Source organism: Phocoena sinus, chromosome 8 (genome assembly GCF_008692025.1).
Source record: "Phocoena sinus isolate mPhoSin1 chromosome 8, mPhoSin1.pri, whole genome shotgun sequence".
Lineage (NCBI taxonomy): Eukaryota > Metazoa > Chordata > Mammalia > Artiodactyla > Phocoenidae > Phocoena > Phocoena sinus.
This window is the reverse complement of record NC_045770.1, coordinates 30573724-30717902: the sequence shown is the minus strand read 5'-3', so window position 1 is coordinate 30717902 and position 144179 is coordinate 30573724. Positions and strand designations below refer to the sequence as shown.

Here is a 144179-nt window from a genome sequence, read left to right as displayed (position 1 = left end):
ACCAATCCCGGAGAGCAAGAGGCAGCATCAGTCCCCAGAAGAAGAAAACCTGGCCCCTTCGGAGAGGTGCTTAAAAAAAAAAAACAAAAAACTTTAGCTTGAAAATTTCTAGCACTTATTTTAAAATAAAAGGAAAAGAAGGAAGAAAGGGAAGGAGGAAGCAAAGAACAAACTGTTCTCCTTTCTCCACTTCCAGACCACAATCCGATTCACAAAAAGAACACTAAGTACCCCGTAATTCAATAGAACGATCCTCTTTTGTCTGTCTAGGAAAATGCATGTTCCAGGAAAGTTGGTAGACTAAACTATCCCTGAAGAACTTTTTTCAGATCCAAATACTATTACAGCCCTAAAAAGAGTAAAATCAAGTAGAAAACGGTGGTGTCCAGTTCTGGCACTGCTTTGGATATTCAGGGAGTGAATTTTGCTGTCAATGTCAGTTACCACTGTGCTCTTTTTCCTGATGAAGATCATTGATACTTATCAATGATTAGGGAATTATTCCTCCCTTTACATAGCACAACCATTTCTAAAGAAATATTATTGGAATTTGCTGAAGGCAGAGAGTACATCTCTTTTTATATCAGAGCTGCCCTTGGCACTCTCTTACATTGTGGGTATGAAATCAGTCTTTGTTGAGTTAACCTGAAGAGTCAATCACACATAAATCTACCCCTGTTATAAATTCTTAAAAAAATATAACAATGATATCTAAAGGAGGACAATAACGACATGCTTTATAAAATCAACGATGTTCTTATAATCTGTAAGGGAGACTGCATGCATGGCCTCTAGCTAGGAGTGCTTTATGGAAGCATTGCATTTAAAAGAATCGTGAAGTACCAGCAGAGTTTGAACCAGGGGAGATGAGAAGAAACTTTGGGTCTGGGAGCCAGAGGGATAGTCAAGGAATGGCAGATAGTTTGCTTTGGGAAAGGGAGCAAACAGGGAGAGAGCGAGGAGACACGGGGCTACATCATAGAGAAGGTTGGGTACTTTGATAAAGAATTTCTGAGCTAAGTGAAGAGATGTGGGAAAATTAAAATGTTAACAGTGAACCAAGACAACTACTAGATAACTTAGGACAGGAAAGGAAGGAGTTTCTTCAGCCCTTTCTAACAATAGCTTATATTTATTAAATGTCTCCTAATGTTCCTATTGTTAAATCTAACCAGGAATGGTGGAAGAATAATATTTACTGAGCACTTTCTAAATGAGCCACTTTATATACATCAACTCGTTTAATCATCGGTACCCTTCGTGGTTGATACTATCACCCTTCCCATTTTACATGTAGGAAAACTGAAATTTAATAAGATGAATCACTCAAAGTCACAAAGCTAAGACACAATCCAAAGTGTGCCTTACTCTAAACCACTGTACTGCTTCCCTTGAGCATGGGCTGCATTTGCTAAGCTCTTTGCTTGTATTGGGAGGAACACTGGGCTTGGAGTCAGAAGACTTGTACTTAAGCTTTGGATCTGGTCCTGTCTAAGCCTTGTACCCTGGAGAGTCACATCTTCGCTTTACTTGAATGTATCTTCTCACTTGTAAATTACAGGATCATCTAATAACATTATTAAGTACCATCTGTTAATAAAGATGTTCTGAAGGTCAGATGCGAGTATAATTGAGGGAAATTATATTTATTAAATATAAGAAGGGTTTTGAACAATATTACAACTACCTAACAATTTAATTAATACCCTTATGGTGAGCTGGGCTACATTTGAAGAAATCAGAGAACAAATGAACATCTGTCAAATCTTATTGAAAGAATTCGTTCTCTCCTCATGAATCTTACAGTTTAGTGGGGAAAACATAGCTTTAAGAGTAATTAATGACTGATTAATATTATGAGCACATTCCACATGGCAGGCACTTGCTATATACTTTACAGAATTATTTTATTTAATTATCAGGATTTAGCTCAAAAGAATTTGAAATCTCTAACAGGTGGTTTTGCAAGCCACACTAGATTTTTCTTTTCTTTTTTAAGATGTTCTCTTTCTTTATTTTTTATTTATTTTTTTTGGCTGCATTGGGCCTTCGTTGCACGCATGCTTTCTCTAGTTGCGACAAGGAGGGGCTACTCTTCCTTGCAGTGGGCAGGATTTTCACTGAGGCAAGCCACACTAGATTTTTCTGTTGCTACTATTTCTCTTTTACAGCTGAAGAAACTAAGCTTTAATGAAGTTGATTAACACCCACCTTCCCCCAAAAAAACCTGACACATGTTTGCTTTGATAAGCATTAGATCACACTATACTTCCTTCTTCAAGTATTGAGGAAAGATTGTAGGTGACTCTTCATATAAAGACTTGTAGAAGAAGAATGCCAAACCCAGTAAGATACGTTATTTTTCTTGATTGAAACCTTTATCATACTATACTGTAACTGTGTTTACTTCTCCATCTTCCTGGATATTGTGAATTTTTTTTGAGGTCAAGGACTTTACTTGATACATATTTATACCCATAATTCCTGGCACAAGATAGGTAGGAATGGCTATTTGTTTCAATTAACGAACAGGTGAATGATTGAACAGAAGAACAACTTTAATGTTCGAAAGGAAAACTATTTGATTGATAATTCACTATGTATTATGTCACCTAATGACAAATGAAAAATCTGACATCCCTACACCTTGCCTGGGTTGCTATTTGAGATTTCAAAAGCATTGATTTCATACAATGCTCTCCCCAACCCTGCACCATTTGCTTCCATCACACATTCATTATGATTCATAAACTCCCAAGGAAAAATGAATACAACATCTGTTTAATAATGCTTTATTTTTGAAAGTGTCCAAAATTGCAAATGTACTCGTCTATGTGGACATCTTATTTCCACTTTCATATGCATAACTTCTTATATGGGCGTATTATTTCCACTTTCATATGCATAATTTTTTCTCTCTTTAAAATCCTGCTTAAAAATACCTATGTTGTGAAGTCTTCTTGATATTCATAGACATTTGGTACTAATATACTGATCTCTACTTTTCCTTAATTTTGTGTCAGCCTTTTGTTACACATGTTACTGTCTTATTCCCTTTCAGATTTTAAGCTTCTTGGTGCCAGGAACCATATCACGTTCCTGTCTATTTTCCAGAGTTATCACAATGCCTTGCATATAGAAACCTCCTTTTGAATGAATGGATGACATTATGCTAAGTAAAGACGCGATTATGAGGTATAAGAGATCATTACTGTTACTGAAGAACCTTACTCAAAGGGGGAAGACAGGACCTAAACGGAAAGATAAATAACAATACCAGAAAGCAGAGATTATGAGCCAAAAACAACAACAATAGCTTGTGTTCAGGAAAGCATTTTGGGCTCCTTGTTTGTACCTAATGACTCCTATTAACCTCATTAGCTTTTGTTTGAAGAACACCTTGAAATATTTCATACGCCCATCCATACACAAAAAATGTGTGACTTTACTTTGTAGGTAGGTAGATAAGGTAAAATGTGACCTGATCATCCTCTTCCTCTCCCAGTGCAGGAAATAATAGATTCAGAATAGAAATATTAATGAAAGGAAACATAATACACTTGTATCTGCTACTAGTTATCAGCTCTTACAGAATCTCTAGACTGAAAGCTCCAAAGAGGAGGGGCTGTGCCTGACAGAGCACTTGGCACATAATACTTATACGACAAATACCTTTAAATGATTGAACAGTACAGCAACTATTAGATGATGAATAGTTATTACCTGGTTACAAAACTCTTTTAAACAATAGAACAGTATAGTAGAAAATAAAACTATTTAACTTTAATTCAGTAAAGAGAGAAAGCATTTTTGTCCTTTACTAATATATACTCATTTAAATATTTTATTCAGTCTGAAAGGCATTTCTTAAAATTATCAACATGGGCCAAGTACTGGGCTGGGTCACAGAAACACCAAATAATAAGATCTTTTTGGCTTAAGCTGTGATTTCTGACTCTCTGAACTGTAAGGTTTGGTAAAAGCAGATGCTCAATAAATAGTAGCTATTATGATTCCCTACCTATGACTGGCTAGAATTGAGTATATATAAATCAGTACAAAATAGTTGTGCTGGCTAACCAGCCTTGGAGAGAATGTGTATAATCCAACCTTGTTAGGCTGAAATGATTTAATACAGTCTTGACCAAGAAATCTTGGAATCTTGCTGTCAACTCAAGTGGGAGGAAGCTTGAGAGCTCAAACAGAACAATGTTGTCAGATTAATTTTCCAAGGTCTCTACTCTGTTTTTGATTTCCCAACTCAGAAACCTGAAGTGGAATCCAGTGCACTATATAGTGATTCTAAATTCCTTAACAAAGCGCTGCAGGCTATCTAGATTTTGGATTCTTTTTGGCAACATCCTCCATTAACCTCCCTGTCGTGTACTCTAATGTAATTTCCTTAGTCTTGCTAACCTTCAGTTTGCTCATCTATAAAATAGTAATAATACAAGTTCCTGTTGCACGCGGTGGTTAAAAAAGGTTAGCAGACAAGCCTGGCACTTAGATCACTGTAAGTGAATAAGAGATGCTGTCGTTACATATTTCAAAAAAATCATGTAAAATCGTTATCTTATTTGATCAGATTATTTTAAGTAAACAACATATATGTACTTAGAAATCTCCTGTGTTTGAAACGAATACACTATTATTACGCTAACGTACACTTAAGCAAAAACTATTCTTATGAGAACAGTAAAGAAATATATTCCAAAGAGTAAAATGAGATACTCTATGCATAATAATAATATTTCTTTCATAAATTGAAAGTGATTAGATCAGTCAATATTTCAATAAGTACAGGATAAATCTGTCTTTGTACAGACATGAACTAAATCAAAGAATATTACACTCATCTCTGGAGTATGTTTGAAAGAAAACAATTAAAATTATTTTAGCTCCTTTATCCCCAGGCTCTAATATATATTTACTTTTTAAAAATACTTTAATGTTCTAAAAAGAAAAATACTTTAAACCTCCATGACAAAGGAAACCATAAACAAAACAAAAAGGCAACACACAGAATGGGAGAAAATATTTGCAAATGAAGTGACCGACAAGGGTTTATTCTCCAAAATATACAAACAGCTCATGCAGCTCAATATCAGAAAAACAAACAACCTAATTAAAAATGGGCAGAAGATCTAAATAGACATTTCGCCAAAGAAGACATACAGATGGCCAAGGGGCATATGAAAAGATGCTCTAACATCTTTACTAACTATTAGAGAAACACTAACTAGAGAAATACAAATCAAAACTACAATGAGGTATCACCTCACACTGGTCAGAATGGCCACCATCAAAAAATCTACAAACGATAAGTGCTGGAGAGGGTGTGGAGAAAAGGGAACCCTCCTACACTTTTGGTGGGAATGTAAATTGGTACAGACACTATGGAGAACAGTATGGAGGTTCCTTTAAAACCTAAAAATAGAACTACCATATGATCCAGCTATCCCACTCCTGGGCATGTATCCAGAGAAAACCATAATTTGAAAAGAAACATGTACCCCAATGGTCATTGCAACACTATTTACAATAGCCGGGACATGGAAGCAATCTAGATGTCCAACAGAGGAATGGATAAAGAAGATGTGGTACATACATACAGTGGGATATTACTTAGCCACAAAAAAGAACAAAATAATGCCATTTGCAGCAACATGGATGGACCTAGAGATTATCATACTGAGTGAAGTATGTTAGACAGACAAAGACAAATATCATATGATATCGCTTATATGTGGAATCTATAAAAATGGTACAAATGAACTTATTTACAAAACAGAAATAGTCACAGATGTTGAAAACAAACTTATGGCTACCAAGGGGGGAAGGGGGGATAAATTGGGAGATTGGGATTGACATATACACACTGCTATATATAAAATAGATAATTAATAAGAATCTACTGTATTTCACAGTGGACTCTACTCAATTCTCTGTAATGACCTATATGGGAAAAGAATCTAAAAAAGAGTGGATATATGTGTATGTATAACTTATTCACCTTGCTGTAGAGCAAAAACTAACACAACATTGTAAATCAACTATACTCCAATAAAAAAAACCTTTAATAAACATTCTTGAACAAAAAAACAAAAACAGAAACAGAACTCCATGACTTCTACTTAATCTGTAAACACAGAACCCTTGCACTCTAAATTACACATTAAATAATGTAGCTTGGAAAGACAAGAACTCTCTTCTCCAAGTGATTTTGTATCTTTTTAAAATTTTCAATCTTTTAAACTTGGAGGGTGGTTACATGAACATATACATTTGTAAAACTCTTTTCACTATTCACTGAAAATCTGTGCATTTTATTGTATATAAATTATAAATCAAAAAAATTGATTTAAATAAAAACATAGGTGTATAGGTAAATGAAAATATTTCTTAATGATTCCTCTAAATTCCACTCTTTTCAACTAATTAATTCTCATTCTCTTAAACTAGGAGAATCTTTGCAGACAAGTTTCTTTGCTTTGAAGTTTTGAGAAACAGAATATTTAGCTTTTCAATCAAATGATAGAATGGGATTGTAAAAGGACATGTTTTAAGAAAAAATGTAGAGGGTTTCGGTTAAATTTTATTACTAAAATCAAGCATGTTTATCTTTTTAAGAAATGTATATAGAAGTATAGGAAATAAGAAGTTCAAAGTAATCTTTTAAACCCTTCTTTCCTTTGCTACACCATATCACCCTCCAGAGCTAAGTATTGTAAACATTTTAGTATTAATCCTTCCAGACATTTTTCGATGCATATACACAATACCTTTAAAAATACAAAATGACATCACGTTATGCATTTATTTGTTTTTTTATTTTAAGAAAACTTTCAATTGATGTGTACATACTTACAGAAAAGTACACAAATCATAATCGTACAGCTTCATGAATTTTTAGGAGGGACAAACAATGATAATTCAGCATCAGGATCAAGAAACAGAACTTTACCAGGAACTCCAGATGCCCTCCTCAATCCCCTTTACATCACTACTCCTCACATTGAATAATATCCACTATTCTATCCTGAATTCTAACACCAACGTTTAGTTTTGCAGTTTCTATAAATAGAATTATATAGTATATTTACTTTCATGTTCGGCATCTTTCACTCAGAATTACATTTGTGAGATACTTTCAGTGGTGTACTAGTAAATCAGATCTGGCAAGGGAGAGGAAACCCCTGACTTGAGGCATCTCTTAATTTCCATGATGCAAATACTCCCACAGCGGTAGAGTTAAAGCTAACACGTGATGTATGTGAGTTGGAAGGAGATGCCCATAATTGCCTTGTTTGGGGTTGCATTGGGTCTTTGTTGCTGCGCATGGACTGTTCTCTAGTTGCAGCGAGCGGGGGTTACTCTTTGTTGCGCTGCGTCGGCTTCTCATTGCAATAGCTTCTCTTGTTGCAGAGCACAGGCTCTAGGCACATGGGTTTCAGTATTTTCAGGGCACGGTCTCAGTAGTTGTGGCTCGTAGGCCCTAGAGCACGCAGGCTTCTGTGGTTGTGGTGCACTGGCTTAGTTGCTCTGCGGCATGTGGGATCTTCCTGGACCAAGGATCGAACCCGTGTCCCCGGCATTGGCAGGTGGACTCTTCACTGCTGCGCCACCAGAGAAGACCCCCATAATTGCCTCTTGTAAGCTAGTAGGAGCAGGCTCCAGCATACTACTGGACCATATTTTTTCCATGTACCAATCATTCACTCATTCTCTGGGCTATGAACTAACCAACTGTACAAATATGCCACCATCTATTTATCCATTTTCCTCTTGATAGACATCTAGATCATCTCCAGTTCTTAGCTGTTAGAAACTGCTTCTACAAACATTTGGCGATTATATGTATTTACTTCTGTGGGTATATATCGAGAAGTCACTCTTACCAACAGTGTATGTGAAATTCTAATTCCTCCATATGCTTGCCAAATAAATTGTATTTCCCTGACAGCTAATAAAATAGAACAGCTTCTCCTAAGTTTGTTGCCCCACTTGTATTCTTTGAAGTGACTGTTCAAGTATTTTGTCCAATTTTCTGTTGGGTACTCTGACTTTTTCTTTTGGTGTTTTTGGAGGAATTTTTTTGTACTTATGCCTATAATTTTATAATACATTTATTTTACTCACTAATGCAGACTTCCATGTTAGTACATAAATTTTTTCTTTTATTGTTTTGAGTAGCCTTATAATATTTTAAAGAATAAATGTGAAAAATAGATTTTTTCATTCTTAAGCATACCAAAAATTTCTATGTGTATCTGATTCATACGTGAGTTTAATATGTTGGATCAAAGCTGAAATCTGTACTGGAAAGTAGCACCAGGAATTTTGTTATGAATTAACATTTAAAAGGAAGAGTGGCCCTTAAAGAACTTGAAAGATAAAAAGGTATTCTCCAGTCTGATGAAATAGAAAGGGCCATTTTATTCCACACACAGCAGAATAATCACAGAATGCTGGTGATTCTAGTTTGGTAAGAAGCAAGGTGAGTGTGATTAGGATAGGATAAAGTAAAAATTGTTGAGATTTGTTTGCAATATAAAAGTAAGAGCTCAGCCGGAAGCTCATTAGGAATAACTATTGGCAAAAGTCACAGTTTTGAAGGTCTGTAGTGGGAATTCTGAGGAAAAATACATTATTAAGACCTAGACTAAAGAGAATTAAATTAGCAAGTGTCTCAAGAAATATCTTCCTCAGAGTTCTTGAGAACATATGGAGAATGGTAAACTAAAGATTCAATTAAATGAAATTTTATTGGGAGATGGGAGGAGTGTTGACTGGTGGGATGTTTCATTGTTTAAGCTAGAAACTAAAAACTCTGTTTTTTGGGATTTTGGTTTTGTTTGTTTTCTAAATGATTGGAAGTCTTTTACACTATTGTTGGGAGCACAAAATGGTGCAGCCACAATGGAAAACAGCACGAAGGATCCTCAAAAATTTAGAAAGAACTACCTTGTGATCCAGCCGTCCCACTTCTGGATATTTATCCAGAAGGATTGAAAGCAGGACTCGAAGAGATATTAGTACTTCCATATTAATTGCAGCCATATTCACATAAGATAAGATGTAGAAGCAACCTAAATGTCCATCAACCAATGAAAGGAGTTTTTTTAAATAAAGTAGGTATACATAACATATAATACTATTCAGCCTTAAAAAAAAGGGAATCCTGCAACATGTGACAACATTGATGAAACTTGAGGACATTATGCTAAGTGAAATAGGCAGTCACAGCAGGGAAATACTGCATGCTTCAACCTATATGAAGTACCTAAAGTAGTCAAACTTGTAGAAGCATAGAATAGCATGGTGGTTGCTAGGGAGTTGCTAATGAAGGGCTGTAAAATTCTCATTCTGCAAGAGGAATAAGTTCTAGACATATGCTGCATCACATTGTGTCTACAGATAATACTGTGCAGAATAGAGAGCAGTGTTGTTTGGAACACTTAAAGATCTGTTAAAAGGTCAGATACATTAAATATTCTTTCCACCATTAAAACAAAGAACAAAAAAACTAGATGACAATTCTAAAACTAAAGGATGCTAAAAGGCCCCAAGTATAACCAAAACAATACATTAACAAAAATTTAGTTTTTAACATGTGGTATCTTAGATTCATTGAGAGTATTCACTTTGAAAATATTCACAAAAAATATTATTGAAAAGACACATTCACACATACAAATATGCCAAAGTACATATTTTCAAAGTCATGGGTTTGAAATCAGACATATTTGATTTTAAATCTACCTCAGGTGCTCACATACACAATTAAAGGTAAATTGTTCAGTTTTACCCCTTTTATAGTCTCTACCAACTCCACAGAAAAGGCTCTTCTCAAAGTTAGCAAGACAGTGGTCAATTCTCTTTGCTCCTCATTTTCTCTCTCTATTTCTCTCTCTCTCCCTGTCTCTCTCTGTCTGTCTGTCTGTCTCTGTCTCCCTCTCTCCCTCTCTCTCTTTTATTAGTGAGATGGACTCCACCTTGGCACTGTATAGCCATGAGTTATCTACACCCATACGGAAATCTGTTTCTACCAAATGGGAAAAACCTGACCAAAGTGTAGGTTTCCATTAAGATCAGAGTTCTTTAGACCTATGTAGGAAGAATTTTAAATAACATAAGAACCAAAAGAAAATTAAATCCAGTGATGTAACCACCTGAGTGAGGTTGCAGAGTCTTGTGATAAGAAAAATTAAGTCAAATCTAAACCCAAGCATGTAATCTCTATTGGTTATTAGACCTACAAGACTATTAAGTGAATTGATATAGTGACTACAAATAGGGCATCACAGGCATAGTATCTCTGGTCAGTATCTCAGGTAAATATGCCAAACATGTAAGAGAGTATCCTTGAAGACTCTTTGCGATGGCACAAATACTTCCTTTGTGAGAAAGCATATTTTTACTTCTAGAATATTTAAATTTAAACATAGAAATGTTTAGGTAATCAAATTAATTATTTATTATTCCATTAATTATTATTTCAAAACTGTGCTGTGTGATATTTAAGAGAATTTGGCCTATTCGATTAGACTTGATTCTAATATAAGCTATATAATGGAGTAATTCAGTTAATCTTTTGGGTTTTAAATTGAAATTACTTACTATATTTATATGCAGTTTTACTGAAATATGTAAAAGAAGTTAATATTCCCCATAATTATAAATTAAATTTTTTAGACTTATAAGAATTAATTTTAAGTACTTGATAAGGTTTGTCAGGTGATTGAATTGCTTAAAAATTAACAGAATACATTAAATGTATAAATGCTGTTTAAAATGTTTGATAGTGGGCTTCCCTGGTGGCGCAGTGGTTGAGAGGCCACCTGCTGATGCAGGGGACACGGGTTCGTGCCCCGATCCTGGAGGATCTCACATGCCGCAGAGCGGCTGCGCCCGTGAGCTATGGCCGCTGAGCCTGCGCGTCTGGAGCCTGTGCTCCGCAACGGGAGAGGCCACAACAGTGAGAGGCCCGCTTTCCGCAAAAAAAAAAAAAAAAAAAAAAAAAAAGTTTGATAGTATTTAATTAACTGTGTAAAATAAGACTAAAATTATGAAAGGTCCCAGGGTTATTGTTAAAATTTACTTGATTTATTAATTGAATAAGATATATATACTGAAACTAAAGTTAAGAAAGAACAAGTTCTTTTTTAAATTTCAAACTTCAATCAATCAAATATAGATTTTAAAAATTAAAGTAAAATTCTAAATAGGTTTTTTTTCTGTAAAAAACCTGCCCTTAAGGATATTTGAAACAATTTTTTAAATGTTACAATACAGATCCTCAAATAGTTTAGTAAAGTGAAATGCTAGTTCCCCAATTAACACTTTCTCTTCCAGACCAGATGACATCACTTCTCTCAAACTGGCATTCCTTCTCAGTCTCCTTTGCCAGCTTCTCCTTTACCAGCCCTTTAAATGTTGGACTGTCTCAAGGCTCTGCCTTTGGCCCTGTGCTCTCTTCTTTCTATAGCATCTCTTGAGGTGATTTCAAACTCTAAGTATGATCCATGCTCTGGTAGAAACTGCTCACCAAACACATTTCCTGTTTCCTAGGCATACAGCTAGGCCAGAAGTTCTCAGTCTCCCTTGAAGTTAGGTAGGTCCACATTACTGTGTAAGAGTTAATAAAATATAGGAGGAAGTGATATATACCACCGCCAAGCCTAGCCTTTAAATACTTCCTACATAATCCTCTCTCTTCACTTCAATCATTTGGCTGAATACACAAGACCTAGGAGAGAGATCAGAGGCTCTAGGGGGCGGTATTGCCTCAAGATGGAAAGAGCATCCATTTCTGCATCATTACTTGGAGGAGTAACCAGCAATCAAGAGTGCTCACTGGATTTTATAGATGTGAAAAATAGACTTCTATTTTGTTTAATGCTATAGATTTGTCACAGAAGTCAGTGTCACTAATATCACGGATCTTGATAGAATCCTCCATTTTGTCATGTTTTTTGTCAGCCTAGACTTCACTCCTGGGATCCAGAATTAAACATCCAATTGCTTAATTGAAATCTCCACCTGAGAGTCTATCAGGCCCACCAGTATTAGTCAGGGTTCTACAGAGAAACAGAACTGATAGGCTGTATAGAGATATACAAAAGAGAAGATTTATTATAGGAACTGACTCACATGGTTATGGAGACCAAGAAGTCCCACAGTCTGCTGCCTGGAAGCTGGAGAGCTAGGAGAGCTGATGGTATAATTCAGTCCTCAACCAAAGGCCCGAGAAGGGGCGTGGTAGGGGTGTGTCTCTCGTGTAAGCCTTCAAGTCTGAAGGCACAAGAACCACTTCCTCTGATGTCTGAGTTCAGGAAAAGATGAACGACCCAGCTGAAGAAGAGAGAGAGGAATCTCATCTTTCCTTCACCTGTTTGTCCTGTTAGGACCCCAATCACGTTGGTAAGGGTGAATCTTCTTTATTTAGTTTACTGAATCAGATGTTAATCTCTTCCAGAGACACCCTCACAGATACACCCAGAAATAATGTTCTACCAGCTCTCTGGGCATCCGTTAACCCAGTCAAGTTGATACATAAAAGTCACTTCACTACCACCCCCAACACATTTACTGTCCACTCTCCAGCCTCACCCCCACCTCCACCCAGCTTCCCTAACTGCCCTATCTGAATAAATGACACCATTCTCCATTGTTGTTCAGGATAAAAGCCTAAGGCATTCTTTATCCATTTACCAAGGAAATATTTATTGAGTCTCCTATGCATCAGGAACTATGCCAGGTGCAGCAGATACAATAGTAAACAAAGTAAACCTGGTTGCTGTTCTCTCTTTTAGTCATATCCAACCACCACTAGGGTCCTGCTAAAAAATAAATGTGATCATATCTGACTCTTGCTTGAAAATCTTTGCCTTTACTCTATTTACCTTTCAAAATAAAGTTGAATTGTTTTCATTAGGATATGCACATTTTCCCAGGACCTTATACTCATCTATTCTTGTAGTGGACATCTACCTTGAAAACCTCATGCCTCTGGGTACAGTTAGTTGAATGAAGAAAAGATACCGGATTCCATTTAGCAGACGGTATACTTTGCTGAGGTATTGAATTGTAGTTTGAAGTGGCTGGAAGTGTTACATATGCGACCAGTCAGCTTCTGCCTACCACATGGATACATTCACAGAGAACTGGGATTAACTAGAAAGTATAATAAAGCACGTGTCCAGAGAGGAGCAGAGATAGTATTAGAAATGGAGTACTCCCTTAATTCCTGACCTTGATCTTGATTCCAGGGTTTCTTGACACCCAGTGTCATTCCTACCCTTGGGTTCTATGAGATATTCTTGTGTCCTTGTAATAAACCCCTACCCCTTTGTCCATTCTCCCTTTTGCTTAAACTAATTTTAGTTTATTTTACTTGAAACACTGAATCCTGAATATTTAAGCTCTTCAACCTATCTCTCCTTCACCTCTACTCTCCCATTCTCTAATCCCATCATCTATCATAAAAACTTGTTACATAAAATTTCAAATGGTTTCTGAAACATTCTTGGCTGTTTTGTGGCATTAGGCTTTTATAAAATCTGTCTTGTGCCTCAAATGTCCATTACCACTTAACTTTCTGGAAATGTTCTAGTTGTATATTAAGGTTTTTCTCAAATATCACCTCTGCAGTTCACTTTCTCTGGATTTTGCCAAGAAGATGTTTTCAACTTCTGTGTTGCCATAGTACTCCATCTACATATCTGTTACAGCATAAAGGACATGAAATTACTATTGAGAGATTTTCTTCCACATTAGACTAACTCAAGTGTAGGAATCATCTTTAATTCTGAAAAGCATTTGGGTTAGTTTCTATATTTCTGAGAGTATACGTGATGTATAGAAATGTTTTGTCTTTAAGCCAACTAAATAGAATACTTTAAAATTTAACTTTGTCAATACCATTGGAAGTAGAAAACTACCACACACTGATACATACATAGACATACATAAACATACAGAGAGGCAAAAACAGAGAACTTATGGTTCTAAAATTTTACCAAGAAGCAGATAGGGTAGGGGTCCCTGGAGAAAGAGAACCAGACATGGGTTTCTTGACATAAGAAAAGCTATTTTTTTGGCCTAAGCTATGTTGTGATCTTAGCCTGGCCACAATGCTTGTTCTTGAAGAGGTCTCGGTAATTAATGATCTTAAAAGAACAAAATAATTCAGGAACAGATGACTGTTATCAGGCAAGAGAAGTAACAATAACAAAGTTAATAAATCAGTTGTAAAGACTCCCAGTTCCACAATGGTAAAGATTAACCTGAAGAACATTTTCGAGCTGTTTCACAGAATTCGGACGCCCTTGAGCACTCAACCACCAGATCAGGCAGAACCTAAGGAATGATGATTGTTGACCCTTTGTGAATTCAATCAACTAGAGCTTGGACTCTGTCGAACTTTGCCCTAATTCTATACTGAATTCTCCTCTGCTCAAACCCCCTCATGAGAATGTATGTACACTTAGCTTAAAACTTCCCCCATGATGCTGTGCAGGGAGACACTGCTGTGGGAAAGATCCCAGGTCCACTCCTTACTTGCTGCAAGTAATACATCCTTGCTTCTCCTGATCTTTGACTTGGTTGTGCAATTTGGCTGACTCCCACCAGGGGGCGAAGCCAGCTTTTTGTAATAGTATAATAATACAAAACCCATAAGTTTAGAAAAGAGTGGTTGGATCCAAATTGTGTTTCTGGCAGATGCATAAGTTAAGTTTACCAGCTCAGACGGCACAAACTTTTTATTAATATTTGTGGAGAGTGTTAAGATTTTCCATTTCTTCATTTGCTTAGTTTCCAAATAGGCTTTCCTCCTTTTTTTTTTCTTTTCTTTTTTCTTTTTCCTCTGATAAGAATTACCTCTCTGAAGTTTCTGTATCAAAGAGATGGCCCTCAGTTCCTACAGAAGAACAGGTAGAACATTTATGTCTCGAAGATACAGGGAATGAATGCAAGTTTCTTCAAGAAGGACTTTTGATCCTAAATCCAGAATTTTACAATACTTACAAGTCTTTTGAGATGAATAGGGGATGTTTGGCGATTGGTAAAAAGATAGGTGAGCTTTTAATTGTTTCTAGAGCTGCATTTCTGTTCTTGTAAAGACTTGATCTGTAAGAAAAATACAGTTGTTTTCAATTCCTCAAAGAATGGGTTGCAACCTAAACGACAATGAAGCTGACCTATCCATTCAACTACGTTACCTTCAATTTTCTTTAGGAAAATTAATAAACAGAAACCTCATTTAGAATGGAGTTGGGAGGCCAGAAGGGGGAGCTCTCATGCCCTACCACTTAATGTCAGTTGCAGACCCAACAGGAAGAAACTTACCTTTACGTCTCCAACAGGAAGAAGGTTACTACTTTACTGCCCAGCAGGAAGAAGAAAGAATTTTTCCTTGCTTGGACACAGACCAGCCAATGAGAAACTGTCACAGCTTAGCCAATGAAAACTTCCAGTTCCTATAATAGGACTCTCTGTTTATAACAACTCCTTCACTTCTCCCTTTCCTAGCAAAGAACTTTCCTCTCCTTTGTCCTCCAGACTTGCCTGTGGTTCACCACCATAAATTGTATGTCCCAAATTGCATTTTTTTTTCTGTTCTCAAATAAACTCATTCTGCTGGTAAAATAACTGGCTGTTTTATTGTGTAGGTCAACATTACTTGGTGTCAGAGAGTAGGATCCAGAGAAGACCCCCCAATAACTCTGAGGCTGGTTATTGGGGGTATTCTTTGGTGCTGGTACCCACAGACCCCACTGAGCTCACTGGTTTCTTGCAGACCCTGGAGCTGTGCTCCTTTTGCATCTTAAAACTTTCCAGGCTTTATTCACGGGACCTGATTTTTTTTTTTTTGAAGGTTTTATCCTTTCTGTTAAAGGCTTTATCTTTTTTCTGAATACTCATTTGGCACTTTGACCTGACTCTTTTGAAATTGGGCTGTTTCTATTGGAAATGTGCTGCTAAGCCTTTGGTCAGATTCCTTTGGAACCAGCCTGTACCTATTGAAATTGTGCAGTTTAGGATTTTTCTTTGCTTTTCTCTAGAGTAAAACCTCTAAGAAATGGCATCCAAGTTATCTAAAAGTTTTGAGCATGCCCTCTCTTTTCAGAAACTCCAGCTGGTTTTATAAATGAAAACCACAGTCCCTCCTCATGCACATTTCTATCTAAATGGACCTACTTAACCAAAAGTAATTTAGAACACTGATGCCCATTACGGGGAACTTTTTGAACTCCCCAAACTTACTTTTCTTAAAATTGTGTTGGACAGCCATGGCTTTAAAATTGTCAAAACTGAATGGGATACTTATTTCAATTGGTATTTTGAGGCTTTCAAGTGTTATCAGAAGTCTAAAATTTCTTCTCTGAAAAATACAATTTTTAAATAACTGAGGCAAACAAACAATTAACGAAAGACAAAATGGCTTCTGAGGCTGCTCTTTTTCTCCCCCAACATCCTAAGTCTTTTTATCCAGATGCATGGGAGCCATCCTTGTGCTCAGGCCCCACCTCCAGCGCCATCTTTCTCCTTCTGCTCTGCACTGCCTCTACCTCCCCTATAACCTCTGCTTCTCCATTCCAATTCTCTCACCAAACTTCCCTTTTTTCCTAAAACTTTCCACACTCTCTCCTCCTCTGAACCTATCAGAACCTGCCCCTTTAATGTTAAGTCTTCTGGTGATACAAACAAACCTCAAGTTTTTTATGTTCCCTGGACTAAGGCCAAATTGTGAGCCACAGTTAAAGAGTTTCCTAAAGTAACTAAGGATGACCCCCACCCCAGAGGTTTGCTGAAGAATTCAACATAGTTATCAGACTTCCCAGCCTGGTTTTTCAGATCTATATCAGTTAGTTTACATGCTTGTTGGTGAGAGTCAGGCCAAACATTGGATGAAACTTGCCCAATGGGAACTCCCTGAAAGGGATTTAAAAAAACAGACTCCTAACTTTTGGCAAGAGGCTAGAACACTCGCTGTAGAACTCTGCCCAGCACTTACAGCAGCTTTTCTTAAGCCTATTGATTGGAACGAAATTCAGGCTAGCACACAAAAATCTGATGAACCTTTTCATGGCTATCATAATCAACTTCAGATTTTTTTCAAAGAAAATTCTCATCTTCCTTCAGATGTTGAATCTATTTGGGTAGCCTTTAACTCTATGCTTGTCAACATTTTGAACTGGTGTCTTTCTTTTTCAGTTAAAAGGACCAGGGTGGAATGAGAAACTATGTCCACTCCAGATTTAGTTAATTTGGCAAATCAGCTCACTTGCACTCTAGATGAGTCATCTAAAAGAAAGACTGCTAGAATTCTTAATTTTCAACTCCAGCTAATGAAGGTTCCCAAGCAAAATCAAAGCCCTCCTAATTTCTGCTATTATTGCAAAGAGCCAGGACATTGGAAGAAAGATTGTCACCAACTTAAGTGCTTCAGGTGTCTTTAGCCCTCTAATCACCTTTTTCAATGTCCTCTTCATTCCCAATGGTCTAAAGGGATGCAAAAGATACTATCCTCTCAATATCCAGAGCCACTTGTGCAGATCGGCAAAGGAAAAAATGGATTAGACAATTATCCTGAGAGCTGGCAATAGTGGTAGGACCCTAACTGCAAATATGGTACAATGCACGTTTCTGTTCAGCCATATCTAGCCTCTAATAGGATGTAATCCACATTTATCTCTAGTCATATATTAGGGGTCCACAACCTGACAATTGTCAAGCCAAGTTCTCAGGACACAAAACAAAACAGACAAGAAGGTAATAGCTATTCCTTGGAGAGAAAGCGCAGACAACCAATGAGTACCTGAAAGCAAATTCATGAGTCACAAGTGAAAGATCTAATTCTTCCTTTTTTTTTTGGCCTGGGAATCTGAATTTGGAAAGGAAGGAACAGCATGAAATTTACCTTCCTCTCTCTACCAAGCACCACAGATAGAGATCTGAGAGAACTGACTTTGGTAGGAATTCTCAGCCTTTGCTGGCTTCTGCCATTTTGCCCAGGATCCCATTTGCAGGCTCTGGAACGAGTGGGGTGTCCCAGCAGGTCCCATCTTGGTCACCAGGAACTGTAGCAGAGGAAAAATAATTTTCCCTATACCCTTTATGGTGAGTGCTTGGCTGAGACCTTATTTTCTCTAGGTTACCTCATATATAGATAAGTTTATCGAAGTTAAAATTTCTCCACTGTGGTCACTGAATTCAAAATATTTGTTGGTAAGGTTAACTTGCTTGTTCAGCCTTAGGACAAAATTTTATTTACCCGAGGCTTAAGTCAGGCCCAGTCCAAGCCCAGACCCAGTCCAGTAAGTCAAACCCAGTCTGACTCTGGCCAGTTTCCCGACCCAGTCTGGAAAAAGAAATGCACGAATAAATTCTGGAAGCTAATAATGTAAATGCTGCAGAGCTAGGATCCAAGAGGGATGTAGCCACCATCTCCAGAGGCATCGAGAAAGCAGGGAATTCAAGGGCTCAGCAGGTACATCTGCTTGGTTGCTTCTTGCTCCTGGGTGTTTAGGTGGAGGCTGGAGGGAGTCTCCTTTGGTTCCGCAGTCTGAAACCAGAACCATTAAAAGATAAACTCAGGTATATTAAATTTTTTAAAAGTTTATAAGAGCAAAAATGGAATGGAATTTGGCAACATCAAACCAGAAGTTGTTAGGAATGCTCCACTGACAGGAGCACAGGGAGGGGCTTTTCTAGAGAAAAATCAGGAGAAAAGTAAGAAAATTATTGATTGGGTATAGTTTAAAGCTTTGTTTTCTGTTTGTGATTGGCTGTGTTGAGCATTTTGATTACATAACATTAAGGCATTTATAGGGTTAGATTTGGGTTTGGTTACATGGGCTACCATGGCATTAGGGCCACACTATCTAATGGTTTCCTGCTTTAATTAATTTAACACTTCTCATTTATAGGTTCAGGGTTTTGGATTTTATCGCAAGTCCAGTGGGTATCAGGCAAGGATCTCTTGCCAACGATATCTCTAATGCAAGTTATTTAGGTTTATGAGGACTTTGTTGTTGTTGGAGCAGTAGCTTGTTAAGCAACCATTTGAGGGCTTAGACGAGGTTGTTTGTGAGCTATTTCACACTCTTCTGGTTTATATTAGGGTACTCAATGCCCTCTTGCACTAGAATACTTTGTAATTTTCTTCAGAAATGTCTATACTATGACTGTGTCCATTTCCAATATGTACTATGTCTTGGTTAAGAAACTCTTTCTTCTGCCAAGAACTGAACTAAGCAAGATGTATTTTAAGCCACTGGCCAACAGTATGCAAAAAAGTTCTTTTTTTTGATATAAGTTTGCTAGCTAGAATGGCTTTGGAGGAGAAAGACCTTTTTACCCTTCAGAAGTGGCAGGAAAATCCAGCTGTTCCTCAGAATTGGCTCATCCACCTGTGACTCTGACATGATTATGTGAAGTGATATTAATGCAGGTTTTGTAATTCAGTTCACTGTTTCTTGTCCACTCCGATGAGGAACTTGATCTGTTCTTCTGTTCCAGCTCTTCTCCTTCACAGCAAGTAAATCAAAGGAGAGGAGGGAGTTGTGGGCGGGGGTGGGGGTGGGGGGAGTGGGGGGTGATGAAGACCTGAGAGTGAGGGTTTCAAGGTGACATTCTCCAGAAAGAATCAAGAATTATGCCAACCAGTCGAAACACATTGTGGAGTTTGAATTTGTATTAGAATTTTTTTCTTTATGTCTTTTTGCTCCAGCTTTTTAAAAAAATTCTCCTTTAGAAATGTGTTATAGTACAAATTAGATTTTAAAACTCCACCTTTGTCCTAGCTGAATTGATAGGTTAAGGAACGCTTCCAGATCTCAGACATAAATGAGTAGGGGAATGGCTTATTCCTAAATGGCAAGCCAGTAAGGAGGGCCCTCTTTGGAAAGCCCAGTCACAAGAAAGTTGATATGAAGTGGAAACCAGGAGTTTTTCTATAAAAATAATCCTTGGGCTTCCCTGGTGTCGCAGTGGTTGAGAGTCCGCCTGCTGATGCAGGGGACATGGGTTCGTGCCCCGGTGCGGGAAGATCCCACATGCCGCAGAGCGGCTGGGCCCGTGAGCCATGGCCGCTGAGCCTGCGCGTCCGGAGCCTGTGCTCCGCAACAGGAGAGGCCACAACAGTGAGAGGCCCGCGTACCGCAAAAAAAGAAAAAAATCCTTTACCCTTCTGCCCATAAAAAATATATATATTATTTAGTTTTTACAGTGTTGTAGGGATTTTCCAGCTACTGCTAATAGTGAGGGAGCAGATTTAGTCTCTAGACAAGGACAGAGTGAGAATTGCAGCATAGTTTCAGATTCCAGAAGAACCAGGGTTCCCCCCATCGATTGCCAAAATATCCATCTACAGCTGAGCTTCCGTTTAGATGATCATCCCTGTGTCTCTTAGATACTCTTCTTCCTGATCTTGGGAAAGCTGCCCAATTCCATCTGGGTTTCTATCTGGATACTAAGCACATTATTTTCTTGTTATCATATACTACTCATATAATTCAACTGGATTTTGCTGTTTAATACAAAGAGCACTAGACCAGGAATCAAGAGCTGTGGTTTAAAAGAAATGATAATAGAACAATGTAAAGTCCTCTTACTTTGTAACTATTTAGCTTTTAAAATTATTGAAACTGCTACAAAATTATTCATAGTACTTTCATTCTTAATTACTTTTCTTAACAAGCTGCAACAGCTGCTGTAAAAATTCTGGAATCATCTTTGAGTAAATAAAACAACACATAGTAAGGATAACAATATTTTTAAATAAAAGAAATAATGTAATAATAACTAACAGTTATTGCTTATTTGCTATGTGCCTGGGATTGTGATAAATGGTTTACATGGGCAGTTGAAACTAAATGAAATGTGAAGTAAGCAACACACTAGATATATATGATAATATTCAGTTTGGTTACAGAATAAAATATAAAATAAAATCATCTACGGCAATCATTAGTGTGTTTTGTATTTAGGCATAAGTGGGAAGTATTTCAGACAATTTTTACAGCTAAGCCGAGTAACTCAGTAGGAGAAGTCTGCCTTTATTATTACTATTTTTTGTCAAGCCTAAGCATCTGAATGTCTTACTTTCACTAGAAAGCTGCCTGGGCATTGCAAGACCAGTGTATTTACTATCATAGATACATAACACAGCTGAGTCATGCCCTTCATTCAGAAGCCCCAGGGGAACATGGTGCTATATAATGGGGTGAAATGAGAAGCAGGGAGGAGAGGAAGCATAACTTCTTTAGAGGTATGAAGCCAAGATTCTTAAGAGGCCAGAGTAGTTTTCTCATTTTTTAAGTTTCTTTCTGTACCTCCTTTCAATTGAAAAGAATTGAGGTCATAAACACTTTTTTCCCTTTCCATTTTCGTTATTGACTTTACATAAACATGAGGTAAGTTATACTGACAAAAACACTCTGGACTTTGTCATCCCAGATCAACTCTATCGTTCAATTAAAACTCTGCACACAGAAAAGTAATTTGGATTAATAAGCAAGTGGGACAGATGTTTGTGCTAGCTCATATTTCAGCAGATAGGACACCTCCAAAATCATCATCATCATCACTATTATAGCTTCGGGTTTGTACATTCTGGGTTCTAAAATTTTGACAGCAAGAGTAAGGTAACATTGTCCCAGCCCAAAATATGGAGGAGTTCTATAACTGAGAACTTTGAAATACAATTAAAGAATTCTTCTCTTTTGCATGGCCTGAATTCTGCAAATGCTCTTCTATACGTCTTCATATTCTGTTCTTCTGCATTCAGATGATTCTTTGTACTGAAAAGAAATTAACCATATATATGTACATCCTTAGTGTTCAGAATTCACTGTACATATCCAGGTGTATATGTGCAGTGTCCCTCTATTTCCCACCTCTGTCTCTGTTTCTCCCTGTGTGGGTTGACCACTGCCTGCACCATTTAAAATGCACTTCTCCTCCCAAAAAGAGTGTATTGTTCATGGAGATCTCAAATGAAAATGTTCCTTCAATTGGACAGAAATGTGCACAGAATATCTTCCTTTGGCTGAAATAGTTTAGAATTGTTATTGTTTAACCATTTTATGGCCCATAACATGTTAGGGAAGTATGCTTATTTAGTACATCTTCCCTATATTCTTGTTTATTTTTCATTCTGTAGTACTTTGTGAATCTGTTATAAGCCACCTCAAATCTTTCTTGGTGGGACTAAGTCTAGAAATGTGTCACTTCTATGCTCCAGCCCAATTTATATGTGCCTGTTTTAGGTTGAATATGTTTCCCCAAATTTTATACATTGAAGTTTTAACCCCCAGTACCTCAGATGTGACCTTCTTTGGAGAGGGGGTCTTTACAGAGGAAATCATGAGGCCATTAGAGTGGGCCATAATCCAATATGACTAGAGTCCCTATGAAAAGGGGAAATTGGTCATAGACGTTCACAGAGGGAAAATGTCTTATGAAGAAGAAGGCCAAGGTTAGGGTGATGCTTCCACATGCCAAGGATGCCAATCCTTATCACCAACAGAAGCTGCAGGAGGGACACGGAACAGTTTTCTCTCACAGCCCTCAGAAGGAACCGACCCTGCCAGCATTTTGATTTTGGGCTTCTAGCCTGCAGAACTGTACCAATGAATTGCTGGTGTTTAAGCCACCAGCTGTGGAACGTTGTTACATCATCCCTAGGAAACTGACACAGTGTCTCTAGTGAAACAACTGTCTTGTTAACCGCAGATTGTTTTCTTTGGCATTTCTGTTCTATACTGGAGTAGGCATTCATCAGGAGAAGTGAATTTGCTTGTCACATACTTTACTCTGTGGTAGTTTTGTAAGGGATACAAAACATAACATGATTCCTGCCTTAAGATATGAAATTTATTAATCAAATATCTATTGAGTGCCAGGTGTAATTATGTAACAGGCACTCAGTCAGGATATGGATCTCACAGTGCTGAGCACAAGAGCTGGTGACCCCTACTCTTATGGAGGAAGTAGTCTGGAAGATGGCAGTGGGGTGAAGCATTAAGAACATACACAAGATAAAATAATTGCACGTTATTATAAATAGTTTGAAGGCAAAGAAGGAAAAATCACATTTTTATAATAGTAATTTCAATGCATACAAATATGTGATCATTGCCAAGTAGGAAAGAAACAACTGTGCAGAGAGGAGGGAACAGTGATCATCCTTGGCTGTGAGATGGTCTGGGAAGCCCTGCAAGGGAGGGCATTTGAGCTCAGCTTACACAGAGCAGTTGACTTTGATAGAAGGTAGGGACAGACCCCATTTACAGTTGATGTACACTTGATTACATATGATTCCCAAGATGGGAATAAGCATGAACCTCTGGGTCACTAGTAGTCCACTTGTCTGGAACATAAAGAAATAGAATAAACAGAATGATATGGTAATCATAGCTATTATTATTTTTTAATGCTTATTAAGTGCCAGGAACTGAAACAAAGGTTTACGTTATCTTATTTACATTCACATTTTTTATGAGGTGGCCTGTAGTTGTCCCAGTTTACAGATGAGGATGTTGACGTTTGCTCAGCCATGGCTTTGAATTCATGTTATTATACCACACAACACACCACCAAGACTGATTCACAGGAAGAGCTGTGATTTGGAATGAGGTCTCTAACTCCAACAAACTGTTTATTCCATGAAAGGGGACTGTGTCCCCACCTACAGTCAGAGGATGGGTTGCAGGCAGATTCTAGAATACTTTGTATTCCTAGCTAAAGATTGCAAAGTTTATTTTAGAATAAACAAGGGGAGAGATAGAACTTTGGCAAAGTAGTTACATGAAATGAAATGTGTTTTAGTATATACATGCTAAAACGTTGAAGCAGGAAGAAATTGGGGAATATAGAATCCCTTAGCCCTTAATAAAGGGAAGATCCAGATAAGAAATACAGATGTTTTATTAGGATGGCTTAATGTGCACAGGAAGCATCTGTGGTGCCTCTTAATAATCCCTCTTTCCAGGCACTACCCCAGGGGAGTGTTGATGTGAGGAAGCTTGAGACAATATTCTGTTCTCACTCAGCCAAAAGGTTAGGGAAGCAACGTGAGCCAAACTTCCTCCTTCACAGCAAGCCTTTGGCCTGCAGGGACCAGAATTCATTCACCTTTTCATTCCTTTTCCCACTAGGACCTGAGATCTTGCTCATAATAAGCATGTGGATGAATTGAATTGAACTGTTGGAGCGAAAGACTCTTCTCAAAGGAGAATCCTTATGATTGTTTGAATTGAAAAAGAACAAATTCAAGAAAACACGATTTGTAAGTCTATAGGAGAGAACATGTGGGCGTACAGGGATGTTTATATGTGACCAACAAAACAAAATTAAATGAAATCTCTAGCCTATTATATCTGAGTGATCTGCTGCTTAGGGTGCATGATTAAGTTCCTAGCAGGTTTTATGTCTGTTGGGTACTTTTCCTCTACAGACTCTGAAAGCACTTTGAAGAGGCTGCGTCCCCATTAGGAGGCAATATAAAGCACCATTTGATTAGAGCCTCCTGCTCTGGAAACACGCAGGCAGCGTTCTTTCTGCTGAGTGCCAGAGAGGAAGCAGAGAACAGTTTTTGTCCATTGAAGTAGCAGGAAGATATGTAGGGAGGCACAATATTGTTTTCCGAGTTGGAAATTGGCTAGAACATAGACATGTGAGTGCCCATCTCCTCTAAAACATGCTGGATTCCAATACATATGAATGGGGTGAAACATTAAAATAAATGGCAGGCTCAAACGATTCTAAAGCCCTTATTTATGAAGTCCTCATTTATTGACCTGAAGGTAGTTGGCATTCCAATAAATATCTGTTGAGATAAAAATATCAATAACAAATTTAGGGCATACGTGCCCTCAAGGGGCAGCTGGCTTGTTTCTCATACCTCTTCTGTTGCTGGACCTAGATGTAGAAATGTTGTCTGTCCTTCTTTCTCCTAGTTGTCACTTCCAGATCATTTTCCTTCTGTCTTCCTTAAAACTCCCCCAGCATAATGCTCATATCATTAGATTATATTACTTATTACTCTTATTTATTGCTTTAAGATTGTATCATATATGTCTTTACAGCACTCCTGTGTGTCGTATAAGTTTTTCTAACACTCCTGTCATAACTCATGATAAATGTCCATGGATTAAATTTACAAAACCCTGACCTCTCTTTCAGAGAACTTCCATTCTACTTCAGCTATGCAGGTCCTTGGTTGTACCCGAGAATAATCCGTAGTGAGCTCCTCTGTCCTGCTGCCACCACATCAACTAACCTGTTCTATCTGCACATGAGTATGCTCTCTTCTTTCATGCTACTAGGAATGAACTAACCATGATCCTCTATGCTAATACTTGTACACTGGGTCTCAGTCCCTTTCACTTCAGCAGTTAGACTCTGTCTCTCTTCTGTATGCAATATTTCTCTGTCTCAACCAGCCCATTACCAAAATCATGCAAACATACTGTAATATCTTTTTTCAATCCTTCTTTAAATAATCTCCAACTATTACCTGATTTCTCTGCTTCCCTATGTATCAGAATTCCTTGAAAGAAGTCTCTTTTACTCATTCTGTCCCCTCTCTCTCTTCCAGTTCTGTCTTGAATCTACTCCAAAAGGTCTCCACAATAAACAAAAAGTAGTCCTTCTCAAGATTATGAATGATTTCCATTGTGCTAAAATCATTGGTAAACTCTCAGTCTTTCTCTTAGTTAATTTCTTCATAGCTTTGAAAAAAATTTTTTTCATTGAAGTATAGTTGATTTACAGTGTTGGGTTACTTTCTGGTACACAGCAAAGTGATTCAGTTATACATATACATATTCTTTTCCATATAGGTTTTTACAAGATATTGAATATAGTTCCCTGTGCTAAACAATAGGTCCTTGTTAGTTAGTTATTTTATATACAACAGTATATATGTTAATCCCATCCTCGTAATTTATCCCTACCCCGCTTTCCCCTTTGGTAACCATAGTTTGTTTTCTATATCTGTGAGTCTGGTTCTGTTTTGTAAATAAGTTCATTTGTATCATATTTTAGATTCCACATATAAGTAATATCATATGATATTTGTCTTTGTCTGACTTACTTCATTTAGTATGATAATCTCTACGTCCATCCATCTTCCTGCAAATGGCACTATTTTATTCTTTTTCATAGCCATGTAGTATTCACATATATATGTATACTACATCTTCTTCATCCATTCATCTATCGGTGGACATTTATGTTGCTTCCCTGTCTTGGCTATTGTAAATAGTGCTACTATGAACATTGGGGTGCATGTATCTCTTTGAATTACAGTTTTCTCCAAATATATGCTCAGGAGTGGGATTGTTGGATCATATAGTAGTTCTATTTTTAGTTTTTGAAAGAACCTCTGTACTGTTCTCAATAGTGGCTGCACCATTTTACATTCCTACCAACAGTGTAGGAGGGTTCCCTTTTCTCCACACACTCTCCAGCTTTTACTGTCTGTAGACTTTTTAATGATGGCCATTCTGATTAGTGTGAGGTGATACCTCATTGCAGTCTTTATTTGCATTTCTCTGATTATTAGCGATGTTGAGCATCTTTTCAAGTGCCTATTGGCCATCTGTATGTCTTCTTTGGAGAAATGCCTATTTAGGTCATCTGTCCATTTTTTGATTGGGTTGTGGATGACTCTTTCCTTGAAATACTTTCTTCACTTGGCTTCTGGAAGCTTCCCTCTCAGTTCTCCTATTCCCCTTGGTTGTTTCTTCTAGCTCCCATTGTTGACTCTTCTCATCTCTCCACTGGGGTTCACCGGGGTTTGGTTCTTAGATCCCTTCTCTTCTGTAACAACACTCATTCCCAAGGTGATATCACCCACTCTTATGGCTTTAAATATTATCTGTATGTTGATGATGTTCAAATGTTCTTTCCCCTGAACTTAAGATTCTATTCAACTGCTCTTGGACATCCTCACTTGCAAAGTTAATAGACATCTCAAATTTAATACATCCTGAGTTGGACTCTTGATACCAGCTCCTCCAAACCTGAACTTTCTGTACATTTCCCGATCTCATTTAACGTCAACTTCTTCTTCCAGTTGCTTAAGCAACTTGGAGTCACTGCCCCTTCCCAAGTGACTTTTCTCTTTTTCTCATACATATTCGATCCATCAATCAATACTGTTAATTATACCTTCAAAATGTATAAATAATCTAATTATTCCTCTCCCAAGGCCAACTCCTCCAGGTGGCCTTGATCTGTTTCCTGGGTAAATACAATACTCTACTTTTGGTGTCTCTGATTCAGCACTTGCCTCCCTCCTATGGTCTGTTCTGAACATAGCAGCTAGGTCAGATTGGATAATGTCACCCTTGAACCCTAAACTCTACAGTGGTTTCACACCATCCTCCTTACAGTGGCCAACAGACCTGCGTGATCTGGCCACCATTTTTTTCTTCAGACCTAACTTATCCTTCTCTTTTCAGGCCTCATTCATTAATCACACTGTCCTCCTTGGTGTTCTTCACACTCAACGCGTGCTTCCAACACAGAGTTTTATTGTGCCTTTCCTTGGAGCACTTTCCCCCAAATACCTACATGTCTCCCTCCATTCCCTCTCTCAGGTCTTTGCTAAAATGTCAGTTTCTCAGGGAGGCATTCCATGACCACCATATTTAAAATTATACTCCTCCCAGCACTATCTATCCTCCATCCGTCATCAATTGAGGAAACAACTCTAGGGAGCTTTAGAGATTTATACAAGCTCACATGGTGTTAGTGGAAGAATGCTAAGTCTTCTTGTTTATATGTCTTTTCAGATAAATCATATTATACTTGAAAGTAGAGTCATTTTAAAATTCGGTTTAGTTCAGAAAGTTTGCATGAAGTATGTAGTTGCTTGTTATAATATTTATATTGTTACAATTTATTTTATCTATAATAATTCATCAAATCATTATAAGCTTACTTTACAAAGTAATTCCACATTAATTATTTTGTTGTGTCTTATTCATACTCATTTGAAGAACACAGGTAGATATAACTCTATTATTAATCTCATGTCCCAGATGATCACATTGAAGTTCAAGGATGTGTGGCCTCGCTCAATGTCACATAGCTAGTAAAAGTAGGTGCCAATATATAAATACAGGTCTTCTGATTCCAAGCTTACTCCAATCCACCAAAAGTATTATTTAAATCAAAGTATTAATTGTATACAGAAAGTAAACTTGAAGAAATAGGTTAGTCAGTTTTAAGCTATTTCTTTGCTTGGAAGAAGAGGTGATAATTTTCATTCTCTTTAAAGCACTCGTTGATGGTGAAACTGGACACTTCCTGTGTCTCCTGAATTGAAATTTCATTATTTAATTTGAAGTATTGTTAATCCTCAAGACATTAGACACAGTCACATTTACGCATAATTTTGTAAGCTTAGTTCAGAGTTAGATGTAACATAATTGTTTTTAGGTTCTCTGTGCTAATGCTTCTATCCATCAGAGCAGATAACTGAGGAATCCTCTATATGTATCATATGCATGGACTTCCTCAAATTATCAACATGGCACTTAGGTTTCTTACCTTGGAAATCTCTTAGCTCTTTTACAATATTGCAACAGTACAACTTCCAGAGGAAAATGTCATTTTGATCATTTTGTGTTTTTATGAAGAAATAATGATTATTATTAAATGTTGGTTCTATTTATGTTGAGTTACTGTTAAAATGTCATATAGTGACTATTTAATTATATGCTACTTCCTCTTAAAAACACTTGAAAATAGGATCACATATGCTATAGATTAATAATATATAAGTATATATATATTACTTATATATTACTTATATATTTCTTCAACCACGGTTGAAGAAAAATCAACTGTGGTTGAACAATGATACACGATGCTTGAAAAAGAGAAGAAAGAAGGAAAATTTCCCCAATTCAGCATTTTTAATTTTTCTACAATCATATTCTTTTCTAGATCAAGAAGCTTCTTGGAATTTGTATTATTGAATACTTTTTTTTTAAGCTGAGGAAACTACAGATCTAAGTGTTGTGCCAAAAATCACACAGTCAATTGGTAGCAGCACAAAAACCAGAACATAGTTAGTTTTCAACTATGTGCCAGAATCCCCCCAGCACCTGACTTCCTTAATAACGTATTACTTAATAATTTAATTTCACTTGAACTTCTCCTTTGTAATGCCCAGAGTAGATTATAATACAAAAAAGAGAAAGTTCTGAAAGAACACATTTATGATCAAATTTTAATTTTCCTTTTTTATATAGCATATAGCAGTGTGCTCATCCAATGTGCACTGCAAATAACTATCATAAATATTGTAAACACCTGATTAAACTTTCTCTTTTATCAGTCCATACAAAGACATAAGTAGGGGACCCATGCGAGCGTCTCCTCACACCACGGTTAGATTATTGGTTAGTACAACTCTGAGCGCTTCTCCCCACTCCCAATCATTCCCAGCCACCATATCCTATGCTTTTCCAATCCAGCTGACAAGACCATCTTCCTAAAGTCTTTTAAGTTCTCAGAACAAAATCCTCAGTGATTCATTTCAAGAAACATTAAATCTAAATTTCTCTAACAAGGTTCTACAAATCTAACCCTATTCACTAGTATTGTGATGGAGAGGGAAGGTATGCATGAGGCAATTTTTTTTCATTTCTTATTTTTAAAATAATTTTTATTGGAGTATAGTTGCTTTACACTGTATTAGTTTCTACTTTACAGCAAAGTGAATCTGCTGTAGGTATACATATATCGCCTCTTTTTTGGATTTCCTTCCCATTTAGGTCACCAGAGAACACTGAGTAGAGTTCCCTGAGCTATACAGTAGGTTCTCATTAGTTATCTATTTTACACATAGTATCAATAGTGTATATATGTGAATCCAAATCTCACTTCTTTTTAAAAGTTTTATTGAAATACATATAGTTGATTCACAATGTTGTGTTAGTTTCAGGTGTACAGCAAAGTGGTTCAGTTGTATAGATAGATATAAAAATATATATATTCTTTATTTACATTCTCTTCCATTATAGGTTATTACAAAGTATTGCGTATAGTTCCCTATGCTATACAGTAGATCCTTGTTGTTTATCTATTTTACATATAGTAATGTGTATATTTTAATCCAAAACTCCCAATTTTTCCCTTCGTCCCCTCCCCTTTGGTAACCGCAAGTTTTTTCTATGTCTGAGTCTATTTCTGTTTTGAAACTAAGTTCATTTGTATCATTTTTAATATTCCACATATAAGTGATATCATATGATATTTGTCTTTCTCTATGTGACTTACCTCACTTAATATGATAATCTCTAGGTCCATCCATGTTGCTGCAAATGGCATTATTTCATTCTTTTTTATGGCTGAGTAATATTCCACTGTATATATGTAACACATCTTCTTTATCTATTCCTCTGTCAATGGACAGAGGTTGCTTCCACGTGTGTGAGGCAATTTTTAAAATTTTAGGCTGTGGAGGAGTAAGAATTCCTTGTGTGTAGGGAGGGTTGATCTTAATATTGAAGTCAGAGGCATAATCCATGAGGACAGAGGGCAATCAGAAGCAACAGAGGCAAGAGGCAGTCTTTCCCGCAGAGAAGAAGCTTGAGCTGTCAGAACACTCCTCTTGGAGGAAAAAAGCACAGGTGGAGGCTCCCAAGAGCTCTTTTCCCTATAGTGATGAGGCCACCTGGCAGTTCCTGAGGACTGGGACCCTGACACCTCAGTCACATGCAGTTGTCCCATGTAAAATGCACACTTTACATTCCTTCTTAATCTCCAGAACTTTCCTGAACAAGTTTCACTGAATTCTTGATCGGTAACAGTTTTAGGCTGTTTGAAAATTTCCTCTTGATCTGCATACTTCTTAATGCAACATTAAGTAGAAGCCACCCCAGTTCAATCTTTTACCGTGAGACCAAACATACCTTTTTTAGGTACTTGTTGGGATGGTTCTTTGCACAAGTCAAAAAAGAAGGATGCTCTCTGAGGTTACGAAGACAGTGCAAGTGTGGCAGGGACAGACTTGTCGGAATGAACACACTGTGGCATTCTGAACTAAACTCAAGGTGATCTCTATTCAAAGGCACTTTAAGAATTATGCATGATAATCAATTGTAACGTAAAAGGAATCTCTTAACACTTTTGTTAATAATTATTTTATCTAAAGTTAAAATAAAACATGATTTAGGCTTATTTATATTAACACAAATGTATATGTTAATATCACATGTGTATAATATGTATTTCTAATGTATGAACACATATGGATGAATGTATATATTTGGTGAATATACATATTGTTCATATATTGGAAATACACTCACCAAAATTTCCACTGATGGGTTGAAGCATTGAGGAAGTTTGAAAACTGCTTCTCTAGCCCTTCTCCTCGTCTGCTTATGAAACCTGAGGAGCTATTCACCTCAGTATTTTGCAGTGAGACAAGTAGGTTAGAGATGAATTTGTTTATCCCCCCAGAATAGCTATAAATGTGGTCGTAGAGACAATGTGGGTTTTTTGTAATCAGTGAAACTGAAGGAGCAAAGAGAGGATGCTAAAATGTCTTGCTTTTGTCCTAGAATGTTGTCCATAGACAACAACAATTTTTTAAAAAGGGAAAACTGAGGCCCAGAGAGGTTTATTAAATTGCTTAAGATAACAGATCTTATTACAAGCAAAGTAAGCATTTGAATTCAGGACTATTTGCCTTTAAATCTTGCCTCTTGCTATGAGAACTTGCTGCATTTGTTCTTTTCTTTATATTATTCTCAGAACATCATGGCCTTTTTCTCCAGCCTTTCCTTTATCCAAATTCTCTTTATCCCTCAGGACTCAGCCCCCATCTCTATGAAGCTTTACTGATGATTCCAGTGCTTATTAATCAAGCTCTTTTCCAAACTCCCGGTGTGAGCCTCGTTTGCTGAGGGTTTACTCTGTGTCAGATATACAGACATTTAAAAGTATCTCCTCACACATCATTATGAGTCATTGTGATAGGCAGAATAATGGCTCCCAAAGACGTCCCCACCCTAATCCCTGGAACCTATGAATATGTTACATGGCAAAAGGAATTTTGCAAATTAAGGTGATGGACCTTAAAAAAGAGGGGTTATCCTGGATTATTTGGCTGGGCCCAGTCTAATAACATGAGCCCTTAAAAGTGGAAAAAGAAGACACTAAAGGCAATCAGAGATGTGACAGAAGAAGATGCAGGAGAGATCCACAGCATGAAAGGGACTTGACCCACTGTTAGTATCTTTGAAGATAGAGTAAGCGGGGCCACATGCCAAGGAATATATCTGGTGTCTAGAACCTGGGAGCAGCCCTCAAATGACAGCAAAGGAAAGAAGACCCTAGTCCTACAACTGTAAGAATCTGAATTCTGCCCATATCCTGAATGAGCAGGAATGCATTCTCCCTTAGAGCTTTTAGAAAGGAATGCAGGCTTGTGGACAGTTTGATTTCCACCTGGTGGGATCCGGAGCCCAGAATCCAGCCAAGCCCACCTGGGCTTTTGACCTAGATAACTGTGAGATAATAAATGTGTGTTGTCTTACGTTGCTAAATTTGTATAATTTGTTACAGCAGCAGAAAACTAATACAGTTGTTACCTACAATTTCCAAGTAAAAATTTGAGCCATAGAAGAGTTATGCTCACACAACTCCCAAGTGTCTGAACTGACTCAAATATGCCCTACTTCCTCTTGAATGGGCATGTTACATAGTCTCTTCTACTCTCTACGCAAGGGAGAGACCCATATCTTAAATATTTTATGCATCTATCTTCTCTATATTACCTGCTATAGTCTTGGACACACAGACATCCTAGAGGGTGGACATTTGATGAGCTTTCCAGATGCCCCATCAGTGAAGGACTCAGTACCCTGACAGCTGAGAGGGTTGTCAGTCGTGACCGTGAATCACAAGCCCCTTCAGAGATCATCCCAGCTATGGCGCCACCTTGCCCAAACACACACTCTTTGAGGGGTGGCCCACATGAAATGTCTAGTACATATCAGGGCATAAAGATCTGGCTGTGTTGACCCCCCAAGTTGGGACAATGCTGAAGGATCCTTATAACTACAGAACTCCCCATGGGGTCAGCTGAGACTGTTGTTAAGCTTACCTTGTACATCCGTTACTCCCCACCCCATCCTGTTTCCATCTCCTTCCTTCCACAGGCCCATAGGTGTGGATCCCAAGGGTACTTTCTACTAAACATTTTGCAAGTTAATCTGCTTCCCAGGGAAACTAACCTGTGACATCTAACTTTTGGGTGGTTAGCGTATCTAAATGCTAGATCAAGTTTATTTTACCTGTTAATTTAGGTAAAATATTAGCTCCTTGCCACAAATTTCCAAAGTGTGCAGAAGACCTATTGGAATTGTTCTTGTAACTTCTATCCCTCATTTGATGAATCTGAGGGCTGCAGATGGCAAATTTTATAAATGGCCTCACTTTGGTCAGTGTTTTAATATGTACGTGTAATATAATAAACTAGGGTGCAATATAAGAAACGAGGCAGTATTTTTTTTTAATTTTTATTATTATTATTATTTTTTGTGGTACGCGGGCCCCTTACTCTTGTGGCCTCTCCCGTTGCGGAGCACAGGCTCCGGACACGCAAGCTCAGCGGCCATGGCTCACGGGCCCAGCTGCTCCGCGGCATGTGGGATCCTCCCGGACCGGGGCACGAACCCGTGTCCCCTGCATCGGCAGGCGGACCCCCAACAACTGTGCCTCCAGGGAAGCCCCACGAGGCAGTATTCTTACACGAGGCATGCATCAGGCACTAGAGGGATAGAGGTACATTAGCATGCTTAAACAAAAGCCACAAATTTCATGATGAGCTGGGAGAATTATATACAAAGTTCATGAATACCTACCCTAATTTCCTCCCTGCCTCTGCAGCCTCGCTGCCATGTTCCTGGCCTGTGAGTTAATTTACTTGGGAGTGTTAAAACCAAAAGGTTCTTCAGCTGTGACTTTTTTCTTTCTTTTAGAAATCACCAGAGCCGGGCTTCCCTGGTGACGCAGTGGTTGAGAGTCCGCCTGCCGATGCAGGGAACACGGGTTCATGTCCCAGTCCGGGAAGATCCCACATGCTGCAGAGCGGCTAGGCCCGTGAGCCATGGCCACTGAGCCTGCGCGTCCGGAGCCTGTGCTCCGCAACGGGAGAGGCCACAACAGTGAGAGGCCACAACAGTGAGAGGCCCGCGTACAGCAAAAAAAAAAAATAAAAAGATTATTCACTGGAACTCACACACTGCTGGCTGGAGTGTACATTAGGACAACCCCTCTTGAAGATAATTTTTTGGTATATATTATATATTAAAGCTGAATATATACATAGATTATGAACCAACCATTCTACTCAAAGTTATATAGTCTTTTGTTAGTTTAAAAGATCACTGTCTTGGGAAATATGTTCCAAGTTCTAAACAGCCAACTAACAAAGTTTTGAAATACAACCTAAGTATAACTTGAGGACTATTTTATATTTTATTAATAATGCTGTGGTTTGGTACTCTTTGGTACTTAAATTCCTGAGCCTTACTGGCTTGAAGTTTTTGGCATTCTGTGGTTAGGTTAGTCACATGGTCATGTTTTGGAATTTGGGGCTCTGTTATTAGAAGAATAGTTACATCTTGGGTTGACTTGAAATTGACTTGGAATTGGCTGACTTCCTCAAATAGACAAGAGTAAGTCCCATGATGCTAGGCCACTAGCAGAGTTTCTCGGTGTGACAAATGTCACATTGAAATGCTTGACAATTTTCACCATTGAGGACATTATTACTTGTGTAAAAACTAAACTCTCATCAAACTCTTACTTGGTGAGATTATACTCAATGTTCTCTTATTCTCTCCTCAGTAGAATTTTCACACTTGGTTGTAATGTTTTATGAATAAAGCCTTGTTGAAATACATTTTGGTGTAAGTATGAAATTGTTGGCTCATTCTACTTCTCTTCCTACCACTTTCCCTCTTCCTTTGTATCTCCTCTGTAATGTTTTTCGATATCTCATAAATATAAACATATATTATGACATACTTTGCAGATGACTTTTAGTTTGAAAACTTGTTGAATGACATTGTTGATATGATAAAAAGTTTGAATTTAAGGCACATCATTTTGAATGGCTCCATTCTATGGACCAGGGCTACCCAAAATGTGCTCCACAGGGCAATGCCGGTCTGGGATCTGCTTGCTACCAGTCTGATGACATGCATACAGAACTTGAGGGTAAGCATTTATAAGCTTATATAAGCAATTTCTCAGAGTAATTTTACATCTGTTGAGTATGTCTGTAATAATATCTTCCAAAGAGAAGCAAGTGGTTTGTCTCATGCTGTTGCTTCTCTTCCTCTTTTTCTTCCTCCCCACCTTCCTTCTCCTCCTCCTCTTTCTCATCATCCTCTTTCTCCTCCTCCTTCTCTTCCCCCTCCTCCTTCTTTCTTTTCTTCTTCTTGTCCTCCTTGTCCTTCTCCTCCTCTAGATATAAAAGTCCATGATATTTACGTAAGGTACATAAACAATTGTTCCTCTCAGTCAATGCAATGGTAACTTAGTTTAAACCATTGTTGGAGGAGGTCATGAGAGGACATGACTGCTGGTTGACCCGTGAACTGGACCTGGGCAATCAGAGGATCCTCACTCCTCCCCTGTCCCTGGAATGTATGTTCTGCCCACTGCTCCCAATGCTGGAGCCATTTTCAAGGATGCAGCCTTGAGAGAGCCTGTGCTGTTGAGATCACGTGGACTGGATATGTGAGTTTGACTGAACCCAGTTAAGACCTCTGTATAAACAAGGTTCTGGGGGCAGGTGCAGAGATCTACTCACCTTGCGGTCGCCCAAGACAAGCCTCGTATGTAAGTTCCCTTGCTTATCAAATCTGCCACCTACCAGTCTGGAGTGATCTTCCTTTCTTCAGTCTCTCTTTGCTTTCCGTGTGTGGGAGCCAGTTTCAATTTTCACCCAGGGAACTCCTGAGGTTGTGAACCTGTAACAGGGAAGAACCAAATCTGACTACATGTTGGATCTGTTTCTTTTACTTTAACCTTTGCTTTCCACTGCTTTTGTTCACTAAAAGGATACTGTCTATACATAATGGCCTGCCTCAGGGGAACACTTCCCCTTTGCCTGAATGTTAAACCAACGTGCCTTTGCTCAGGGAAGCATCCTGACCCTGTCCACCTGTGGATGGCTGCAAGAAAGAAGAAATTAACACATCCCCTTCCCGAGGCTGGCCATTCTAGGGGACAGTTGCAAATCTTATGCCTTTTTTACTTTCCTTCTTCATCTGCCCGTCTCTGTTCTATAAAAGGAATTGACATCAAATCCCGACAAGATGGTTTTTTGGAGATACTAGTCTGCCATTTTCTTGGTCTGCGGGCTTTCCAAATAAAGCTGTATTCCTTGCCTCAACACCTCATCTCCCGCTTTACTGGCCTGTCGTGCAGCAAGCAGAACGAGCTTGGACTCAGTAACAAACCAACAACCATTATTTAAAATACCCCGTTTCCTCTGTTGCTCCATTAAAAAAAATTCCGTTTTGCAACCTGCATTCTTCATTGAATAAAGTCCAGTTCTTCAGCTTGATCTCCTGGATCTTTCATAACATAGCCTAATATAAGTCTGAACTCATAATTCTCATAAAAAGTTATATAATTTCTCCTTATTGTCTTTTTAAACCATTTCCGTTCCCAGAATGTGTTCTCTGCTTATGTATTTATTAATTTATTCACTCATCTAATGAATATTTATTTAGCATCTACTAGACGCTAGGCAATGCGTTCCTGCCACTCAGTAGTTTAATAACTAGTACTTCAAATACGTACCTGTTTTTAGGGGACTAGCTCAAGTCTTGCCTTCTCCATGAGGTGCAATTAGAAAAAGTACTGCCTATCATCAGAAAAGTTGAGAGTCAGAAGACTTGGCTGTAAATCCCAGCTGGTCAAGTTACTTTACTCCTTGAGTCTCATTTGCATATTCACCTGTGAAATGGGGATGATAGTGATTTTTCTTCATGTAGATTTATCTTAAAAAAAAGATTATGTGGACTAATGATGTAAAAATGTCTGGCATAACACGAAGTCACTCAATGCTATTTTCCTCTATTCTCCTATGAAAAATTTTGCTTTTTATTAACTCTGCCACCAAAGGCTTTTTTTTTTTCTGCCCTCTACACCATACACATTCTAAATTAGTTCCTTTAACTGGTACTATCTTCCTATTCCAACTTCCCCTTTTGCTGGAATCCTCCCCCACCCTCCCTTCCTTTCTCATCTGCCCCAATTCTATATATTTTTTCAGGATGGGATTCAAAACCTCGCTCCTCTGTAACTACTCACAGGTCCCTTGACTTTCTGGCATTTTCTTATAGAACTCCTTCAGCTCTTAGTCATGTTATCTTGGGTGTTGTTGGCCATCTTATTAACTCCATCTTGTCTGTCTAATGAAAATAAATATTCTTTGATGGCAAAGAGAATGTCTTATATGTTTATATTCTTCTACTCCCTGGAGTATAGAGCATATGATAGGTAGTTTAAAAATCCAGCAGAACCTTGACACTGGTGAAGGACATTGATTGGTAAGCCACGCTATAATGCAGATGCCCAGTGGCTACCAGGATCTAGTGCTCAAGTGCTCCTCTCATGCACACCATCCTCACAATGCCACTGCACCCAGTTTTTCCCTTAGCAAAATAATGAAGCCATGACCTTGGACAGTCTGTGCTTGCAAGAAGCTGAAATTTCAAGAGTAAAAGCTTCAGATTCCAAGGGTATCTTATGCATGGAAAAATTCTTATTTGGCCAATTATACTGGCATTGTACTGCTTCAGCAAGAGACATATCTCCAAATACCTGTCAAGTGTGGGTTGAAAGCCTGGTTGCTGGGTAAATATAGACAAGGGAATAATTGCTAGTTCCTGCCTGGAGGCTCTGGACCTGCCTGCATTTTCCCAGCTCTGAAGGAGCAGATGCCAAGCACTCCTTTAGGTGCTCAGTGAACTTCCAGAGGCCACATCAGCTGTCTTCAAAAGTCCCGCTCCAGGAAGTGTCCTTTCTCAAATATTCCATCTTTCAGTAGCTCTACCCAGTAACCAACTTTCTGAAGAATAGTGTCTGGCAAGATGGAAGGATAAAGCAGTGTTTTGACCTAGAAAGCTGTCTTGTATTTAATTTGAACTTTATTTATGTTGATTTTATTTGTAAAAATTACTTCAAAAGGAAAAAAAATAAATTCAAATTTCCACCATAATATTAGGAACTAATATTAGAAATAACATTCAAATTATGGCTAACCCTAATGGAATGCTTATAATGTACCTGTATAGATTTTCTTAGCCCAGATAGATATATGAAAGCACACTGCAGGCTCAAAATCCAGCTGAAAAAAGAATTAATTACAGATAGCCTCATCCACCAGAGGGCAGACAGCAGAAGCAAGAAGAACTACAATCCAGCAGCCTGTGAAACAAAAACAACATTCACAGAAAGATAGACAAGATGAAAAGGCAGAAGGCTATGTACCAGATGAAGGAACAAGATAAAACCCAAGAAAAACAACTAAATGAAGTGGAGATAGGCAAACTTCCAGAAAAAGAATTCAGAATAATGATAGTGAAGATGATCCAGGACCTTGGAAAAAGAATGGAGACAAAGATCTAGAAGATGCAAGAAATGTTTAACAAAGACCTACAAGAATTACAGAACAAACACAAACAAACAGAAATGAACAATACAATAACTAAAATGAAAAATACACTAGAAGGAATCAATACCAGAATAACTGAGGCAGAAGAATGGATAAGTGACCTGGAAGACAGAATGGTGGAATGCACTGCCATGGAAAAGAATAAAGAAAAAAGAATAAAAAGAAATGAGGACACCCTAAGACACCTCTGGGACAACATTAAATGCAACAATATTTGCATTATAGGGGTCTCAGAAGGAGAAGAGAGAGAGAAAGGACTCGAGAAAATATTTGAAGAGATTATAGTTGAAAAATTCCCTAACATGGGAAAGGAAATAACCACCCAAGTCCAGGAAGTGCAGAGAGTCCCAGGCAGGATAAAGCCAAGCAGAAACACACTGAGACATATAGTAATCAAACTGACAAAAATTAAAGACAAAGAAAAATTATTGAAAGCAACAAGGGAAAAATGACAAATAACATACCAGGGAACTCCCATAAGGTTAACAGCTGATTTCTCAGCAGAAACTCTACAAGCCAGAAGGGAGTGGCATGATATATTTAAAGTGATGAAAGGGAAGAACCTAAAACCAAGATGACTCTACCCGGAAAGGATCTCATTCAGATTTGATAGAGAAAACAAAACCTTTATAGACAAGCAAAAGCTGAGAGAGTTCAGCACCACCAAACCAGCTTTACAACAAATGCTAAAGGATATTCTCTAGGCAAGAAACACAAGAGAAGGAAAAGACCTACAATAACGAACCCAAAACAATTAAGAAAATGGGAATAGGAACATACATATCGATAATTACCTTAAATGTAAATGGACTAAATGCTCCCACCCAAAGACACAGATTGGCTGAATGGATACTAAAACAAGACCCATATATATGCTGTCTACAAGAGACCCGCTTCAGACATAGAGACACATACAGACTGAAAGTAAGGGGATGGAAAAAGATATTCCATGCAAATGGAAACCAAAAGAAAGCTGGAGTAGCAATTCTCATATCAGACAAAATAGACTTTAAAATAAAGACTATTAGAAGAGACAAAGAAGGACACTACATAATGATCAAGGGATTGATCCAAGAAGAAGATATAACAATCGTTAATATTTATGCACCCAACATAGGAGCACTTCAATACATAAGGCAAATACTAACAGCCATAAAAGGGGAAATCGACAGTAACACATTCATATTAGGGGACTTTAATACCCCACTTTCACCAATGGACAGATCATCCAAAATGAAAATAAATAAGGAAACACAAGCTTTAAATGGTACATTAAACAAGATGGACTTAATTGATATTTATAGGACAGTCCATCAAAAAACAACAGAATATACATTTTTCTCAAGTGCTCATGGAACATTCTCCAGGATCGATCATACCCTGGGTCACAAATCAAGCCTTGGTAAATTTAAGAAAATTTAAATTGTTTCAAGTATCTTTTCTGACCAGAATGCTATGAGACTAGATATCAATTACAGGAAAAGATCTGTAAAAAATACAAACATATGGAGGCTAAACAATACACTACTTAATAACGAAGTGATTACTGAAGAAATCAAAAAGGAAATAAAAAAATACCTAGAAACAAATGACAATGAAAACACGATGACCCAAAACCTATGGGATGCAGCAAAAGCAGTTCTAAGAGGGAAGTTTATAGCAATACAATCCTACCTTAAGAAACAGAAAACATCTCGAATAAACAACCTAACCTTGCACCTAAAGCAATTAGAGAAAGAAGAACAAAAAACCCCCAAAGTTAGCAGAAGGAAAGAAATCATGAAAATCAGATCAGAAATAAATGATAAAGAAATGAAGGAAACAATAGCAAAGATCAATAAAACTAAAAGCTGGTTCTTTGAGAAGATTAACAAAATTGATAAACCATTAGCCAGACTCATCAAGAAAAAAAGGGAGAAGACTCAAATCAACAGAATTAGAAATGAAAAAAGAGAAGTAACAACTGACAGTGCAGAAATACAAAAGATCATGAGAGATTACTACAAGCAACTCTATGCGAATAAAATGGACAACCTGGAAGAAATGGACAAATTCTTAAAAATGCACAACCTGCCAAAACTGAATCAGGAAGAAATAGAAAATATGAACAGACCAATCACAAGCACTGAAATTGAAACTGTGATTAAAAATCTTCCAACAAACGAAAGCCCAGGACCAGATGGCTCCACAGGCGAATTCTATCAAACATTTGGAGAAGAGCTAACACCTATCCTTCTCAAACTCTTCCAAAATATATCAGAGGGAGGAACACTCCCAAACTCATTCTATGAGGCCACAATCACCTTGATAGCAAAACCAGACAAGGATGTCACAAAGAAAGACAACTACTGGCCAATATCACTGATGAACATAGATGAAAAAATCCTCAACAAAATACTAGCAAACAGAATCCAACAGCACATTAAAAGGACCATACATCATGATCAAGTGGGGTTTATTCCAGGAATGCAAGAATTCTTCAATATATGCAAATCAATCAAAGTGATACACCATATTAAAAAATTGATGGAATAAAACCATATGATGATTTCAATAGATGCAGAGAAAGCTTTTGACAAAATTCAACACCCATTTATGATAAAAACCCTGCAGAAAGTAGGCATAGAGGGAACTTTTCCTCAACATAATAAAGGCCATATATGACAAACCCACAGCCAACACCATCCTGAATGGTGAAAAACTGAAAGCATTTCCACTAAGATCAGGAACAAGACAAGGTTGCCCACTCTCACTATTCTTATTCAACATTGTTTTGGAAGTTTTAGCCACAGCAATCAGAGAAGAAAAGGAAATAAAAGGAATCCAAATCAGAAAAGAAGAAGTAAAGCTGTCACTGTTTGCAGATGATATGATAGTATACATAGAGAATCCTAAAGATGCTACCAGAAAACTACTAGAGCTAAACAATGAATTTGGTAAAGTAGCAGGATACAAAACGAATGCACAGAAATCTCTGTCATTCCTATACACTAATGATGAAAAATCTGAAAGTGAAATCAGGAAAACACTCCCATTTACCACAAAAAGAATAAAATATCTAGGAATAAACCTAAGGAGACAAAAGACCTGTAAGCAGAAAATCATAAGGCACTGATGAAAGAAATTAAAGATGATACAAATAGATGGAGATATATACCATATTCTTGGATTGGAAGAATCAACATTGTGAAAATGACTATATTACCCAAAGCAATCTACAGATCCAATGCAATCCCTATCAAATTGCCACTGGCATTTTTCACAAAACTAGAACAAAATATTTCACAATTTTTATGGAAACACAAAGGACCCTGAATAGCCAAAGCATTCTTGAGAATGAAAAACGGAGCGGGAGGAATCAGGCTTCCTGACTTCCGACTATACTACAAAGCTACAGTAATCAAGACAGTATGGTACTGGCACAAAAACAGAAAGATCAATGGAACAGGATAGAAAGCCCAGAGATAAACCCACACACATATGGTCACCTTATCTTTGATAAAGGAGGCAGGAATGTGCAGTGGAGAAAGGACAGCCTCTTCAATAAATGGTGCTGGGAAAACTGGACAGGTACATATAAAAGTATGAGATTAAATCACTCCCTAACACCATACACAAAAATAAGCTGAAAATGGATTAAAGACCTAAATGTAAGGCCAGAAACTATCAAACTCTTAGAGGAAAACATAGGCAGAACACTCTATGACATAAATCACAGCAAGATCCTTTTTCACCCACCTCATAGAGAAATGGAAATAAAAACAAAAATAAACAAATGGGACCTAATGAAGCTTCAAAGCTTTTACGCAGCAAAGGAAACCACAAACAAGACCAAAAGACTACCCTCAGAATGGGAGAAAATGTTTGCAAATGAAGCAACTGACAAAGGATTAATCTCCAAAATTTATAAGCAGCTCATGCAGCTCAATAACAAAAAAACAAAGAACCCAATCCAAAAATGGGCAGAAAACTAAATAGACATTTCTCCAAAGTAGATATACAGACTGCCAACCAACACATTAAAGAAAGCTCAACATCATTCATCATTAGAGAAATGCAAATCAAAACTACAATGAGATATCATCTCACACCAGTCAGAATGGCCATCATCAAAAAATCTAGAAACAATAAATGCTGGAGAGGATGTGGAGAAAAGGGGACAATCTTGCACTGCTGGTGGGAATGTGAAATGGTACAGCCACTATGGAGAACAGTATGGAGGTTCCTTAAAAAACTACAAATAGAACTACCATATGACCCAGCAATCCCACTACTGGGCATATACCCTGAGAAAACCATAATTCAAAAAGAGTCATGTACGAAAATATTCATTGCAGCTCTATTTACAATAGCCCAGAGATGGAAAGAACTTAAGTGTCCATCATTGGATGAGTGGATAAAGAAGATGTGGCACATATATACAATGGAATATTACTCAGCCATAAAAGGAAACAAAATTGAGCTCTTTGTAATGAGGTGGATGGACCTAGAGTCTGTCATACAGAGTGAAGTAAGTCAGAAAGAGAAAGACAAATACCGTATGCTAAAACATATATATGGAATTTAAGAAAAAAATGCCATGAATAACTTAGGGGCAAGACAGGAATAAAGATGCAGATCTACTAGAGAATGGACTTGAGGATATGGGGAGGGGGAAGGGTAAGCTGTGACAAAGTGAGAGAGTGGCATGTATATAGGCATGTATATATATACACTCCCAAATGTAAAATAGATAGCTAGTGGGAAGCAGCCGCATAGCACAGGGAGATCAAGTCAGTGCTTTGTGACCACCTAGAGGGGTGGGATAGGGAGGGTGGGAGGGAGGGAGATGCAAGAGGGAAGAAATATGGGAACATATGTATATGTATAGCTTATTCACTTTGTTATAAAGCAGAAACTAACACACCAGTGTAAAGCAATTATACTCCAATAGAGATGTAAAAAAGTCACCTTAGGGAAAAAAAAAAAAAAAGACAAGGAAGGACACTACATAATGCTAAGGGAACATTCCTAGAAGAAGATATAACAATTATAAACATTTATCCACCCAACATAGGAGCACCTCAGTACATAAGGCAACTGCTAAAGCTATAAAAGAGGAAATCGACAGTAACACAATAATAGTGGGGGATTTTAACACCTCACTTACACGAATGGACAGATCATCCAAACAGAAAATTATTAAGGAAACACAAGCTTTAAATGACACAATCGACCAGATAGATTTAATTGATATTTATAGGATGTTACATCCAAAAACAGCAGATTACACTTTCTTCTCAAGGGCACATGTAACATTCTCCAGGATAGATCACATACTGGGTCATAAAGCAGGCCTCAGTAAATAGAAGAAAATTGAAATCATATCAAGCATCTTTCCTGACCACATTGCTATGAAACTAGAAATCAATTACAGGGGAAAGAAACGTAAAACACACAAGCGCATGGAGGCTAAACAATATGTTACTAAATAACCAAGAGATCACTGAAGAAATCAAAGAGGAAATCAGAAAATGTCTAGAGACAAATTAAAACGAAAACAAAATGATCCAAAACCTATGGGATGCAGCAAAAACAATTCTAAGAGGGAAGATTATAGCAATACAAGCCTACCTCAAGAAACAAGAAAAATCTCAAATAAACAATCTAACCTTACACATAAAGGAACTAGAGAAAGAAGAACAAACAAAACCCAGTTAGTAGAAGGAAAGAAATCATAAAGATAAGAGCAGAAATAAGTGAAATAGAAATAAAGAAAACAATAGCAAAATCAGTAAAACTAAAAGCGGGTTCTTTGAGAAGATGATAAATAAAATTGATAAATCATTAACCAGACTCATCAAGAAAAAGAGGGAGAGGACTCAAGTCAATAAAATTAGACATGGGGCTTCCCTGGTGGCACAGTGGTTGAGAGTCCGCCTGCCAATACAGGGGACACGGGTTCGTGCCCTGGTCCGGGAAGATCCCACATGCCATGGAGTGGCTGGGCCCGTGAGCCATGGCTGCTGAGCCTGCGTGTCTGGAGCCTGTGCTCTGCAATGGTAGAGGCCACAACAGTGAGAGGCCTGTGTATCGCAAAACAAAAAAATAAAGTAAAAATAAAAATAATAAAATAAATACAATTAAATAAAAATAAAATTAAACATGTAAAAGGAGAAGTTACAACAGACACCACAGAAATACAAAGCATCCTAAGAGACTACTACAAGCAACTCTATGCCAATAGAATGGACAACCTGGAAGAAATGGACTAATTCTTAGAAAGGTATATCCTTCCAAGACTAAACCAGGAAGAAATAGAATATAAGAACAGACCAATCACAAGTAGTGAAATTGAAACTGTGATTAAAAATCTTCCAACAAACAAAAGTCCAGGACCAGATAGCTTCACAGATGAATTCTATCAAATATTTAGAGAAGAGCTAACACCCATCCTTCTCAAAGTCTTCCAAAAAATTGCAGAGGAAGGCATATTCCCAAATTCATTCCATGAGGTCACCATCACCCTGATACCAAAACCAAAGATACTAAAAAAAATTACAGACCAATATCACTGATGAATATAGATGTGAAAATCCTCAACAAAATACTAGCAATCAGAATCCAACAACACATTAAAAGGATCATACACCATGATCAAGTGGGATTTATCCCAGGGGTGCAAGGATTCTTCAATACATGCATGTCAATCAATGTGATACACCATATTAAGAAATTAAAAATAAAAACCATATGATCATCTTAATTGATGCAGAAAAAGGTTTGACAAAGTTCAACACCCATTTATGATAAAAACTCTCCAGAAAGTGGGCATTGAGGGAACCTACCTCAACATAATAAAGGCCATATACGACCAATCCACAGCAAATACCACTCTCAATGGTGGAAAACTGAAACCATTTCCTTTAAGATTAGGAACAAGGCAAGGATGTCCAGTTTAGCCACTGTTATTCAACACAGTTTTGGAAGTCCTAGCCACAGCAATCAGAGAAGAAAAAAAATAAAGGGAATTCAAATTGGAAAAGAAGAAGTAAAACTGTCAATGTTTGTAGATGACATGATACTATACATAAAAAATCCTAAAGATGCCACCAGGAATCTGGTGCCACCAGGAATTCATAGAGCTAATCAATGAATTTGGTAAAGTTGCAGGATACAAAATTAATGCACAGAAACCTCTTGCATTCCTATATTTTAAGGATGAAAAGAAATTAAGGAAACACTCCCATTTACCATTGCTACACAAAGGATAAAATACGTAGGAAGAAAGTTACCTAGGGAGACAAAAAACCTTTATGCAGAAAACTATAAGACACTGATGAAAAAAATTAAAGATGATACCCATGGATTGAGAGATATACCATGTTCTTGGATTGGAAGAATCAATATTGTGAAAATGACTATCCTACCCAAAGCAATCTACAGATTCAATGCAATCCCTATCAAATTACCAATGGTATTTTTTACAGAACTAGAACAAAAATTTTCACTGTTTGTATGGAAACACAAAAGACCCCAATGGCCAAAGTAATCTTGAGAAAGAAAAACTGAGCTGGAGGAATCAGGTTCCCAGACTTCAGACTATACTACAAAGCTACAGTAATCAGGACTGTATGGTACTGACACAAAAACAGAAATATAGATTAGTGGAACAGGGTAGATAACCCAGAGATAAACCCAAGCACATATGTTCACCTTATCCTTGATAAAAGAGGCAAGAATATACAATGGAGAAAAGACAGTCTCTTCAATAAGTGATGCTGCGAAAACTGGACAGCTACATGTAAAAGAATGAAATTAGAACACTCCCTAACAGCATACACAAAAATAAACTCAAAAAGGATTAAAGATCTAAATGCAAGTACAGACACTATAAAACTCTTAGAGGAAAACATAGGCAGGACACTGTGACATAAATCACAGCAAGATTCTTTTGATCCACCTCCTAGAGAAATGGAAATAAAACCAAAAATATACAAATGGGACCTAATGAAGCTTAAAAGCTTTTGCACAGCAAAGGAAACTATAAACAAGATGAAAGACAACCCTCAGAATGGGAGAAAATATTTGCAAATGAATCAATGGACAAAGGATTAATCTCCAAAATATTTAAACAGGTCATGCAGCTCAATATCAAAAAAACAAACAACCCAATCCAAAAACGGGCAGAAGACCTAAATAGACATTTCTCCAAAGAAGACTTAGAGGTGGCCAAGAAGCACATGAAAAGCTGCTCAACATCACTAATTATTAGGGAAATACAAATCAAAACTACAGTGAGGTATGACCTCACACCAGTTAGAATGGGCATCATCAGAAATCTACAAACAACAAATGCTGGTGAGGGTGTGGAGAAAAGCGAACCCTCTTGCACTGTTGGTGGGAATGTAAATTGATACAGCCACTATGGAGAACAGTATGGAGGTTCTTTAAAAAACTTAAAAGAGAATTACCATATGACCCAGCAATCCCATTATTAGGCATATACCTAGAGAAAACCATAATTCAAAAAGACACATGCACCCCAATGTTCATTGCAGCACTATTTACAATAGCCAGGTCATGGAAGCAACCTAAATGTCCAATGACAGAAGAATGAATAAAGAAGGTGTGGTACATATATACAGTGGAATATTACTCAACCATAAAAAGGAATGAAATTGGGTCATTTGTAGAGACGTGGATGGATCTAGAGATTGTCATACAGAGTGAAATAAGTCAGAAAGAGAAAAACAAGTATCATATATTAACGCATATATGTGGATCCTAGAAAAATGGTACAGATGAACCAGTTTGCTGTTCAGAAATAGAGACACAGATGTAGAGAACAAACTTATGGACACCAAGGGGGGAAAGTGGCAGGGGGTAGGGGGTTGTGGTGTGAAAAAAAAGAGAATTAATTATATAGGCCTTAATAAATTGATATTGGAAACTTTTTTTCATTACTTATTTTAAATTTCAAGAACAATTATGAGACTTGAAAATCGAGAAAAAAGAAAGCACTAAGTATTCTTTCAGTGGACTGGTCCTTAGTGTTCTCTAGCTGATCCTCCATGGATTATTTGGTTGTATTTGATTATTTCACTGTCTGGTTGACTAATCTATTTCATAGCTGTTTAGGGATAGAAACTAAGTTGTAGAATACCGATAACAATCTATGTTTTTCCAGTCCAGAGTAATGCAAACAGTCTTGTCCATAGAAATGCAAAGACTCTAAAAAACAAAACTAATGAAGAGGGGCTTCCCTGGTGGCGCAGTGATTGAGAGTCCGCCTGCCGATGCAGGGGACACGGGTTCGTGCCCCTGTCCGGGAAGATTCCACATGCCATGGAGCAGCTAGGCCCATGAGCCATGGTCCCTGAGCCTGCGCGTCCGGAGCCTGTGCTCTGCAACAGGAGAGGCCACAACAGTGAGAGGCCCGCGTACTGCAAAAAAAAAAAAAAAGAAATGATGAAAGAGTCTCATAGAAACAGTGAATAAACTGGTGGTTGCCAGAGAGGAGGGGGAGGGGCTTTGGACCAAATAGGTGCAGGGGATTAAGAGGTACAAAACTTCCAGATAGAAAATAAATGTCAAGGGGATACAATGTACAGCATATGAATTATAGCCAATAATATTTTAATAACTTTGTATGGTGAGAGATGGTTACTAGACTTATCATGGTGATCAATTCATAGTGTATATAAATGTCAAATCATTATGTTATACACCTGAAACTAATATAATATTATATGTCAACCATACTTCAATTAAAAAAATTAAAAAAAAGGAATGCAATGGCATATTGTCTCATAGAGATAAAACTTTTAAATGTAAAATTTATATTTAATTGACCTATAAAATTTTAACCAGTTTTGCGTTTATTAACAAAATCACTTCAATATTCCTATTTGCCCATATATATTCTCCAAAATCTCTTACTAGTACACTCATTAATTAATTGAATAAACAAATTCTTTGACGTATGTTTATTTTATGTTTGTTTGAGAGTCATAATTTTACCTTTTAGAAAATTATAGTTTGGCAGTTTGGGAGGTTACACTGAGAAGCCCAAGTGGGCTGTCTTGGCAAAGTATCAAGTAATCCGCATTTCTGGAGAAGTTCACTAATGTTTATATAACCTGGACACATCCTTTCTTGGCCTCCAGAGTGAATTCCAAGTAATGATAGAATTTTAGCTTTGCTTACTCTGTTTCTCTAGTTTTTCTTCTCTGTCTACTGATTTTTTTTCTGACTTTCCCATAGTCAACAATATATTCCTAAGTGGTTGCATCAGTGACTGGAAATTTGGTTTTATAGCATAACCATTTGATGATGTTTCTAGATGATGCAGATGAATTCTCTGTTGTGTGAGAAACAACAGAGAAACTGATTGGTTAGTCTTTTTTGTTTGTTTTTCTGTTCATCTATATTTTCGTGAGCTCACATCAATTCAGAATTTTGTGCCCCCTGGGAAAGAGGATAACTCTTTAAGATCGAGACCAGTTTGTCTTTGTATTTCTGTGTTTATCCTCGACTGGGTTGAGGTGTGAGACTGAAGCCATAAGTTCACACTCTTCCCATCCTTATTTCTTCTTTCCTTCATGATGTGCAGCAGCAGGTAAGAGATCTCTTGAAGGTTACTCCAAAGCCCATGGAAGGGAATGTTGTGGTAAACCTCGGGCTCTGCTGATGGGGGCCGGGCCATCTAGGAGCAATGTTGGCACCAGGCTTGGTCACCTCTCTACCACTTGTGGCGGCTAAGTACAGACAGAACACAGGTAGCTTCCCAGGAGGAAGCTCAGCACCACAACAAACCCCAACAAGAAGACAATCCTTGGGAAGTTCAGGAACAGGTGCTGAATAAGAAAGACAGTGTCAACAACCTGCAAGTGTCCAAGGTCATCAACTTAAGTCACCAGGTACAAGTCAGACACCACCAACTGGACCAGAAACAGTGCTCTCCACAGCCGTGGTGGCAGCTTAGGCTGTCACCATCAAGAGAAAGAAGAGGAAGTACCTGGTGTTCCAGGCCCCAATGCAGTTGTTCACCCACACACAGTGATGGTCAAACTGATGTACACACCAGTTATACATGCTGCTGTGCTTGGATCATGCTGGTTTCCTTAAATCACATGTGGAGCGCTTCACGTTCTTTGGGAACATCACTTCATCGAATTCATAAACTTGAAGAAATAGTAATTCGTTTGCTTTTGTTATGGTACCAGGGTTGGTTACACAACTTAGGGCAAAAACAAACAAACAAAACAGGTTTACAACCAGCAGCAGATAAGGCAGAAAAAGGTAATACAAGGAGAACTCCAGCTCTTGACAAAGGCAAAATATTTCCCAGGTGTATTTGGCATAAACTATCCCTTGCAAGATGAGATGCAGGATAACGAAGGTGTGGTTCCATGTATGAAAGTGGTAATGAAGCAATCTCACTATGGCTGTCCAAAGGCATTCTGGAATCATACAGGAAAAAGAATCTGTGCTCCTCCTCTGACCAGGCCTTTCAAGCAATGGGTTTTTGAGCAGATGCAGATTGTAACAACACCAATCAGCACCAAAGCCAGGTAGAAGAAGAAGAGAACCAGAAAGTCCATCCTGGGGGAGGTGATTCAGGGTCCCCAGCCTACATATATCTTTTGTTTGGATAGTTTTCAGCTGGTAGCTCTGGCATTCCTCCTCCAAACATTCACAGAGAATTCAAATGGTGTCTCCTCTTGTGCAGTGGCATCCGCCTGGCACAACAGGTGGCACCCAAAGCTGCAGGACATGGTTCCTTTAAGACAGCGGTCCCTAACGTTTTGGCACCAGGGGCCAGTTTCGTGGAAGACAATTTTTCCACCGACAGTGGGAGAGTGGTTCAGGAGGTAATGCGAGTGATGGTTCAGGTGGTGATGTGAGGGTTGGGGACCTCTGCTCTCGGATGCTGGATCTGGCACTGGGATCCTTACATAATCTTAATATGTCCCAAATTCACAGAAAATGAGAAAAGTAGTTTTAATATAGTAAATGTATTATTTTTTTAAATTCTTTTTTACAGATACTATTAACTCAGAAACATCTTAAGAATTTAAGTTCACATAATAACGGTAAGTCTCTGGCAAATCAGAATGGTTTAATAATCTTGGTTTTATGAAAAAACCTAAGTCTTCTCTGAGTTATTAGTGTTAAGTATAATACAAGTATACACTTTATTTTATTTTAAAATAAGAAGTGAGTTTGTTTTCTCATGAACATACTAGTTAATTTGTACTTTCTCAGTGAGTCCTTCCCTGACTTAGAACACTTCAAGTTAAGAACTACACCTTAACCCCTGATTCCCAATTGCCTGACACTGCCTTACAAGTATTTTTCCTATAGAACTTATCATCTTCTAACATACTATATAATTTAATCACTTATTATGTCTACTGTTTATTGCCTGTCTTTCTCAGGCACATGGGAAGCTCCATGAGGGCAAGGGCTTTTGTTTCATTTGCTGACATAATCCAAGAGTCAAGTAGATGCTCAATAAATATTTTTGAATAAATTAATATGGAATTGAGGCTGAATGCCAGCAAAGATGGGAAGTCAGTAACAGGATATATAGTCAGCCTGACCAGTTCCTGAAAAATAACTTCTCTCACTCCTCCCCAGACTAGACACTAGAAAATTATAGAAATAGCATCAGCCCTCAGAAATTCTCAGAACCTGATGTTGAATTTCTGAGGTGTCCCTGAGGGGAGGATCCACTGATCAGGTTGAGATATGAGAGTGGCTGAGTCCAGACTTCCAACACCAAGCTTCCTGTCCTGAGGTGCTTCAATTTCTTCCTGGCCCCTAAACTAGGCAAGAAGGCACAAACTAAGATGAAGGCCCTCATCCCTCCCCCAGCTAGGGACACTGATAATCCATGAAAATATGAACTCACAGAGCAAATAAGTGAGGCATCTGAGGAGAGAAAAGATGTCCAAAAGAAAGTTCACATGCTGAAAACCTATGTCTGTGAGATAGGCTTGGACCTGGGAACTGGGACCTTTACTGGAGTGCTTGCACCTGGGAAAACGTCTCCTCCAGTAACAGAATACAAAGAAACCTATAAGGGACTAAAAATAATTGCTTGCATGTGCAGTTGGGGCAAATTATGAACAATAAGATACAAAAAGGCCAAAACCCAACTGCCACTTCTGAGGTGTCGGGAGCAAAAGCAGGGTACTGTGCATGATCCCTGCACACAGCATCACCAAGACCACATAGAGAAATATTGAAAGACCCCAGAATCAGATTGCTAGAGTTTTTCATGTGATATACTTTCCAGAACAGCCTTTACTTTCTGTAGTAGTTTGAAGCCTGCTTCAAATACAGTGAAATTTCCGTTCATATGCATGCAACCTATTTAGGTTTCAGGCTTTCAAACTAAATTTGATCTGGCTGAAACTTATTCACATATTTTTGTGACTAGCCTGTAATTAGCAAAGAGCGAGAGTAGGGGGAGAGAGGGAAGGAGAGAGAGATACAGAGAAGGAGATTGATTATGTAGTTGTGTTTATGGGACATGAAAGTCCTGGCAGTTAAACCTAACCACTTTAGAGTATTAATATTATGAAAATAACAGAATTGAACTTCAGGTTCACTTGTAGGAAGGAAAATCTGAGACTCCTTTCCTCCTTTTTTTTTTTTCGGTACGCGGGTCTCTCACCACTGTGGCCCCTCCCGTTGCGGAGCACAGGCTCCGGACGCGCAGGCTCAGCGGTCGTGGCCCACGGGCCCAGCCGCTCCGCAGCACGTGGGATCCTCCCAGACTGGGGCACGAACCCCGTGTCCCCTGCATCGGCAGGCGGACTCTCAACCACTGCGCCACCTGGGAAGCCCCTCCTCTTTCCTTGTTTCTTGCCACCTTTTCCTTATTTGGGTTTCTGTAGCATGTGTGGTTCGTGCTACTTGCTTGGCAATTAGTTAGCATTGATCTTACTCTCTGTACACATTCATGTACATTTCTAGTCTTACCCTTGTGACCGTGGAAGTAATAATACCTCTCAGGGTTACTGTAAGTCTCAAAGCAGATTAGATATGTAATGATGCTTGAAAAACTATGGTACTAAATATAATTCTAGGACACCAGCCAAGGGATCTGGGGGTTCAGCCAAAGTAGGGTTATGAATCTGTGTACTGGGAACAAACACTGAGACAAGGGCCTGTTTGCACACACTGGGTTAGGCAGAAGAAGGTGTACATCTCTGGGATTCATCCTAACCCTTGGTATACTGGCCCACTGGAGAGCAAGACTGGCCCTTCTGATATGAGCGCCACTGACGGCTGGACTGAGGTTCCAGGCATAATGGTTGTTTTGAAGATTGACTTGGGTACTGGGGAAGGCCTTGTCTGAGGTAAAGACAAAGTGACTCTGGCTTTCAGGCAAAGACAGAAGAATGTTGTAGAGAACTTGCTAGTCACTTTCTCTGTAAGGCTTGGTAAGATTAAAAATAGAAGTGTTTTCACTATAAGAACAAAATGGAGTTTTTAAAAAAAATCTTGAAACTTCTTTTTTAACCTTTTAAAGAAAGTCCTAGGCTACCAACAACTTTCTTACAGAAGAGCAATCCTTAAGATTTTGTATTTTCTTTTGTGATTTATTGTTTGATTTTTGTACCAAGAAATGTAAATATCAAGGGAGAAAACCCCTCAAAACCTAGAAAATTCTTGTTGAAAATTAAACCACGTTCTTGAAGAGGAGAAGAAGAATGGATTAGTAGACTGAGCACTGGATGGTGATTAAAAAACTTGAGATCTTTTTATCAGCTTCCATATTCTTTTATAATCCTTTTCCCCCGAGTTTCCTGGTGGAAGGGGGCTCAAAACATTGTAGATAACAATATAAGGGCTATCTATGACTCCCAAATTTCTAGCTCCAAATTCTTCCTTGAACTCCAGCTTTTATATCTACTACCTAATTGGACATCTTCTCTTGGATGTGTAATAGACAACTCAAACCCAGCAAAGTCAAACTTTCCCTCTTGATTTCCAGCCCTCATAAACCCATTCTTCCTCTAATCTTCCTCATTTCACCACCTTTCTCCCACTTGCTTAGGCCGAAAACTTTGGAGTTATTCTTGACTCCCCCCACCATCTTTTTTCCCTAAAATCCCACAGGCACTTCAGGAACAAATCCTGTTGGCTTTACCTGGAAGAATTTCCTCGATCTGACCATTCTTAGCATCTTCATTGCTCCTTCCTTGGTCAGCACTGTCATCATCTCTCCCTTGGCAAATGCCACAGTCTGGTGTCCTTGCACCTGCTCATAAGCTTTTACAATCTCTTTGCCACCCGGCAGCCAGACTGACCCTTTGAAACCTAGCTGAGATCATATTATGTACCTGCTCAAACCCTTCTCATGTCATCAGCATGAGGTCGATCTCCACAGGTGGCCTGCAGGCTCTGGGTAGTTTGGCTGGCTTTCTCTCAGACCTCACCTCCTTCTACTCTTCTTCTCCCTCGCTGCCTCCAGCCATACTGGCCTTTCTGCTGTGCCTCAAATGTGCCCGACCCCTTCCTAGCTCAAGGCCTTGCACTTACTGCTTCCTCTACCTGAAACCCAGAGACACTATGTCTCCTTCCTTCCCTCACTCACATCTTTGCATAAATTTCCCTGACTCAGCATAACCTTTCCCTACACATGCTTTTATAAAATGGCACTCCAACACCCTTTATCCCCTTCCCTGCTTTATTTATTTTTCACATCATTTTTAATGTCTTTCATTGCATCTAGATTTATTCATTCATTTAAATATTGAATGTCTCTCCCATTAGAATGTAAGCTCCTTGAGGGCAGTTTACACTTGAAAGCAGCTGAGCCTAGACTGGTGTCCACATAAAGTAGACACTTAATAAATATTTTTTCATGCATTAAGAATGAGTACTGAGGGTGATGGTGGGATAGCTAGGGCCTTCAAAAAAGGCTGAATTATTTGTGGAGATAAAACTGTTTTAGGGAAGGGGTGAAGTCTTTCAAAATAAATGGTCAAAAATTTATTAACTTCCAGAAATTGTCAGTTCTTACATGCAAATATGCCTAAAGTTTAGTAAAGTGACACACTACAATTGTTGGGTAGCCTGCGATTCATGTGGAATGTGCTCGAATAGGACTTTTGACATCCCATCCTCTACCGAGGCAGCTGTGAACAACCAACCTCCAAAGCTCATATTATTTACATTGCATTACAGGCCTGGGCTTTTCCAAGAATAAACAAGTTGCTAACTATTTACACAGACTTGCTTTTTTTCCCCCACTGCAGATGAGCTAAAATGGATTTGAATGTTACATTTCTCAACTGGTCTTTTGCAACAGTTTTTTTTCATCCTTCTATCCTTATCTTTTCTGATCTCTCCCTCTACTCTTGTAGGAACAACATGCTGCATTGTGCAACAAAGGTTTAATATTATCCCCAACCATTTAAAATGATATATTGAATGAAAGGAAAGTGTGTTGGATTAAGATTAATGAAGAAGAGAGTAACATGAGGATATGTGCATTAGAAGCATCCTCTTTTGGACTCCAAAGTCACTCACTAATTTCCTACTCTAACTTATTTACCAGCAGGCTTCCCAATTCTGCTCTATTTCAATTCCAAGAGTCTAAGTGGTGAAACCAAGGCAGAGATTATGGCATTTTGAGTATAATAGGATGCCTTTTAGTCTTGCCATGTTGACAAGCCACTTGGGGATGGGAATGAGACCAAAGACAGGGTCAGCAGATGGAAGATAATCAGAAGATGCTGTTTAGGCCTACTCAGGACTGTAGGAGACAGACACAGTGAATCTTTTGACCTAGACTTTTCTATGATCCATTATGGGAGTCTAAAACTCAACCTGTTGACAAACATTATGCATTTCCTCTCAAATGGTACTTTGCTGGGTAATTTGGCTATAAATATTCACAAAAAACCTTCAATATCATTGTAAATATAAATGAAAGCACTTGAAGACCCTGTGATATGTTTTAAACATATCACACAGAATTCCAAATAAAAAATGGTAGTTCATTTGTGATCTACCATGTGAAATGGAAGTCCAAGGTGTTTCCAAAGAAACATTTGAAAAAGAACAGAGGACCTAGAAAGGTGGGTCTGCCATTTCACACCAGGCTAACTGGAAGAGAGCTTGGTCCAGCCACAGAAAATTTAAGGCTGAGCTGTTAGGGAAGCTCCTCACCTAGGTGAATCCATTTGTCCTTCAGTAGCCTTTCTGGTACTTTCCAAATAGTTATCACTGAGGTTAATAGAACAATACACAGAAGTCATCAGAAAGCAAACTCTGTTCTGCTTCCTCTTGATCTCAAAAGAATCAGTCAAACCACACTTTGTTCAAAACTGTTATTTAACTGGATATTTTTGCACTGTTATTCTGAAAACAAGTGAGGAGCATATGTTATAAATTACAAAATATGTTATAAATGCACAAAATTCCTCTTTCAGATGAGCATATAAATGCTCTGACTGAGTTCTGACACAAACAAAATCACTATTTCTTGTGCTTTAGAGAGACTATATCTTTCCAAAATACATACAACTATATCTGGAAGCCAGTTCTCTTACTCAACAAAGGAATAAGGATTTGTAAGAATTACTTTCGGGGAATGGAAGTTAACCACAGTCAGTATATTGTTTGATTGTTGATATAATTTGGAATTTGGAAAAGAAAAATTTCAGGTCACTGGTTATCAATCCTTGTGGTACTATAGCTCAGCTATCTCAAGGGATATACACAAATTCTCCAAATCATCTCAAAACAAAATTAATTCTAATTGCTTCAAAAACAACAATTATAGAACCCTTATAAGGTACCAGGGACTATCTAGAGTTCTACATATTTTGACTCATTATATTTAAGCCTCTAAATATCCCTAGGAGGTAAGAACTATTCTTACTGTAATTTTACAAAGGAGGAAACTAAGACAGAAATTAGGGAACTTGACCAACCTCACAAGGCTAAAAATAGCAGATCTGGGGTTTGAATTCAGTCAGGCCTCAGAGCACATGCTTTTTGCATCCAGTAACATTCATTTATTTAGTGAAGTGTTTACAGTGGACATGCCCCTTGGCTAGCCCTGGACATAAGGAGGACATCTGGCTGGTTGTGCTCGGCACCAGATACCTTCAGGCTGATGTTTCATTGCTATGGGGTCCCTGTCACAGCTGACCAGATTGCACGGCCTGCACAGATAATTGCACCACCTTGATCTCCTTGCTTATTATTTAAAACAAATAATAGGTTTATTGAAATATAATTCACATACCATACAATTCCTCTATTTAAGGTGTACAATTTAATGGCTTTCAGTTATTCACAGATCACCTTTAGCATGTCATCCATCACCTTTAGCCATCATCACCTTTAGCGTGTCATGCCCATTAGTAGTCACAGCTACCCCCTCCCTCCAGCTGCTGATAAGCAGTAATCAGCTTTCTGCGTCTATGGCTTTTCCTATTCTGAACATCCCATATAAATACAATCATACAATATGTGGCCTTTTGTGTTTGACTTCTTTCACTTAGTGTAATGTTTTCACATTTCATTCATGTTGTAGCATGTATTAGTCCTTTTCTAAATTGCCAAATAATGCTCCAATATGTGAATTTACCAGGTTTAAAAAAATCCATTCCTCGTTTAATGGCCATGTTTCTACTTGTTGGCTATTATGAATAATGCTGCTGTGAACCTTTGTGTGCACTTTTTTGTGTGGACATATGTTTTGATTTATCACAGGTATATACCTAGGAGTGCAATTGCTGGGTTATGTGGTAACTCTATGTTTAGTGTTTTGAGGAGATGCCAGACTGTTTTCCCTCGTTGCTTATTGATACTAAGAAGTTTTCCTCAGCTGACTGTTTTTGCAAAAGTGACTTTTCTTACTCTGTAGAATCAGTTGACATTGGAAAGCAGGGATGCCAGATTTTGTCTTCAACAGTCAAAATTCAACATCTGGTTGGCTGTAAATAGCCACTTTCAGTAACAGAAACCAAATGGAAAGTTTAGAGTAACCTTGAGTAACTGCTCCATCCTTTTTTTTTCCCAACATTTTATTTTTTAAAAAATAATTTTCTACTTCTTATACTTTATTTATTTATTTTATTATTATTATTATTTTTGGCTGCGTTGGGTCTTCATTGCAGCGCGTGGGTTTTCTCTAGTTGCTGTGAGCTGGGGCTGCTCTTTGTTGTGGTGTGTGGCTTCTCATGGTGGTGGCTTCTCTTGTTGTGGAGCACAGGCTCTAGGCACGTGGGCTTCAGTAGTTGTGGCACGTGAGCTCAGTAGTTGTGGCTTGCTGGCTCTGGAGCGCAGGCTCAGTAGCTGTGGGGCACGGGCTTAGTTGCTCTGCGGCATGTGGGATCTTCCCGGACCAGGGCTCGAACCCGTGTCCCCTGTATTGGCAGGCGGACTCTTAACCACTGCGCCACTGGGTAAGTCCCCAGTCCCTTCCTAATATTGTCTTTTTAGTGAGTGTATGAAATAAATTTAATAAATGATGGTAATAATTATAGCTAATATCTGTTGAACACTGTAGATGGTCCAGTCTATGAAATATGTTAAATGTATTTTATCATCTAATTGTAGAAGTACTGAAAATTTATTTTAATTGAAATATAGTTGATTCCCAATGTTGTGTTAGTTTCTGGTGAACAACAGCAAAGCGGTTCAGTTATATGTATACATATATATATGTTCTTTTTCATATTCTTTTCTGTCATGGTTTATTACAAGATATTGAATTTAGTTCCCTGTGCTATACAGTAGGTTCTTGTTGTTTTCTATTTTATATATGCTAATCCCAAACTCCTAACTTATCCCTCCCTTCCCTTTCCCCTTTGGTAACTATAAGTTTGTTTTCTATGTCTGTGAGTCCGTTCCTGTTTTGTAAATAAATTCATTAGTATCATTATTTTAGATTCCACATGTGACATCATATGGTATTTGTCTTTCTCTTTCTGACTTGCTTCACTTGGTATGATAATCTCTAGGTCATTCCATATTGCTGCAAATGATATGATTTCATTCTTTTTTATGGTTGAGTAGTATTCCATTGTATATATATACCACATCTTCTTTATTCATTTTTATGTTGATGGACATTTACGTTGCTTCCATGTCTTGGCTATTGCGAATAGTGCTGCTATGAACATTGGGGTGCATGTATCTTTTCAAATTAGAGTTTTCTCCGGATATATACCCAGGAGTGGGATTGCTGGATCATATGGCAACTCTATTTAGTTTTTTGAGGAACCTCCATACTGTTTTCCATAGTGGATGCACCAATTTACATTCCCACCAACAATGTAGGAGGGCTCCCTTTTCTCCACACCCGCTCCAGCATTTATTATTTGTAGACATTTTAATGATGGCCATTCTGACTGGTGTGAGTGATACCTCATTGTGATTTTGATTTGCATTTCTCTAATAATTAATGAAGTTGAGCATTTTTCATGTTCCTTTTGGCCATCTGTATGTCTTCTTTGGAGAAATGTCTATTTATGTCTTCTGCCCATTTTTTGATTGGGTTGTTTGTTTTTTGTTATTGAGATGTATGAGCTGTTTGTATATTTTGGAAATTAAGCCCTTGTCAGTCTCATTGTTTGCAAATATTTTCTCCCAGTCTGTATGTTGTCTTTTTGTTTTGTTTATGGTTTCCTTTGGTGTGTAAAAGGTTATAAGTTTGATTAAATCCAATTTGTTTATTTTTGCTTTTACTTCTATTGCTTTGGGAGACTGACTTAAGAAAATGTTGCTATGATTTATGTCAGAGAATATTTTGCCTATGTTCTCTTCCACGAGTTTTATGGTGTCATGTCTTATATTTAAATCTTGAAGCCATTTTGAATTTATTTTTGTGTAGGGTGTGAGGGAGTGTTCTAACTTCATTGATTTACATGTGGCTGTCCAGCTTTCCCAACACCACTTGCTGAAGAGACTGTCTTTTCTCCATTGTATATTTTTGCCTCCTTTGTCAAAGATTAATTGACTGTAGGCATGTGGGTTTATTTCTGGGCTCTCTTTTCTGTTCCATTGAACCATACATCTATTTTATGCCAATACCATGATTCCTGTAGCTTTGTAGTATTTTCTGAAGTTTGGGAGGGTTATGTCTCCAGCTTTGTTCTTTTTCCTCAGGATTGCTTTGGCAATTCTGTGTCGTATGGTTTCATATAAATTTTAGGATTATTTGTTCTAGTTCTGTGAAAAATGTCATGGGCAATTTGATAGGGATAGTGTTATATCTGTAGATTGCTTTGGGTAGTATGGCCATTTTAACAATATTAATTTTCCAATCTAAGAACATGAGATATCTTTCTATTTCTTTGAATCATCTTCAATTTCCTTTATCAATGTTTTATAGTAGAACTACTAAAATCTAAGAATAAAAAAAATAAGAATGACAGACAGCTGTATTTTATCTGTACTAATGAGTAGGTAGGAAAAAAATGGTTTAGCTTGAAGTGAGAAAAACTAAAACAAAAGATAAACTTCCCTAAATGGAAAGCTGTTCAGAAGAGACTCACTTAGATGGGTTAAAGATAGTTTCATTGAGGGCATTTTATTTTCGGGAAGAAGGAAAAAGAGTGAATTATGAGTATTTTTTCTGGGTCTGCATACTCATGATACTATACCAAGGTTTGAGTTTTCTATAGGTACGCAGAATTTGTTGCCAAAGTGTGATAGAAGCTAGTAAACATTAACGAAAGAGAAATGAGGAACTATTCTTATACAACATTTTTATTGGCTTTTGTTAAAAGCCTTTCTGTTGTAAAGCACCCACCTCTTACCTAGTATGAAAATCCATTTGAGTAGGTTTGCCCACTGTAACCTACTTCAAAGACCAGTGAGCACACATAGAGTCAAACAAACAAACAAACACAAAAACAATGAGAAACAAAACTTATACAGTATGTTGTCTGTGATATGTTTAAAGTAAAGGCAGATACATTTATATTCATCATAACAAATGTTAAGGCCAAAAAAGCCACTGCTTGTAAAGAATTATTATAATTTGTATAGTAATGCTATTTCCTATTAAAAGAATTATAATACATGTCAGGGAGTCCACAAGTAGGCTTCTTCCTGGAAATGAAAACCAAACTTATCAATTTGCCTCAGTGTATTAGGTAAGAAAAAAATGACCGGTGTCTAACTGAAGCGTGCATTGTATTGATTCTGATTTTGTGTAAAACTGACCATATAGGAATTTTCCATTTGGATTAAAATTCTGAATCCAAAACTAAGAAACAGTTTAGAAGCATAATTATTTTCAACAAATTCAACAAATATTTCCCTTAGAATTGAAGGCCATGGGAAGAATATGTAACCTGAGTTCTGATTTAGTCCTTAAGATCCGGTTACCAGCTGCTCTCGGTCATCTTCATTCTTTAGGAAAGACTAGACTTTTCTATTTAGCAACCAATCCAGGAACTAGATTTCAGCACACTAACCACATCTTCCTTCTCTGTATCATACTTGTATGCTTTGGGTCCTGAAAAGAAGTAAATGTAGCCTAAAAGAGACAAAGTTGAAATTATGATTACTGAAAATGACTTGCAAATTTATAAATGGGATTGTCTTGTAGTTGTAACTTTCTTGAGGTAGCACCAAAGGGGGACTGAGAACGTGTCAGGTGGCAGTTAGCTAATCCTCTTCACAGCTCTCTCTGAGCCCTAGAACTTGACACCCCTAACATGTTGATCATCTCTCATCTCTCTTCTCATGCCAGAGGTGGTTTTTGCTTCTACTCAGGCTGTTCCCCTCCAGGAAATCCAGCCCCCGCTGCTTTCTTTCCCTAATCAAACCTCTAGCCATTCTTTAAAACCCAGCTGAAGTCCCACCATGAAATCTACAGCACCTGATGCCCGTTTTGATCTTTTCTTCCTCAGATCACCTCTTGCAATTATTGTGAAGGCTACCACACAATTCAATACTAAATTATAGATTGTCTTGTTTTCTAGTAATTTCATCTGTGTTGGATAGAGGGTCATTTCCCAAAGAGAATAACCATTCCACAAGCGCAGAGACCATATCAAACTGTATTTGCATTTCTGAACAGTGTCCAGCTCTGTGCTATGTACTCAAGAAGAATGTTTTGACCGATTCAAAAGATCCAATTAAACTTATTCAACCCAGTTCAATTCAATTCAACTTTCCCAGCTATGTGTTAAATTTCAGGAGTTGGGTGATGGTGTGGGGAAAGCCCCTGGGAAGGTTGAGAGTATGTGCATTTTAAAGATGAAAAAGGTAATTTTGACTGGATGGCCTTTATGATGTAGCTGACTAATGCACTGAAGCTATACTTTTAAAACTTTCCATTTGTAAAGAGAGAACCATAATGACAGACTTTTTATACTCTTTCTGGTGGTTAATCCTTTTTAGCTAAATTTATAAGGGATTCAGGGACAAAAAAATAAGAACCAAGGACTCCCATTTGGAAATCCATCTTCTTCTATGTTACAGCAGAGACCAGATTTCTTGTTACAATTTCTACAAAGAAACTTTACAGTGGAAACACTCACCATTTAACTCCATAGCAGCATCTATTTGGCCATTAACTCCTGAAAATTCTTCTTCAGTATTCTTTGGATAGTTTTTTTCCATTTTCCTTTTTCGTTCATCATAGCTGGAAGAAATATTATTTCATAAATAATATAAACAAGAAGTATTTATCGATTGTAGAAGACACTGCGCTAGTCAGGCATATTTAGCCAGGGCTGATTTATGGTTTACTTTAGATCTCTCTCTGTCTCTCTGTCCCTCTGTCTTTCACACACACACACACACACACAACACACACACACACCACACATTCTGCCATTTCTCTCCAGTTTCCAGAGATTCTGGGAACACTAGTTTGGGAGTCATTTGCTGTAAACATTCTGTTGTTAAAAAATTTGCCAGATACATTGTTTAGAAATAGTTATATTGTTTAGAATTATAGGATCATATTTCTATAATTAAAAAAATACTACCTTTCAATGGGAACTCTGCATATATTTTTAGTGCTTTATTTACTGTTGCAATTTCTGTCTCTCTTTTGTTCTCTATGTGTGAATTTCTTGGCTTACCAAACAGTTAAAAGCCCTTCACAGAGGCTTTCATTAATGAGCTTCTTACTGTGTACCCATAGAGGAGGGATTGAACAAATAATGCACAGTGAATGAATAAATACATGTGTGAATGCTCAATAGGTAAAGACAAGAAATGAGAAAATCTGGAATAATGGAGACTTTGCCTTTCAAATTGTTTTAATTGAATTAAAATTTTTGTTTCCTAGAAAGATTATACAACTGACCAAAGAGTAGATTAAGTTTTTTTTCTGAATCCACAACTACCGTGCAATGATAACTCTGAAGATTAGTTAATACCTCTCTTTGTGATCTAAATTACCCCTTGTAGAAAAGACTGTGACTTGTATGAATCAGTATGACTTGTATGAGTTCAGCATGTAGGCAGGGCAGACTCTTTTCCCTGCAAGAAGTTTTCATTTAAAGTGTGAGAAAGTCCCTTCTTCATTAGCATAGAGCTCCCAACACGGACATTCCCAAGGTGGACACGCCACTGCTTTCCCACCCAAAGGTCAATTTCTCCTGTGCCTGGGCCACTGAGAGTTTCCTGCAGCAGCAGATCACATCCACCTTCTCCTGAAATGTGCCTTTCTTGTAACTATGACTGCACAGGCCAGGGGACAGATCTCTCACGATACTGAGCAGATCAAATGTTGGGAAAGAAGTATTCAGGCTGAAACTGACTAGTGGACTGAGGTGCTTTATGGGGTGTTGTGGATAGGAGTGGAAGCTAAATCCTAGAAGTATCAATAGGAGTCCAAACTCCCTTTCCAGGAGAGCTATTAGAATCTCCCAAGTAGGCCAAGGGGAAAACCAAGCTATATGAGTTACTGTAAGCACAAATAAACATGGAAGCCATTTACCATATTTTGTTGTCATCAGAAGTGCCAATAAAGAGTGGGGACAGGACACCTGTATGGTATTAGAAGCAGTGGTTGCAAGGTATCAGGACTGTAATGAGGGAAAGACTGGAGAGAAAGAACAGCCAGGCATATTGCCTCTCCCATGGCTTAGACTTCTTTTGTTCTGAAATCTAGAGTCAGACACTGAAAGTACAGGTTTGTTTACATATTAATATTTGTTCACTAGGTTTTCTTCTCTCAATTCCCTGAGGCAGTTGTACTGGGAAAATGGATGCTTTGAGTGAAGGGAGTGAGGAAGATAATTCCAAAGCTTAAAATATTTGGGGAGAGGGATGCAAAAGGAAGAACAAAGAAGTGACCAAGAGACATTTGGTGTCTGTAGATATAGAAGGAAATGTGGTGGGGGATGCCAGAAAACATGACATTTTGATTCTTTGCTTAATGTTGACCCCTAAGCTCAGGGAAAACAGTGAAAAGCCTTTCATGTCTTTAGCCTCTTTGTCTGCTCTGAATAGAGGATTAGAAGCTGAGCTATTATAATTAGAGCTATGCCTTACCTTTGTGTTCATTAAACATTTATGAGTGATTTTGAGAACTTAATCACCATTTATATTGTTTTATGGCAAAAGGTGTTCTCCAAACAAGTGACTGACTAAAGAATATCTATAGGGAAACCTATTACAAGTTGGGATCTGCTTGTATGTATATATTTAAATTGGATTGAGAAATCTAGAAAGTATGAAAGGAGAGAGTAAAGATCTTTTCTGAGACTATAAATACTGTTTAAATACTGTTTAAATAATATAGGAATAAGTTTTAAAGAGAAATGATGACTATTATCCAATAGAAAAATCTGAAAAAGGAAATCTTTCTCTTTTTATCTGTCTGTTTAGTTTGCTAAGGTGGGTGATGGTGACATCTAAAATCTTACATTTTATATATATATATTCAGAGGATAATGGATGGTAATAATATTATATGTAAATAAAATTTCAGAAGAAATTTTAGAGATGCAATGTCTGGCTGAGAATTTTAATTTTCAATTGCATTTATAAAAATGTAGGCAAAAATTTTGGCAAAACTATGAAATCATTTTTTTTCCTCCATCCCTTCTACCACTTATGTATTTAATAGTCCCTCTCCCTTTCTGCCAACCCCCTCTCTGCCCTCTTGCCTCTTATCCTATAACTGCTTTCCAAAGAGTATTACTCTCAATAAAATCTATCTCAAAGTATCAGTCTGACACATAAGTCACCATTTTCAGATTAGCTGATAACATGTATATTTCATTTGGACCTTTTACATAGTCACTGTGTAGATGGGCCTACATAATTAACATAGGGTTACCTACTTTTCATTTTACCAAGTAAGAACATTACCATCAACCCTCAAAATAAAAATTACCACCTATTTTCATTATCATTTCACAAAGAAAAGAAACTTTAATACTAAAAAACTGACCCCGACCACACCCCCCTTTATTTTTATATGTTTATTATAGTGTGTTATATAGTATATATTATATATAGTATAATATATATATTGTATATATAGTGTATATATGTGTATATATAGTATATATATGTGTATATATAGCATATATATAATAGTATAGTGTATATATGTGTATATATATGTGTATATATGTGTATATATGGTATATATATAATAGTATAGTATATAGTATATATTATATATAGTATAATAAACTATGTTTATTATAGTGTGCTATTTTTATTTTTCTGTGGACTGCTGAAAACTTTGTGATGATCTAGCCCTTGGATTTTGGACAGATATTTGAGGATTTCTGTTATAGAGCAAAGAGTGTATAGTCAGATGGTTCTGGGTTTGAGTTCTGACTCTGTTACCTGCTGGCTCTGTGATCAGGGGAAAGTGTTCTGAGCTCTGAGCCCTGGTTTCCTTATCTGCAATACAGTAGTCATGAGGATGAGAGAAAACACACACACACACACACACACACACACACACACACACACACACACACGTGCCTGGTACATGTCAACATCAAGGTCTGACCCAAGCTATAAGACTTTGTAGTTTATTTTGGCCCCAAGAACCAATAACTGACTGGCTAGTATGACATTTAGTGAATGTTGCGATTTGGTCTGGGATCCTAAGTCACCAAAGAGTTTAGTCTTTACCTAATTTTTTAAACACACTTCATTAGGATAACATGCAATAGTAGGCAAGGTTGAGAAGAGGAGAAAGGAGGGCTAGAGAATGTTGGAGGTAGTCCAGAGACCTCAGCAGAAAGGGGTTAGGAGGTCTACTAGTATGTTGAGGATTTGGCTGAGGGTAAAAGAAAATTAAATTATATGACAAGATGAGAATTATGGGCATGGGTATTTTAATTGACAGTAAATAAATAAATCAATGGTGAAGAGAATAAAAGGTGACTACGTATGGTAGATGGATGGATCTCTGTATTTGGATTCAGAGGGCATAAAATATATCCTCAGATGGACAATTTTAGCTGTGTGACCTTGATCTAATCACTTAATCTCTTAGATGCAATATTTTCAACTATGAAATCGAGATAGCAATATCTACTTCTCAAGATTGTTGAGAAGGCAGATGGGAAAATGAGAGAATATGAGAAAATACTCAGTGTGATTCCTAACACATAATAAACCATCAATATTTGAATACTAAGAAAATATTTATTGTAAATATACTGGAAACCTGCTAAATCGTTGCATACGTTTTCTCATACTGAGGTCTTTTATGTGAAATCTATATATCAACTAAAAATGATTGACCAGTAACTATGTTTATGTCCTTTAAGGGTATTTGTTTAATCATTTAATATTGATCAATGGGTATAGATATTAACTAACTCATTACTGACAGTGACATTTTACTAGTGATATTGCCATAGATATCTGATGTGGTTTTTCATATATAGTATCTTACTCTCTACCTTTGTAATCTAAGAATATGGGGACTATATTGGTAAAGTACTTGCATATTGTTTAACTGTATGCTCACACCTTAGATTTGTTAAGAATTTCTGGTGTTTTCATTGTGATGATTTCTAACTTATGTCAGTGGCAAAACTTAACTCAATTCTGCCTTCTTTGAAGTACTGAATAGGGAGTTCAGTCTGCGAAAAGATGCTTAAAGAAAATGTGAGAAAGGATGGCAAAAAGAGGAATTTATTGATAAGTATTTATGGTATATGTTTCAGGAAGTTTCTTCAAGGAGACCTTTCTAGTGAAATCTAGTGGAATTTCTAGTGGAATCTCCTTTGAAGTTAATAATCCACTCCTAGCCAGGAATCACATGGCTTTCACGGAGGAAGGGACCTTTGTGATCTCACTAGAGAGGGCAGCCGGGAGAGTGGTCAGGAATGATGAGAAGGGAGAAGAGTAAGAAGCTGCCATGTACCATCCTAGATAAGGGTCAGGAACCAGGTCCCCATGAGGAAAGTGACTGTGAGAAAATTCTGAAACAAAGAATTAATAACAATGTTGAAATGTATTGATGGTCTCAATTACTATCTTACTATATGATGAAATGCAAATTTATATCTCCAGCCTGAATTCTCTGAATTCAAGACCTGTATTTCCAACTGCCTTCCAGACATATCCATTCATCGGTCTCACTAGCATTTCAAACTACATGTGTACAAACTGGAATTCCTGTTTACTCCTTTAATTTTGCTTTACTTCTGAATTTTATTCTTTCCCTATTGAATGGCCTTAGCTTCCTTGTAAAAAATCAACCGAGCATAGATATATGGGTTTATTTCTGGACTGTCAATTTTATTCCATTTACCTATATGTCTATTCTCATGTTAGTATCACATTGTCATGATTACTTTTGCTTTCTAGTAAATTTTGAGATCTGAGCTCTCCAACTTTGTTCTTCTTTTTCAAAATATTTTGGCTATTCTGGGTCTTATGAGTTTCCATATAGATTTTAAGATCAGCTTGTCAGTTTCCCTGAAGAAACCAGTGATATTCTGATACGGATTGTGTTGAGTCTGCAGATCAATTTTGGGAGAAACTCCCATCTTAAAAACATGAAGCCTGACCAATGAACATATCTTTCCACTTAGATCTCGTTTAATTTCTCCCAACAATGTTTTGTAGTTTTCATATTACAAGTTTTCTACTTGTTCTCTTAAAATTTATTTCTTAGTATGTTTTTCTTCTTGATGTTATTGTAAGTGGAATTGTTTTCTTAATTTTATTTTTGCATTGTTCATTGAAGTGTACAGAAATACAATAGATTTTTTTCACTTTGAACACGTACTCTGCAAACTTGATGAACTCATTTATTAGTTATAACAGTTTTTTTTCTTTTGAGGATTCTTTAGGCTTTTCTATGTAAAAGATTATACGACAAACAGATAAAGATAATTTTACTTTCTTTCCAATCTTTTCTATCATTAATTTTTTATATCATTCATTCTTGCTTAATTGCCCCACTAGAACCTCCAGTAAATGTTGAATAGAAGTGGTGAGAATGGAAATTTTTTTCTTGTTCCTGATATTAGGGGGAAAGCATCCAATCATTCACCACTGAGTATGATATCAGCTGTGGGTTTTCATAGATGCCTTGTATTAGACTGAAAAATTTCCTTCTATTCCTAGTTTGTTGAATGTTTTTATCATGCAGTGGTGTTTGATTTTGTCAAATGCTTTTTCTACATCATCTATTGAGATGATCATATGGTTTTAAATTTTTTTATTCTATTGGTATGGTGTATTATATTAATTGATTTTCAGATGTTAAACCAAACCTTGCATTCCTGGGAAAAATAATTTCCCCTTGGTAATTCTTTTTTATATGTTTCTGGATTTGGTTTGCTAGTACTTTTGGAGGGTTTTTGGATCCACATTCACAATATATTGGTCTGAAGTTTTATTTTCTTGTGGTGCCTTTGTTTGGTTTCCATAGAAGGGCAATGCTGGCCTCATACAATAAGTTGGGAAGTATTCCTTCGTCTTCTATTTTTGAGGAGTTTGTGAAAAATTGGCAATAATTCTTTAAATGTTTTGGTAGAATTCACCAGTGAAACATGTAGGCGTAGGTTTTTCTTTGTGGATAATTTTTTAATTATGAATTAAATCTCTTCACTGGTTATACATGTATTCAAGCTGTCTATTTCTTCTTGACTCAGTTTCATCACTTTGTATATTTTTAGGGAATTTGTCTGTTTCATCCAAATTTTCTAATTGATTGGCACATAATTGTTCATTCCTTTATAACCCATTTTATTTCTGTAAGGTTTGTAGTAATGTTCCCTCTTTCATTTCTGATTTTAGTAATTTTGGTGTTTTTTTTTACTAGGTCAATTTAGTGGGCAGTTTGTCAATTTTCTTGACCTTTTCAAAGAACCAAATTTAGTTTTGCTGATTTTCTCAAATTGTTTATATATTCTCTACTTCATTCATTTTCACTGTAATCTTTATTATTTCCTTTTTTCCTGCTTATTTTAGGATTAATTTGCTCTTTTTTCCAGTGTCTTAAGTGGAAGTTAGGTCATTGATTTGAGTTTTTTCTTCTTTTAAACATGGGTATTTACAGCTAGAAATTTCCCTTTGAGCACGGCTTTAACTTCTTCAATAAGTTCTCATATGTTGTATTTTAATTTTCATTCACTTTTACGTATTTTCTAATTTCTCTTGTGATTTCTTCTTGTCCCATTTTTTGTTGAAGAGCATGAAGTATAATTTCCACTTATTTGTAAATTTTTCAGTTTTCCTTCCGGTATTGATTTCTAGTTTTATTCCAATGTGATCAGAGAAGGTATTTTGTATGATTTTAATGGTTTTAAATTTACTGAGGCTTGTGTTTTGGTCTAACATATCATCTGTACAGGACAATGTTCTACATGCACCTGAGAAGTATGTGTAGTCTTCTTTTGTTGAGTGAAGTGTTCCATAGATATCTGTTAGGTCTAGTTGGCTTATAATGCTGTTCATGTCTTCCTTTCCTAATTGCTCTTGTTGTCCAGTCGTTCTGTCCATTACTGAAAGTGAAGTATTGAAGTCTCCAACTATGATTATTTCAGTTGTGGTTTTCTCCCTGCATTTTTGTCAGTGTTTTTGCTTCATCCATTTTGGGGCCCTGCTGTTAGGTTGTCTTATATTCCTGGTAGAGTAACCCTTCTATCACTATAAATTATCTCTCTCTATTCCTAGTAATACTTTTTATTTTAAAAGTATTATTTTAATGTGTTTTGTTGCCTGGTATTAGCATAGCCACCCTGGCTATCTTATGGTCATTGTTTGCATGATGTATATTTTTTCCATCTTTTTACTTTCAGTCTATTTGTATCTTTGAGTACACAGTGACATCTTGTTTTTTTTTTTTTTTTTTTTTTTTTTTTTTTTTTTTTTTATGCGTTACGCGGGCCTCTCACTGTTGTGGCCTCTCCAGTTGCGGAGGACAGGCTCCGGACGCGCAGGCTCAGCGGCCATGGCTCACGGGCCCAGCCGCTCCGCGGCATGTGGGATCCTCCCAGGACCGGGGCACGAACCCGCGTCCCCTGCATCGGCAGGCGGACTCTCAAACCACTGCGCCACCAGGGAAGCCCGACATCTTGTTTTTTATCTTTGCAATTTGATTAGATTGTTTAATCTATTCACATTTAATATTATTGATATAATTAGATTTATATCTGCCATTTTGCTTTTATTTTCTACAGGTCTCATATCTTTTTTAGTTCCTTTTTCCCTCCTTAATGCTTTCTTTTGCTTTAGTGAAGAATTTCCAGTGTACATTTTAAATTTCTTTTATGAGGTTTTACTTCATTTAATAAAGTTATTTCCTTAGTGGTTGCTATAGAGCATACAATATATATTTTTTAACTTAACATAATCTGCTTCAAAGTTTATATATAAATGTATATTATATTTCTATATGTTATAAGCCCAGCCATACAATTATATATATACATATATATATATATACACACACAGCTTTATACAGTTAATTTTAATTAATTTAAAAATCAGTTAAGAGAACAAATACACATTTATACTATCTTTTATAATTACATAATTACATTTACTGGTACTCTCTTTTTATGTGGATTCAAAATTTCAAATAACTGTCTGGGGTTACTTGCTGAAGCCTGAAGAATTTTCTTTAGTACTTCTTGTAAGGAAGATGCTAACAACAAATTCTCTGTTTTTGTTTATCTGGGAATGTCTTTATTTTGCCTTCATTTTTGAAAGATAGCTTTGTGCAATATAGGATTCTTGGTTGAGAGTTTTTTCTTTAAGCACTCTGAAGATGTTCCCACTACTTTCTGGCCTAACTGGTTTGGCTGACTTCCAGTCTTGTCCCCCTCTAATCCAGTCACACTGCTGCCAGAGTGATATTTTAATAACACAAATCTTAATGGGTTACTTCCTTGTTTAAGACATTTAGAGATATCCCTCTTTTCTATAAATTAACACTGATCTCCCTAGAAAGGCATAGGCCCTCCATGATCTCCATCCTTGGACCAAATCTCTCATTCTAGCCCACGTTCTAATCATACTGAACTGCTTGAGGTTTTCCTCCTATACACAGGCTTTTTTATGCATCAGTGTTTTTGCTTCAACTGCTCTCTCTGCCTGGAAGCGCCCTTCCCCTCCTGTTTGGGAAACTCCTACTCAACTCTCAAGATGAAGCTCAGTCACTGCTTCCTCTAAGAACTCTTTCTTGACAATTTTGCTAGAATTGGCCAATTCCTCTTTGTTTTGCCCCATTGATCCCTGTGCAGTCTTTTACGAGGCCACCTGGATTGCTCTTAATTACTTATCTATACATTTAGCCTCAACTGTAAGACTTGTTGAGGGCATTAATAACACCCAATATGAACTGAGTACTTACTATAGGACAGGCATTTCACATTTTTCTCATTCATTTCCACAACTCAATGAAGTAGTTACTATTTCTGCCTCCATTCTGAAAATGATTAAACTAAAACAGAAAGGTGATCCAGGTTGCCAGATGACTGCTGTTAGAGTTGACATTAACACTCTCTTACTCTTGTCTACACTCTTATAAACAGCAAACTTTGTGCCTTCTCATGTGTCAAGGTCCTAGTACAGATCCTGACATGTAATCATGCCCAATATATGTATGTTGAATGTGGTAGTTTGGCAATACATTAAAAAAAAAAAAGATTAAAAAACCAAGATTTTGAACTCCACCCATCTTTTAAATTTTTATTACTTATTATTTATTTCTCTATGGTGACTAACTATAAAATCCTTAAATAAACAGATCCAGTTCCAGTATTCTTGGGGTATCTAGGAAGGAAAGAATTTAGAAGACTGTATCCTATTTTGCATCAATCATGCCTCCATATATATAGAAAGAGTGATTTAGGAGTGGAAAAGTGCTGGAACCTGTAGATTTGTAAGTCACTTTACACAAAATTTAGAAAACACTGACCATGTCAAAGAATGATGGAGTTGATAGCGCCTCCCTGTCCCCCCACCCCCACCCCCACCCCCACCCCACCCAGTTCTCAGGAACTACTTGGTGTAATCACTGCTCTGGTATTAGTAGGCAAGGGAGAACATCTATTGGGAGAAATTAACCATAGGTAGTGGAAGTAATGTAAAGAAAAAAACTGGCTGGATCATTTAGGCCTTCTAGGAAAAGAAAAGGAAGGAATGAAAGCAAACAAATGTATGGGGAAGTAGCCCTTGTTAGTAAAGTTTAACCAGTATGTCACTTGGTAATGTAGCATATGATGGCATCAGCATGGCAGAACCCCCTTTTGGATTTCACTTTGTAGTTCTGTGAGCTGCTCCTCTGTAAGTTACTATCAATATTACACTGACATGTGGGTTCTTACTCTTACAACCTGAATCAACCTAGTCCCAAGCCAACACTCAAACCTCAGTGGAGGAATTCTTCAGTAGTTTTCTCATGCCATTTCATTCACTAAAACGGGTCCCCAGCCCTAGGGGTTCATGGAGAATTTCCCTGACAACCTGCACATCCAGAGACTTTTCTTCCCTTGGCACATTATTTGTGTCACAGACTGAACTAGCATGAGGACCAAAGAAGAACCTGAGGAATGACTAAGGAAAATAAATCCTAACACAATGTCAATGGGTGTCAATAGTAAAATTATTCGTCTGTAACCTGAGGCTTCTGTATTTTTTGAGTGTGTCCATGTGCTTTACCTATAGAACTTCATTGCTTCCTTTGCTTTTTCCTTCCAGCCCTCTTTCTTCCTATTTAGAACAGGATGTAATGGCTGAGGCGCCATTGACCACCTTGAATCCTGTGGCAACTATGAGAGTGGAAGCTACCTGTTAATACTAGAGCAAAATGTCAGAAGGAACTTGGGTCCCTAATGGCCATGGACCCACCTTACCAGCTCTAAATCTGATAAACTTCAGACATTTTACATATATGAGAAAGAAAGACCCTTATGTGTTTAAGTCACAGTTATTACTAGGTCTCTCTTACTAGCAGCTGAACATAATTTCTAACCAATATAGGCTTTACAAGACAATAAGATGTCATACTCATGTGTGAAATGTGTGGAATTCAGGGGGATTTATTAATAAAGATGATATGTTAGCTTTTCCTGAATTTTTTTTTTTTTTTTTTGCGGTATGCGGGCCTCTCACTGTTGTGGCCTCTCCCGTTGTGGAGCACAGGCTCCGGACGCACAGGCTCAGCGGCCATGGCTCACAGGCCCAGCCGCTCCGCAGCATGTGGGATCTTCCTGGACCGGGGCACGAACTTGTGTCCCCTGCATCGGCAGGCGGACTGTCAACCACTGCGCCACCAGGGAAGCCCTTTCCTGAACTTTTGAGGTTATTTGAAAATAACCTTTTCAAGGTTATTTGTCTTATTCCTTAGTATGTAAACTAGTGTCTGTGTTGGAGAGTATGAAGTAGAAGACTCTGATTGCTGAAATGACTGTCTCTGCCTTGCCAAAAGCAGAGATTTCAGTGCAATTTCAGGGCCCTTCAGTATTGAAAAAGGAAATCCCCTTTGACCAGCTCTTTGACTGGATTGCTATTTATAAGAATACTGAAGTTTAAGCAATCATTTGTTAATTATCACAACTTTTAAAGCAATTATTTGCTAATTACCATATAAGTTCCTACTGTTACTGAACAGTCACTCTTTTTGAGCACCTATTATATGCCAGGCACTGTGCTAGGTATGTACATGTATTATATCACTTAATACTCTCAATAACCTGGGGAGGTTAATATCAAAAGTGCCTACTGCAGTTTCTTTTCCTTTCCAGCAAAAGGAGCTCTTTAATATTTGTATTAGTGTCCTAGGCCAACTTTTTAATGAATTTGTTTTATCTAGATTACTAAAGACTTTTCCTTAATAGACACTCACAGAGGTTCAGTTGGAAAGGTTCAAAATTATTTCCTCAGGGGGATAAGGCATCATTAAAATCAGGGACCCTCCCCTCCCCATCCCTAAATTTATGGAGTATTATAAACCTCTCACCAGGCCCCTTGTGTTAGCCGTTAAGCCTCAGTCCTGCCTGGTTGGAGGTCCATGCTTTACTGCGGGTGCTGGTGGGTGGTAGATTAGTCCAAAGACCAGGCGATGAATGGAGAATAGAAATAATAAGAGAGTGGATAATCCCCCCAAGGAGAATCGGGCTATGAACAGGCTTTGACAAATAACCAAATAATCATAACTCATACTCTCACACACCTGCTCATACACGCATCTCTGGATGCCATTCTCTGAAAACCTAAAATGGGAGTTGGATTTCTCAATATCTATCTTCCTGTATGTCAACATGGTGATTACAGCCACCTTACCTTAAAGAAAGACTTTGGAGAATATGCCCAGCAGATATTAGGGACTTAATAAAGAAATAAGTATTGCTATTTCATAAAGGAAGTTCTGAAAGAAAATTTGCTGGCTTAGTGGTTTAAACATTGGACTGGAAGTGACAACTCATGACAGCAAGTAATACTTTGAGCAATGCTACCAGGGCTCTCAGTGGCCCAGAAAAGTCAGCAGGGTCCACATTTTGACATTCATTTTTATGAAATAAATTTTTCTTTTCATGAAGTATATCTGTGCTTCAGTTATATTACTTTCTCAGCTCTAAATTGAAGAAGATGACAGATATTTATTTATAAATTTATTTTATGCCACAGAAATGGTTATTAAAATAGAAAATAGAATGAAAACCTTTGGACCAAAGCTGGGTCCTCTGCCAACCAGACCCTAATAGGGACCTAAAGTGTTTAGCACAGTCACCTGTTTAGAGTCTGTTTTGGTTTCTTTCCTATAGTTCAGAAAAACAAGCAATGCCAAAGTGAGAACTGTGAATAAAGAAGGAGCAGAGGCAGCGCTTGACAAAGAGCTGCACTCAGTTCTCTAACATGAGTCAATTAAAGTGGTAAGATGAGGCAGGAGAGATGAGGTGTGACCCTGTGTGCAGTGATTGGATCTGCTTACAATAACCTCCTACAAGACGGGCATGGAAATGATATGTAATCCTCCTTGGATAAGAAGAATCTTCATGTTCTGGGTTAAAGGACTTAGCAATAAGGCCTTTGCCTTTCAGTAAAAATTTCCTTCAAGGAGCCCCATAGTCATGACCACATTCATTTTGCACAAAATCACAGACTATGCTGGAATGCATAGATACTCAAGAGGAAATCAGTTCTTCTTTCAGGCATTCCCATTGGGTAATTATATACTGGGAGTGCTACATCCACTCTTTTAGGCCACTGGGGGTCCAGTTAATGAGTGATTTGAAAGCTTTGGATGATTCATGTGCTAAAGACCAAGCAATGGGATTATTGAATGAATGTTTCACTTATTTGGACGGTTCAGTACCTTGAAGACAGTATCAACCATCAGTAAATGACACCCCAGTGGCTGAGAAGAGTCAATGGGCCTATAGCAAACTTGCCTTGCATTCTTTTCTGCAAAAGGATTTTTCCTTCTCACTGAATACATCTGGACAATCAAAAGGAGAAAAGCCATACCTGTAGTATTCATCTCCCACAAAGAAAAGGGTCTTCTGTGCATCCTTGAGATAGACGGCAGCATCTATTCGCTGCACGTATCTTGGGAACCCAAAGTCATAAATAGTCCGAGGAGTACCTTGCATTTGGAATCCTCTTGTTATCCAGTAGTGGGGTCCTGGAAACAGAAATTAAAATTTACAAAAACTCTGTACCATTTAGTGATGCTCTTTACTCATGAGGATTTCTATGCAGGATCACAAATAGGGCTAGTTTATCGGATATTTACCATGGCTAAAACCTAGTAGGAGATAAAAGCCTCTATTCAATTCAGTAAAAGACTTAAAACTTGCTCTGGAGGCAAAATCCCTAGTGATGCCTTAAGAAAGCAAGAATATTGATACAATTATGTTTTAAATTTAACACATTCAATTTTTCCAAGATAACTTTCATCTGTATAATCTCATTTCAGTCTCATATATGTATGAGAGACAAGGGGCAAGCAACTCACAAAAGCTGATTCTTGCTTAAATTGGCACTAACCTTCTACCCTTAGCCCTCAGCATCAAGAAAATACAAGCTAAAACTGATAGTTATCACTTATTGGACAACTTCCATTGGCTAGCCATTGTCATATCTTCAAGGTTGTTATTATTATAATTATTTTGCACAGAAAGAAATGAAGACTGAGAGCAGTTAGATAACTTCCCGAGTCACTCAAATAGGAAAGGTCTGGAGCCAGAGACATATTGTGTGCGTCCACCTCCTGAAGTTGCAGGTGTCTCTCCTCTCCCAGCTGCTTGTATTGTTCTCCTGAGGGTTCCATGCTGATTTTTGTGAATTAGAGGCTCTCAGAAGAGTATACCATGTCACTCAGAGCAGAGGTCCAGGGGACAGGGACTAGGTTTCTACCTCCCTGGACACTGTCACTTATCACAGTGCCTCACTAGATGACATCTTTGGCTCTGAGAAGAGTTTGATAGTCATTGTCACTCCTGTCATGGTCACAGGACAGAAGAGGGGTTTTTCATCCCCAATCTGAGGAGGAGTGACTGGAACATGCTCTGTGATAGTTAACAAATGCTGACAGTACTAGGTGTTCCAAACACACCAGGCACTGTACCCTGCCACTTCTTTCTTTGAGGGTTCTTTAGGGTACCTTTAAAGAAGTAAGCTGTGCCCCTCTCAGCCACTTCATAAGCTGCATCCACATTGGACATAAGCTGGGGAAAGGAGCTGGTGATGGTGTTGGGCTGGATCCCTGACATCAAGTGAACCTGCCGACGCCAGAAAATCCTATTGGGCAATGGAAAAGAAATCAAGATCAAGGGTTGACTTAGATCTTCAATTGAACCTGGGCTGAAATATACTGCAAACCACACTTCAGAGCCATTTCTAAATGCCTCTTGCTCTTGCCTTGTTTTTAAGGAGAACATAATTTTTTTTAACATATCTGGGACAGTCATAGTCTAACCAAGTTTGTTTTATTTATTTATTTTTGATTTTTTTAAACATCTTTATTGGAGTATAATTGCTTTACAATGGTGTGTTAGTTTCTGCTTTATAACAAAGTGAATCAGTTATACATATACATATGTTCCCATATCTCTTCCCTCTTGCGTCTCCCTCCCTCCCACCCTCCCTATCCTACCCCTCTAGGTGGTCTCAGAGCACCGAGCTGATCTCCCTGCACTATGTGGCTGCTTCCCACTAGCTATCTATTTTACGTTTGGTAGTGTATATATGTCCATGCCACTCTCTCACTTTGTCACAGCTTACCCTTCCCCCTCCCCATATCCTTTCTTGACTTTAGTAAACAATTTCTTCTCCCTTTTCATTCTTTTAGTATCTCTGTAATCCTCTCTCCTTCATTTATTTAAGGATGTTCAAAACATGAAAGGATAGCAAGTGTTGACATCAATAATTTATACACTTAAGCTGTGCACCTTCCTATTCCAAGTATCATTTGCTACAAATTTCACTTTCCACTTCTGATCTTTTAAAAATTAAAATCTCATAAAGATAAATACCATCCAGGTGCACTTTATGGATATTATATAAATGAGCCAAACTTTTGTGGTTGGAAGAGGCTAATTATTTCCTGTAAAAACAGCAAAACCATTAACAATTATAAATGATGTTGCCTATGTATTTACCTACTGAAAATGTTTATATCTTTGGACCTAATGGCTACTTCAGAGAAACTCTGGTACACACACATTAAGATTTATCAGCTCAACCACCTGTCTATCCAGTATTATTTACATAAAATTGTGGGAGTATACAAGAGGGTACTGGGCTGAAACCTTCAATGCAAATGAAGTCCACTTTGAATTTTGGAGAAGAAAATCATTCTTATAAAATACAAATAGTTTACTTGACTCCACAGAAGCTAGAATCAACTCATAAAATTATTTGCAGACAGGGAAATTGTAATAAAGTTCTGACATTTAATTTTCCATATAGTAAGTTTAGGCACTCCTCAAATCTTATGTTGAGTTTTAGTTAATTTAACAAATATTTATGGAGCACCTATCAGCAGGCACTGAGGTAGACGTCAAGGATGAAACACTGAACAAGACTCAGGCTCTGCCCTCAAGAAGCTATAATCTAGAGCATTCATGGAAGATGGCGGAAGAGTAAGACACGGAGATCGCCTTCCTCCCCACGGATACACCAGAAAAACATCCACACGTGGAACAACTCCTACAGAACTCCTACTGAAGGCTGGCAGAAGACCTCAGACCTCCCAAAAGGCAAGAAACTCCCTACGTACCTGGGTAGGGCAAAAGAAAAAACAGAGACAAAAGAATAAGGACGGCACCTGCACCAGTGGGAGGGAGCTGTGAAGGAGGAAAAGTTTCCACACACTAGGAAGCCCCTCCGCGGGCGGAGACTGCGGGAGGCAGAGGGGGGAGTTTCGGGACCGCGGAGTAGTGCACAGCGACGGGTGCGGAGGGCAAAGCGGGGAGATTGCTGCACAGACAATCGGTGCCGACCAGCACTCACCAACCCGAGAGGCTTGTCTGCTCACCCGCCGGGGCGGGCGGGGCTGCGAGCTGAGGCTCGGGTTTCGGTTTCGGACGGAGCGCAGGGAGAGGACTGGGGTTGGCGGCTTGAACATAGCCTGAAGGGGTTAGTGCACCACGACTAGCCGGGAGGGAGTTCGGGGAAAAGCCTGCACCTGCCGAAGAGGCAAGAGACTTTTTCTTCCCTCTTTGTTTCCTGGTGCGCGAGGAGAGGGGTTTAAGAGCGCTGCTTAAAGGATCTCCAGAGACGGGCGCGAGCCGGGTTAAAAGCGCGAACCCCAGAAACGGGCGCGAGCCGCGGCTAAAAGCGTGAACCCCAGAGACGGGCGCGAGTCGCGGCTAAAAGCGCGAACCCCAGAGACGGGCGCGAGCCGCGGCTGAAAGTGCGAACCCCAGAGACGGGCGCGAGCCGCGGCTGAAAGTGCAAACCCCAGAGACGGGCGCGAGCCACGGCTAAAACCGCGGACCCCAGAGACGGGCGGGAGACGCTAAGGCTGCTGCTGCCGCCACCAAGTGGCCTGTGTGCGAGCACAGGTCACTCTCCACACCCCTCTTCCGCGGAGCCTGTGCAGCCCGCCACTGCCAGGTTCCCGGGATCCAGGGACAACTTCCCCGGGACAACGCACGGCGGGCCTCAGGCTGGTGCAGCGTCACGCTGGCCTCTGCCGCAACGTCACGCTGCCTCTGCCGCCGCAGGCCCGCCCCGCACGCAGTGCCCCTCCTTCCCCCATCCCCCAACCCCCGGCCTGAGTGAGCCGGAGGCCCCGAATCAGCGGCTCCTTTAACCCCGTCCTGTCTGAGCGAAAAAACAGATGCCCTCCAGCGACCTACACGCAGAGGCAGGGCCAAATCCAAAGCTGAGCTCCTGTGAGCTGTGAGAACAAAGAAGAGAAAGGGAAATCTCTCCCAGCAGCCACAGAAGCAGCGGATTAAAGCTCCACAATCAACTTGATATACCCTGCATCTGTGGAATACCTGAATAGACAAGGAATGATCCCAAATTGAAGAGGTGGACTTTAGGAGTGAGATCTATGATTTTTTTCCCTTTTCCTCTTTTTGTGAATGTGTACGTGTATGCTTCTGTGTGAGATCTTGTCTGTATACTCTTGCTTCCACCATTTGTCCTAGGGCTCTATCCGTCCATGATTATTTTTAAAAAATTCTTTTTCTTAATAATTAAGTTTAATTGTAATAACTTTATTATACTTTACCTTCGTTCTTTCTTTCTTTCCTTCCTGCCTTCCCTCCTTTAGACAACGAATCACCCCAAATTGAGGAGGTGGTCTCTGAGAGCAAGATTTATGATTTTTCCCCCTTTACCTCTTTTTGTGAAGGTGTATGTGTATGCTTCTGTGTAAGATTTTCTCTGTATAGCTTTGCTTCCAACATTTGTCCTAAGGTTCTATCCGTCCCTTTTTTTTTTCTAAATATTTTTTAATTCAATAACTATATTATACTTTATTTTATTTTTACTGTATCATCTTTCTTTCTGTCTTTTATCCTTCTTACCCTCCTTCCTTCCTTCCTCCCTCCCTCCCTCCCTCCCTCCTTTCTTTCCTTCTTTGCTTCTTTCTTCCTTCCTTCCTTTCCTCCTTTCCTTCTTTCTTTACTCATACTTCTACTAATTCTCCCTACTTTTTCTCCCTTTTATTCTGAGCTGTGTGGATGAAAGGCTCTTGGTGCTCCAGCCAGGAGTCAGGGCTCTGCCTCTGAGGTAGGAGAGCCAACTTCAGGACACTGGTCAACAAGAGACCTCCCAGCTCCACATAATATTAAACGGTGGAAATCTCCCAGAGACCTCCATCTTAACACCAGCACCCAGCTTCACTCAACGACCAGCAAGCCACAGTGCTGGACAACCTATGCCAAACAACTAGCAAAACAGGAACACAACCCCACCCATTAGCAGAGAGGCTGCCTAAAATCATAATAAGGCCACAGACACCCCAAAACACACCACCAGACGTAAACCTGCCCACTAGAGAGACAAGATCCAGCCTCATCCAGCACAACACAGGCACTAGTCCCCTCCACCAGGAAGCCTACACAACCCACTGAAACAACCTTAGCCACTGGAGACAGACATCAAAAACAACGGGAACTACGAAAGTGAAGCCTGCAAAAAGGAGACCCCAAACACAGTAAGATAAGCAAAATGAGAAGACAGAAAAACACACAGCAGATGAAGGAGCAAGATAAAAACCCACCAGACCTAACAAATGAAGAGGAAATAGGCAATCTACCTGAAAAAGAATTCAGAATAATGATAGTAAGGATGATCCGAAATCTTGGAAGTAGAATGGACAAAATGCAAGAAACAGTTAACAAGGACCTACAAGAACTAAAGATGAAACAAGCAACGATGAACAGCGCAATAAATGAAATTAAAACCACTCTAGATAGGATCAATAGCAGAATAACTGAGGCAGAAGAACGGATAAGTGACCTGGAAGATAAAGTAGTGGAAATAACTACTGCAGAGCAGAATAAAGAAAAAAGAATGAAAAGAACTGAGGACAGTCTCAGAGACCTCTGGGACAATATGAAACGCACCAACATTCGAATTATAGGGATTCCAGAAGAAGAAGAAAGAAAGAAAGGGACTGAGAAAATATTTGAAGAGATTATAGTTGAAAACTTCCCTAATATGGGAAAGGAAATAGTTAATCAAGTCCAGGAAGCACAGAGAGTCCCATACAGGATAAATACAAGGAGAAACACGCCAAGACACATATTAATCAAACTGTCAAAAATTAAATACAAAGAAAGCATATTAAAAGCAGCAAGGGAAAAACAACAAATAACACACAAGGGAATCCCCATAAGGTTAACAGCTGATCTCTCAGCAGAAACCCTACAAGCCAGAAGGGAGTGGCAGGACATACTGAAAGTGATGAAGGAGAAAAGCCTGCAACCAAGACTACTCTACCCAGCAAGGATCTCATTCACATTTGATGGAGAAATTAAAACCTTTACAGACAAGCAAAAGCTGAGAGAGTTCAGCACCACCAAACCAGCTTTACAACAAATGCTAAAGGAACTTCTCTAGACACGAAACACAAGAGAAGGAAACGACCTATAGTAGCGAACCCAAAACAATATATAAAATGGGAATAGGAACATACATATCGATAATTACCTTAAATGTAAATGGACTAAATGCTCCCACCAAAAGACACAGATTGGCTGAATGGATACAAAAACAAGACCCTTATATATGCTGTCTACAAGAGACCCACTTCAGACCTAGAGACACATACAGACTGAAAGTAAGGGGATGGAAAAAGATATTCCATGCAAATGGAAACCAAAAGAAAGCTGGAGTAGCAATTCTCATATCAGACAAAATAGACTTTAAAATAAGGACTATTAAAAGGGACAAAGAAGGACACTACATAATGATCAAGGGATCGATCCAAGAAGAAGATATAACAATTGTAAATATTTATGCACCCAACATAGGAGCACCTCAATACATAAGGCAAATACTAACAACCATAAAAGGGGAGATCAACAGTAACACATTCATAGTAGGGGACTTTAACACCCCACTTTCACCCATGGACAGATCATCCAAAATGAAAATAAATAAGGAAACACAAGCTTTAAATGATACATTAGACAAGATGGACTTAATTGATATTTATAGGACACTCCATCCAAAAACAACAGAATATACATTTTTCTCAAGTGCTCATGGAACATTCTCCAGGATAGATCATATCTTGGGTCACAAATCAAGCCTTGGTAAATTTAAAAAACTGAAATTGTATCAAGTATCTTTTCTGACCACAACTCCATGAGACTAGATATCAATTACAGGAAAAGATCTGTAAAAAATACAAACACATGGAGGCTAAACAATACACTACTTAATAATGAAGTGATCACTGAAGAAATCAAAAAGGAAATAAAAAAATACCTAGAAACAAATGACAATGGAGACACAACGACCCAAAACCTGTGGGATGCAGCAAAAGCAGTTCTAAGGGGGAAGTTTATAGCAATACAAGCCCACCTTAAGAAGCAGGAAACATCTCGAATAAACAACCTAACCTTGCACCTCAAGCAATTAGAGAAAGAAGAACAAAAAAACCCCAAAGCTAGCAGAAGGAAAGAAATCATAAAAATCAGATCAGAAATAAATGAAAAAGAAATGAAGGAGACGATAGCAAAGATCAATAAAACTAAAAGCTGGTTCTTTGAGAAGATAAACAAAATAGATAAACCGCTAGCCAGACTCATCAAGAAAAAAAGGGAGAAGACTCAAATCAATAGAATTAGAAATGAAAAAGGAGAAGTAACAACTGACACTGCAGAAATAAAAAAAATCATGAGAGATTACTACAAGCAACTCTATGCCAATAAAATGGACAATCTGGAAGAAATGGACAAATTCTTAGAAATGCACAACCTGCCAAGACTGAATCAGGAAGAAATAGAAAATATGAACAGGCCAATCACAAGCACTGAAATTGAAACTGTGATTAAAAACCTTCCAACAAACAAAAGCCCAGGACCAGATGGCTTCACAGGTGAATTCTATCAAACGTTTGAGAAGAGCTAACACCTATCCTTCTCGAACTCTTCCAAAATATAGCAGAGGGAGGAACACTCCCAAATTCCTTCTATGAGGCCACCATCACCTTGATACCAAAACCAGACAAGGATGTCACAAAGAAAGAAAACTACAGGCCAATATCACTGATGAACATAGATGCAAAAATCCTCAACAAAATACTAGCAAACAGAATCCAACAGCACATTAAAAGGATCATACACCATGATCAAGTGGGGTTTATTCCAGGAATGCAAGGATTCTTCAATATACGCAAATCTATCAATGTGATAAACCATATTAACAAATTGAAGGAGAAAAACCATATGATCATCTCAATAGATGCAGAGAAAGCTTTCGACAAAATTCAACACCCATTTATGATAAAAACCCTCCAGAAAGTAGGCATAGAGGGAACTTTCCTCAACATAATAAAGGCCATATATGACAAGCCCACAGCAAACATCATCCTCAATGGTGAAAAACTGAAAGCATTTCCACTAAGATCAGGAACAAGACAAGGTTGCCCACTCTCACCACTCTTATTCAACATAGTTTTGGAAGTTTTAGCCACAGCAATCAGAGAAGAAAAGGAAATAAAAGGAATCCACATTGGAAAAGAAGAAGTAAAGCTGTCACTGTTTGCAGATGACATGATACTATACATAGAGAATCCTAAAGATGCCACCAGAAAACTACTAGAGCCAATCAATGAATTTGGTAAAGTAGCAGGATACAAAATTAATGCACAGAAATCTCTGGCATTCCTATATACTAATGATGAAAAATCTGAAAGTGAAATCAAGAAAACACTCCCATTTACCACTGCAACAAAAAGAATAAAATATCTAGGAATAAACCTACCTAAGGAGACGAAAGACCTGTATGCAGAAAATTATAAGACACTGATGAAAGAAATTAAAGATGATACAAGTAGATGGAGAGATATACCATGTTCTTGGATGGGAAGAATCAACATTGTGAAAATGACTCTACTACCCAAAGCAATCTACAGATTCAATGCAATCCCTATCAAACTACCACTGGCATTTTTCACAGAACTAGAACAAAAAATTTCGCAATTTGTATGGAAACACAAAAGACCCCGAATAGCCAAAGCAATCTTGAGAATGAAAAAAGGAGCTGGAGGAATCAGGCTCCCTGACTTCAGACTATATTACAAAGCAACAGTAATCAAGACAGTATGGTACTGGCACAAAAACAGAAAGATAGATCAGTGGAACAGGATAGAAAGCCCAGAGATAAACCCACGCACATATGGACACCTTATTTTGATAAAGGAGGCAGGAATGTACAGTGGAGAAAGGAGAGCCTCTTCAATAAATGGTGCTGGGAAAACTGGACAGGTACATGTAAAAGTATGAGATTAGATCACTCCCTAACACCATACACAAAAATAAGCTCAAAATGGATTAAAGACCTAAATGTAAGGCCAGAAACTATCAAACTCTTAGAAGAAAACATAGGAAGAACACTCTATGACATAAATCACAGCAAGATCCTTTCTGACCCACCTCCCAGAGTAATGGAAATAAAAACAAAAATAAACAAATGGGACCTAATGAAACTTCAGAGCTTTTGCACAGCAAAGGAAACCATAACCAAGACCAAAAGACAACCCTCAGAATGGGAGAAAACATTTGCAAATGAAGCAACTGACAAAGGATTAATCTCCAAAATTTACAAGCAGCTCATGCAGCTCAATAACAAAAAAACAAACAACCCCACCCAAAAATGGGCAGAAGACCTAAATAGACATTTCTCCAAAGAAGATATACAGAATGCCAACAAACACATGAAAGAATGCTCAACATCATTAATCATTAGAGAAATGCAAATCAAAACTACAATGAGATATCATCTCACACCAGTCAGAATGGCCATCATCAAAAAATCTAGGGCTTCCCTGGTGGCGCAGTGGTTGAGAGTCCGCCTGCCGATGCAGGGGACACGGGTTCGTGCCCCGGTACGGGAAGATCCCACGTGCCGTGGAGTGGCTGGGCCCGTGAGCCATGGCCGCTGAGCCTGCGTGTCCGGAGCCTGTGCTCCGCAACGGGCGAGGCCACAGCGGTGAGAGGCCTGTGTACCGCAAAAAAAAAAAAAAAAAAAAAAAAAAAATCTAGAAACAATAAATGCTGGAGAGGGTGTGGAGAAAAGGGGACAATCTTGCACTGCTGGTGGGAATGTGAAATGGTTCAGCCACTATGGAGAACAGTATGGAGGTTCCTTAAAAAACTACAAATAGAATTACCATATGACCCAGCAATCCCACTACTGGGCATATACCCTGAGAAAACCAAAATTCAAAAAGAGTCATGTACCAAAATGTTCATTGCAGCTCTATTTACGATAGCCTGGAGATGGAAACAACCTAAGCGCCCATCATCGGATGAATGGATAAAGAAGATGTGGCACATATACACAATGGAATATTACTCAGCCTTAAAAAGAAATGAAATTGAGCTATTTGTAATGAGATGGATAGACCTAGAGTCTGTCATACAGAGTGAAGTAAGTCAGAAAGAAAAAGACAAATACCGTATGCTAACACATATATATGGAATTTAAGGGAAAAAAATGTCATGAAGAACCTAGTGGTAAGACAGGAATAAAGACGCAGACCTACTGGAGAACGGACTTGAGGATATGGGGAGGGGGAAGGGTGAGTTTTGACAGGGCGAGAGAGAGTCATGGACATATACACACTAACAAACGTAGTAAGGTAGATAGCTGGGGGGAAGCAGCCGCAAGGCACAGGGATATTAGCTCGGTGCTTTGTGACAGCCTGGAGGGGTGGGATGGGGAGAGTGGGAGGGAGGGAGACGCAAGAGGGAAGACATATGGGAACATATGTATATGTATAGCTGATTCACTTTGTTATAAAGCAGAAACTAACACACCATTGTAAAGCAATTATACCCCAATAAAGATGTTAAAAAAAAAAAAAAGAAGCTATAATCTAGTAGTAGAGGCAGATAAGTGATTAGACAATTATAATTCAGAGCAATTTGTGCAATGAAGAGTCAAGTTCATGATGCTCTGAGAACATAGAGTGTATTCCACAGGAGGGATGTGTCATTCCATCTAGGGGGCTGGCGAAGCCATCCAGGTGAGGCACTTTAAGCTGATGACAAAATCTAAAGGAGAGCTGTACTGAGAGAGAGAAATACTTCATGTTCCTAAGCAACATCAAGAGGCAAAAGGAAAAGCACATCATGTTTTAGAAGGCTGTAAGCTGGAGCTGCAATTCCAATGCTGACCAGTATCTCCAAGTCTGTTTCATAATCTCTCTCTTTTTTTTTTAGGTTCACTAAATTTATTTTAAAAATCATAAAACGTTTCTTACAAAAGAGTATTACATTCTGCACACTGCTCTGAATAGATGCCAGGGACATATGGACTATTGTTACTTTTCCTCCCTGTCCCCCCCACCCCCCAAATGTTACAGTGACCACAAAGCAAAGTGTTCACAATAATTACATGGGGGGATTTTTTTTTATTTTTTCAGTACACGGGCCTCTCACTGTTGTGGCCTCTCCCTTTGCGGAGCACAGGCTCCGGACGCGCAGGCTCAGCGGCCATGGGTCACGTGCCCAGCTGCTCCGCAGCATGTGGGATCTTCCCGGGCCGGGGCACGAACCCGTGTCCCCTGCATCGGCAGGCGGACTCTCAACCACTGCGCCACCAGGGAAGCCCAATGGGGGGATTTTTTTTAAACCACCAACAATGAACAAAAATTAAAGTTCACTCACTCTGCTGCTGTTTCAAAATTTCAGTGTTAGTTTCTGCACACCCTCCCCCACCCCCACCCCTGTTTGTAAGGAACTAAAACATTACATCTGGTGAACAGAAAAGATTTCACTGCATCTCAAATGCAGAACACCTATGAAGCAGAGGAATGTTGGCTTTTTAAACAGAAGCAGATAAAAAAAAATGATGCAGGACTCCTTCAGTTCTTCACTAGTCTTAGATAAACTTTCCAGAATACTGCTTCACACTATAAAAAAGAAAAAAATATCTTGCATTAGGATGCTTCAGCATCTGCATACTGCTTCACACTGTCCTGCAGCAAATATTGTGCATTCTGTATCTGGTCCTGTGTTCCTATAATGGTAATGATCTGATCTTTGGACCCTTCTAAAGGCTCATCAATTTTGATCGAAGCTCCTGACTCATGACAGATTTGTTTAATCCGCTTACCAATTTTGCCAATAATAGATCCAGCCATAGATCCAACTATATCTTTGGGAATAATTACTTGTATAGTAATAATAGGTCCACCAAGAGCACCATATGAGTCACGACCCCCTGCATAGGAATAATCACATCCAGAGCCACCCTGTGGTTCATAAGCCATCTGCCACTCTGATGGGCTCCATGTATCTATTGCAGAGCCCCAGGTTTCATCAGCACTGAAACAAACCATGCCATCATAACAGTCTCCAGGTCTTCCTCTTCTGTCATAGGCCATTAGATCTCTTCCTCTAGGTGGCGGTGGAGGAAGAGGAAGATTCTGAGCTCTGCCACCACCCCGGCCCCCTCATCCAGGAGGAGGTCCTCGACGAGGGCTCCTATCATCATAATCTCTTCTGGATGGAGGCATGTGACGCCCACCCTGACCAGGAGGCATTCTGTCAAAACCACCTCTTCCCCACATGGGAAATCCCATGGGACATCCGGCGGTCATTGAACATCATTGTAAAACCATCATAATCATAGGTTTCATCGTAAAAATTGGGATCATAAGGCTGAGCATGTCCTTTGATGGGAGACTCTGATATAAGATCAAGGATGATTTTTATGCACTCTACAACCCTATCAGGTTTTCCTCCAAGAAGAACAACTCTGTCAGTGGATTGAGGACAACATTCCTGGAAAAGCTTGATTGTTGTCTGAGTGTTCTCTCGAAGTTCTTTGATTTTAGCACCTTTGACCCCAATAATTTCTCCAGCCAGACTCTGATGAATCAACAGTCTCAACTCACAGTCAAAGTCGCTTCCTTTATAGTGTTGGTAATTTAAGCATTCCACAGCATCAGATTCGAGCAGGAACTGGCTGGTTGCAGTGGGTGATGGCAACTGCAGGCCCTCTTCCAAGGTGCGGATGATTTTCTTCAGAATTTCTCCAATTGTTTCAATATCAGCACTGATACTCAATATTTACTCGGGGCCACTGCTGTCTGGGACTCAAACACTGGCATTGTAGTCTGTACAGAGAACCTTAATATTCTTGCCTCCTTTTCCAATCACTGCCCCAGCATTCTTGCTCTGAAGCAGAATGTGTATTTCAACCATCTCATCAGTGCTTCTAGATCTTTTAAAAGCTTGTTCCTCTTCCATATCTTCAGGAGGGCATTTACCAAATTTGCCATTGGTTTCAGTGTTGGGAAAGGTTTCCTCTGGCTGTTCAGTTTCCATTTTCTTGTATTAAATAGACATACCAATCTATTATTAAATATATCCTTGCAGGGCAGAACTGAAGTGTTCTGCTGCAGTTGCCAGGCAAGGCTACCATCCCTATGCCACCGTGCTGCCTCAGCCCTGTTTCATAATCTCGTAAATGCAAATAATAATAACTGGCCTATCTCCTGAGATCCTTATGAGGATCAATTGAGATAAAGCATATGAAAGTGCATTATAAACTGTAAAGTGCCACTTGGCTGGATATTGTCCATTTTTAAAATTATTATTTGGGCATCTACCATAGACAATACTCAGTGTGGCAGGAGGCCATTGAGGGTACACTTCCTCTCCCCAAGCTTTACACATCACAGCCTTATCTAGACCATATGTATTAACAGATGGAAAACTGAGACCCAAAAAAGCTGATGGGCCCAAATGTCAGCAGTGGTTAGGGGCAAACAGAGCCGATTAGACTCCAGCTATGTTGATTTTCATCACATGCTCTAACTAATTTACTTGCTCCTTCCCAGACTGTGACCTCCAGTTTTTCTCTGTTTATAAGTTGACCCCTTACCCAATGAGACCTAGCCTTTGCTGAAGGCCAGAGGGACTGCTTTCCCCCTCTCCCTTCTCTTCACCATCACAGAAAGAGCACAGGTTTGGGTATCCAGAAGAATCAGGTAATGAAAATAGAAAAAGAGATCATGTCAACAGTCCATAATCTCATCTTTGATAAGGAGGACAAAACAATGGATTAACTGGGAACCTGATGAAGCATCCAAAAAGCAAGTGTTTTACAATTAATTCAATTTAATACATACTTCTGAAATGCTGACTCTGCTCAAGTCACTGTGCTAGATTCTCATTAAGGCACAAAGCGTGGCTTTCAGGCAATTATAATAGTGGGGATGAAGAAATGAGAAAAGTGGGCAGGGGGAGCAATGCTACTGGAGTCTAGTGAAGACAAGGGGTGACATTTTAGTTTACATCCTACAATGCACAGGACAGCCCAACATGACAAAGACCAGTCTGGCTCAAAATATCAGTAAGTGCCAAAGTTAAGAAACCTTAGTTAAAACACTTAGACATATTATAATGTATACACTGTATGTATAAGGTAGTAATAAACTCTACCTATATGTGATATATGTGTGTAAAGTATCACAAATTCCAAAAGAATCTGTACTCATGAAAAATTTCAGTACATTAATGAAGAAAAATTATGTCTGCTGGGTAATAAAGCAATAGAACACATATTCAGAGGATTTACAAACTTAGAGCTATAGATTACAATAATTAATAAATTAAAATTGACAAAAAATGTATAGCAAGTAACCTCCTAATACAGCTGTAAATGGATTTAAAATATAAGCAAAATGAAAATCTATAAAACTGTTGTAAAGGAACAGCTGAAGGGGGATGTAAAAAGGTATTCTATGCAAATGGAAATCAAAAGAAAGCTAGAGTAGCAATACTCATAAGAGAAAAAATAGACTTTAAAATAAAGACTGTTACAAGAGACAAAGAAGACACTATGTAATGATCAAGGGATCAACCCAAGAAGAAGATATAACAATTGTAAATATATATGAACCCAACATGGGAGCACCTCGATGTATAAGGCAAATGTTAACAGACATAAAAGGAGAAATTGACAATAACACAATAATAGTGGGGGACTTAATTGCCCCATTTATGTCAATGGACAGATCAACCAGACAGAAACCCATAATGAAACACAGGCCTTAAATGACACATTAATGACAGATTAACTTAATTGATATTTATAGAGCATTCTATCCAAAAGCATCAGAATACACATTCTTTTCCAGTGCACATGGAACATTCTCCAGAACATCACATGCTGGGCCACAAAGCAAGCCTCAGTAAATTTAAGAAAATTGAAATCATATCAAGCATCTTTTCCTACCACAATGCTATGAGATTAGAAATCAACTAGAAAAACACAAACACGTGGTGGTTAAACAATATGCTACTAAACAACAATGGATCACTGAAGAAATCAAAGAGGAAACCAAAAAATACCTAGAGACAAATGAAAATGAAAACATGATGATCCAAACCCTGTGAGACTCAGCAAAAGCAATTCTAAGAGGGAGGTTTATAGTGATACAAGCTTACCTCAGGAAATGAGAAAAATCTCAAATAAACAACCTAACCTTACACCTAAAGCAACTATAGAAAGAACAAACAAAGCCCAAAGTTAGTAGAAGGAAAGAAATTATTAAGATCAGAGCAGAAATAAATGAAATAGAAAGGAAGAAAACAATAGCAAAGATCAATGAAACTAAAAGCTTCTTTGAAAAGATAAACAAAATTGATAACCCTTTAGCCAGACTCATCAAGACAAAAAAGGGAGAGGGCCCGAATCAATAAAATTAGAAATGAAAAAGGAGACGTTACAACTGACACCACAGAAATACAAAGGATCATGAGAGACAAGCAACTATATGCTGATAAAATGGACAACCTAGGGGCTTCCCTGGTGGCGCAGTGGTTGATAGTCTGCCTGCCAATGCAGGGGATGCGGGTTTGTGCCCCGGTCCGGGAGGATCCCACATGCCGCGGAGCGGCTGGGCCCGTGAGCCATGGCAGCTGAGCCTGCGCGTCCGGAGCCTGTGCTCCGCAACGGGAGAGGCCACAGCAGTGAGAGGCCCGAGTACCGAAAAAAAAAAAGGACAACCTAGAAGAAATGGACAAATTCTTAGAAAGGTACAATTTCCCAAGGCTGAACCAGGAAGAAATAGAGAATATGAACAGATCAATCACAAGTACTGAAATTGAATCTGTGATTTAAAAACTCTCAACAAATAGAAGTCCAGGATCACAGGTGAATGACGTCACAGGTGAATTCTACCAAACATTTAAAGAAGAGTTAACACCTATCCTCAAACTACTCCAAATAATTGCAGAGGAAGGAACACTTCTTTTTAAAATTTTTCTATAAATATATAACTATATTTATTTTGAACATTAAATAGTTTTTAAATTACAAGAAGTTTATTGAATCACACTATGCATCAATATACAGTAAAAATCTTACAATTTAAAAATGTACACGATTTAAACTGAAAGTTCATTAACTATTATATTGCCGTGAACCTCTTACAAATGTGTTAAAGCACAACAGGGAAACCTCGGAGGTGGGATGGCCCCACGTGTCCTCATTTGTGGCTGGAATGAAGCAGTGGGTACTCACAGCAGGCCGCTGTTACCGTCTATCTACACCCGTGCCAACTTGAACTTAACCATGTTCCAGCCCTTCAAATAACAGGTTGTTGGCGATTCAATACTGTCCACACATCTTTTAAGAATTAATTTACATACTAAAGAGTGTCTTACTTTTTGATAGCCTAAGCTTGGGCCAACCCCGTTACTAAGGAACGTTGTTTTTGAGACTTACACCTGAAGTAACTGTGTACATCCATTCTTATTTTAAGGCTACTTCTCCTAAGGCTAATATTTTGAAGACCCTCGTAACTGAAGCCCGGCATCTCCAGCCTCACACTTGGTTCGCTTCTGGAATTTTCAGATGATGGGCTGAGTAGAGTAAAACCAGGACCTGCCTCCCTTGCACCTGGGCCCTCAGGACAAACGTACAGAAAGTCATTAACCCCACGAACACCCTGTGGAAAGTGTTAATAAAAGAAGGAGGCTTTGAAAGGGGATTCAGGGCAGCAAGACATACCAAGACCTTTCTTAGATAAACCCATTTTCATAGAAACAATCGCCTGTACACTCAAAAATAGAACAGATACTCTCTTCTCCATTCAGCTGAACTCATTCTATGAGGCCACAATCACCCTGATACCAAAATGAGTAAAAGATACCACACAGAAAAGAAAATTATAGACCAATATCATTGATTAACATAGATGCAAAAATCCTCAACAAAATACTAGCAAACCGAATCCAACAATACATTCAAAGGATCATACACCATGATAAAGTGGGATTTATCCCAGGGGTGCAAGGAATTTTTGATATCTGCAAATCAGTGTGATACACCACATTAACAAATTGAAGAAAAAAAATCATACGATCAACAGACGCAGAAAAAGCTTTCGATAAAATTCCACATCCATTTATGATAAAAATGCTCCAGAAAGTGGGCATAGAGCGAACCTCAACATAATAAAGGCCTTATATGACAAACCCACAGCTAGTAACATCATACTCAACAGTGAAAAGCTGAAAGCATTTCCTCTAAGATCAGGAACAACACAAGGATGCCCACTCTTGCCACTTTTATTTAACATAGTTTTAGAAGTCCTAGCCATGGCAATCAGAGAAGAAAAAGAAATAAAAGGAATCCAAATTGGAAAGGAAGTAAAACAGTCACTGTTTGCAGATGACATGATACTATACATAGAAAATCCTAAAGACACTACCAGAAAACTATTAGAGCTCATCAATGAATTTGGTAAAGTTGCAGGATACAAAATTAATACACAGAAATCTCTTGCATTCCTATACACTAACAACAAAACCTCAGGAACAGCAATTAAGGAAACACTCCCATTTACCATCACATCAAAAAGAATAAAATACCTAGGAATAAACCTACCTAAGGAGGCAAAGACTTGTACTCCAAAAACTGTAAGACACTGATGAAAAAAATCAAAGATGATACAAACAGATAGAAAGATATACCATGTTCTTGGATTGGAAGAATCAATATTGTCAAAATGACTATAATACCCAAGGCAATCTACAGATTCAATGAAATCCCTATCAAATTACAATGGCATTTTTTGTAGAACTAGAACAAAATAATATTTTTTAAATAAATTTATCTATTTATTTTTGGCTGTGTTGTGTCTTTTTTGCGGTGTGCAGGCTTCTCACTGCGGTGGCCTCTCCTGCCGCACAGCATGGGCCCTAGGCGTGCGAACCTCAGCAGTTGTGGCGCACAGGCTTAGCTGCTCCATGGCATGTGGGATCCCCCTGGACCAGGGCTCGAACCCACATCCCCTGCACTGGCAGGCGGACCCTCAACCACTGCGCCACCAGGGAAGCCCAGAACAAAAGGATTTAAAAATTTGTATGGAAACACAAAAGACCCAAATAGATAAAGCAATCTTGAGAAAGAAAAACAGAACTGGAGGAATCAGACTCCCTGACTTCAGACTACTACAAAGCTACAGTAATGGTACTGTTACCAAAACAGAAATATAGATCAATGGAACAGGATAGAAAGCCCAGAAACAAACCCATGCACCTATGGTCACCTTATCTTTGATAAAGGGGGCAAGAATATACAATGGAGAAAAGACAGCCTCTTCAATAAGTGATGCTGGGAAAACTGGACAGCTACATGTAAAAGAATGAAATTAGAACATTCTCTAACATCACACACAAAGATAAAGTCAAAATGGATTAAAGACCTAAATGTAAGACTATAAAACTATAAAACTCTTAGAGAAAAACATAGGCATAAATTACAGCAATATCTTTTTGGATACATCTCCTAGAGTAACAGAAATAAAGACAAAAATAAACATATGGGACCTAATTAAACTTAAAAGCTTTTGCACAGAAAAGAAAACCATAAACAAAATGAAAAGATAACCTACAGAATGGGAGAAAATATTTGCAATTGATGTGACCAACAAGAGATTAACCTCCAAAATATACAAGTATTTCAATATTAAAAAAACAACCCAATCAAAAAATAGGCAGAAGATCTAAATAGACATTTCTCCAAAGAAGACATATAGATGGCCAAAAGACACATGAAAAGATGCTCAACTTTGCTAATAATTAGAGAAATGTAAATCAAAACTACAATGTGGTATCACCTCACACTGGTCAGAATGGCCATCATCAACAAGTCTACAAATAATAAATGCTGGAGAAGGTTTTGAGAAAAGGAGCCCTCCTACTCTGCTGGTAGGAATATAAACTGGTACAGCCACTATGGAGAATAGTATGGAGGTTCCTTAAAATACTAAAAATAGAGCTATGTGTAATCCTGCAATCCCAATCCTGGGTATATATCTGGAGAAATCCATGATTTGAAATGATACAAGCACCCAGCGTTCATTGCAGCACTATTTTCAATAGGCAAGACACTGAAGCAGTGTAAATGTCCATGGACAGACGAAAGGATAAAGAAGATGTTGTATATATATACAATGGAATATTACCCAGCCATAAAAAAGAATGAAATAATGCCTTTTGCAGCTACATGGATGAACCCAGAAATTATCACACTAAGTGAAGTAAGCCAGATGGATAAAGACAAATATCATATGATATCATTTATATGTGGGATCTAAAAGATGATACAAATGAACTTATGTACAAAATAGAAATAGACCCACAGACACAGAAAACAAACTTATGGTTATCAAAGGGGAAAGTGAGAAGGGATAAATTAAGAGTTTTAGATTAACATATACACACTACTATATATAAAACAGATAACCAACATGGACCTACTGTATAGCACAGGGAGCTATAGTCAAATTTTTGTAATAACCTATAAAAGAAAAGAATCTGAAAAAGAATAGATATACATGTGTGTATAACTGGATCACTTTGCTGTACACCTGAAACTAACACACATTGTAAATCAACTATACATCAATTAAAAAAAAACAGCTGCAGGATGTATTGGAACTGGTAATGAAAATAAACAGATCATATCAACAGTCTGTAACCTGCTCTTTGATAAGGAGGGCAAAACAATGGAGTTTATTGATATTATAGACCTGCTGATAAATATTTAACTGCACTGTTTATCTTTGTGTAGCCAGGAGCCACTGCTGTGCCTGGCAGATAGTCAGGGCTCAATAAATATCTGTTGGCTAGATAAATGGGTGTCAGAGGGCTGTGTAGAACTCATCTAATGATCAGTTTTCGTATTCTCTGAAATTTTCATTCTCTTTTACTAAAGAACAGCAATTAAATCATCAAGTTTGAGATGAAGTCACTGGTAACATTCCTGAACCTCTTTGCCAGTCCTGTGAGCTCCTTGGAGCAAGGTCATGTATGATTCATCTATGTATTCTCAGGCTTAGCAAGTGCCTGGCACATCTGGGACTTGATTCATATTTGTTGAACTTTTCTTTTTTTGTTTTTACCCCACTGTTTTCACTCCCCATCTGCCTAAACCGATCCCCTCAGTCTTTCATTTTCAGGAGAGACATTCACCTCTTCTTTGCTGACTGTCAAGGTAATCCAGCAGGAGCTGATGGGTGCTTTCATTTTCTACTGTCTTCACCCTTTACTCTCCTTGACTCTCTTCTTCTCTGTCACCTTCTTCTCTGTCACCCTGTTCCCTAGTTTCAGGGGAATAGGTGTCTTTCTTCTTTTTATCATTTTGATGCTCTCAGTTGAACTGATGCTTCTCTCCCCTGAGACTGGACACTGTAGTGCAGTGAAAGAAGAAAGGGGTGCTGGAGACCTTGTTTTATTATTGGATGTGATACCTTGTATGGGTTACTTAATTTTTCTGGGAGTCAGTTTCTTTCTGTCAAATAAGAATGATAATAATAATAAACCTGAGCTAATATTTCAAAGGATCAATTGAGACAATGCATATTAAAGCATTTTATAAACTCTGGACTACTTTTACAATTATTTGTAAATACTTTAAAGAGACATGTTTTTACTCTACAAAATTTTTAATTATGTAAAACTTAGAGTTTATCAGTAGAGATAAGTTTCCTTCTAAATTTGTCTCGCTGATATAAAATTTTGTCACTGGAAAATTTGAAGTACAGACAGTCACATCATTGGCCAAGAAGCCATTCATTTGAGGGGAGCTCACTAACCAGGGCTGTTTATTTATATGAGGATGTTTCAGAGGCCAAAAATCAGACATGACTCATCCATCTCACTGAACCCAAGAGAAACAGAGCTTATAAAATTAAAAACCCACATGTAGACAGTGGTTAAAATAGCCAAAACTGTGCACAGTGTCCTTAAATTAAGTGTTTATACCCATCTGAGGAGCCTACAGAGATCCATATTTATAAGCCGTAACCTGTGAAGATGTAAAGAACCTCATGCTTAGTCAGAAGGAGGGTGTTCAGAAGAAATGGCAGTGAATCAGCAATCTTAGTACACCTTCTGCCTCTTTGTCTGAATTTGTAGTACATAACAGAGAATCAGTCTAAGTAAATACAATGTCTGTGTTGACTTTCAGTGATGCAACCTTATAGCCAGAAAAGAAAGATCCCCAGGGAGACTGAAGGAGGAAGACTTCCTCTTTAGCTGTGCAAGCTTTCCTCGAGCCCACGGAACCCTGGGAAATGCTAGGTTCCAATGGTGCCATCTAATAGCAGAGGTTACTGATTTTATTGTCCCTCCTTCCCAAAGTGCTTTGCATTCCTTTTTCTTCATTGGCTCATTTTCATGTCTTCAAATGCGCCCAGGTATTTCTCATCTTGAAAAAAATCCTCATTTAACCCTGCTGCCTCTTCCAGCTATTATCTTAACTCTTTGTTATTAACAAGATTCTCAAATGAATGACCTACATCTACCATTACCCTTTGCTCCACACCATTTGCCTTTTCACTCCTTGGGATCTGGGTTCATTCCTTACTACACCACTAAAACTACATCCCTTCATCATCCTGGCCAGTCAGTCCCCTTCTTCAGTCCTCAATCTGGTGACCTCAGCAGCATTGTCCACTATTGATCACTTACAGAAAAGATAATTCTCTTTTCCCTGGTTTATCTGGGGCTCCATTATAGGGATTCTGCCTCTGAAGTCAAGTAGACCTAGGTTAAAAATTCTAGCTGGGAAAAAGAACAGTGTGGATTAAATGAGCAGATGTCTATAAAATGCTTAGCAGAACACACAGCATATTGTAAATGATCATAAAATGTCAGCTATTGTTATTATAATTATTAGAGTTTATTTTCAAATCTTTCAGTGCCTCCTCCATGTGGGAGATTCTAAACCTATGAAGCCTCCGACTGTGATCTCTCCCCTGAGCACTGGCTTATTTCTATAAAACCGCACTACAATTGTCATCACCTTAAATTTGACACATCTAAAATTGAGTTTTTCTTAATTTGTCCCATAAGTCTTTTGGATTTTCCTATCTATGTGGGCCATGCTGCTTCCTTTTCCATTGTTCTCACCAAATCAGTGTCCAAGTCCTGCTGGTGACTCCTTCAGGATGCCTCTTACATTCGCCCTTCTCTTCAATCCCTACTTGCATGTCTCTTAACCATATGTTTCTTTCCATTCGAATCTAGTATACATAACGTCTTTCAAATGTGACAATTAGTGATTGACAGTTGTTTTTAAATAAAGAATCCTATTTTGAGAATAAAACAGAATGTGGAGAAGCCTAGCAAACATTTTTGGGAAACCTGGATAGTCTAGAACCTCCTCCTTCTTTACCCTGAAGGTTGGGTAAAGATTGTGGCTCTTTACCCAACCCACAGGCCAAGGGCCCAGGAGCACAGGAGCCGCCCCAAAGTGCTTTTCCTACTCACTCCAAACGCATTCCAGTCAAAGAGCATTCATTCATTCCAGTCAAAATTCAGTGTTCTCTTCGAAGTTCCATTGCACAGTCAGAGGTTATCTATGTGAGTGATAAGATAGACTCAGGATCATGAGTCAGCAGACTCGGGTTGCAGTGGAGGGTCTGCTGGGCCGAGAGACCTGGGCCTAGCTTTCCTATCTCCAAAAGGAAGGATTAGGACATGATCAACCTTTATGCTTATTCCATATGTAAAATGCTATTATTCTTCTAAGGTCTATAGCTGATTGTGATATTCTTGATTTTATCGTTAAATTATATCATGTAAAACCCAGAATAATCAGAGAGATGCAAATATCATTTGGGTATGACTGGAGTTCCAGTCACCTCGAGGAAATCTGGGATAACTTTAATATTTTGTCACCTATTATAAAGAGAAATCTATATGAATTAAACATATACATATATTTATATATATATGAAAGTCATATATACTTATGACTTTCAACTTATTATAGCTGAAGTTTATTTCTCTTCAAACAGAACATTTGAATGTACCAATGTACATTTATACACTGCAACAATCTCACGGTGACTTTAAAAGACACTGCATTCCATCTTGCTTTGGAAACAAACTGTATGGTTATTACATCCACAGCCTGAAATGTCTCATCAACAGGTTATTGTTGGTGATGGGGAATTCCAGGCTGGCAGGTGGGAGAGAACAGACTGGGAACTCTTTCATCATGGCCCCCAGGTTGCCATGATGGCTGTGGCTTGAAAGAATTCTTTGTTCTTTGTCCAGGCTTAGCAAGCACTTGGGGACTTTTGGTGACAGCTGGTAGGAGATCAGAGCCATGGGATTCTAGCTCTGGACAGCACCTTAGGAGGAGGTTAGGCAGGGAGGTTAGGAACATGGGCTCTAGCAGAGGACAGTGTGGGTGTGGGTGTGAGATTGAACCAGTTATCTTTTCTATGTATAATAAAAAAGGAATAATAATCCATACCTTACATGGGTGTTGTAAGGAGTTGACAACAAAGTGCTTAGCATAGTAAGTACTGGACACACTGAAGTCGCTATGAATATCAGACAACACCTCATTTTAAAGAGGAGAAATAGAGGTTCAAAGTCCCAAGTTGGGTCAGTGGCAATTCCAGTGTTGAAAGGGTACCACTGCTGGCTCCTTCTAGCTCCTCCTAGACCTTTGGTATTACCTGCCCTACCACAATAGCTCATCAGATCAGAAATGGGAGAAGATGACAAGGTGATGGCTGAGCAGATACAAGTTCGCTTTCTTTAATCCCTCCCCTAATCACTCCTTTCTAAATGTCTCTTCTTATATCTATGTTTCCCTTTCTATTCTGTTACCACCCTCAGTATTTACAGTCAAGATTTTGTCAAAGGATGTGTTATCTTCACTTAGTCATGGCAATTTTTGAATGCTCACAGTTTGATAAACAGGTTAAAAAATTTTTCTTTTGCTTTTTTAAGAAAACAATTATAATTGCATGAAAGGGCATAATACCTTTGACTGCACTGTCTCCTTGCCTCTATCACAAACATTGATATTACCAAAAGAGTAAGCTGTGTGCTGCACTGGGGCACAAGTGCTACATGAATTGTATGGGCAGCAGAGTCTGACAAGGTTATCCCTCAGATGAAGCTGATGTCATCTTGCACGGTGTCCAGGCTTCCTGCTCTGCGCCTTGCCTATCACTCCTGGGTCAACATTTACCGATTCCCCTTTGGTTTACTTTTTGGTTATAAACAATAAAAGTAAAGTAAATAATCAATAAGGCTTAATATAAAAGATAATAATTAAAAATACCTCAGGTTGTTTCTAATCCCTAATCTGTTGTACATGTTTTTTGATTTCCACTCTTAAATATAGTAACTGCCTTTTATTGAGTGCTTACTGTGTGTCTGGCACATTAGTTGCCCAGTGTCACCTGATCAGTAAGAAGCATGGCCAGATTTAAACCAACTTAGCCTAAGTCTAAAGCCTGAGTTCCTGGGCTTTCCTTTCATTTGCCTTTAAAATCAGATGCCCATTCATTATTGAAGCTGTTCCTAATTTTTAAAAATCAGAAACAATCCAGATGTTCATTAATTTGGGATTGGTTAAATAAGTTAGGACAGATCTATATATTAGGATAATATATACATACATAAAATAAAGATGAAAATTAAAATTCATTGACATGGTAACATGAGAGATTATTGAGTGAAAAAATGTACAAATCAGCACATCCAGCACATTACAAGATCCCACTTTTGTGGACATCACTGTCTCCCTCCCATATTTACAATAAATCTCTACCCAGAGAAAAAGTCTGGATGGACATCCAACAACATGTTTAACAATGTGATTACTCTGTGTTATGAGCTGAATGTTTGTGTCTCCCCGTAATTCATCCCAAACCCCAACGTGATGGTGTGATGGTATTTGGATGGGACCAGTGAGAGGTAATTAGGGTTTGATGAGGTCATGAGGGTGGGGCTGATGGGATTAGTGCTCTCATAAAAAGAGACACCAGGGCGTTTTCTCTCCGTCTAAATGCGCACATGAGCACACAGCGAGATGGCAGCGCTGTTTGAATGTCCCTCTCCCTCATCTAACCCTGAAGTATACAAAAGCAAGGGGACTATTGATCCGTCTTTATAGCTCCAGTCACTACAACAGTTTTTAACACTCTGTATGAGCTCAATGACCACTTTTCCAATGAAGAAAAAAGAATTAAAAATAATGTCACACATGCATATGCCTGAGCCACCTCTGCCTATTCTGATGTGGTTGAATTTAGTCCCCAGTAAGGGGAGGAGTGGAGGTGAGAGTTGGGATGTTTCTCTTGCTGTCCAAGGAGAGAAGTAATTATGCTCCCTGAGAAGCCACAGAACGAGGAAACAAGGAACAATTTAATTTAAACTCATGAGATTTCCAATACATCTTCATGCTTAACCTTGGTCATTATCTGCTTCTACTAAGGGGGCTTCCAGCGTGGCCTCGCCCACGACTTCCCTCAGCCGCAGGAAGCCCAGCAACAGCCTCAGCATCATTCAAACACAAGAGTTGAAACCGGTGTCTTTTTACTACTTTGTTTTACCATGGATAGAAAATAATAAAACTATTCAAAACACTGGCACTCTGTCTAGGTGCTATCGCCACACTAATTAGTCACAGCAAAATGACATCAAGCAGACTGTTGTCTTCTCTACTTCAAGCCAGTTAGGCCTAAGAGTTACCATTGGTATTACCCAACCACACTTAGCATCCTTCACATCTGCACACGTGTATTTTTAATTTCCATGTTATTTATATGCTCTGGGTCTATTATTCATAACTTAATGAACGAGACACCTGAAAAATAGGCAGCTTATTCAGAGCTTTACCCTTTACTTCAACCTCACTTATTATCAGAAGCCTAGAACTCACAGGTAGGCCTTCCCTTACAGGCTTTTACTCCAAAGGCTTAATTAACAAACTGCTAACACACTGTATACCAATTTCTGAGCCCTATTATTTACTCTTGTTGCTACTTCCCTAGCAGCTGCCTATAGTGTTCAAATTATTTTCTTCACCTGTCTAGCACAACCTCATTTTTCAACACTAATTCTAATGAATGAAAATAATCCTCTCCTAATCGATTCTATTAAACACCTTTCAATCAGAAGCATCTTCACTAGATTTTTTACTTCCAACAAGATTACCCCAACAACTATGCCCTATGACCTAAAATGGGCAGCTCTCCCTGTAGCTGTTTCAGGTTTTATTCTAGCACTTGAACTTAACTTTGTAACACAAAACCTAAAATTTAATTCCCCTTTGCACCTGTATAAATTTTCCAACCTCTTCAGGGTTTTTCCTATTATTACTCACTGTCTGTCACCATTCATCAACATTTCAGCAAGCCAAAAAGCTAGCATCATTAATATTACATTTAATTTTGCTAGAAAACTTTATTCCAGAAACTACTTATCTTCAGATAAAAACTTCCACATTGGGACTTCCCTGGTGGTGCAGTGGTTAAGACTCCGTGCTCCCAATGCAGGGGTCTGGATTCGATTCCTGGTCAGGGAATTAGATCCTGTATGCAGGCCGCAGCTAAGAGCTTGCATGTCACAACTAAGGAGCTGGCAAGCTTCAACTAAGGAGCCCACCTGCTGTAACTGAGACTCGGCACAACCAAATAAATAAATATTAAAAAAAAATTTCCACATCAATTTCAAACCAAAAACGTTTAATTTTCCTCTTTTTCCTTATTACACTAATGTTAAACTTACTTATTTTACTTTTGATGAATAATCTCCATAACAATAAAAATACTAAAAAATAAAGATCAACCACCTACCACCACTAATCATAGCTGTATCTGATACTATAGCTACTCCTATAGCTCCTATAGTATCTTCACTAAAAACCCAGGATCTCTAGTATCATAAATTACTCAATCTCCTATGCTATTAAAGTTAAATACCAATGCTATCTCATCATTCTTTACAACTCACAGAACTACTGAAACTTCTATTAGTAAGCCCAAAAGAAACATTCCTAAAACAACAGTAATAGAAACTCAAACCTCAGGGTATTCTTGAGTAACTAAAGCTGTAGTATAACAAAAACCCACCAATATTCCCTCCTTCTCTGTGCTTTCTGACAGCTGATAGTTGAAAAGTCAGGAGGCCTTGAGAAAGAAGGGTTTAGGAAAAATACTAGCTTTAGAACCATCCACCCATCTATCTATCCACCTGACTATCCATCCACCCATCCATGAATCCATCCATTCTTGCAACAACCTCTCTGTCCATCTTTCCATCTATCCAACCCCCATTAACAAATATTTATTGAGAATATACTATGTGCTCTCGCTAGGGATACAGTGGTGAACAAAACAGACATCAGATAAATCTGGGCTGGTGTCATAACTCAGCCACTCAATACAACTGTGTTACTTTGTGAAGTTACATGTTCTCCTGAGCTTCTGTCTTCATCTGTGAATTTGGGATTCTAACTCTGCTTCACAGTGAAAAAGGTTGGAAGAAACTCTGTACTCATACTGAAAACAGTACAGTGGCAAGAGCATAGTAGGTGCTCTTTGGGTTTTGGCAGTTCCATATCTCCCCAAAGACTCCTGCCTCCCATCCAGATGCCACACAGGATATCACTTCTGCATGATTGCCACCCATGGCAGCAACAAGGTCCTCTAGAGTGATGTGTGTCTGGATAGGGAGCTGAGGCCTGATAAGAGTTGGTGGCATGTCTTAATGCTTACCGGTCCCTGAAGAACAGGAGCTCCTTTCCCAGCATTGTCACAGCATCAAAGGCTGAGCTGGAGTCACAGAGGTCGGGGATAGAAGGATTATGAGGGGGGCTGTGGGGCACAGTGGGCTTCCCTGGGAATGTCTTCCGAGGTCCTAGGATTCAAAGCAACTTGGTCAAAATGGTACCAGGAGTGTAGAGTCTGTGCACTTCTGCTCCAGGGACCTGCTTTCACTGTATATGACAAGGTAATAAAGAGCATGGCTGTCGATGACAGGCAGACCTGGGTTTGAATCCCGGCTTCATTAGTTGCTGACTTGTGTGATACAGGTGAACCTCTCTAAGCCTCCGTTTCCTCATAGTAGAATGGGGCAATAATGGTACCTACCTCAGAAGGTTTTTGTGAGAATTAAATAATGTCTAAAAAGCATTTAGTGGAGTGCTGGGCATATAATAAAAGTTCCAAAAATGGTAACTATTATTTCATTACTATGCATAATTTCTTTGATAGCTATGGGTGTTTCAAATTAGGAATCTATTTTGAAAATTACCTCTGATTTTTTTTCTTTTTGATAATTAAGTACTCTTGTTCTCAATAAGATTATAACTTTCTTGTGTGTTTTCTTATTATTTTCAAACAACTTCTGGGTGTCCTTCCCTGTGCACAAGCCTTTTCTTAGGCACCCAGAAGAGACTGAGCAAATTCTTGGGGCACTGAAGTACCTTGGAAGTGTTTGTCATTTAAAGTGATCTTCTGGTGGACACTCTTGGAATGTAGGACCCGCCCTTTGGGAGAGGTACTGGTGAGTTTTCATCCCCCATTCTGTTCCTGAGGACTGTCTGCCAGCTACAGAAGAGTGAGCTGGGGCTGCCTGAGCCACTGCCCCTCTCAGGTCTCTGTGCTTGATGGAGTCTTGTTGTGACCAGAGCTGAGGATCAGGGAAGGAGTGAGGCACAGGGAAGGGTCCACTAAGAGTGAGAGAAGGGTGAGATCGGGGTGGAAGAGGGTCAGCAATGGGGCGAAGATCTGAGGTAGGGTGCAGCTTTGGGAAAAGATCAGAAACTGGAAATCGGTCAGATCAGAAGTGTGCTGCCAGGCACTCTACCAAAGATCAGGGTGCTCAGGTGGTCAGGGGTGGCTGATGTGTGTGCTTCTTGGCAATATAAAACCATGTTTCTGCATTTTGTTCACCTGTGTAAAAATGGCCATGTCAAAATATATGCTGCAGCTCCTGGCCGAGTAAGAGTGGCCATCAGATGGTGGTGACTCTCTAGTGCACAAGGACCCGTAAAGGGCAGGCATGGATTTGGAGTGGGTTCTTCTTGGTGGCCACAGGAAGTGTTTCACATTGGAGTCCTAGGGCCAAATGTGTTATATGGAGAGATTCACAGTATTTTTTCTTCTTGTCAATCAAGGCCGGAGCAGGACTGCCATATACCCCTCTCTGAAGGGATACAGCTGGCCGAACACTTTTGGGGATGAAATTTGTCTTTTATGCCTCAGGTAAAATCTGACTGCCCATTTCTGTGTACCCATTTCTGACTGCCCAAATCTGTGTGCCCATTTCTAAGCAACAGATGGGCTGGCTGGCATGCAGGAAACATGGGCGAGCTGGGCTCTACAGACCCTTTTCTAGGCTGAGAGGAAGAGGAGGGACTCCTATAACTAAAGCCTGAATAACCAGGCTCTGAAGCTTAAGGAAAAGTCAGTTTCCTAGATTCTTCAGCTTTTATCCATCAAACACAAAAAAATGTCAAGGTCTAATGATGTTTCAAGATTTCATCTCATGGATTAACAGATTTTTCTTTCTGTTAAGCAAAATTGGATATAGAGTTCCTAATAATCCTTTATTACCTTTGAAAGAATGTTAACGCTTGAGATCGTTTTGAATATTTTGGGATAGCTACCGTCTTTGAGCCTCAGCTTTCTCAACTATCGAATAAGGAAAACATTTCAACCCCACAGGCTGATCCTGAGGATGGTATGGAGATGACTCATATGAACATGATTTACAAACTGAAGATTGCCTATCTGACTGAATGGTACAGTTATTACCGTCATCATTGCTATTTTTAGGAAGATAAGGTCACTTATCTGCAAATGGATAAGCATGATATATATGAACTATAAAAAATATCCATCCTCTCCCAATGTCTGACTCCTGATCGACACTCAAAATACACACAAATGATTGTATTTTCTATGGCCATCAAGGGACCAATATGCTCTGGAGGAAAGATGTAAAATTTAATTGTACATCTTACAAAAGAAACCAATACTCATATCTGGTAAATAAGCTCTTCATAAGAGGGCATAGCTGGGGTGGTAGTTTCTAGCTTAATCTTCACTTATGTAGGTAACTTCTGACAAAGTATACTTTCTTTAACTTGGAGACCAAATGCCTGTCACTTTCAGGGTTTGTGGTCAAAAAAAGTGTAGTGATTGTACCGTACAGTGCCTGGATCCCTTTCACATCATCCTTGGGAAGGTGGAATCCATAGGGATGCTGATACTTATAAGTTGGGTACATCAGTGCTGATGGGTCTGTGGAATGGGCCAGGCCCAGTGCGTGGCCAAATTCATGAGCAGCAACGGTGAATAAATTGAAACCTAGACAATATGAGAGAGAAAAAGACCGCATCAGCACAAGGTTTTATGTTCAACATTTCCTGTCTTCACAGGAGAATTTATGCCCAAATCACAGTTTATTCATTTTCTTTTCATAACTGGGTTATTCAAAGGTTGTTAGGTTGTCCTGGCACTTAACTTTGCTGACTTTAGTCCAGTCCTCCCCACCTTGCTAGGAAGGGCTTGGGGGTGGGAGAAGATGGAAATGTAAATCAGTTCATTTTGTTCATTGTCAATGGTGCTCAGTAGATTGATAAAGAAGGGCCTTAGAGCTAACAGTGGCAATAATACCTAGATTCAGGCCACAGATGCCTTACTAGTTCCCTGCCTACTCCCTTTTATCCACACAAGTTTCACACTGAAGATTTCCACATGACATGCATGATGTTCTAGAACTTTTATACCCATCCCCATCGTACTTCTCAGGAAAGTACTGACTCCCCTCAGGTCATTTCTGAATATAGCCTATTTCCAAGTACAAGTAAGGATCAAAAAATATTATGTAGTTGAAGAAAAATTGAGCTGTGTGTTGAGTAGGGGATTGCTGCTTCTTGAGATTATACACTATGAACCAGAGATCAGAAAAGTCTACAACACGTTGGAGGGTGGATCTTTTTCCCTTACGGTGTTCCCTTTTGGATTTTTGGCTTACTTGTTTTTCCTAGCCAGCCCCCCTAGTTAAAGGGTGGCTTGGGACGTTGAACCTCAAGGTTTCATGATGGAGGCCCAGAAGAAGGTACAATATTTTCCAGGTTATGGTGAATTGTGCAAATATACCATTCGTTCCCATAGTCCACTTCTCAGCATTGTCGAAATGTGTATCTCCTCCCAGGCCTTCTCCAGGTGCAAATGCATGGGCTAGAGTCCCCCGAGGCCCATCGAATGGATAGGAATCCCCGTGATCTAAACAAGTGGGGAGAAACACCAACAGGATTTAGTCTTTCTAGCAATTTTTGAAGGGTACCTAATATCACAGTGAACAGAAAACTTTTTCAATAGCATTGACACTTCTCATATAAATAGGTTTACTTTTCAATATTCATTTTTTATAAGAAGAAGCTCACATGCCAATGAGTAACCTATCCATTAAAAGAATAAAAGGGATATTTTGTATTTTAAAGATAGTAAGCATTAAAAATAAAAAATGTTCTTTTGATATTGTATTTGTTGCAATGTCTATTAATTGGCACAAGGCATACTGTAGATTATGACCATGCCACAGATTACAAAAGGAGAAAGAGTGGATGGTCATTCAATCACAACCTCGTCCACTGACTGGAATGTGAACATGTTGGCAGAGTGCTTTCAATGTATGATTCGGGGTTAGGTGAGGAGGAATAAATTAGGAGTTTGCGATTAAATATACACACTACTATATATAAAATATAACCAACAAGGACCTACTGTATAGCACAGGGAACTATACTCAATATTTTGTAATAACCTATAAGGGAAAAGAATCTGAAAAAGAATGTATATATACATATATATATATATACACACACACACACACACACACACACATATATAACTGAATCACTTTGTTGTACACCTAAAACTAACACAATATTGTAAATCAACTATACTTCAATAAAAAATAAAATTAATAAGAAAAACAAAAAACCAAACAAAAATATGATTTGACTAAGACAATTATAGTAAATTGAACAAGTGTGTGATTTCTGTTTCTAGAGCACAATATAATTTAAGGAAGCATCAAAAAAAGAAAAAGAAAATTTCTCTGTAATTTTGATATACTTTCATGCATAAAATTCATGAAAGCAATAAAGGTGTTTATAAAATTACAACTTTCAAAGCTTAATATTCTTTTGTATTATTATCTACATTTAATTAAAAGTTCATTACAAATATAATAGAAAAGGAGGAAGAATAAAACGAGAGATATTATAGAAACTACATTTCACAGTTTTTCAGGATTTTCGTGAGCATATCTTTTTTTATTAAAAACCAACAAAACAAATTCTGGTGTGCCATTCCCCGGGTTTCAGTGCAGTGTTGTTTAATCAGATTACATGCCCTGAAGTCCTGGTTAAAAGGCAGCACAGTCCCTAGTTAACTCTGTTTTAGGGAACAGAGCACAAGCTTGGAAGATCAAGAGACAGCCAGATGTTAACTCCATCACCTCCAGAGCTGCCCTGAGCCCACTGCCCTGCTAGTTCACTGTGGGGTGGCCTTGGTCCTCTGGGAGAACAGGATCTGCCATGGACCAGGCCACACCCAGGGCCACCTCTCAAGGGATCACACTCAGGACTTACTTGATCTTCTCTCTCCTAGCTTCTAAGCATGTATCTCCCCAGTGATATCAGATTAAAATTAAGATAAGGACTGAAATAGGACACTTAGAAATGTTATCTGTGAAGGGGAAGAGGCAGTGATACTCACCTTGACTCTGAGGAAACTGAGAGGGGAAAGGAATTACATGGCCTTTCCATCATCTACTACTAGACATGCTTCTCTAAAAAGGGCTCCATTCCTCGCTGCGGGGAGTTGGGGGATGGAGAAGTGGGCAGGTTGGAGGCAGGCCTGGCATCTCCAAAAGGTGGTATGCAAGTGTGGACAAGACGGCAATGCCAGTCACTCTCCTAAACATTGCTGCACGGGAAAGCCGTCAGGGCTCCTGTGAAATTAATCCTCAGTGAGGATTCAAGGTGGGACATCTTTGGCTAATATGGGAGGGGGTATATGGCGATGGGCATCATCATGGGAATAGAATGAGGTCAGATGACCTTCTAGCCAATGGGAAAGTTAAATCTGACAGCGTTTGTCCCTGATGGGGCAATACCACTATGAAAGCTGATTATGCTGAGTCCATTCTACAGCTCAGTCTACTGATGACAAGAAATGCTGAGAACTCCTCTGGTTTTATATTCTGGCCAGACAAAGATTGTGACTTTGCCATGACCTTGTCCTCTGCCCTTCACAACTGTGTGAAGGAGGATTGTGTTGATCACATGGATTAAATACTGTAGAAGGAAAAGTGTTGAAACATTTCTCCTCTGATTAGTAGACAAAATATAAGAAGCACCACAGTACCTCCAGTTTCAAAAGATATCATAATATCTGCTTCTCCTGAGTTTATTCTGACGAAGCTCAGAGGGACGGCGCTACTCCAGGCCTGCAGGGCCATCTCCACTGCTTTGTCCACTTCTGCAGAAGTCATGGAAGGTGTGTATTTGGATATTCTGTGAAAACAGAAAGAACATGTTTTGCTTTCAGTAAGTGCTCCTAAGTGAAGAAAGCAAGAATTACATCAAGGTTGTATTAAAAATAAAAATATTGAACATAAATCTACAACTTAGATTTTTTTCTCCAAAATAATAATTCTTATTTTGCTTTCATATTTGTTAAATTACTGAAACATGTTAAGCAGTAAGAAAAATGAAGGAGAGAAATGAAAGAGTTGAGATAATCTGGTGCTGAAACAGTTTGGCTTTCATTGTTATTATATATCACTAACTTTAAAGAACAATACCTTGTGTAACTTTAAGAGTAGCCGGAAGTCCATTTTCCCTAAAGTGGTTTTAACTGAGAAGGGACCTCTTTCCCCAAAAGGTACTGCAAATTTTCAATTGTAAAAAATAAAAACACAGAGTTTTGAGGGTTTTCAAATTCTTGTTCAGAGACCGTCAGGATTTCCCCAGGGCCATGGGGGAATGTTTTTTCTTAAAATAATATGTATCTTAAAGGGGAAGTGCTAGCTCCTCACAAGGATGCTCACTTGAACTGAAAAAGGCTTGAGTCTTTTATCAAGTCCTGGCCTGGCAATGACATCAGAAGGCAGAAAAGTACAGACCATTTTGGACAAACAGTGGGTGGAGACAGTTGGTGTTTTTCTAGGACATGCCATGCTGGAGGCCAGGGGCTGGGGGTTCTTGGCAGCATGGAAAGGAAGGGCGGGAGAAAGGAACTGCCACCCAGAACCTTGGACTCAGATGGAATCATGGGTGCAGAGTTAGAAGTGAATTCTGTGAGAGCCAATCTTGAGAGCAGACACCTAGCCAACTTTCTCTTTCTGCAGCTCCTAGTCCAGGCCCTTGCACATAGTAGGCACTTAGCAAACACTTGCTAAGTGGATGAACTAATGAATAAAAGCTCGTGTTTAAAAAAAGGGCCTACTCAGTAGTTCTCAAAGTTTAGGACTTGTGATAACTACTTAGGAAACTTGTTAAACACACATGTATGATCCAGAAATCTGCATTTCACAAGTATTCTAGGTTATTCTGATGCAGGTGGTGCCTTCTCAGCTAGAAACCAACAGTGGTTATCCTGGGGGCCCAAAAGGAAGGGACCATGTCCCACAGAGAGGATGGGAAATAGCTAAACCTCAGTAATGGAGAGGGAAGGATCAAGGAGATCTCTAACTCCAGGGACTGGGGCCAAGAGGAGGGACGTAGGTGTCCGGGGGGAAACCAGAAGGACCCTTGAAGGGACCATTTAGTGTTTTCAGAATATGCCACGCCCACTGCATAATATGAAACTGTGATTTATCATGGCTCTGTGTAGTTGGTATCTCGAAGTTCGCTCACATTATAGACAAGCTATCCATCCCCACAGAGCTGCCTGTGTGTTGGGCTGGAGAAGACAGAGATGGAGAAGGGATGACACCAGAAAGGAAGAGCACATGGACAGAGGTCCTGACCCAGGGTCTGGAGACCGACACAGCAGCAGTGATGACAGCTAATGTTCTGTGAATACACACTACGTGCTGGACCTTGTTCTAGGCACTTTTAAATGTGGTACGCACTCTAACCCTCACAGCAACCTTCACAGATAATAGTAACACTCTACGTTTTATGACTAGTCAGGACTTGAGCCCAGTTCTTTACGACTCCAAAGCCTATGCACACAAGCACTATGCTATATTTTGTCTTTTGCAGTCCTTTGGGCTATATTAAAAGGAGTTATTCTGAGATCCAGTAGCTATATAGACAGAGTACTAAGATAGTCTCTAGTTCCTTTTTGGGTGGGGCGGGGGAGAAGGAGAGTTGTTTGGGAGCAACTGGATGGGCAGTGTGGAGGGTGCTTTTGGGACTGCCCAAAATATTATCACAAGAATATTATACTTCTTTCAGTCCCAAATTAGCTTGATCTCTCCCCTTGTCTTTGCTGTGCATAATCACTGACTAAAATTCTATGATACAGTTTATTTTAAGAAATGACAGAAAAAACTTCATGAGTTTATATAAAATATTTCTGTCTTGCCCTTAATCATCTCATAATCTTTTGGGTGTTTAATTCCTTATAGGGTGTTTCTTCCCCAAATGCTTTGATTTTTGTGGAATTCTTACGCTGGAGCAGAGGCTAATAATTGTGTTCAGCACCACCTTAATGGACTCTTAGGCTCATAGCAACAGACAAGTGGCCTAGAGGAATCATCTGATCTCTCTTTGGGTTTGAGCCCCCATTTGATCACAGGGAATCACTGGTGTGCTGCTACAGTTTAACAACCAGTTCTATGACCAAAACTCCTCGTCTGTAGGGTTTGCTGATTTCCATACTGTAAGTACCCTCACTATGGCTAATTTCAACAACCAACTTGCCATGAGTGAACGTAAAGTTGGGAGGAGATGAGTAGCAGCACATCATTTCCATCATACAGATAAGAGATGTAAATGACCTCGTGAATATAGATAATAGTAAAATGTAGTATAATAATTAGGAAGCACCATGGACGGTCCAATGGAGGAGGGTGGGCCAACCTGGGAAGGAGGCCTGTACTGGCCCCACAAATGGATGCAGGCTGAGGGGCTGGAATTCTGGCCTGAAAACCCAGAGTACAGTGAGGGTGTAGATTCTGGTTGGGTGAATGAGTCCTCTTGGATCATGCGGAATCCTTGTTCCACCTGGGACAGGAGGAATCCAGAGGATGGCCAGGCTCAACTGTGGAGGTGGAGGGGGGATAAGGTGGGAGATGGGAGAGCCTGGGGCTAGGGGCTGACTGGCTCCTGCTTTGCCTACAAGTCAGGCTCAGATGTCACTGGCCAGTCCCTGGGTGACTTGGTAGCTCCCTCCATGTGCTGCCACAGTTCTCTGCTTAGACCTGTAGTTTCACACTTCTCACCCGGAGCTGTGACTGTTTGTATGCGTGTCTCCCCCAAAGAAGAGGAAAGGTGATCTACTCACCTTTACATCTCCAAAACTGAATGCCTATGGTAGACATTTAATAAATTGTCAATAAATTATTATTGGAATTAATAAAAAATTAATTTATTAGTAGGTGAGTTTATTTACTTCTGATTTAGAAGATTGTTTTAAGAAAACTGGTTGGTACCATCAGGTTATTAATCCTAGACTAGTTTATTTTTCTTTAGAGAAAAATGTGTTGTCTCTGATAAAATTGTAATGCCTAAAACGGCCAGCCATTATGATACTCTTGAGATCATATTTTCTAGTGAATTCTCCACTGTCATTTTCTAAAGATTAGACCTAAAAAGTTCTTACGCTCTCTTATGATTGTGATGAGTCATGATTTTTTTTTTTTTTTTGCGGTACGCGGGCCTTTCACCGTTGTGGCCTCTCCCGCCGCGGAGCAACAGGCTCTGGACGCGCAGGCTCAGCGGCCACGGCCCACGGGCGCAGCCGCTCCGCGGCATGCGGGATCCTCCCGGACCGGGGCATGAACCCGCGTCCCCTGCATCGGCAGGCAGACTCTCAACCACTGCGCCACCAGGGAAGCCCGAGTCATGATTTTTATACAGATCAGAAGGAAGATATTTTTAAATGAAAAGAAAGAAGGAGAGAAAGGCTCTTTCTCTCTGAATTTGGAAAGACTCGATCTCATTACCTGTATGTCAAAGTATTTTTTTTCCATTTGGGTTCACCTGGGAAGAGGCGATAGTTTGCCACATCAGGAACTCCACAGCGAGGCCTCTTGATCACATCCATGGTGGCCCGGTCTAACTTCCCGGTGACTCGGAGGCCGAAGAAAGCCTGCAGCTCCTTAATGTTTTTAACCATGGAATTGCCTCCTCTCGCAATCATCTCACCAATCTGGTGCCCTCCTTTCTTTGTGTAATATTTGTCAAGGTATGCCTGAAATGGAGAGGCAGGCTGACATCCACAGCACAATCTCTGAACAACACTTATGCTCAGGTAAGACAGGGACGGTATTCTTGATAGGCTAAAGATAGTGTGCAGAGCATATTCCCACTTTTGAAAAAATTAGATATATTTGCGTAGATGAAGCTTAGACAGATATATGCCAAGTTATTAACAACAATTGTCTTTGGGCGGTGGGATTTTTAGATTTTTTTATGTGCATGCCTTTTATACTTTTTCTACAATGAATAGTAGCTTGAAGAGAAAAAAATAATGGAAGGAGAATAATGTGAACATTTTCCCCACGGACCATTTATTTGTCATTGAGGTCTTTACCAATTTGTAAAACAAAGACTCTCCTATTTTTCTAGTAAGCAGTTATTTGTGTCGTATTTTCATTATACATTATGCAAGATCAGAATGTTCTTAACTCTCTGTGGCTTTATATTGCAGCCTCTCATCTTATACAAAGGCAGCAGGTCAATCTGTTTCCCAGCTGAGACTTTTAATTAATTCAGGTGTGTTCAATACATGGGGTGCAAATTGTTTCCAAGGGGCATGTTTCCTAGGACTGGCTCTTTGCCCCTTGAAGCAAATGAAATTAGCCATAAATTATAACGATTTTACTTGTGCTTAAAGGCTTAAAACCCTAATGTACCACTCAAAACACTCTGTATGACTTCTTGGGTGAAGTGAGTGAGACAGAGTCGTGAAAATGCAGGGTCAGAGCCTGCTGTTGGCCCAGGAATTTCACCCACCCAACTTATTTCAGGAAAACAAAAAGCAGCTAAATCTTTATATCTATATTTTATTAAATATAAAATTTTATATTTGTATATTATTATAAAGTACTTATTTGTTGTATATAAATAATATTATTTATATATTTTTGAAAAATATTTAATGGCATGGAGTAGTGAAGTCAATATAATGGCAATATACTGAGAAAGGTAGAAGTAAAATATTTATACATAATTTCATAAATAAAATCGTATAATGTAAATAGATTATATTCATGTTTATTATATCTGTATATTAATATAATCATGTTAACATCTATATTAACACTTAAAATTAAGACATTAATCAAGACATTGATAATTAACATATATATAATTTATAATGAACATAAGTAACATAAATAATGGAAGGAAATAAGTCTGAATATTAATCTTGTTTATCTCTGGGTTTTAAAATTATGGGTGACAATTTATTCTTTACCCTTTCCTATATCCCAAAGTTTTCTGCTATGAACATGAACTGTAATTGTTAAGGAAAAAAGAAAAGGAGTAAGACTCGCTCACTTGTTTGGACAAGGTGTTCTGTGTCTTTACCGTGGGGTCAACCAATCCTTACTCCTTGCCCTGCTTATGAGAGGAGCTCACTTCCCTGGCGGTCGTTCTTTGTAAAATTCTTACTGAGATGAGAACCCAAGAGGAGGAAAAGGGCGATGGAGCCCTGAAACAAAGCCCTGCTCTTTGTTTCAGGGCAGGTGCCCTGAAACAAAGGTGTAACTATTTGCTTTCATTTCCATGTCTGGTTAGGCCATTTTAAATCAACATTTTATGTTCCTGATCTTTTTGGCAGAGTGATGTTGATTCTCTGAGCCATTCTGTTTGCTCAAGCTGATGCTGTGATAACACTATGCTCATGGTAAGTCTGAATTACTCTCTTCAGAGGTGAGCTCTGTGCGGAAAGCCAGATGCTCCATATTTTCTGAGGCCATTTTGATTTCAAATATTTTATTTCCTTGTTAGGTTATGTGTTACACTTACACTCTAAATTCTAATTTTGGTTTTATGAAATATGGTCATATAAGAAGATGCTTCTGATATATTAAGTGAAAAGAGGTTTACAACTATTATTATAGTACAAGCCACCTTTGTAAAGAGAAGTCTGTGCATATTAATACACACAGATATATAGTCCTAAACTAGGACTAGGATGAGGAAGTGGGTGGGGGGTTGCCAAATACTCAATGATCAAGAAAAATAATGTTTAATGAAATGTTTTTGGAAAAAATAAAAATTAATGCATAAAATCTATGATGGACAAAATATCAACATTTTAAATAAAGACAGGGTCCAAGCTTGTGTCACTCCTTCATGTTAGTCCCAGCACTGAGTCATAGAAAGGGTTTTGAAAAATGTAGACTAAGGGATTAACAGTGGTTATATTTTAGTGATGGAATTGAGAATAATTCATTTTTAGTTATATATGTTTTATATATTTTTTTTTCAAAATATGCTTAAGATGCTAGACCTGCAACTCAAAAGGTTTAAGGCAAGTCATAGTAAATAGGATTAAAACTATCTTTAATGGAGTAAAGATAAAATCAAAAACTATTTCTACTTAAAGAGACCACAAGGATTGGTTACTGCAGTGACACAGGTGAGTTGCTCCCTACTGGGTGCTCCCACGGAATGTGGTTCTTAGACTAGTGAACACCTGCCACCTTGTACCACAGTCTACCAGCTTCTCATCACTCTCACCTCTGGTTTCTCAGGCTGGGGATCGTGATGCCTTCACAGATATGGCCCTGGCCTGACCCAGTTCTAGGTGCAGAGTAGATGTTCAGTTACCATTTGAGCTATTTTTCTTTAGGTAAAATATAGAAAATATGCTTCTTTGAAGAATTATCAAGCTCTCTGAAGTACAGAGAGCCCAAATTATTCTGTACACTTTCTTGCCAAAGTTATTGATGAGGTTTTAGCATACTTTTCAGAGTCAAAATGTTCAGTTAGGCACAAAGATGCCCACTTAGAACTGTGTTTGTGTTCTATTCTAACACTTGTGTGCTGTTGGCTCAACACCTAATTGTGGGCCTGGGTCAAAGATTTCAGGACTCACCAGAATTGTCCTACGTGCCTCCCCACCCTCCGTACTCCCCCACTGTTGAAACCACAGGAGTCTAGGGTTGGCAATATGGTGGTCCCCTCTCTGTGTCTCCAACAATATTTGACAGATAAGAATAGCAGAGGCCTTGAGGGCAGTCCCAGAAGCTAGTGGCCCAGGTCCCCCCTCCCAACTCTTCTTTCAGTGCACTTTCCTAGTGTCCTTCCTGAGAGTGAAGAGCTTAAAGTTCAGATTTAAGTGTGCTTCAGGACAAAGTGAAGTTCAAGATACGGTTCTTCAATATTTCTTTCTGTTTTGGCTAAGTCACAGGAATGGAACTGTGGGAACTTTTTGTTTTGTGACAAATCCTAGGTTCTAAAAATCTTGGGCAATTCCTTTTGGTGTCAGGTTTCTCGTCTATAACATGGGGTTGGTGTCTATCCTACCCACACCAGTATGAGGATCCAATGAGATCCTTAGTGTGAAAATACTTTGAAATGTATCAAAAGACTTTAAAATGTATATACCTTTTTACTCATTAATTACACTTCTGGAAATCTATCCTGAAAAAAATAATCCTTTAGATTAGGCTGATGTACAAAAATGTTCATAGAAACATTATTCATATGGAAATATTCCATGTATCCAACAAAGGAAATGGCTAAATAAATTATAACTCACTTATATTCTGAAATATTTGTAACTTTATAACATGATCTTTATGAACATAGTATAAAATCAAAATTTTATTGTGTTATAATAATAAGAAGGTAGGAACCAAATTTTGAGTATAATGACAATTAAAAAATATCTTTATGCACAGAAAGTCAAATGGTAATAAAAGTACCTGAATTTAACAGTTTGTATTTGGAAGGTTTTTTGTTTATTTTCTTTAATTATAAGCTCATAATAATGTGATAATAAAATCTTATATTATTTTAAGGACAATTTAACAGCCTGTATTAAATGTTGTATTGATATTATTATTTAAAAAAAACCAAAAAGTAGAATAAAACTCTGGATTATGAGACTAAGTATTTCATCATTTTCCAAGCCTTTATGATAATTAGCCAATCAGAATTTAAAAGATACAAGTGGGCATTAAATCAACTAAAAACCTGTTTATCTTTTCAAGCATAGATTATCGTGTTCATGGGTTTAGGAAGAAGTGAATAGTATTTGGAAACGTTTCCTGCCTCGAGTTTCCAGGCACAGGAAACTATTTGTTATCTCTTAGTGAGCGATCTAGAAAGAAGAGAGTAGTGTAGAAGGGGCTTAACCTGACCTGGACCCCCAGGCCCCAGGTGTATGCTGGCCTGGCCTGACTCTGAGACTCAGCCAGTATCTTCTTGCCATGGTAGCCCGATGCTCCAATCCAAGTTCTTTCAGTCCCCGGCTGCTGCACTCGCTCTTTTCTCTGCCTGGACTGCTCTGTCTCCAGATCTTCACACGACTGTGAAGTTCAGGTTCACATAGCTCTTTATCTCAAATATCACTTCCTCAGAGAATCCTTCCTGGACTACTCAAGTGAAAATACCCCCCAGGGTCCCAGTAACTCGCTATCATCCTAATTTATTTTTTAATATCACTTGGGGACTTATTGATTGACTTGTTTGTCTCCTCCCAGCATCTTCCCACTCCTCCATCATCCCCATGCCAGCGCCATAAGAACAGGGACTTGTTTTGTTCACTGATGTTTGTCCAGTGCTTAGAACAGGTCCTGGCACATAGCATACAGTAAACTTTCAATAAATAGTTGCTGAATGAATGAACTTAAGCTATTTTTATGAAATAAGTCTATTTTCATGTCATTTCACTTGTTGTACTGTAAGGCTGCCTAAGTTGTTAAATATTTCTATAAACTATAAGATGGGACAGTAATTCTTTCTAGGCACTGGGATCTGCTTGAGAGGTTTGCCCTGATCATTCCAGCTTGCTGCCATGGCCTCAGTATGACCCTCCTTCTGGAAGTCCCAAAGCCTCTAGTTTCTGAATCAGGGTGGCATGAGGCTGGGTGATGGAAGATTACATTTGGAGAGAAGAGATTCAAAGCTTGGTGGCACCAGCAAAATACAATTTGAAATAGACCCCCAGTATTGTGAGATATGTTATTTGGAATTTAGTTCGTCTGAAAGTGGGCTCAAGTCAAAGGAAGTTCAATTCAACAGGTCTGTGCTTGGCATCCACTGTGCTGTTTACATGCAGGGCTGATGTTCAAAATGTTTAACGACTGGTGTGGCAGGGGGATGGACCAATTAGAATGGAAGAGTGGTGTAAACAGTCAGTAGGGACACGCAGGTGTGTACAGGTGACAATCAGCTCTGCAACGTGTACCCAGGTGTAGCCTGGCAGGTAGGAAAGCAACCCTGAGGCAGGGTTGGCAATCACAGATGTGCTATCATTTTGACAGACACTTGAAACAAAGGCCCTGGTGCAAAAACATCTCACTTACACACCTTTCATAAATGTTGGAAATTCCTTCATTGAAGACTTGTTTCTTAAGGTTAAAGTTCGCCACTTCCCTTTAAATGTTAAAAACAAAACACTTGGAAGCAAATATACATTGAATCACTTTGAGTCACACTTAGTCTTTGAAGAAATTCTGATATGTATTATTTTATCAGATCCTTTCCGACAGTCAGGGAAGATTTTAAAGGAGGGGAAGGTACAGAAATTGTAAGTAAATAAGGTACTTGGTGAATATGTTTTAGAGAGGAGAGACCCTCACATGAGAAGCAGGTAGCTACCCAGCAAAAACTTGGTTCACTTCCATTTTTTTTTTTTTTTGTGGTACATGGGCCTCTCAGTGTTGTGGCCTCTCCTGTTGTGGAGCACAGGCTCCAGATGCGCAGGCTCAGTGGCCATGGCTCACGGGCCTAGCCGCTCCGCGGCATGTGGGATCTTCCTGGACTGGGGCACGAACCCATGTCCCCTGCATCAGCAGGTGGACTCTCAACCACTGCGCCACCAGGGAAGCCCGGTTCACTTCAAATTTTGATCAAGTTTGCCCTGAGTACAAGAGCCATTTTTCTAAAAAGTGAACACAGGAAATCTTTCTGTTGCGACTGTTAGGAATCTTAGCACTAAGTTTCCGACCCACCTCTACTGTGCAAATCTTACACTTTGATTTTTATTTTTCTGCCCTTATTTTTCCTCCTACGTTGCTCCTCAAATACTTCTTTTGTCTTTTTTGTAATGCATGTATTTTTGCTAGCCGCCTCAAATTCTGTGTGCAGCAAGATACCTGGATAGACATTCATTCATTTATTTATGCAATCATGCAACACAGGCACTCAGTGTGTACCAGACACCAGCCTTAGCTGTACAGGAGATCATATCCATTAGACTTTAGTGGACTTAGAAGATGATTTCAAAGCCATAACAGATTTTCCTTATTTTCTCATTATCCCCTTTAGGTTTTCTGGGGCAGGAGGGGGAAGAGGGAATTGTGTAAAGATTCACAAACCTGTGCAAGGTGGTAGCTGTTCCTTGAGGTCCTGGGGGTGGCTGCAAATAGGGAGGGGGCTGCAGTGGAAAACTTCAGAGCCGTGACGAGGAGGACAGCAAGGCCAGATGCAGGGAGCACCTTCATCTCCTCCTGGTGGCTTGGTAATTATAGCAGCCCGGGGGATGGCAGACAGTGCACGTTTGCACTTCGACCTTGAGCTGCTTTTATAGAGTCAAACAGGTCTGGGCCCTCAGAGCAAGGATGATTCATGTCTCAAAAGGTAATTATACAGCTCCTTTCTCCGCTGATGACGGGGTAACACAGCAGTACACAGGAGTCAGGGAGCCTTCACTCTTTGCAATTTACCAAGTGGCAAAACGAGAAAAACAGTCACTTTTAATGCAGTTTTCGGCTACTTACATGAATTGGAGTAAACGTGATTAATTTGAACCCACATCAACTGAAACATTTGATGAGTCTCAGTTTGGGGCTTTTCCATTCTGCTGGCAGAGAAGGTAAATGAGTAGAATATACTTTAACTTGTCCTCTACCTCTGGGCTCCCCAACATCTACCCCATTCACCTTCTTCTGTATCCACTTGGACATTTCTCAGAAACAAATGCTGTTTATAATGATGGTTCTGGGACACGTAAGATCCTGAATCATCAAGGAAGCATTACATTATACCATGCTGACTTAGGGTGGAAGGTGCACTGGTAATTGTTAGAAAGCTTTTGAATAAGTTAACATAAGAGAGATGTTCTTCATTAACCGAAACCGTCAATTCCCCATTCTCTGTGCACTCTGGTTAACTGGAGTCATACTCTTGTTCCTGGCTCTGATTTGGATGGATCCTGATTTAGAGATAGCACGGAGAAATGGTGTTGTATGGTGGAAAAAGTACTTTGGCATCAGACAAACTGAGATTAAATTTTGTTTAAGATACTTCCTAGCTGGGTGACTTTGGGCAAGTTATGTAACCTCTCTGAACATCATTTTTTTTTAATCTGCAAAAGACTGACAGTAATACTGTGTGTAAGCCCCTCATGTTACAGAGGTAGCAGAGCATGTGACATGGTGTCTGTGGGTGTCACTTGCATCCAGTAGACCTGGGTTCAAGTCCTAGTTCTGACACTTGTCCATATGACTGAGCAGGTTACTTAATCTCTTTCAGCTGTGGTAATTTTGCCTGAAAAATAGGGGAAAAGGTACCTACTTTGAAGAATTGTCATAAAGGAGTAAATCAGATCATAACAAAGCCCTCAGCAGAGTGCTCAGTAGACGTCAGCTCTTACAGAATAATGTTCAATTTATCTTTTTACTTTATTACCAGGCACCAGGTAGGCTTTTTTAAAAAATGAATTAATTGTTCTTAAACTGTTTCACTCTGGAGTTTTTTTTTAATTTTTGAAATTTATTTAATTAATTAATTTATTTATGGCTGCGTTGGGTCTTCGTTGCTATGCGTGGGTTTTCTCTAGTTGCGGTGATCAGGGGCTTCTCTTCGTCGTGGTGTGCAGGCTTCTCATTTTAGCGGCTTCTCGTTGCAGAGTACGGGCTCTAGGTGTGCGGGCTTCAGTAGTTGTGGCATGCGGGCTCAGTAGTTATGGCTTGCAGGCTCTAGAGCGCAGGCTCAGTAGTTGTGCCACACGGGCTTAAGTGCTCTGTGGCATGTGGGATCCTCTGTGGCATGTGGGATCTTCCCGGACCGGGGCTCGAACCCATGTCCCCTGCATTGGCAAGCAGATTCTTAACCACTGCACCACCAGGGAAGTCCCACCAGGTAGGCTTTTAATTAATGTTTTTTGAATGGATGAGTGGATGACTCAATGATTCTCAAAGTGTAGTTCCTGGACTAGCAGCATTACTATTACCAGGAAACCTGTTGGAAATACAAATTCTCAGGCCCCACCCAGACTTACTGGATCAGAAACTGTGGGAATGGGGCCCAGCAGATGCATTTAAACAAGGCTTCCAGGTCATTCTGATGCATGCTAAAGTTGGAAAACCACTGGAGTAGATGAGCAAACAGAATTATGAAGTATGGGATGAAACGAAAATATATACAAAGTGCCAAGAACATCCTGGTCACAGAAAGTATTCAGTATTGCCCTTGCCATCTACAGCAGTGTGTCTTAGTGGTGACATACCTGGTATTTAAAGTCATTTGTGAAGTCTGTTGCAAATAATTTAATACTATTATTTGTTAAAAGATAAAAATACGTAAATGTCTTACTTAGCACTTAGGCTAGATTCAAAGTTATTACTATAGTGATCTCTCTCTCTCTTGCTCTGTTTGCATGCTGACACATTTTCCTGCATGAAGAGAAAACAGTGGGGTTATGGCCATGTATGGTGTCTAGTGAATAACGCCAGGTACTCAACGAGAGTTTGTCACACATGTGACCATCATCTCTGTTATATGCTGTGAGGCACACAAAACATGATCCTCAGAAGAAAAAAGAAAGAAAACCACAGACCTAGTAGACTAATTCAACTAACTGAATTATAAGTTCCTTGGAGAATGAATGATATAAAAGTCACGTAAGTTTGTTTTATAAATGAATGAATGAATGTACAAACATATACTCATTGTCTCTTTTTGGTCTAAGTAAAGGAAAATACTATGACAACAATCTTTCAAAATTTGCATTTATATGTTCTCCTGTCCTCTGCAGTGCTACTACTACACTTTCACAGCAGCTGCCACAATTGAAAAACAAAGAATGAGTCCTTGAAATTTCCCTCTATTTGATCATCTCATTCCCCCAATTTCTCCCCAAACCACTGTTGCAATTCATCGTGATGGCCCCAATGCAGGCAGGGAGTGAAGGAACGATAGCAAGAAATTCTCGGACCTATAGAGAGAAAATACTCTCACCTCCAGAACTCCAAAGAATTTGCTAAGTCTCATTTTTGGAAGTAAACTGAAGTAAATAACTGCTTATAAGGTATGATCTAGATATTTCTAGAAGATTCCAGTATCCACTCTTCAATTGCGTGAATGTAATCAATCCCAATATTCGACTGTTAAGCGCAAAAACTGAAGAGGAGTAGCAATTTATGTTCTTATAAGTCATTGACACATTAATGTGAGTAGGTATTACCTCAAGGCCAGTGCTAGGCAATACCTTTGACCCTTCCAAAGTGACAAACTCAAACTGGTAATTTCTCACTAGGTGTTTTTTTGTCCTGACTTTCTCTCTTCACAGGGGAGCAAAAGTTTCCTTTCTATCATCCTTGTGTCAAATCTAAACTAAATCCAAATCATTCTAACCTAAAAAGATCATATCAAAGCAAGTCAATGACTAAAAGGGAATGGAATGAGAGTCCGTATCACAGAGAAATGTGGAAAGCATAGTATCTGTAGAAAAATCAGATTATAAAAATAGTACACATGAAACAGGAGGTTGGTAGCCTCTGGGAAGGGTTGATGTTTTGGGGTCCTGCAGACTTTGTAGAACTTTACACAGAACTAAAGTTTCCATGTACCACTAATGTAAGAGGATAAGCATTTTAAATTACAGAATCAAGTTTACTGCAAAGAACTGCTTTTCTCTAGGCCCTAGCTGAATTTGATTCCATAGGGGTTTTAGTAAATCCTCAACATTGAAGTTGCTGAGATGGTGCCTGCTGTGCATGTTATGCATTGATGAATAATTGTTGAAAAAATTACTGATTGCCCAGTTGACTTATTAAAGGGCTCTTTATTTAGACAGACCTAGAATTAAATATTGACTTGGTCACTTTCTAGATATATTACTAGTCAGTGTTATTATGTTTTAAGCTATGAAAACAAGTTTTGGATAATTTAAGAGAAAACATTTTTTTTTTAAAGGATATCAGGTAGCTTAGAGAACTGCCAGGAAGCCTGGAGCATCAGGCTGGAAGAACCAGCAGGATTAAGGGCAGAAGAAACCAGAGCCAAGGAATGATCAGTTGTGGGACCCTTGTCTCTTACTACTGGACAATGTTCCAGATGGACAGTCAAGGCTACTGCTGCTCTTGTTTCTATGTTTTTTCTCACTCCCTCAGCATTCAGAGTCTTTAATGAGAAATTCTATTGGTTGGGCCTAGGTCATGTGCCCTCACCCTGATATCCAGAGGCAAGAAGCAGGCCTCCATACTAAGAGGCAGGACAGCTTCCATAGAGACCACCAATTATATATAGATAAATAAATAAATATGAAATGGGAATATCCCCCAGAGAGAAAATTGGTGCTGGGCAACCAAAGAACAAATCAAAACCAAACCCAGAAAATGTCTACCACAATCTGTGAAACCTCCTAAACTACTCCTGCATTGTCAAATGGTGTGGGGGCGAGGTGGGAATAATACCTATGTCAAGGGATGTTGAGAGGATTAAATGAATGCTTAGTGTTCAGTCCAGTTCATAAATAGGAGACTACAGAATTGCTTTTTGCCATGATTTTCAAAAATTCCACAGAAATATTGTGAAGGATTAATAAAAAATGAATATATGACATTTTCTTACTTCGAAGATACCTTCGGCTATTGAATTGACAATTGATTAAAATAACAGTTGTGGGGAAAAAATAAAGCATTACATCATTAAATGTATACACTGACATGCTATATATTGTTCAAGTGTGTTTTGTCTGTCTTTCACTTCTAGAGTGTAAGCTCCATAAGGATAAGGACTCTATCTTTTGTCTGCAGCAATATCCCTAGTGCATAAAACAGTGCCTGGTACAAAATAGGTTTTCAATAAACAGCTGTTGAATAAATGAATGTATGAATGAGTAACTGATTGAACGATTAAAGTTAGGAATAAGAAAAATAAGATTGCCCTTAGGGAGAGAAATTTTTCCTTAATCCATGTAATGAATCAAACAAAGGTGTGTAGCATTACCCTAAGGTATCGAAATTTTTATTAAACCCTTATTATATGCCAGACATTGAGCCAAGCACCTTATGTACATTTTTCACACAACTATAGAACACCTCATTTTACAAATGAAGAAACTTGGGCTTAGGTAAGGTGAATAATTAGTTGAACTGCATGTAGATATTAAGTGGTAGCTCCATGATTTTAACACAAATCTGTCAGAGCTCAAAAATCTGTGTTCTTGACAGTTACAGGAATACATACATTGATGCATGTGCCACGCAGTGTCCTAGGGAACACTGGGCTCAGAGTTGGCTGGAGGTGGACCACTTGGCTGACCCCGTGGCCAGGCAGCTTCCTAGCACTCCCAAGAGTCTTGCCTACACTGAAGGGGGGCCAGCCAACCTGCCCAAGCTCCCTGACTGATGCTATTTCTCATTGCAAATGATTCAACTCTTTCTCTGGTTTCTACAACTCAATCTCTAGTGAGTTTAGCTCTCATAAATGATTACATTTCTTGACTTGCAAGGAGTTCAGCCCCAGGCTGGATGAATGCCTTCCAGTGAGGCAGGCTACAAGCAATCAGCGACCAGCTGGCCTTCCAGCCCACAGCCAGCCATATCACAGTCATTCTTGCAGACTTCCCCAGTAAATATACTCCACTTTGAATGCCTGATTTGTAAAAATGTTTTCTTTAACCCAAAAATCATATCATACTCCATTTTGTAATGATACATATATTTTTAGTTTAGAAGGTCTTTCTTCAGACTATAATACAAAGCTATAGTAATCAAGACAGTAATGTACTGGCACAAAAAGAGAAATGTAGATCAATGGAACAGGATAGAAAGCCCAGAGATAAACCCATGCACATATTGGTAACCTTATCTTTGATAAAGGAGGCAAGAATATACAGTGGAGAAACGACAGCCTCTTCAATAAGTGGTGCTGGGAAAACTACATGGGAAAAGCTACATGTAAAAGAATGAAATTAGAACACTCCCTAACACCATACACAAAAATAAACTCCAAATGGATTAAAGACCTAAATGTAAGGCCAGACACTATCAAACCCTTAGAGGAAAACATAGGCAGAACACTCTATGACATACATCACAACAAGATCCTTTTTGACCCACCTCCTAGAGAAATGGAAATAAAAATGAAAATAAACAAATGGGACCTAATGAAACTTAAAAGCTTTTGCACAGCAAAGGAAACCATAAACAAGACCAAAAGACAGCCCTCAGAAAGGGAGAAAATATTTACAAATGAAGCAACTGGCAAAAGATTAATCTTCAAAATATACAAGCAGCTCATACAGCTCAATATCACAAAAACAAACAACCCAGTACAAAAATGGGCAGAAGACCTAAACAGACATTTCTCCATAGAAGATATACAGATTGCCAACAGACACATGAAAGGATGCTCAACATCACTAATCATTAGAGAAATGCAAATCAAAACTGCAATGAGGTATCATCTCACACGGGTCACAATGGCCATCATCAAAAAATCTACAAACAATAGGGACTTCCCAGGTGGCGCAGCGGTTAAGAATCCGCCTGCCAGTGCAGGGGACACGGGTTCAATCCCTGGTCCGGGAGGATCCCACATGCCACGGAGCAGCTGAGCCCGTGCGCCACAACTGCTGAGCCTGTGCTCTGGAGCCCGTGAGCCACAACTGCTGAAGCCCACACGCCTAGAGCCTGTGCTCCGCAACGAGAAGCCACCGCAATGAGAAGCCTGCATACCACAACGAAGAGTAGCCCCCACTCTCTGCAACTAGAGAAAGCCCACACAGCAATGAAGACCCAATGCAGCCAAAAATAAATAAATTAAAAATAAATAAATTAAAAAATATCTACAAACAATAAACGTTGGAGAGGGTGTGGAGAAAAGGGAACCCTCTTGCACTGTTGGTGGGAATGTAAATTGAAAGAGCCACTATGGAGAACAGTATAGAGGTTCCTTAAAAAACTCAAAATAGAACTACCACATGACCTAGCAATCCCACTACTGGGCATATACCCTGAGAAAACCGTAATTCAAAAAGAGTCATGTACCACAATGTTCATTGCAGCACTATTTACAATAGCCAGGACATGGAAGCAACCTAAGTGTCCATTGACAGATGAATGCATAAAGAAGATGTGGCACATATATACAATGGGATATTAGCCATAAAAAGAAATGAAATTGAGTTATTTGTAGTGAGGTGGATGGACCTAGAGACTGTCTTACAGAGTGAAGTAAGTCAGAAAAACAATTACCATATGCTAACACATATATATGGAATCTAAAAAAAAAAAAGAAAAAATGTTATGCAGAACCTAGGGGCAGGACAGGAATAAAGACACAGACGTAGAGAATGGACTTGAGACATGGGGAAGGGGAAGGGTAAGCTGGGATGAAGTGAGAGAGTGGTATGGTCGTATATACACTACCAAATGTAAAATAGATAGCTAGTGGGAAGCAGCTGCATAGAACAGGGAGATCAGCTCGGTGCTTTGTGACCACCTGGAGGGGTGGGATAGGGAGTGTGGGAAGGAGATGCAAGAGGGAGGGGATATGGGGATATATGTATACGTATAGCTGATTCACTTTGTTATACAGCAGAAACTAACACACCAATGTAAAGCAATTATACTCCAATAAAGATGTTAATAAAAAAGTCTATTATGGAAGAATGGTTATCTAAATAATAGGTTTTTAATTTGATGAACATGTATTTATTTTGGTCCTCTGGCATTTATCTTAGCAATGTTCTGTAAGTTTTAGTGCAGAGTTATTTTATAAGTTTTGTTGAACTTATCCCTAAACACTTTTGCTTTACTTTCTGGTACTTTTAAATTTACTTGTATAGTTCTTCCTTGATTTTTAAATGTTGACTATATTCTCCAAATTTGCTAAATGCAGTTATTAGCTTTAACATTTTTGTAGATTAGTTAGAATAATCTATGTGAATTATTAGGCTATCTGATACCAGAGATCTAACTTTTGTTTCTAATTTTTGTGCCTTCTAATACCTTTCTTATTACCCTGACTTTTACATTAAATCAGACAGTTACATTGAAAAAAAAGAATAGAGAATAATATTAACTGATATTCTGAATTTCTAGGTAAAAAAATATTTTAGAATCAGGTGGAATAAAAATAGAAGACAGAAAAAGTGTATTTGAAACCAAAGACTACCTTCAGAACACCATACAGAAAATGATCAAATGATCTGGCATCACTTGTGAGAATGAGAAGCTCAAAGAGGGCCTGCCAGCCCCTTGCAGAAGCAGAATCCAACTTGTTTATCTTCACCAAGAACAGGAAAAGAAAGAAGGAGAGGAGAGGAGAGGAGAGAAAGAAAAAGGGAAGATTTTATATATATATATGAATACCTGCATTCATTCACATATTCAATAAATATTTATTGAGCATCAATCATTTTTTAGGCACTGGAAGTACAGAGATATGAGACATTGTTTTTACACTTTAGGAGCTTAAAGTTTTCTCCTGTAATAAGATTGAGAACTTGGAGTAAGATATTAGAAATGGCCTGAATCTTTGTGACAAAAAGATGTGCCTTTACATTGCAAATTGGTAGAATCCTTCTAAAAGGCACTATATACCAAGAACCATAAAAGGGTTCATATTTTTTGGACATATTGCATATTCCTAAGAATTTTCAGTGAGAAATCAATTTAAAAGAATAAAAGCAAAAGTGTTTATTTTATTCTTAGCTATAAGAGCAAAAATTTGGAAACAATCTAAATGTCTAAAAATAAGGAAGCGGTTATGTAAGTGATGACAATTCAATGTTATATAATTTTGTCATTAGAAAGGAAATAGCAGTGTATAAAATATTAAAAGAACAATTTTAACCAAAAAAGGAAAACACAAAATTGGGCACATTTGTTTCTGTCTGCTAAAGAAAAGTATAAAGGCAAAAAAGAAAACCTGGGGAAACGACAACAATAGTGTTAAGGTGGTAAGGCCTTATACCTAACCATATATGTAAATCTTCCTCTAATGCTAGCATACATTTTTTAAAAAATAGTGAAAATTTCAGATATAGAGAACAAACTAGTGGTTATGAGAGGGGAGAGAGAAAGGGGGAGGGGAAGGATAGGGGTAGGGGACTAAGAGGTACAAACTATTAGGTATAAAATAAGCTACAAGGGTATATTGTATAACACAGGGAATGTAGCCAATATTTTATAATAACTATAAATTTACAAATTATGAATCACTATATTGTACACCTATACTTATATGATAATGTACATCAACTATGCTTAAAAAAAGTACGACATTTGCGCCACAAAAAAACCAGTGAAACTTTGAGAGACTATATCCATGTACCTTTTAAGTTTGTATTTGAGAAAATCTGTATGATGAACTCAATGGCATATTTTACTTATTCATTTGCCCACTCTTCATTTATTTACTCAGTCGAAAACTCTTGCATTTAGTCTATATGCTGGTACTAGGCTTAGTGCTGAGGTACAAAAGGTAAATAAAAACCTGTTCCTATCTACCATGGTCTCAGAGTCTCCAGGGAGAGACTCAGATGTAAACTCAAAGTGTCCTCGCAGTGTAATTAGTGGAGTAACAGAGGTATTTCGGAGTCTAGATGAGGGCAGAAGAGGGCCAGCCTGTTTCTTCCTGGGCCTTCTTTCAGCCTTCTTTCTTCCCACTCTTGAGAGTGGGAGTGGGATGGAGGAAAGGAGGGGTCAGGGTAGGCTTTCCGTAGAGAGGAGCTTTAGCTGAGTTCACCAGCAAGGTGGGTGAGGTCAGAAGGAGGACTGGGCAAGGGAAGTGGGGAGGGGAGAATTCCAAGCTGAGGGATTATGGGGTGAGGAGATATTGAAAGGCATCTATTCCTAGGAAATTGAAGGTATTTCTATGCACAAGTCTATTTGGGGGCAGAACCAGGAGATGGGGCAGAAAAGGGAGGCAGAGACCTGTCTGTTGGAGGACACCTCTCACTCACAGTTCTGATGACTGAATCGGCAGGGCAGAGGCCAGGAATCATTTGCTGGGTGAGCCATGGGCAATGGTGAAAGCCAGGAGAACAAGTCCTACCCCAAGCTGAGGTCCAAGAGCAGGAATGAAATGAGGTTCCAGGGCACAGAGCTGGAACATGTTGGCAAAACAAAGAAGGCAGAAGGTGAGCCGAATGCTCAGAGCAAGTCTGGAGCAGCCACAGTAGCAGCAAGGGCTTTTGAGGGCTTGCTGGGTTTATTTAAAGGGCACGGAGAGGAGTGGACTGGGCAACGTCATGGAGCCTTGTGTGCCAGGCTAAGGCATCTACACGTTAAGGGTTTGTGATGGGAAACCACTAGAGCGTTTCTTTCCCAGGAATGACATGACTGGGTTTGCATTTACAGAAAGACTGCTCTGAAAGGAGCAAGCACACAGTGTAGACTGGAGGGGGTCACTGAGGGGTGAGTTGTAGGAGGCTGGGGTCAGAGGGCTAACAGTTATGTTTTTCTTAGATCACGTACCATGAGAGACAAACATGTCAATATAGTTAGCATTTTGTCTATTCCTGTGAAATCCCAGGCCTGTAATGCAATGGTCACTAATGTGAGCTTTTGAGGTTGGGTAGTAAATGTATTTATAGCAGTCTCTGTAAGGGGTGGGATGTCAAAAGTCCCATTAGGACACGTTCCACTTGCCCAATCATTTTAATGAGTCAATTCTCTAAATTATAAACCTATTTCAGTATAGGAATCAGCAATTTCTGGAAATTGATAGCTTGCCCAGTAGTTTCTTTTGAAATTTCCATTTGTTTCCTCTAGAGTTTTGTCTTCACGTAAAATAAATTCAGTCACTTTGAAGGATCTACCACAGCCCCACCACTTCCTCCTCTTCTATTTTCTTTTATATATGTTCGAAAATGTTTTTTGAGTGTCCTCTGTGTGTTCCAGGCACTGTTCTGGGTTCAGGGAATGCAGAAGTGAGAAGGCGGCATTTGAGCAGAGATTTAAATGTAAGGAGAAAGTGGGTCTCATCAGTATTTAGGGGGAAGAATATTCCAGGCAGAGGGAACAGTAGCTACCAAAGCCTTTAGGTGGTACAGAGTCTGGTGTGTCTGGGGAAGAGCCAGGAACGAGTAGGAGGCCAGAGCAGAGTGAGCGAGGGGAGCGTGATGGAGGGGTCAGAGCGGCAGCAGGGTGAATCTTGGCTGGTCTTGGATTCCTGCACCAGACTCCCCATGTGATGGGAGGCGCTGGGAGTGAGGGGATTGAGCATACGCACCACAGTGCATCCAACGTGTCTAAAAGGAAAACTGGCTGCTGTGGACATGTGTGAGTGTGAGCAGGGAGACCAGCTGGGCTGCTTGGTGTCCAGGCAAGAGGTGATGGTGGTTAGACTGGGGTTCTCAAAGTGTGGCCCCTGGACCAGCAACATCAGCATCATTTGGGGATTTGTAAATTCCTGGGCCCCATCAAGACCTACTGAATCAGAAACTCTGGGGATGGAGGCCCAGCAACCTATGATTTAACAAGACTTCCAGGAGATTCTGATATATGCTTATGTTCCAGGGCTGCTGGTGGGAAGAAATTATCAGATCTAGGATACAGAGAGAGAGAGAGAGCTTCTGAGGCTTGCTGATGGCCTGTATGTATCATGGACGAATCAAGAATGAATCTCATTATGTCTGAGCAAATAGTGAGGGAATGCAGTAAAGCATGGTGATTTTGAACATAAGTTTGAGGCAGTATGTCTGGATTTAAGTCCTAACTCCATCACTAAGTATGTGTGACTTTGGGCAATTAATGTCTCCTGCAAAAGCAGACTCTGAAACGATTTAGGTGCAGTGATCCCCAGAAGTGCTAGGAGGGGCTTCTTGTGTCATTTCCCTGGGGAGGGAAGAAAGCTAATAAAGCGTACATGAATGAGAAGCTTACCACTGGGGGCATTTGGGGTTCTGCCCCACTGAGGACCTTATGTGGAGCGTACTTCAGAACTGTCCCAGGAAGGGGGGCGGGCAGCTGGGCTATTTATCTAGTAATTACTGTCTTCATTGGTTGAGGTTGCTCTTGGGACATTCCTTTTCAAAAGCCTCTAGACTATCCCACGTGGGCCAGGTATGTGCCTGTGACTAGAAAATGCCCTCAGAAAGAGGTAGGAATTGACTGTAGGTAACCTCTGATGTAGGCTAAAGGACTCTGAGAGGGTCACTGACACAGCCTGCAGCACAAATTGCTCTGTGCCTCACTTTCCTCATCTGGAAAATAGGAAAGATGGTAATAATACATCCCTTCCAGAAATGTTGTGAGGATTAAATGTTGGGGCATTTAAAGCTATTGGAACTGTGTCAGACACATACTAAGCACTCAGTGAATATCAATTATTATTTTTTACGAGACAAGAAAGACGACGGGAGGTGTGAATTTGTGAGCAAGGGAAGTCAAGAGTTCTGTGTCGGATCGGTTACATATGATTTCAGGAAGGCAGTGGGTTGTAAAGCTGGAGTTAGGAGAAAGGTTGAGACTGGAGATAAAAATTTGGGAGGCATTAAGTATAGGTGATGGTGAAGCTACAAGACTAGATATTACCTACGGAGAGAGTAGATGGAGAAGAGAAATAGGGCAGCCTTGAGGACCCTTTAACCTTGAACATGGCATCCACTTGCCTCTTTCTCTAGCTGTTGAACTGGCTTTTGCTCTTCTCTCCCCAACCCTCCCCACCATTAAAAAATAACCTATTGTCTTCCTTCTTTTCTTTCTTCTTCCATCCTCCTCTTCCCTGTTTCCCTCTCTCTTTCTCCCCTCTTCCCTTCCTTCCTTCCTTCCTTCCTCACTCCCTCCCTCCTTCCCTCTTTCCCTCCCTCCCTTTCTTATCAAAAAACCATTAAATTAGGCCAAATGGGGTTGGTAACTTGGAGAAGGCAAGCTTGAGAAGGGGTCAGGGTGTGTGTATGTGAGGCAGGATCAAGAGATTGACTACACCTCGAGGACTAAGATAACAGGAGCCAAGTTTCTCACCATTAGAAAAGAGAACAGCTACAGACAGGAGGGAAGCTACAATGAATGAAGCCTGAGCAAATGGGAATGATGGTATTGGTGTAAACTCATAAGACACAGAAATAAATATGGAGCCAAATGTGCAAGCATGTGTGTACTTGTATACATATATGTATTTCCTATCAGTGTCCACTGAGAGAGCCTAGGAACAGGGATACACCAGCTATAACATGCATACTTTGCAGCCAGATTTTGTTTTCCAAATGCTACCTCGACTAAAAAGCACCAGGACTTCTCAGAAATGGCAGATTCTAGAGCTGGGGGAGGAAAATGAAAATATGAACCCAGAACATCGTGTGGTGTCAGGTAGCAAGGAAGTTCTCAAATAACGATGGAGGCCTGTCAAAAGAACACAGCTAGCTTGTTGGGCCCCTCTGGCCTAATCTGGGATGCTGCTTAGCATCAAAATACATAATGATAGTAATAGGTTACAGTCCATTAAATAAAATAGGAACCTATGATAGACTATGAACTAAACAAACTAATAATGAAGAGAAGAGAAATCTCTTCCTTCCAGTAGAAAACCAACTAACAAATAATCGTGGAAAAAAACAATGACTTTAGAAAAATAGCCATTTAGAAACCATCTTAGTGATAATTGATTCAGGCAAGAAACATCAAGGGTTGCTAAAACTAGTGGGTGAAATGGAGGGAAGGAGGGGATTTTTACATGGCTACAAAGTATCATCTCACAAAATGTGTATTACTCAGGAAAAAAATTACCATCACCTGTAATGGGATTAAACGGACACTATATCTCACCCAATAGTTTCTGTGATAGTCTGACCAAAAACACAAATTCAAATTGAAGAACATTCTATAAAATAACTGCCTATAATTTCAAAAATGTCAAGGTCATGAAAGTATGAATAGAACATATTGTCTGCCATATCAGTAAACAAAGGATGCTGTAGCCATCAACCCACCACATTACAGCCACTCCAAAAGTGAGAGTTTTTGTAGTTTTTGTAGTTTTTTAAGGAACTTCCATACAGTTCTCCATAGTGGCTGTATCAATTTACATTCCCACCAGCAGTGCAAGAGTGTTCCCTTTTCTCCACACTCTCTCCAGCATTTATTGTTTCTAGATTTTTTGATGATGGCCATTCTGACCGGTGTGAGATGATATCTCATTGTAGCTTTGATTTGCATTTCTCTAATGATGAATGATGTTGAGCATTCTTTCATGTTTGTTGGCAATCTGTATATCTTCTTTGAAGAAATGTCTATTTAGGTCTTCTGCCCATTTTTGGATTGAGTTGTTTGTTTTCTTGTTATTGAGCTGCATAAGCTGCTTGTAAATTTTGGAGATTAATCCTTTGTCAGTTGCTTCATTTGCAAATATTTCCTCCCATTCTGAGGGTTGTCTTTTGACCTTGTTTATGGTTTCCTTTGCTGTACAAAAGCTTTTTAAGTTTCATTAGGCCCCATTTGTTTATTTTTGTTTTTATTTCCATGTCTCTAGGAAATAGGTCAAAAGGGATCTTGCTGTGATTTATGTCATAGAATGTTCGGTTTATGTTTTCCTCTAAGAATTTGACAGTTTCTGGCCTTATATTTAGGTCTTTAATCCATTTTGAGCTTATTTTTGTGTATGGTGTTAGGGAGTGATCTAATGTCATACTTTTACATGTACCTGTCCAGTTTTCCCATCACCACTTATTAAAGAGGCTGTCCTTTCTCGACTGTACATTCCTGCCTCCTTTATCAAAGATAAGGTGACCATATGTGCATGGGTTTATCTCTGGGCTTTCTATCCTTTTCCACTGATCTATCTTTCTGTTTTTGTGCCAGTACATTACTGTCTTGATTACTGTAGTTTTGTAGTATAGTCTGAAGTCAGGGAGCCTGATTCCTCCAGCTCCGTTTTTCGCTCTCAAGATTGCTTTGGCTATTCGGGGTCCTTTGTGTTTCCATACAAATTGTGAAATTTTTTGTTCTAGTTCTGTGAAAATTGCCAGTGGTAGTTTGATAGGGATTGCATTCAATCTGTAGATTGCTTTGGGTAGTAGAGTCATTTTCACAATGTTGATTCTTCCAATCCAAGAACATGGTATATCTCTCTATCTATGTGTATCATTTTAATTTCCTTCATCAGTGTCTTATAATTTTCTGCATACAGGTCTTTTGTCTCCTTAGGTAGGTTTATTCCTAGATATTTTATTCTTTTTGTTGCAATGGTAAATGGGAGTGTTTTCTTGATTTCACATTCAGATTTTTCATCATTAGTGTATAGGAATGCCAGAGATTTCTGTGCATTAATTTTGTATCCTGCTACTTTACCAAATTCATTGATTAGCTCTAGTAGTTTTCTGCTAGCAGCTTTAGGATTCTCTATGCAGAGTATCATGTCATCTGTAAACAGTGACAGTTTCACTTCTTCTTTTCCATTTTGGATTCCTTTTATTTCCTTTTCTTCTCTGATTGCTGTGGCTAAAACTTCCAAAACTATGTTGAATAAGAATGGTGAGAGTGGGCAACCTTGTCTTTTTCCTGATCTTAGTGGAAATGCTTTCAGTTTTTCACCATTGAGGACAATGTTGGTTGTGGGTTTGTCATATATGGCCTTTATTATGTTGAGGAAAGTTCCCTCTATGCCTACTTTCTGCAGGGTTTTTATCATAAATGGGTGTTGAATATTGTCAAAAGCTTTCTCTGCATCTATTGAGATGATCATATGGTTTTTCTCCTTCAATTCGTTAATATGGTGTATCACGTTGATTGATTTGTGTACATTGAGGAATCCTTGCATTCCTGGAATAAACCCCACTTGATCATGGTGTATGATCCTTTTAATGTGCTGTTGGATTCTGTTTGCTAGTGTTTTGTTGAGGATTTTTGCATCTATGTTCATCAGTGATATTGGCCTGTAGTTTTCTTTCTTTGTGACATCCTTGTCTGGTTTTGGTATCAAGGTGATGGTGGCCTCGTAGAATGAGTTTGGGAGTGTTCCTCCCTCTGCTATATTTTGGAAGAGTTTGAGAAGGATAGGTGTTAGCTCTTCTCTAAATGTTTGATAGAATTTGCCTGCGAAGCCATCTGGTCCTGGGCTTTTGTTTGTTGGAAGATTTTTAATCACAGTTTCAATATCAGTGCTTGTGATTGGTCTGTTCATATTTTCTATTTCTTCCTGATTCGGTCTTGGCAGTTGTGCATTTCTAAGAATTTGTCTATTTCTTCCAGGTTGTCCATTTTATTGGCATAGAGTTGCTTGTAGTAATCTCTCATGATCTTTTGTATTTCTGCAGTGTCAGTTGTTACTTCTCCTTTTTCATTTCTAATTGTATTGATTTGAGTCTTCTCCCTTTGTTTCTTGATGAGTCTGGCTAATGGTTTATCAATTTTGTTTATCTTCTCAAAGAACCAGCTTTTAGTTTTATTGATCTTTGCTATCGTTTCCTTCATTTCTTTTTTATTTATTTATTATCTGACTTTTATGATTTCTTTCCTTCTGCTAACTTTGGGGTTTTTTTCTTCTTCTTTCTCTAATTGCTTTAGATGCAAGGTTAGGTTGTTTATTTGAGATGTTTCCTGTTTCTTAAGGTAGGATTGTATTGCTATAAACTTCCCTCTTAGAACTGCTTTTGCTGCATCCCATTGGTTTTGGGTCATCGTGTCTCCATTGTCATTTTTTTCTAGGTATTTTTTTATTTCCTTTTTGATTTCTTCAGTGATCACTTCGTTATTAAGTAGTGTATTGTTTATCCTCCATGTGTTTGTATTTTATATAGGTCTTTTCCTGTAATTGATATCTAGTCTCATAGCGTTGTGGTCGGAAAAGATACTTGATATGATTTCAATTTTCTTCAATTTACCAAGGCTTTATTTGTGACCCAAGATATGGTCTATCCTGGAGAATGTTCCATGAACACTTGAGAAAAATGTGTATTCTGAGGTTTTTGGATGGAATGTCCTATAAATATCAATTAAGTCCATCTTGTTTAATGTATATTAAAGCTTGTGTTTCCTTATTTATTTTCATTTTGGATGATCTGTCCATTGGTGAAAGTGGGTGTTAAAGTCCCCTACTATGAATGTGTTACCGTCGATTTCCCCTTTTATGGCTGTTAGTATTTGCCTTATGTATTGAGGTGCTTCTATATTGGGTGCATAAATATTTACAATTGTTATATCTTCTTCTTGGATCGATCCCTTGATCATTATGTAGTGTCCTTCTTTGTCTCTTCTAATAGTCTTTATTTTAAAGTCTATTTTGTCTGATATGAGAATTGCTACTCCAGCTTTCTTTTGGTTTCCGTTTGCATGGAATATCTTTTTCCCTCCCCTTACTTTCAGTCTGTATGTCTCTCTAGGTTTGAAGTGGGTCTCTTGTAGACAGCATATATATGGGTCTTTTTTTTTGTATCCATTCAGCCAATCTGTGTCTTTTGGTGGGAACATTTAGTCCATTTACTTTTAAGGTAATTATCGATATGTATGTTCCTATTCCCATTTTCTTAATTGTTTTGGGTTCGTTATTGTAGGTCTTTTCCTTCTCTTGTGTTTCTTGCCTAGAGAAGTTCCTTTAGCATTTGTTGTAAAGCTGGTTTGGTGGTGCTGAACTCTCTCAGCTTTTGCTTGTCTGTATAGTTTTAATCTCTCCATCAAATTTGAATGAGATCCTTGCTGGGTAGAGTAATCTTGGTTGCAGGTTTTTCTCCTTCGTCACTTTAAATATGTCCTGCCATTCCCTTCTGGCTTGCAGAGTTTGTGCTGAGAAATCAGCTGTTAACCTTATGGGGATTCCTTTGTGTGTTATTTGTTGTTTTTCCCTTGCTGCTTTTAATATGTTTTCTTTGTATTTAATTTTTGACAGTTTGGTTAATATGTGTCTTGTCATGTTTCTCCTTGGATTTATCCTGTATGGGACTCTCTGTTCTTCCTCAACTTGATTAACTATTTCCTTTCCCATATTAGGGAAGTTTTCAGCTATAATCACTTCAAATATTTTCTCAGTCCATTTCTTCTTCTCTTCTTCTTCTGGGACCCCTATAATTCAAATGTTGGTGCGTTTAATGTTGTCCCAGAGGTCTCTGAGACTCTCCTCAGTTCTTTTCATTCTTTTTTCTTTATTCTGCTCTGCAGCAGTTATTTCCACTATTTTATCTTCCAGGTCACTTATCCGTTCTTCTGCGTCAGTTATTCTGCTATTCATCCCATCTAGAGTATTTTTAATTTCATTTATTGTGTTGTTCATCATTGCCTGTTTCATCTTTAGTTCTTCTAGGTCCTTGTTAAATATTTCTTGCATTTTGTCTGTTCTATTTCCAAGATTTTGGATCATCTTTACTACCATTATTCTGAATTCTTTTTCAGGTAGACTGCCTATTTCCTCTTCATTTGTTAGGTCTGGTGGGTTTTTATCTTGCTCCTTCATCTGCTGTGTGCTTTTCTGTCTTCTCATTTTACTTATCTTACTGTGTTTGGGGTCTCCTTTTTGCAGGCTGCAGGTTCGTAGTTCCCGTTGTTTTTGGTGACTGTCCCCAATGGCTAAGGTTGGTTCAGTGGGTTGTGTAGGCTTCCTGGTTGAGGGGACTATTGCCTGTGTTCTGGTGGATGAGGCTGGATCTTGTCTTTCTGGTGGGCAGGTCCACGTCTGGTGGTGTGTTTTGGGGTGTCTGTGGCCTTATTATGATTTTAGGCAGCCTCTCTGCTAATGGGTGGGGTTGTGTTCCTGTCTTGCTAGTTGTTTGGCATAGGGTGTCCAGCACTGTAGCTTGCTGGTCGTTGAGTGAAGCTGGGTGTTGGTGTTGAGATGGAGATCTCTGGGAGATTTTCGCCATTTGATATTATGTGGAGCTGGGAGGTCTCTTGTGGTCCAGTGTCCTGAAGTTGGCTCTCTCACCTCAGAGGCACAGCACTGACTCCTGGCTGCAGCACCAAGAGCCTTTCATCCACATGGCTCAGAGTAAAAGGGAGAAAAAGTAGAAGGAAAGAATTAGTAGAAGTAGAAAGAAAGAAAGAGAGGAGGGAGGGAGGGAGGAAGGAAGGAAGGAAGGAGGGAAGGAAGGAAAAAAAGAAGTAAAGAAAAGATAAAGTAAAATAAAATAAAGTTAGATAAAATAAAATAAAGTTATTAAAATAAAAAATAATTATTAAGAAAAATAATGGACAGATAGAACTCTAGGACAAATGGTGGAAGCAAAGCTATACAGACAAAATCTCACACAGAAGCATACACATACACACTCACAAAGAGGAAAAGGGGAAAAAATAATAAATCTTGCTCTCAAAGTCCACCTCCTCAATTTGGGATGATTCGTTGTCTAAAGGAGGGAAGGAAAGAAAGAAAGAAGGAAAGAAAGAAAGAAAGAAAGAAAGAAGATAAAGTAAAATAAAGCACGATAAAATAAAATAATTAAAATAAAAAATAATTATTAAGAAAAAAAGGACGAATAGAATCCTAGGACAAATGGTGGAAGCAAAGCTATATAGACAAAATCTCACACAGAAGCATACACATACACACTCACAAAAAGAGGAAAAGGGGAAATAATCATAAATCTTGCTCTCAAAGTCCACCTCCTCAATTTGGGATCATTCCTTGTCTATTCAGGTATTCCACAGATGCAGGGTACATCAAGTTGATTGTGGAGCTTTAATCCACTGCTTCTGAGGCTGCTGGGAGAGATTTCCCTTTCTCTTCTTTGTTCTCACAGCTCCCTGGGCTCAGCTTTGATTTGGCCGCACCTCTGCTTGTAGGTCGTCGGACGGTGTCTGTTCTTCGCTCAGACAGGACAGGGTTAAAGGAGCAGCTGCTTCGGGGACTCTGGCTCACTCAGGCCGGGGGGAGGGAGGGGTACGGAGTGCGGGGCGAGGCTGCGGTGGCAGAGGCTGGCGTGACATTGCACCAGCCTGAGGCGTGCCATGCGCTCTCCTGGGGAAGTTGTCCTTGGATCCCGGGACCCTGGCAGTGGCGGGCAGCACAGGCTCCCCAGAAGGGGGGTGTGGATAGTGACCTGTGCTCGCACACAGGCTTCTTGGTGGCGGCAGCAGCAGCCTTAGTGTCTCATGCCCCTCTCTGGGGTCCGCGCTTTTAGCCGCGGCTCGCGCCCGTCTCTGGAGCTCCTTTAAACAGCGCTCTTAATCCCCTCTCCTCGTGCACCAGGAAACAAAGAGGGAAGAAAAAGTCTCTTGCCTCTTTGGCAGGTCCAGGCTTTTCCCCGGACTGCCTTCTGGCTAGCCGTGGTGCACTAACCCCGTGCAGGCTGTTTTCACGCTGCCAACCCCAGTCCTCTCCCTGCGCTCTGACTGAAGCCGGGGCCTCAGCTCCCAGCCCCGCCTGCCCTGGTGGGTGAGCAGACAAGCCTCTTGGGCTGGTGAGTGCCAGTCAGCACCGATCGTCTGTGTGGGAATCTCTCCGCTTTGCCCTCCGCACCCCTGTACTATGCTCTCCTCCGAGGCTCCGAAGCTTTCCCCCTCCACCACCCGCAGTCTCTGCCCGCGAAGGGGCTTCCTAGTGTGTGGAAACCTTTCCTCCTTCACAGCTCCCTCCCACTGGTGCAGGTCCCACCCCTATCCTTTTGCCTCTGTTTATTCTTTTTTCTTTTGCCCTACCCAGGTACGTGGGGAGTTTCTTGCCTTTTGGGAAGTCTGAGGTCTTCTGCCAGCGTTCAGTAGGTGTTCTGTAGGAGTTGTTCCACGTGTAGATGTATTTCTGCTGTATCTGTGGGGAGGAAGGTGATCTCCGCATCTTACTCTTCCGCCATCTCTATTTTGTATCTTCTAATCCTATTTGACCTCTTGAACACTGAAGCGATCCTCTGGCTTACATTGCAAAATAATCTTAACACCTGGCTGGTAGCCCTTAAGGAATTATACTCCAACTTTTTGCTCAGAGACTATTTGGCATCATTTGGCATTATTATCAATCACGTAGTTTTGTTGTTTGTCTCCATAGAGGTTTGATATAGTTGCCATTGCCACATTTCCATCAGGATAACAGGATATGATAGTACTACAAAGAACAATGCTGAATATTTTCAGTGGCTCTATTTTTTCGTGTCTTAAATAAGAATTTTTATTAGGTGGCATTTTCATATAACTCCATTTCAGTACTTAGTCCCTTTCATTTAGGTTATTTATTGTATTTCTGTTTCCCACATTATATTATGAGGTCTCTAAAAGCAGAAATCATATTTCACTCATCTTTGATTTCCTAGTCCCATAAGATCTAATACAAACTGCAGAGAACCGTTTAGAAAATATACACTGTGTCAAATAAATTATAGCAGCAACAAAAATATTGACTTGGAACCAGAATTGTGCTCTGAATTCAGAAGCATTTACTTTTTTCCCCTTGGGAACCCAGGATCTTTTAAAAAATGCTAATTTGCAGTTTGAAACAGTTGAAAATACAAGAAGCAGCAGCAAAAGAGACCAAGCAGGCACTTTTGGATATTATAATTACACCTAAAGTTTGTTTTTTATTATAGCTCTTCAGGTTTAATCATGCTCTTGATTTGATGAAATGTCATAGAATCACAGGACTGAGAAGGTCTCAAAAGGTCTTTAGTCTCTGTCTCTAAAGAGACAGGAGTTTGAACTTCTGCAAACATTTGCTTACCTTATAATTTTCTTTCAAAATACCCAGGAAAAGAAGGACACACAGAAGTCCAAACATTTTTTTGAATAAATAATATTTCACTTAAGCCTATTTTGGTTATGGTTTAACAGGTATATCTGTTCTCAGTTCCTCCTTTTCTTGCCACTTCTAACATTTCCCTTTCTCTGATCTCTTTCTCCTTCTCTTTTCAAAGACAACTTTAAATCCCTCACTTCCTGGCCATACAAAACAACTTAGATTCTGGTTTCTCCAGCATGCACCTGCAGCCTGCCGTTGATTCTTACCTTTGACTAGTAGTGGTTAATTCAGACAGTTACTCTATGACAAATACAGTGCTTTCTCTAACAGAGATTTTGGTGACTGAGATATTTCTTCATCTCATTACATTTTCATGTACTCTTCTTCTAAATAAGTGACTCCATTCCTTCATTCTTTCAACATAGTGCTTCCTTTCCAGAAAGAAAATACACCTTTGTTTCCTCTCTTTTTGGTCCTCTGCTCAGGTCAACACCCATCATCTAGGTTTAGACCCAGAGCTGATTACAGGTTTCTATAAAAGGCCAGACCACTCCAGATTGTAGCATTCATAGGTGGTTGAAAGTGCTGATGACTCAGTTCCTGGGATTTGCCAGATACCACCATTTGCAGCTCAAACTATATTTTATCATTATTATTTTTAAATCTTCATTTGTTTTCTATCAGATTTCTGGGTTTTCTACCCTACTCATTTTGTTCTATTCTCAGACTCAGTAGAGTAAGGCTGTTCCTTTTTTTCTACTCTTCAAGGCCAAAGGATTCTAAGGGTTAAAATTGGGTATATGCTGGTTGTCTGACTACTTTTCTTTGGTCAATTCAAGGCATATAGATTGTACCCACTCTGATCACTTATTTGTGGACTTCCTGGCCTGCTGTCTTGAGAAAGACTTTGGATAAATGTGATGATAGACATACCATGTAGTGTGCTAAGGGAAGAGGACAGGAGGGAAAACGCTAGGTGTGGGGAGTCAGGGAATGATTCCCAGGAGAGGGGCACTCTATCTGGTGTCCTAAAGACTGAGAAGGAGAAAGCCAGGTGAAGAGGACAGGGTAGTAGAGGGAGAGAGTTCCAGGAAATAAAACAGCAGGTTCAAAGACCTGAAAATGAAAGAGAACATGGTCACGTTTAGGCAAACTTGTGAAAGATTGACATGGCTTAAGCATCAGGCACAAGGCTGGGTGGGTAAAGGGTAAAGAAAGATAAAGCCGGATAGAGACTTTTGTCATGTTGAGGCTTGTAAGTCATGTTCAGAAGGCTAAGAGTGACGGCAAACTACTTAAGGTTCTTAAGAAAGGGGATGACATTATTAATTTCAGAGGGCTTACTCTGGCCTTGATGTATAAACCTAGAGGCAGTGGGATCCCAATAGCCTGATGTAGCAATAACTCAACAGTGGGATAATGGAGGCCAGAACTGAGGTGGGAAAAAATTAGATGAATTTGAAAAATAAGATAAAATGGACAAAAGAGATGAAATACACTGCCACTCCTATCATATTTGCCATTAAAATTATACGAGACTTAACCCTAATCAGTGGAATTGGGAGCTGTAGTAAGCTCTTGAGGGGCCACACTGAAGAGCAGGAGTTCCTTGGCTTCTTTGCTTGACAATTTGCTTCTGAATAGAAACTGTGTAGAAGCAGAGTGACCAGCCTTACATGGCATGAGATTGCTGTCTTGCATGTATTCTGGGATTGGATGCAGGAGATGATGTGCCAGCGCAAATGCTTCATTGATCTCAGCACTGATCGAAACACACCTGCACCGTTGTGACCAGCTCTAAAGTCTGCATTTGAAAGTGGTCATTAGGCTTCCCTGGTGGCGTAGTGGTTAAGAATCCGCCTGCCAGTGCAGGGGACATGGGTTTGAGCCCTGGTCCGGGAAGATCCCACATGCCGGGGAGCAACTAAGCCTACGTGCCACAACTACTGAGCCTGCACTCTAGAGCCCGTGAGCCACAACTACTGAAGCCCGCATGCCTAGAGCCTGTGCTCTGCAACAAGAGAAGCCACTGCAATGAGAAACCCGCCCACCACAACAAAGAGTAGCCCCCGCGAACCACAGCTAGAGAAAAGCCCATGCACAGCAAAAAAGACCCAGTGCAGCCAAAAATAAAATAAATTAAAAAAATAAATTAATTAAAAATATAGTGTTCATAACTGGAACCTCTACAGAGAGGAATCAGAAGGTAAGCGGTGCTCAAAACACATCATATAAGGAATTGGTTAAGAAAGCAAGCATATTAAAGACTCAGGTGGAGGCACATAATAACTGTCTTTGAATACCTACAGGGTTCTTAAACTTGTTCTGCCTGACTGCAGAGGAGTGATCTGGGATCAGTGGAGAGACAGAATTTCCGAGGGGGTACATAACAGCTCACCCTGAGATCCAAGCCTTGGAGTTAGCTGAAAAGTGGAGGCAGTGTGCTTCCTCCTAATAGAAATATTCAGCAGACCAGGTTAGGACCTCAAAAGCACCTTCTAACAACAAGTTACTTCAGTTTTTAAAATACTTCTATTTTCCCTTCATTCATTTTTCCTGCTGTTGGATCTTGCACAGAGCAAAACAAGAGCTATCTTGTCACTTGCATTAAGCATAGTAAACAAGTAATAAATATATTTTGAATACTGCAAACCCTTTCTGTATTATTATCTCAGAGTTGTCACCATATTCTCTTTTTGTCTGGATCTTTATAAACCTATCTTAGAATAAGGAGGAAAAACAGTAATAATCTTTGTCTATACTGATTTCCTAAGTTTCCTATTTGTACCAGTCTTTGCCAGAAGCGTTGAAGGTGAAGTGGGCATGGGATGCCAGTGGGAGCGAGGGTAATCATAATGGAGAAAGCAGGAGGATGGTTGAGAGTGAGGACATACACAGACATATTTATGTTACAGTCCACATATATAGGCCATCTCATTGGCAGCTGAGAGATGTAATATCTAAACATCTTGCCCACCTTTTAGCAAAAATTTTGAGATATTTAGTATCTACTTGCTCACATTTCTTATCAAAACACTATCTCAAAGATTAAATTCCTCATTCTTCCTCTTTTTTCCTTTTTCCCTTTCTTTTCCTTTTTCAAACAATTTAACTCAGAAACCATTTCATTGGGTGAAATCAAGGAAAGGTAGGCATCTGTGCTAGTGGGGGGAAATCTGTGGTGGTCCAGAGCAGGATATAAAGCCCAAATGGGATGAGGAAGTATCTATCAGTGGGGGAGCCCAGCACAGTGTACTTGAGCATAAGGGAGGTGAAGAGGGTGTCCATGCAGGGATGTGAGTGATGGCAGCCCAGTGAGGGGCGTTGGAGGCTGAGAGGTGTGAAAAGGGCATCTGTATGAGGTCTAGAATAGCAAGGCATCCAGGAG

At 38.9% G+C, this 144179-nt stretch overlaps 1 protein-coding gene and 2 pseudogenes across 1 annotated transcript; all 3 read right to left on the bottom strand.

The window, feature by feature from the left end:
* Window positions 1-49172: 49172 nt before the first annotated feature.
* LOC116758290 lies at window positions 49173-50325 on the bottom strand (annotated as a pseudogene).
* A 10322-nt stretch (window positions 50326-60647) lies between these two features.
* Window positions 60648-119469, bottom strand: MMP20 (matrix metallopeptidase 20). The gene is made up of 10 exons (XM_032640453.1): window positions 119344-119469; window positions 112789-113036; window positions 109038-109186; window positions 106761-106886; window positions 105804-105965; window positions 103368-103509; window positions 76779-76915; window positions 75641-75797; window positions 62257-62360; window positions 60648-61247 (listed from the first exon to the last, which is right to left on the bottom strand). Exons 1-10 carry the CDS (start codon window positions 119467-119469, stop codon window positions 61147-61149), a joined length of 1452 nt encoding a protein of 483 aa, XP_032496344.1. The 3' UTR covers window positions 60648-61146.
* Window positions 87252-88644, bottom strand: LOC116757639 (annotated as a pseudogene).
* Window positions 119470-144179: the final 24710 nt, after the last annotated feature.

What these genes read in the sequence shown, in the direction of transcription:
- MMP20 (XM_032640453.1), bottom strand. Translation starts at nt 119,469, where the DNA reads ATGAAGGTGCTCCCTGCATCTGGCCTTGCTGTCCTCCTCGTCACGGCT. An exon ending in GATATCTTTTGAAACTGGAG is followed by an intron (nt 106,887 to 109,037) that starts GTACTGTGGTGC and finishes CCACTTGTTTAG; the next exon opens with ATCACGGGGATTCCTATCCA. An exon ending in CACAGCTTACTTCTTTAAAG is followed by an intron (nt 75,798 to 76,778) that starts GTACCCTAAAGA and finishes TTCTGTTTCCAG; the next exon opens with GACCCCACTACTGGATAACA.